We start from the raw sequence: 144,179 nt of genomic DNA, 5'->3' as shown, positions 1-144,179 counted from the left end.
AAAGTATTAAGCAACTATCCCAATGTCAACAATCATGTCTGTGACAGCACATGGATTAGGACATAAAGTCTCCTGCTGTTAGAGTTGCCTGTTTTAGTTGGACATATTCCTGGAGGTTTCAACACATGACAGACTCCAGGACAATCCTGGAGGTTGGCAACGCTATTTGCCTGAGTACAGTCACTGAACCATAACTCTTTCCTTTGAAGGTTCTTTCATTACTGTTACTCTTATGTTTTTCACTGTTTGAGTCTTTATCCCGCTATTGTTATGGCACCATGTAAGAGTTTGTTCACTCATTTGGGTGCACCTATAGCTAGAAATCATGACCCTTAGCCTATTGTGCTAAGAAAGAACAGACTTTACTGGTTATATGTTCTGCTTCTAAATCAAACTTCATCACAGCTGACAATAAGCATTTCTTAAGAGCTAACTGCTTATATATGGAGATGAATGTAAATTATAGCACTCTCTATACTAGTGCCTTCTAGTGACTTTCAGTAATGCTTCAGTCCTCTAATTTATTCAACAATGGAGTAGCAGTCTCAACACAAGACTTCCCATCAGGGAGGAGAAAAAGCTCCTTTTCCTCCATTCAAATAGTGCTAGAGAATCACAAAAGCAAAACTTAGCAGGACTGCAAGGTGAGAAAATGTTCCTCTCAGCCACAAAACAAGCCTTAGATGCAAGTAGGGGGCCTCCAGTCTGAGGAGTTGGGTCCACAGCCCCTCTGATGTCTCAGTTAATCCAGCCATCAATAAACCTACAGTTCAGAGAGCTGCTGAAAATGAATCTTTTTTTGCTTCATCAATACAGTATTCATGTGCATGAATAAGTCTTTCCTGCATATGGAAATTGCCTTTGATTTATAGCAAACATTTGGAGCAAGAGTATTTGGTATTTTTGGGAACCAGTGTAGTTTTGTTGTCATTGCTTATGCCCTAAAACATCTTGTTAAAGCTATGCAGTTTTTAAGATGACATTTATAGGGTTTTTAAACCCCAAACCTTTCTGGATTCTCTTATCTCTAGTGCTCTGTGGAATTATTTACTTTGGAAGATTCTCTTCACTAAATAGGACTATGTTCATAAACATGTTCTGTCACTATGTAGTCCTTAGTCTACAGTGGTCTGTTTGGGTATAGCAGCTCCTATGACCTACTACATGATATCTTAGGATATGGAAAACATACAGTACAAAGGCATGAAGTGCCTAGTCTATTAATGTCTCCTGCAGTAGAAAGCATTTGATCATATGAGATGCATTCACTTACCAATACCCTGTGTCAGAAAAATAATTTATGTCTTCACTGTATAAGTGAAAATAAATAAGGCTCAGGCCAAGTTCAACAGGCTAAAGTTACAGATTAGGTAGCACACTGCCTAGGCAAAAGACTTATCTCACAGATATAAGAGATTTGTTATATGCAGATGCAAAACCATTGGCTCTTCCACCAGCGTAAGGAGGAGATGATAACCAAGCAGAGCATTAAAGCAACTTTGAATCGCTAATGACTTTGTAAAGCCTGGGCCAAATCTGGCTTACCTTCCTCATGCAAATAGTTCCACCTAAATCAATGGGGGCCACCTAGATGAGCAAGATGACCAAGATTTGGCTCCTAGCTCTCCCTGCTCCGTATCATTACCATCTCCATTATTCTTTTGTCTTTCCTCAATGGTAGTATATTATAGTTCCACAGAAAGTTACAAAGGGATTTCACAAAACTGGGTGACTAGGTCAAAAAATGGCAGATGAAATTTAGAGTTGATAAATGCAAAGTAATGCACATGGGGAACATAATCCCAACTATATATATAAAATGATGTGGTCTAAATTAGCCATTACCATTCAAGAAAGAGATCTTGGAGTTATTGTGAATAGTTCTCTGAAACATCCACTCCATGTGTAGCAGCAGTCAAAAAAAGCCAACAGAATGTTGGGAATCATTAGGAAAGGGATACCTAATAAGACAGAAAATATCACAGTCTCTTTATAAATCCTTGGTTTACTCACATCTTGAATACTGTGTGCAGAATCTGGTTGCCCCATCTCAAAAAAGATGTATTGGGATTGGAAAAGATACAGAAAAGGGCAACAAAAATGATTAGGGGTATGGAACAGCTTCCATATGAGGAGAGATTAATAAGACTGGGACTTAAGTGATGACTAAGGGGGAATATGATAGAGATCTATAAAATCACGACTGGTGTGGAGAAAGTAAATAAGGAAGTGTTATTTACTACTTCTCATAACACAAGAACTAGGGTCACCAAATGAAATTAATAGGCAGCAGGCTTAAAACAAACAAAAGTAAGTTTTTCTTCACACAGTGTCCAGTCAACCTGTGGAACTCTTTGCCAGAGGATGTTGTAAAGACCAAGACTATAACAGGGTTCAAAAAAGAACTAGATAAGTTCATGGAGGATAGGTTCAGGATGGGCAGGGATGCAAAACCATGCTCTGAAGTGTCCCTAGTCTCTGTTTGCCAGAAGCTGGGAATGGGCGACAGGGGACGGATCACTTCATGATTACTTGTTTTGTTCATTCCCTCTGAAGCACCTGGCATTGGCCACTGTTGGAAGACATGATACTGGGCTAGATGGAGCATTGGTCTGGCCCAGTATGGCTGTTTTTATGAAGCAGAATAAACTTGAACATCTCACTATGGCCCTAATTTCAAGGTATTAAACACATGAATGTCTTTAAGTATGTGAATAGTCCTGTTGACTTCAGTGGGACTTAAGCATGTGTGTAAGGTTAAGTACCTAGCTAAATGGGAGCCTATTCAGGTAAACCTGAATATCACAGTGTTAGTGTTTTTGTTCATGTTTTTCATTACTTATTTTTTAGCTCAGAGATAGCCATTTATGCAGCTGAAACATGACATGGAATCTGGTCTTCTCACAGTGTTTTCATCATATAGGAACTGAAATATAGTGAAAAGATCAGTTCACTGGTTATTTTAACTTGATAAATGGATCCTTGAAGAATTGAAATAGTCTTTGAAAAACAAAATACAACAGAACCCTGCACAAGCCAGATTGCTCCTCTGTGTGACCTGAAGTAAGTCAGGATGGATATTGGCAGGGAATGAAGTAGTAGATTATTTCTTTTAGTCTGCGGTTTTAGAAAGTTTTGGGACAGCAGGAAATATTTGAGACCAATTTCTCCTAAAGTACATATATAACTGAGATGCCAAATCTCAGTAATATTTGTGAACCTATGGAAATTCTGGTCACTGTGGATGCTTAGGCCATCTGAGGCCTAGCAATGAAGTCTGCAATGATGTTTTCAAGGCAGCCTAACAGAGACTGTAGACCTATGTGTCCAAATAGCGTGTATATCCTAGTTCAGTTTTTCTCAACAAGGGACAAACGTACCTCTGGGGGTATGCAGAGGACTTCCAGGAGTTACATTAACTCATCTAGATATTTGCCTACTTTTACAACAGGCTGCATAAAAAGCACTAGCGAAGTCAGTACAAACTAAAATTTCATACAGACAATGACTTGTTTATACTTCTCTATATACTATACCTGAAATGTAAGTACAATAATTTATATTCTTATTGATTTTTTTATAATTATTTGATAAAATTGAGAAAGTAAGCAATTTTCATTAATAGTGTGCTGTGATACTTCTGTATTTTTATGTCTGATTTTTTAAACAAGTAGTTTTTAAATGAGGTATAACTTGGGGATACGCAAGACAAATCAGACTCATGAAAGGGGTACAAGTACTCTGGAAAGGTTGAGAGCCACTGCCCTAGTTCATTGTCCCACTGGAACAATAGCCAATGTACATGACATATTACACATAAAGCAGCATCTACAGTGGGGCCCATTTAAGGAGAAGCACTTATTTTGCTGCATATAAATTATTAGATGATTTTTAGATTGTGTTCTCCAAACTACTTTTTTTTCATGCTGTAGAAAATGTTACCATCATAGAATGGAGTATTTTAGGTTTGCTGTGTTTCTCACTTAGCTGAAAAGAAGAACGTCTTTCCTATTCCTTCCCAGACTTGGCTAGTTTTATGTGCAGTAAGTGGGTCCATCGCCTTCGTTTGCTATTCTTGCTCAGTGACACTTTATCTTCAAAAGACACATTCTGGCTCATCTAGGACACAATGAACATTTTGTGTGTTTTCACAATTTCCAGTTATAGAGCCACAGCAAAAACCTTTTAGCCACATGTAGGACATTTTCAGTCAGCAACAGACCAGACAAAATTCTAAGCTACAGGATATTACTAGTCTAGAGGAAAGAAGTGAGATGTTGGTGCAAGAGGATTCTTGGCTTTTCAGAGCTATGTTAACATGTTACAAGAAGAAAAGGTACCATTTTAGAAGCCTGAGGTCTTGACTTTCCTAAGTCCCTAAATTTTTTTCCTATAAGCAAATATTTTGATTTAAGTTGTGATCTCCTTCAGGTGAAAATATTAGGATAAAAAAAGTAGTTTGTCACTTCTATCTCCCACTATAGATACTATAAACTAGAACTAGAAGAATCAAATATTTAAAAACAAATTTGACCCCAATCTTGCAATTGGAACCTTGCAGATAGAACCGTGTGTTCATACAGAGCCCAAATTTATTTCAGTGGGACTCCAGGGCTTAGGTATGTTCCCTCATAAATCAGACTGGAGGATCTCAGCCTATGTTTGCAATTCTTTGGGTCACTTTAGGGCTGGCCCTTTAATTTGCAAGTGTCAGACCTCAGAAGCAGGCAGTACATACCCCTACATTCTACTAGTGTCTCTCGAAGGTAGTATCTTGTTCTCTAGAATCTCACCTTTTATTGCAAATTTTTTTTTTTAAATTAACTCTCTAGCTGTTATAGTTGTGGAGGGAACTTTGAAAGCATGAAATAAGTGTAACCATTTATTTATAAAGATGAGTCTGCAGGGAGCCTGAAACAGCAGCAATGAGAGATGAGAACTGCTCATTCATCTCAGGAAGGGGTAAACTCAGCTACACAATGATGAAACTGTACATGTCAGCATGAACTACTTCATTCCTCACGTAAGAAAGGAGAGAGACAGGGATCACACTGATCCACACAATTTATTGCAGATCACATTTGGGAGATATGACCACTTACCTTTTTACCCGGATCAAGGAGGAGCAAAGTCCACGAAGCCTAGCAGACCCTATGGACATATTGAAGCCCCACCAAGAGGGAGCCATGCTCAGTGAGTTCAGTGCAGCCATGTAACACGTGATCATATTTAGAATATCTGTACAAGTTATTGCAAAAAATGTCTTATTTGGATGACTCATGGGCAGAAGTCAGTTTGTGGGTGGAGCTCAGAAAACTATCACCTTCCTTTTTACTTCAATCTGACCTCTGGCAAAGGTTTGGGGGCCCTTCAACCTGAGGGTCCCTTTGACTGCACAATTGTGAGTGTCATGGACATAACGCAGAATCAGAACAATAGCTCATAACAAAGAGGGATTCAGCAAAAAGCATTTTTTTCTCTCACATCACATCACACCACACACTTTTATGGGCAAATCCAAGAAAGAAATGAGGAGAAAAAAGCAAAAATTAACTTCTTAATCAGTTCAACCCATTTCACTGATGAGCACTACAGAGCTTCATACTATGGGTAAAAAAGTGAGTCAATTCTATTATTTGATTGAAATACATGTTACATTTAAAAACACCAGGGCAATGGAAATTTTCAGTTTAACCTTCAGTTGTTTGCTAACATTTGCAGGGCTAAACATATATATTGACTTTTCATAGTTAACTTGAGTTTATACATCAGAAAGAAATGAAAAAGTCTATTAAAGGTCAGGTAAAATTTAACATATTGCTTTTTACTACATGATTGCAATCTCTGAATCAACATCCAGAGTAAAGTAGGAGTTATCAGTGTAACTAACCTGATTTGAGAATGGTAACCTTTGAAAAATTGCCAATATAAATGGTCTTGTCTGATAAAATGGTCTGCCTTGATCATGATGAAATATCTTGGAAAATTGGTTGGATCTGATTCACAAACCATTTCTGTCTCTTTGAGCACCTGTTGGGCTAAAAATAAAAAATCCAAATAATGTTAGCTAAATAGTCAACATGTTTATCCAAATAAGTCATGGACTGAAAATGTTTCATAACCATATTTTCCATGTTTTAGTTAACTAAAGAAGTTTACTCCAATATTAGGTTCATTACTAATTGTCTGTGTGAAGTGTATAAAAACAGCTCAGAATGGCTTTGAATAATTAGGATCAGAATATTTTTTCAGTAAGTCTGTACTTGCTGATGAAAACAGTTTTTGGATCATTACTTCAACTATCTTATGAAAAATTTTTGTACCCAAGACATAAAAATTGTTTGGAAAATTAATTAGACTGGTTTACTGGGATTGGAAAATGACTAATTTTCACTTCATAAATATTTATAGGGAAAAGCAGATAATTTCAAATGTTTTTATAAATTTGATCCATAAAAAGATTTCCATAGAAACAAAAATGCAACTATTTCTGAACCACTAGATTAAGTTTCCTTATTTTTTAGCTTCTATGTTTTATTTGGGAACTATATTTTCTATAAACATAATTATCATATGAAGCGGTTTTTACTCTGACAGGCTAAGACATTCATTTTCTCTAACCCAAAAAGTAAAGCAGTAAAATATTCAATATAGCCCCAATTCAGCAAGCACATAAGCATGTCCTTAACTTTAAGTATGCGCTGAAGTGCTTTACTGAATTCGGGCCTAATGGGTACCTTTCTTTAAGGATGAGAGAGGAAAAAAAATTTACTACAGTGGTGATAGTTTGCTGCCCAGGTCTCAAAGCCACATATAACCAAGTTACTGAAAATTTACACAGCTCCTGTGTCAGTTTATGGATTTTTGGATCCCATATCTTTCTTCCCATCCTTTGTCTATACAGAGGAAGGGTTGAATAAACATTTTTTCATCTAGGTCAATGTTTCCTAATCTTTGAAAGCTACGTGCTCTCCTCCCACACCTTTCAGGAGAATGAAACTAATTGCATTCCTCCTTTTTTTCTTTTTTAATGAAAATTGAGACTTTGCAATTTGGAGCTGCCTGCACACCCTCAGCTAGCCTTTTGTATCCTACTAGTGGGCGCTGTGCATACTTTGGGAAACACTGCTATAGGGCATCTGCTTAAAAACGCAACCCTCAGTTGGGGTTTCATTCTACTGCCAATGCTTTACCAGAGTATTTGTAGCCATTTTCAATATGAGTCTTCTCTTTATCCATATTCTTCTTTTTACATGGGTAGTGTTTCTCCGATGATTCTATTAGTGAAGTATTATCACTTCCACTCTTTTAGGTCTGATTATCACAACACTCCAAAAGCATCTGACTGTGAAATGCTTTTCTATCATTAAAGACTGGAGACTAAAGATAGGGATCGTAGAATCAAAAGTATTTTTCTTCAACAGAGCTAAAGGAGAGTCTGTAACAGGGTGTAGGAAGTCATATGAGGCAACAAATTATACCCTGTTGGAAAATGCTACTTCACTGCATAAAGCTAGCTCACATGAGACACATGGAAGGAAGAAGCTGGCTGAGAGTGTATTTTTGATCCAAAACACCTTTTGTTACTTATTTTGCAGGTAAGAACTCAATTCATTCTAAGGTAACAGGGTGACATTTACTCCAGTGTAGAGGGTTTGTACATTGGTTTGCACTTCTTAAACACTACTTAGATCTTTGAAGTTGTGTTTAAGTAATGTATGGAGCACTGCAGCAAATCTCAGCCATAGATCTTAATTTGTAGAGCATGTTGGGGCACACAAAGAAACTGTTGAAGAATCTGTAAAATGTTCTAACTGTCTCAAGTGTGGGAGCAAACAGGTAATTTCAGTTGCTTCTACCAAGTCCTGTAGTATGTATAAACTCTGATTTTGTAATATAAAATACACGGAACTGAGCAAAGGCATGTCAGAATGTGGCATCTGATGAGTGATAAGTCTTTGTTATAGCTTCTGCAGCATACAAGCTATTTTGAGCAGGAAGCAATGATCACTCTTATGGATCCCAGCACATTTCCAGTTATATTGGAAACACTGCTATATTATCAAGGATTGCTGTGTGGCATATAATCAACACACAAGCTGCTATAAATTATCTTTATAGATTTTGAATATTAGTCAACTTCCCGTTAGCTTCTGTCACTGATTCCCTGATTCTCTCTTATAACATATTAAAGAACCCCCCATTGAACACAATGCAATGGCTTGTTTCAGCATATTTTCCCAGATACCATTATAAGGTTACCATAGATATACTATTGTGCTGTGGGGAATTAAATGGAAACGCACTGAATTTTAACGAAAAATAAAAGTTAAAATACATTCAAAATCCAAGGTTTTCTTTCAAGCATTCAGACTTGTTTAAATTCAAGTTTACAGAGAATGAATGTATAAGATGGCCTTTTCTTTTGTCACATCATGTATCAGCCATGGGCTACGGTAAAATATGGGGAACATTTGTTAATGATAGCCCTATTCTCAGCTAATTCTTAGAAGGATTTATTTTTCAAATCTCTGTGGACATTTTTTAAGACATAAAAAATGTTACATGCAGTCATTTTGCAACTGTTCAGACACATTTCTAAAAACTGATTAAGCACCTCTGGTCGTGGCAGGTAGAAACGATTTGCTAAGGCAATCCGCCTCGTTGTTCCTCATTCCCGGGAGGTGAGAGGCAGTCAAATGGAAATCGTGCCTCACGGCAAAGTCCCACAGACGGATAGCTTCCTCACAGAGGGCTGAGGAGCACGCTCCCCCATGCCTGTTTATGTAAAACATGGCTGCAGTGTTGTCCATCAGCACCTGCACCACTCTGCCTCTCAGGAATCGGAGGAACACCTTGCACGCTAGGCGAATGGCCCTCAGCTCCTTCACATTGATGTGTAGGCGCCTCTCCTCCCCCGACCAGAGACCTTGAGTGCCTAGGTTGGTGCTGATGTGGGCTCCCCATCCTACGTCTGATGCTTTGGAAATTAGGGTGACTGACAGGACCAGTTCCCTGAACGGAACGCCCTTCATCACTGCCCTGGGAGTCCGCCACCAGTTTAGGGAGGCTAAGACGGGCAGGAGAAGTGTGACCATCTGGTCCAATGGGTGTCTGCTCGGCCCATATACCGAGGCTAACCATGCCTGAAGCGGTCTGAGCCTCAGACGAGCTAGTCTCACAATGTACATACAGGCCGCCATGTTCTGTTTTCTGTGGGCTTCCCCCAAGCACTTAAGGCAGCAGTCATGGGGGTCGCTGAGCAGGAAGGCCTTCCCGCAGGAGGCACACGGCTTGAATCCCGGCGACCGGGGAATACCCTGGCTGCTCAAAGTCCCCATAGGGACTTGCCTGATCTCTAACTACACTTAACAACTACTTAACTAACTAAAACTAACTTAGAATATCAAACAAGTCCAAACAAGGGGAATAGTACTTGCTGAGAGCAAGGCTAGTTCCAGCAACTGTCACGGGCAGAAAGAAGAAACTGAGGGGGCGTAGGGCCGGCAGCGCCTCATATACTGCGTCATGTGCGCATGGCTCCAGAGAGTGCCAGAACCGGCCCTACGGGATCTGCTAAGGGGAAAAAAGTTCTGGGTAACCGTGCACGGAGACGTGCACACGCCTCTAGTGGAATGGACATGAGCAAGCACTCGAAGAAAAATGAAACGCTTACTGAGTCTACTGTCCTGCCATCCTTGTGAGTGAACAGAAGCAATCTCAGGTTCACTGATAATCCTAATGGCATTTGGCAGTAGGAGAAGTTTAAATTGACTGGACCTCTGCAGTATTACTATATGGACAGTTTGGCCTCAGGAACGTCACTCTACATACTCCACACAGAACTTCTCATCAGGAAGCAAAGAGGGGATCTTCAGAGACATACTAGTGCACAGCAGAACAGAACTTCTCTATGTCAAGCACGAAGTGTCTGGTGGAATATATCAAACAGAGCACTGCATTGCCATAAAGACCCAGTTGCTTGTCTGTAAAGCAAAGTGATATAAGGTGAGGATGACTAACTAGTTTAGTATTTCCACAACGCAAAAAAACCCCTTCATTCTTAAGACTGTAACTTCTTCGCATTTATTCAGAATTCTTTACCAATATCTCATTTTACTCTTGCCTCCTGAACAATCTTTCTTGAATTTTACAGAGGACTGTGAGCTACAGGGAGGTCCATAGTATCTTTTGAGTGGACTTCAGGTTAAACTGAGATTATGTACGAGGAGAGCTGTAATAAGAGCAATTGTTTCAATATTAACAAAAGTGCTTCCAAAACAATAACATTCTCAGTTAACTTCAATAAAATATGAGCAAAATAAAACCATATGCATTCTATTTTTGAATAACTCCACAATATTTCATAAGCCTGATATAAAAACAAATACCACGTGTATGCAAAGCAGTTAGTATTATGTAAAGGGATCTGTCCAATTTCTGGTATATTAGTGTGGTCTAATCCAAAGCAATTTTAAAGCAGTAAGAGTCTTTCCAGTGATTTCATCAGGCAATACTGATCTTATCGGGAAGAGAAGAATAACGGAATCTACTATTATAGGCAGAACACACTGGTGACATACATTAACATTTCCTGCATTGTCCATCAGCTCCTGAGTTTTGTTCCCACAAGTGTCTGCCAGGTTTTTCTCCTCCACATCACACTGTACCAACCAAGAAGAAAACCACAACTGTACTTTTAGTTTTTATTATCTTGAAGTATAGTATTATGCTCCAGAGTACATATATCATTGCAGTATGATGAGAATGGAATGTTCTCAGAAGTTATACAATTAAATAGTTACACATCACTTTGTAAATTGATTAATTTCTGCTTAAAGAGAAACCAAGAATACAGATGCATGCAGAACTGGCTCAAAAATTGTTTTGCTAATCCAATGCTAATAGATTAGGTCCCTGAGAGAAATTCCTCCAGTATGGGATTTGAACTCCCTTCTATATAAACTACGTTTGGGGCAAAGATTTATTCTACATTTCAGCAGTGCCTACTGATTATCTAAGAACAAACTTATGAGCCAAATATGAACCAAATGCTAGGGAAGCAGGTTGAGTGAAAGAATATTTTGTCCTATCAATGGGTGAACAAGGAGGTTATTTAGCATATTTACTAATTAAAATTTAATATCAGCAGCAAAGAATGATGTTTAATAGCAGACTAAAGGCCTGGGTTAGAACACCTTTAAACAGAAAAGGCTATGTTCTATTTTAATACCAGGAAGAATGCCCAGAAACACAAGACTTGTCATTTCCTAAACTGTAAATATGTAATTGGGAGTGGGCTGAGCTAGCTCCAGTGGCATACGAAACAACCATATAAAGACAAAGAAAGCCTATTGTAATCATGTAATGTAGAGTTAGAGTGAGTTTGTAAGAAGACTTTTAACTGAGCCAACAGAAGTTGGCTGCTATGTATGGGCAGTTATTTTTCAAAGGAAGGACCTAGAAAAAACTGGAATCTATTTATTCTGGCTTCAAGAAATTTTTGCTGTTGCTAAATACATAGCTATTTCAGTTCCAAACCACAAACCAAGAATTATCTTCATTCTCCTCTGTACCTTATCATCCATTCCAGATCTCTTTGTCTCTGACCCAGTTATATTTTACAGCAAGAGCAATTTTCTGAAGCAAGATTTAGTTACAGGAATGTAACTTCAAGATGTGTTGCACATGTTCATTCCATTGTAGGTGTATGGGCGCCCTCATGCATGGTTACCGGAACTTTTTTCTTTTTAGCAGAACAATAGGGCTGGCTTTGGCGACTCCTAGAGCCCCGTGCACATGTCCCGGTATATGAGGCGCTGCTGAACCTATGCCCCCTCAGTTCCTTCTTGCTGCAACTCCAGCAGCGGGGACTGGGGGTGGGTCATGGAATGGACATGAGCAACATATCTCGAAGAACAACAGTTACAGATAAGTAAACATCTTTTCTTCTTCGAGTGCTTGCTCATGTCCATTTCATTATAGGTGACTCACAAGCAATACCTTGGGGGTGGGCTGGAGTTACAGATGAGCTGCCTGCTAAAGCCCGCGTCATCCTGCGTCGGCTGGACGATGGCGTAGTGGGATGTAAAGGTATGCACAGACGACCAGGTGGCAGCCCTGCAAATGTCTTGCACAGGCACTTTTGCTAGGAAGGCCATAGATGAAGCTTGAGCTCTGGTTGAGTGGGCTGTAATTATCCCCATAAGTGGCACCCTCGCTTGCTTGTAAGCAGAACTTGATGCAGGAAGTTATCCATGATGAGATGTGCTGGGTGGAAACAGGTAAGCCTTTCATTCCATCAGCCACCACAACAAAGAGTTGTGTATATCTCCAGAACAGTTTCGTGCGTTCGATGTAGAATGCCAACGCCTGTCTGACGTCTAGCATGTGCCAGCTGCTCTCCTCCTCCAAGCCGTGTGGTTTGGGCTAGAACACGGGGAAAAAATATCTTGGTTATAATGAAATTGGGAAACTACCTTAGGCAGGAAGGCCGGATGCGGCCTTAACTGAACCTTGTCTTTATAAAACACAGAATGAGTGGGCTCCAAGGTCAGAATCCTAATCTCGGAGACCCTCCTTGCTGAGGTAATGACCACCAGGAAGGCCACATTCCATGATAGCAGCAGTAAAGGGCATGTAGTCATGGGCTCAAATGGGGGCCCTGTGAGCCACAAAAGGACGAGGTTGAGATTTCAGGGAGGCACCAGATCACGGACCTGCAGATAGAGCATCTCTACCCTCTTCAGGATCTAATTATGATGGGGTGGGAGAAAACTCATCTCCCTTCCAAAAGCTGGTGGAAAGCCAATATAGCTGCTAGGTGGACCTTCAGGGAGGCCACGGCTAGCCCCTGGAGCTTTAGTTGTAACAAGTACTCCAGGATCACCTGTATCGGCGACAACCCTGGCGAGATCCTGTGGGACTCCTCCCAACAGGTAAATCATTTTCATTTAGCACGATATATGACATGTGTGGAAGTTTTCTGCTATCCAGCAGAATTTGCTGGACTTGCGCCAAACAGGCTCGCTCGTCTGTGCTCAGCCATGGAGTCTCCACGCTGTGTGGCATAGGGAGTCCAGGTCTGGTGCAGCAAGTGACAGTGGCCCTGGGACAGAAGATCGTGCCATCTCGGAATCTCCAGCAGGGAGCGATTGATAGATCCAGCAGCATGCTGAACCAGTGCTGGTGCAGCCAGGCCGGCGCAACTAAAATCATGTTTGCTTTGTTCCTCTTGTTCTTGAGCAGGACTTTGCGGAGGAGAGGAATGGGCGGGAATGCATATATGAGGCTCCCCGACCACTCCAGCAGGAAGTGTTGGAGAGCGATCCGGCCTCCAGACCGCAAAGGGAGCAGAACTGAGGGTATTTCTTGTTCCATGCTGACGCGAACAGGTCTACCTGGGGATAGCCCCACTGTTGGAAAATAGTAGAGACCACCTTCGAATGCCGGTGCACTCCTGGCCAATGAAGTGGAAGACGCCAAGTCTGCCGTGCTCAAATGCTGGGCGAAGAGCTGCTTCCAGGAGGAGAAACTTGAGTCTACCTCCTTCTTTGTCCTGGGCCGAAAGTTCTTGCAAACACGGCACTTGGTAGGCACATGGCCTTCTCCCAGGCACTTCAAGCACTTCTCACGTAGCTCACTCACCTGGATCTTGTTTAGGCAAGTGGCATACTTCTTGAAACTTTGGGACCCAGGCATGCCCCAGACCCAGCGGGAGAGCCCCACTAGGCAGGGAGATAACTACTCTAACTACCACTGAAGGCTAACTAAAAACAACTATTAATGCCTTATCTACAACTATTTACAATTAACACTGAGGAGTACTCACAGTTCGAGGAGACAATTAGCGTTCCAGCAACCACCAGAGACAGAAAGAAGGAACTGAGAGAGATGGTTGCTCCCTATATACCTTGACATGGAGGCACCACTCCAGGGGGCACTAGAGCTGACCTGGACGATACTACTGCGAAAAAAGCTTCCAGCAGTGATGCACACAATGTGCACACACCTACATTGGAATGGACAGGAGCAAGCACTCAAAGAACCTAGGATCAGGCCCAAAGTATCACTTGATTTCATATCCTACCATATGAGAGATAAGCAAGTTCTAAATAAAGGCCAAACAGGTTTTCTGTAATGCCAAATAACTGTAGGAAATTTGTACTGTACCAAATGTACAAACATTAAGATACTCAATGTCTCTAACATCTCAGATAACAAAATAACTACTTTGGAGTGCTTCACAATAGCTTTAAAAAGTTTTGATATATTAATGGAATCTGGTGGCTGAATCATGTAGGCAAGCTCACAAAATTCCCAGTGGAGTCCTGTTGATGACATCCTAAAAGCCTCATACTAATTGTGTGTCAAGACCAAAGTAATTGAGAAATTGTAATTCTTCTTTAAAAAGGCACTCTGAAGAAATAGCATAATGCAGTCTCATGTTGATGGTTTCTTAGTGACTCCTTACCAAATGGACTGTTTACAATTAAAAAGATTCCCCAGCTCTCCTCCTCTCCCCTCTCTGAATATGGGACTGAATATGGGATTAGAAAGTAAAATTGGTGCCTTCTGTCAATATTCTGCAGGACAAATTCTGGCCTCATTGGCATCTGTGGAAGCCCACTATTTTCAAATGACATTGGAAACTGTTATTTGTTTTGTTGGTGATGTGTGAAAAGGACTAGGATCCCATTCATGATCCTTTAGTTAGGCAGGCTCTGACTTCATGCAATAACCATACACTTATAGGATGTGACTTTGAATACACAGAGGGCATGATTCCAATTTTTCTTACACAGTGATTTATTCTTGCTTTACATTGTCACACCTCTAGGACAGAGCTGTTGGGTGAGAAGGTACCATTTTATGTAGTGACCTTTCAGGGTGAAACTCCATGACAATAAAATGGAGTTCAGGTTAAGAGTATGCATCAGTAATCAAAGGGCAAAATTAATTACAAGGATGTTGGAATTATTCCCATACAAGTTCTACAAACCTGGATATCCAAAGTCAAGATTATATATTTAAAAGAAATGCAAACATGTTAAGGTATGAAAATAACTCTGTACTGTAGTAACACCAAAAGGGGAAAATATGAAAAAACTAACATGTCTTAAAAATAAAATTACTCTGAGACTACAAATACTAAAATGCTTTAATCATACTGGTATGATTAATTCATGGTGTCTTTTAAGAGTTTTATAAGTTCTTTAAAACTGATTTTCTTTAGTTTTTAAAAAAGATTCTTGTTCTAGCTAGAATAATGAAATAAGACATAATGGCATTAAAATATATTAATCAAATATAAACACAAAATAAAATACTTAGTCCTTACACAGAGTCTTTAAAATCCCTAATTTGCAATGAACCTTACAATCCTCTAAGGGTTAGAGAAGAGGAAACAGACGGTAAGCGAGTTATGCTGGGCTACACACAAATCTTTGGGAAAACTAAGATTAGAACTCAGGAGCTCCTTACTCATAGTTCCATTCTCCCTCAATGGGCGAAACTGTAATCCCTTACTCCCTTTGGTGAGCAGTTACTGGCAGGAGTCATCTCATAGAATTCAGAGGAACTACTGTCAGTAACTATTAGTGGAATAAGGGATTCCCACTATGTGATATCTTGAAATAAAAGGGAAACCTCTAAGAGTGAGAGAGTTTTGACATTTGCCTCTCGGAAACATATTCTGCTGTTTTATGAGTCTGAATAGATACATCCTGCTGAGTTCAGGCCAGAATACCCAGTGTAGAGGAATAGGGGTGAAGGTGAGATGGTGGGTCCAGGGAGAGGTATGGTGGAGTGGAAATCTACTATATCATATTGTCCATTGGCATAAGGCCACTTATATCAGGGACTTTACTCCAGTGCTCTTCAGCAGCGATAATTTATACTGGAGGCAGGCTGTCTCCATTTTAGGTGGGGTGTTTTGTCCTTTCATGTTTCAAGTATGACAATAAAAGACTACAAGAAGCTGAGGACTTTATTTCTTTTAATTGGGAAGTTGGTGTTTATCAGTTAGTGTAAAGGACAAAGTTGGGACATTCTTGCAGTAGTAATGCAGAATCCATCCTACAATAGATTGACTACTTGTAACATGCTACAGTGTCACAGAAATCTTCACCACACATTTTTATTATCTGGAACCCCCAACCTACCCTAATTGAATCTCCTTTAATGTGATCCAGTTTTCTGACTAGAAAGTTTAGAGTGGTGAGTTGCAGACCTGTATGCAAAGTGTTCTTTTAAACGAGTTCATTATAATTTAGCAGTAACTATAAATTAGTCTGAGCATTTGTAATGGAGCCTCAAAACTTCTAATTTGTTTAAGAACAAAGTCTTTAATATTCAATCTATTCTACTTCTTATGATGTTCAGATCCCCCTTTGCTGCAAAGGGCAGAAGATTGATCTTTTAAAATTTATTAAATATCTGCAGAATGATGACAATGATATTAATCTGGAATGATTAATTCAGAGGCTCCCAAACTGTGGTCAACAGCACATTTGCAAGTGATCTGCGCTGAGATAGACAGTGTGTCAGCTCTACTCCTGCATTCCAGTTTTTAAATTTCATTAAAACACATCACTTTCCTTATATTCTTTTTCTACAGAGCAATTTCTGTAATTGTATCAGGATGTTATGTGATTGCAAATGAGAGTCGCACTGCTCTGCCTAGAGTCGCACTGCTCTGCCTGATTGTGAATGGGAGGAAAGTTTTCCATGGGTCAATCTATTTAGAATGATATGGTCCACAGTATGAAAACTTTTGAGAACACTTGCTTCAGCTGTAAATATCTAGTGTTTAAAGAGCAATGGACAGTATAATTACTTGAAATTAAATCAAAACTGCAGTTGTCAACTATGCTGAATGAAAGGTTACCTTCATGCTCTTTGAATAAGCAGAAATGTTTAACAATTGTTAAGTGCTCTAACTTTTTTCATAGTAATCAAATAAATGGGAAGGACATATATTAAAAATACTTATCCAAGGCCAGCCATCTATCTTAATTCAGTATTCGCTCATTAATTTCCAGATTACAGTAAAATCTCAGCAGGCCAAATATGAGATCACAGCAGTGAGTTCTGGGCCTAGATATACACTTTAAGAAACCAAACAGTGTATACTTGTTTATATACTTTTCATCTATAGCTCTCAAAACATTTTACAAAAGTGGGAAAGTATTATCCCCATTTCACCACTGGGTAACTTGAGAAAGAGAGACACTAAAACCTACATTTTCAAAAGGACTCAAAAGGTGCTACAGTTTCTGGCTGTCCTGTTTAACCTGCCTAGCCACTGACTCTTGATGATGCTTTCCTGAGAATGTCTGAGCTTGCCCACCTGGATGTCAGAAGTTACCCCCAGTTGTGTCTCCTGCAGTTTAGGCTCCAGGGATTTATAGGAAAGTTGATTGTGACTCATTTTTCTGAAATTCTTGGATGAATGCTGAAATCCTGGAGGAACATCAGGAGGCAAATTGACAAGAGATTCCTTTGGCAACATGAGAACTCTGGGGTCTAGGCTGATTTTTCTAGTGTTGAGCCCCCAACTCCATATGGCCATGGTAAAAAGGCCAGCCCTACCTGCAGAATTCCTAATTGATTAGGGGCTGGCAGAGAAGGGAGCTGGTCCCTCCATCTCAGAGAAAGAAGACAGAGGGCTTAGTGGACAATATAATGCTGTTTCAGAATAAGTTAGGGATAACTGGCACAGACTGTGTCCGGTACCCTTTCACACAAGTGGAACCCCATGGTCCAGCTTCCCTAGCCCCACAGACCAGTGCTGAGCCTGCTAGGCCTCCTCCTAGTAGCTCAAGTACACCTTTCCAGGAGTTCTTTTATTCCTCTATTGAACTTCTCAACCTTTGTTTTTGAAAGTTGTACCTAACCCCTGTTGCTTTGTTCCCCTTTTGAGGATTTTATACTCCTCCTCCTCTAGAGGTCTGGATAAGGCAAATTTCACCTAGGCTGCAGCTACCCCTTTGTTCTGCCATGGCCTCACTTTTCACCTGTTGATAGTCCTTAATGACTGTCTCATTGAGGCAGACATTCAGGCATACCTTATCCTGCATGCCTTAGCACAAGGGATGTTTCCGGAAAGAAGTTAACTCCTGAAGACCAAATAGGCAGCAATACAACGAGTAGGTAAACTGTCACAGACGTTTCATAAAAATAAAGAAATACAGAAATGTTCCATGTTCTCCACATTGTCAAACTGAACAATAGAACTTAATTAAATATGACTGCAATACCCAATGGGCTTACACAGAAAGAATGACCTGGAAAGTATTGATAAATGTGCAACGACTGATGTGTCTTTGCAAGATACACACCCCAAACTATCATTTAAAATGCTCAATACATTTTACAAATGGTAGTTTATTAGACAAAGTTTGAAGTTGTTCAAATAGGATTATCAGAAATTGTAGAGTAATGTGAAGTACTATATGGAAGTAGCTAAGAAACTACACAGATATAAGATTCTAATATTGTTTATATCACAACAAAACAAATTTTATTCTTTTGAGATAAAATAATAAAATAAAAGGAGAGCAATGCCATCTGCTGAATTCAACATATCCCATTGCTTTGAGGAGGCTTTCAAACTAGTTTCTGTATTTTATCAACATGGCTGTTTTGGCTTGTTAATTTTGTGCATTGTTTAGCAACATTTGGTATTTTTAAAAAATACAATGGTATTTTAGTTAGCGTCTGGTTGTTCTCATATTTCATGGAATATTTTCCCAGCCCCAGGCTCCTTCCATTATCCTTAGAGCTTCTTTCTAGAATACTAGTTACTAGCATTGCTGATTAACTTTCAAGATATTTGGTCTATATATAGTATAAAAATAATTCTTAAGTGAAAGCTTACATTTCTCAATCACTCTACATGTCTGGACTATTACTAATGACAATAAACAGTACTTGAAGATTGTAAAAGGCATTATTAATCTGAAAAGAATGTAGATTTAATACTAAATGTAATGACAGCTAAGAGAAATTGCTTAGGGATTTGTAGTGCTATGAAGTAATTCCTTTTTCATCACACACCTTCCAAGCATTAATGATAACTTAATGCATAATTAGACATGACTTGCATGTTTATGGCATATATAATTAGCAATCCATGGTACAACCCCCTCCAAACCTCCTCTCTCCCCTGAAAACCTCAAAGAAAAAGAATCAAATCAACTTTGAAAGGCAAAGAATATTGAAACTGGGAATACTGTTTCACCATGAAAGATTAAAAATTTGATGCATTACTGTTTTCAGGTTATATCCTGGAAGGCAAGATGGAAAATCAGGCAGTACATTTAAACAACTATAACAGTAATTAATTCTTCAGATGCAGAGCTGCAAAAACACAGAAATGGGAGAATTTCAGTTTGTAAGGAATGCCTACTGAAAACTGCTAAAGAACAAATTAAAAAAAACTTTAATGCATGATAAGGTTGCACAATCAAGCAACGGGCTCAAGAAATTCCAAAAGTTCAGTTAATGTTAAACTCAGTCCTGTTGCACGTGGTGTATAATGAGAGCAAAAACATTAAGGTTTACATAAAAAAGAGGAAGAGAATATAATGTATGCTCAACATAGTTAATTTTGCCAAAGCAATGTTAATGTTAGGAATTTCCTGATTGTTGTTTGACCGTACAATTTTAATATTATAGAAGTGCTTTTTTAAAAATACATTTAAGTTAAAAAAAAAAAAAAAAAGAAAAAAAAAGAAAATGTATGTGGGGAAGTAATCAACTTGTAAAATCATTTTGCCAAGCATAGCTCTGACAGTGGAGGCTTGTAAATTAAACTGCTGAGGAGATTTTTAGACTTTCTTAAAGAAAAATAAAATTAATTTGTGATAAGAGGCTAAGTATGGGAAACTTCATTCCAAAAAAGAATATTTTGGAAAGTTCAAAGTGTGTGAAAAGAAGTGACTATGGAAACTATAGTGCAACCTTAATTTAGCAGATGCTTCTAGGTGGTCACTACAAGATTCATGCTGACCCATCCAAATACAACTTGGGCAGTTAGAATATCATGTAGCACTACCTAATGGTAGAACTTCAGTTTAAAGAGTAATTCAATACAATAAATATTTAAGCAGCTTAGTTATTTCTACATTTTATTTCTGTCCTGCTCTGCTTTCTCATTTCTTTCTTAACTCTATGCTGACCTATTCTTAGTTAAGGATTTTTACCTTAAACTTTTTTATATTATGGTGTTCAGCTTTACTTTCCCTTCTCAGCTCTTTTTCTTGTCTCTCTTTTTCTTCATTCACCCATCAGAGGCATCATGTGGAGAATGGAGAGTCTCCTTTTCTTGCTTTCCATTTCATTTCTATAAGGACTTAAATAACCTTAATCCCTATCAGCCATCTTCCATTACCTGGGTGCAGCCATCAAGTGTCACAGAATCCTCAATCATCATCCATTTGGTGAGTTTTTTCTTTTAAAAATCTTCAGCACTAGTGATGGGCTGCAGAGAATTGAAGGAGAGAGCCAAGATCTGTTAAGTGCCTTCTCCTTCCTGGAAAAAAGGCAAATGCTGAAGGGAGCATTATCAATCCCCCTCAAATTTTAAGTCTAAACAGAATATATGAAAATAGGAAGAGAGCAGATATGCTGATTGTGCAACAACAGCCCAGCTAATTATGCTGTTGCTGGTCACAACAGAATTGTGAAAGATGAGGCTGAAGTTTTCAGTTAACAGGAGTTTTAAAAATCTTTATTTTGTAAACATCTCAAATATCAAAAAATGAAATGTAAGCTGAGTGCTATATCAATCTTTCAAAGCAGTTTGTTGCAAATTCAATTGCTATAGAAAGAATGGGCTCTAAAATCATCCCTTTTTAAAGTTTCTCACTGGATTGCCTCACTTCTTTATTTAAATCCTTTTAGCAAGAAATCTAAAATACTCTGGGATCAAGGTTTTGTGCCTCATGTGCTAATTAATGCAATATAAGTTATAAATATGTAGTGTTTGCCTATACCATGATTTATTACTCTTTCTCCATAACTGAAAATAAATACATTGTGATGAATTTAATGCATTTCATTGGTGATGATTCAACATGTCTAGTCAGGTAATCTTCCATTGGGAGTGGAGGCAATGAGGGAGAGAGACAGGCACACATCCGCCCCTCCCCCCAAACACCCCGTTAACCTTAGGTAAAAGTTCTTGAGTTGGGAAGAGGAATTCCTGAGTTCAAGTTTCAACTCTCTGTGGTTTATATTCCAATGCACCTTACCAACCAAGCCTATGAGCCCCAATCATAGATGGCAGTTATATATGAGCTGACTCATCACTATATACACATACATTGAGAGGTTACACAATTTCACTACAGACACAATCAGGAATAGAAACCAGGACTCAACACAACAGGCCAACTCTTAGCCTCATTGCCTTTCAGATAGGATTGATTATCTCTGACACTCTAATCCTAAACCATTTTCCCAGAGCCAGGGACAGAATTAGGGATTCCTGCTCTCCATTATGCTACTGATGCCTAGTAAACAATTATGTAACCCATCAGAAAAGTGTGTATCAAGTCATCTTCCAGTTGTTTTATTAAAAAAAAGCGTTAACAATTACTTCTCTTGCTCAGGTGGTAGGCGTCTGAGGCTTGGAAAGTCTATGATGTTGACCCATGTGAGGACATGTTTGGGTACCATTTGATTGTTTTTAAATAAACTGCTTTATTTATTTCACATGTAACCCCCTTCTATTTCTGGGTTACTTGGGAGCCGAGAACACTCACCTGTGTGCAAGGGCACCTAAGGTTGTTAACAACAAAGGAGATCCTGAGGATCCCAGTGATGATGTAGGATAGGTGGGAATCCTCTATCCACCCCTCTGCTGCAGTCCCTTTACTTTAAAAGGAATGTAAAATTGGTGATGCCTCCACCTGGCTGGCCCCTGCACACGCTCAATAGGAGGCCTTGGGAGCTTCCAGGATTAAACCTAGTCTAATAATAATAATAATCTGAGACATAGGTCTAATTTAACAATTGCAATTATGCAAACTAAACATCCAATAACTTAACTTAAATTAGAGTTAACACACCTTTACTTAACAAATTAAATAAATATGGCATAACAGACTGAAATTAACATCACTATTATGTTAAATCCACAGGGGCAGTTGAATAAATCAATTAATAAAAACAGTATACAGTAATAAATGAAACTTGTCTAGCTGGCATTTACACTGTCACTATTTACGCCCCCCTCCAGAGTGTACACTCCCCAAGAGTTCAGAACCCTAGTCCCTTGCTTGCCTGGGCGCGCTTGAAGATCTGAAGAATGAGACAGCACTCTGTTGGTTCAGTGTACCAGTCCAGCCCAGTTATTAAGCTGGAGATTTGGAGTTGGCCCAACCAAATGTTCTGGCCCTGCTTGAAGGGACTCTCTCTCTGCCTCTTCTCAGGCCCAGTCAAAGTCTCTCTGCAGTGCCCCTTCCTTTACAAACCCTGCCCCAAACAACAGGGGGGGGCCACTCACACCACCTTCACTGCAGGCCCACCTCAGTCAGCTCCAGGCTCAGTCCCTGCCCTGGCTTTGGGCAATGCCACCAACCTCCGAAGCTCCCTGCTTGATCAAACTCCAGCAGACTCTCTGCAGTAGCTTTGGGATCTCGGCAGCAGGCAGTAGCCGGAAGGAGGCAGGGAGCAGCTTCCAGCGTTGGCTGCACTCCACCCCAGCATCAAAATGGAGTCCCCCACATGCTTTTTTCTGACTCCCTGGAAAGGGAAGAGTCTCTCTCCTTTTTCCCCAAGGCATCATGGGAGTTGTAGTCTCCCAGGGTCTTCCCAACTGTAAACTCTCAATTAAGTCCCAAGGCTCCTGAAGTACAGGGTGCCTATACACACAATGATCATGCTGCAACATTTGTAACCAAAGAATAATTTTCTGTAAATTAAGCAACAATTGAGAAGGGGTATGTTGCATTTCAGTCATTATCAACTCCCCTCTGACACAGGGAACCTACCTTGTGAGATACACCATCCCTATATAGAAATAAAAAACCTAAGAAATTGACACAAAAGCTTAGTTTAGCGACATAAGAACCAACATACTGGGTCAGATCACTGGTCCATATAGCCTGATGTCCTATCTTCTGACAGCTGCCAATGCCAGATGCTTCAAAGGGAATGAACAGAACAGGTCAATTTATTAAGTGATCCATCCCATCATCCAGTACCCAGCTTCTGGCAGTTGGAAATTTAGAGACAAGTGGAGCATGGGGTTGTGTTCCTGACCACCTTGACTAACAGTCATTGCTGGACTTATCCTCCATGAACTTATTTAATCTTTTTCGAACTCCATTATACTTTTGGCCTTCACAACATGCCCTGGCAATAAGTTCCACAGGTTGACCGTGCATTGTGTTAAACAGTACATCTTTATGTTTGTTTTAAATCTGCTATTAATTTCATTGGGTGACCCGTGGTTCTTGTATTATGTGAAGAGGTAAATAACACTTTCTTATTCACTTTCTCCACACCTTACAGGCCTCTATCATATCCTCCCTTAGTTGTCTCTTTTCTAAGATGAACATTCACAGTCTATTTAATTTCTCTTCATATGGATAATATTCCATACCACTAATAATTTTTATTGCCCCTCAGTACTTTTTCCAATCCTAATGTATATTTCTTGAGATGGGGTCATCAGAACAGCACACAGTATTCAAGGTGTGGGGATAGCATGGATTTATATAGGGGTATTATGATATTTTGTGTCTTATTACCTATCCCCTTCCTAAGGATTCTTAACATTCTGTTAGCTTTTAGGACTGCTGCTGCATATTGAACAGATGTTTTCAGAGAACTATCCAAGATGACTCCAAGATCTCTTTCCTGAGTGGTAATAGCTAATTTAGACCCCATCATTTTATATGTATAGTTGGGATTATGTTTTCCAATGTGCATTACTTTGATAGGTAAGGTTGCATCAGAATATCTCCCCTCCACTCAGCACCGTGAAAAGATAAGGGAAATCCTCCTGCATTCCTTGCTGCTTTCACACTGCCTACACCACCACTGATAACAGTGAAAAGTAATATCTACCCCAACTTCATAAAACTTGTGCTCTAGCACAAAATCTTAATACTGACCTCATCAATGTTCAGGCAAAATAATTTCTCACATGTATGGTGCACGTGACAGACATGGCAGTCAGCTGATAGAACAACCTGTGAAACTGCTGTTAAGATTTTATGCTAGAGCACAAGTTTGAATCTGGAGGGTGTATGGCTTTTAGGTATCTGGGATTATAGCCATAGTTTAAAGTCAAAGTACTATATACACAAGATGTCCTTAGACAAAGTCTGGTCACATATCTACGTGATCTGGCACCACTTTCTTAGGGAGGAAATATTTGGCAGGAAAACAGACTCCATTTGCTTATGCCACTCACTACAGATTTCTAAACATAGATATCAGTGACACTAGAAACTAGCTATGTAAGCAAGTACTGATTTATAATAATGCAGCATCTAAGCATCAAGATATGCAAATGAACTATTAATTTGTATATTTTTATACAATTTTGTTTTTCTTATTTGTATAGTTAGATACAATATACTCTCTAATTTTTATTTAAAATTAATATTACAGTAGTTTCCAAAGACTCTTTTTGCCAGGTGCTGTGCAAACACATAATAAAGGGTTTGTTTACAAAAACACACCACACTTCCATCTTCTCCACTTTGTTCCTTTGCATACATACATTGTAGAATGAGTTATTTTTGATCAAACATTTTCTATGGCTGTGAACACCTTAAATCTGGGAATTCAGCTATACTAATAACTATTATACTGTAACACAACCATCTTACCTCCTTTTATAGTCTTTTAGATAAAGTCATTGTGCTTTAAGCAGTCAGACTAGAAGAGACTGAGTTAGCAACTGGAGCTCTGTTGCTAGCCACTATGGGGAGGGAAAAAAAACCTGACTGGGAAGTTCAACATCAGTAAGTAGTATGTGATCCCCTGCAGTGGGTGGTACAGATCTCCATCCTATTAGCATTGGCTTGGAGATTAAACATTTTAAAGATTTTAGAGTTTTCACCAAACAAACATTATGAAAAAGAGATCCAGGAGAGAGAATGCTGGTGGATCGGTAAGGTAGTTACTTAAAAGGTACCGAGAGAAAAGGAGAAACCATCTTGGAAAACAAATATCTTAAGCCTGGTCTACATTTACCATGAAATTTGGTGGCAATCGATGGGAGATACGCAAGCTACGTAGAGTAGTTTGTGTATCTCCCATTGACTTCCTAAATTCTCCTGACCTCCCTTTGTCACAGCATTACTCTTTTTCCAAGGGTGGATTTATTAAGTTGATATCCGGATGGACTGAGCGAGTCTCCACTTCTGTTCAATCGATCCCAAAGAATCAATCTGACGGTGCCAAATTTGCTGCCATCGGTGAAGACATATCCTGAATCACTAACATGTCCTGATGAAATATCTGGCATAGACTCTTGCAAGGGGGAAAAAAACCCAAGAAAAAAAAAACTGTATGCTCCTGCATTCTCCTGGACAGAAGGTCAGTTTTTAAGAGTCAGGAACCCTCAGAACTTCTTCAGGAATTGAGGAGGAGATTCTGAGAGTGTATTTAGAACCACTCAGACAGAACAGAGACTCTGTCCTTCCTTAGCTTTAATGATAATCCAGCCAACCAAAAAATCTCACCACTTCTTGATCAGAATCCACAGAATAACGCTCCATTTTGCTTTTAAAGCCCCAATATCAGTCATTTGGATGTAATGAGAGCCCATGCTCAGGCAAGACTGTTAAAAATAACACATTTTTAAAGGATTTAAATTTCCATCCTTGCATTATGCTCTTAAGGGGCCCAGACTAACATACAGGGAATGTAGACGACTAATGTGCAAATAGCTGGTGAAGCTACCCTTCTATAAAATCCTCCTTCATGAGACTCACTTCATAAACTAGGCCAAATAACATACTTGACCAAGATTCTCATGGTGGACTTGATCTTAGGCCAGAATGTCCTATCTGAGGGGAGGAATCAGAGAGTGATTTAGGAGAGATTTAGCCAGTCTCATAATAAAGTATTGTCGGCTATCAGAAAAACTCAACTAATTGTGCACTCATTTGATAGGGATGTAGAATAGAAGGTATCCTGGCTGAAACTTCCAAAAAGAGAGCACCCTTATGCCTAAAACTAACAGATCCTGGAGAAGAAGACATCTGTCTCCATGTTTGACCAGAAGGCTATCAGACTCATCTAAGGACTCCCTTTGTGTCAAATTAGGAGGAATGCTGATTGGTATATTCCCTTGCTTAGTTCTAGAAGTCTGTCTGCTCTGAAGTTCAGAACCCCTAGTAACATGGATGACCACAAGGAATACAAAAAACTCCTTTCTGCTGAAAATAGAATTTGGCTCCTTTTACAGTGTGCTCCCTTGTTGACTGGTTAGGATACTGGAGAGGCCAGGGGTGGACTAGGTAATATCTGTTATTAGACCAACCATACCCACTTTGTCTCTCTAAATTCCTGGGACCAACACGGTTATAACAACACTGCAACAACAACGGTTTGAATTTTTCCTGTCTAGACCTTTGGATCCTAGCTGAAGTGGTAAATTGCCTGCCAGCTGCACCAATTTCTAGCCAACTGATCAGGAGAATCTTCTGTGTCAACAAACAGCTGTCCCAGATTACAGTGTCTATTTCTACTAGGCTCATGTCCACTGTGAGTACAATCGAGAGGATTTAAGAGTGACCATTGGTGAAGATTGACTACCTGTATTCACCAGATGAAAGACACAATCATAGGATCAAGAAGCCAAATTTGGCAAGGATGAAAATGAAAGCAGATACAAGATACGAGAGTTAGGCAAGCCACCTGCCACTTCTCCCCTTACAGAGTGAAGCTGGAAGAGAATTGCTTCCCTCCCTCCCCATTTCCATTTGCTGGAAGGAGGATTTATATCTACTGACTGAGCTGTCATAAAGAAACAGCATATTTAGAAAATAAAACATTTCTTAATTGACAACAGACTTGAAAAGTTAAGTCACAGTTAAGAAGGAACTCTGACATTTATAATAGTTCAGATATTGGTCCTTGATATCCGCTGTGTGCCACTCAAGCAAAGGGGATGGAAAGATAACTTTAACAGCTGGCTGGAGATTATGCCTGCATAGGGGAACCCTCAGGCATTGGAAAGCCAGCCAACCTACTTCTATAGTTCTTTCTCCCTAACCTTATCTCCCCCCCCTGGTGTAGGGGTCATTGTAGAGCTAAGAGGAAATATGGCTGGAGCATGCTGCCATCTGAGCCAGTTTCTGTCACCGCAAATTAGAACAGCCCTGAGGCTGAGGGATCAGGATTGTTCCTAGAAATAAGGAGAAATAGGTTCAGAATCAACACTATTTTACATTCTTGTGTTTATAGAATGGTATGCACTGAAACATTGATAGTTCAAGATACAATATGGAATATTAATTTAGGGTTTTTTGATGGACATATCTGTATTAGTAAATCAGGATTTCTTATTCAGTGAAACATGCAGAGATTTAGGGAAGATAATGAATTGCTAGTGCAAAGAAAATGTTTCAATAAAAAAAAAAATACAGCACTTAAATAGGTAGGACTTGGAAATTGAAAGATGTTTGATTTAATGACTACACAATTTCAATACATAAAAATAGATACCCAGTAATGAACAAATGTATATAAACCAAATTTCCTTAGGTAATGTACAAAATAATTGTAGAGAGAAAAAAGGAAGAAAAAAAGGTTTTGTTGGATTTATGTACAAAAAAACAAATGTAGATGAGGAAACAATGTTAAATGAGGAGAACAGACAGAGGCTTATTTCATAAATACTGTGCAATGCTTTCATTTAACAAATACAAAAATTACAATTATTTAACAATGTCAGGAAATATAAAATGTAATTGAATGACAGTTCTCTAGTGTATTTAAAAATGAATGCAAATATAATAGCTTTTAAAATTTTGAGGTAATATTACACAATAAACCAAAAAAGCTTTTAATAAATAAAACTAAACGAAGGCAAAGTGCAATTCTGTGATAAAAATTAAAATGTAACGCTTTTATCTTAATATAGCCAGAAACAATGCTTCAGTTATTAAATGTGGGCTTGAGTCATAAAAATATTGACTTATTTATGTGCATTTTTACATGAGAAACTATATAGCTATTAATTCATAAACAAAAATGCGTAAGACAACTTTCCATGAATCACTCTTATTGAAACAAAAATGTTGTTTCCAGTTTACTTAATAAAAATATACATAATTCTGATTTCTAAAATACACCCACATTTTTGTGTTTATTAGTATTTTACCCATTTTAAATGTCTTTCTAATTCAGGCAGTGCAATGGTGAAGCAGTCTGACTTGTGTAACTGATTCACTTTAAATTTCCAGATTAAAAATATAAATATAGAGTGGCATTTTTAAGAGCACCAACTATTGGCTAAATCTGCTCCCACTGAAGTCAATGGTAGCTATACCACTGACAAACGGGAGCAGAGTTATTAGGCTGATGCTGAATTATTTAAAAAATCCCACCACTAATCTCTATTCCTAATAAAATAAAAATGGTAAAACACCACTATCTTATTTAAGGATGAGAACAGAATGAAATGTGCACTTATTTACTGAAGGATTAATAGCATTAAGGTTAGAGAGTAGCCAGATTAGTTTATTAACCAATGTAGAAATCTGCTGGTTGTATGTAAGTAGTATAGAAAGGAAGAAATAGCCAGAATAAGAAAAGTATCAGAAAAATTACTGTATATTTTGTTATTGCAAATAAGTTCAGTTGCAAAATCTATAGAACATACAGTAGGTATTACTTGATGTAAAAAAATACAATATACTATACTGTATACTTCTGAACTGTTTCCATTTGTGAATAAAAATGAACATGTAATTATACCTGCATTTTACAACCAGTTTCTCCACCAGCTTCAAATTTGCTAAAACTTTCAGACAAGAATATCTTTACATTTACTTTATTCAGTGTGCAGTGAAAAAAACAAACATTGTCTAAATACTGGCCTTCAAGTTAAATGAAAGCTACAGCATTTTGATATGTTCTTGTATTCACTTTTGTCATAGCTTACTCTAATAAACTTCTAGTAAAAGATTTCTAGCATAAAATTGTTGATCAAATGACAGTATAGTACACAAGTTAAAATTTTAATATTTGTTCATGTGCCGTGGATAAGACTTATTTCTGAAGTGATTTAAAAAGATTTAGAATTTACCTGTCGACATTCAATTTCTTTAAGTAAGCCATGGTTACAAAACTACAATATCTACAGCCAAACTGACTAGTTAGCTGCAGGTTGTTTAATACTTAGAGTTTGTCCTTGAGTCCAGTTATACTGAAAATAGTACTTTTAACATTCCTGTACAAATCAATTCTGTTGATCTGTAAAAGCTGAATATATAACATCTAAAATCCTGTATTTTGTAAAAATAAATCTTTAGCAGTAAATGGCACTATCAAAATCCTATTTTTCCATAGGCAGCTATTTACATGCTTTTTAAACATCCTGATTAATTGATAATGAAAGCCAAAACATTAAACTGTATACACTTTATCCAGGCTAAAATTGCTATTTGTCTCAATATGAAAATATGGCCTCGTGTTGCATATTAATGGCAGTCATACGCTTGGCTACTGTGTGTATTAATTAAATACATTCTGCCACTGGGCTTAATTAATTAAGAAACCTTTTTGTGATTCCTTTCCCAGTGGAATATACATAATGATGTAAATTATGATTAATTATAAAGTGCTCCAAGAATAATCAGAGACAAAACTGTAACCTGGAATTTGCCACCTCTGTCAGCTTTCTTCTGTCAAGTAATGCAGCATTCTGTATTTCATGAAAATTACTTTGTGAAAAAGCAAGCAGTAAACATATTGCCATACAGCAAAAACAAATGCACTCTGCATTTAATTAAAAAATTCATGTTCTAAGTTGGATAAGACTAGCACAGTATCAAGAGACAGAAACATGAAAAGCTTAAAGGCACAATTAATAGGAAAGTGAGTGCTACATAAAAATCCTGTACTTTAAATTTTTCATCTTATTCTAGACCAAAACCTTCTGCATTTGAAATTCCAATGATCAACTTCTGCTTAAGTTCTTTTTTGTTCTTGTAAGGAGGAAGGCAAAGCTGGTTGAAGCAGGTGTGGGCCACAGGTAACCTAAAAATATTTTAAAAATATTTAATATTTAAAAATAATACATTTGTTTTTAAACAGAAATATAATAGAACTAGGATATTACCAGTTACCTGTGTACTTTTAATTTATGTGCATTACTTTTGCAAACCCATATGAAGAAAGTGTTACTTACCTTACAGGAACTAGAGTTCAAAATGTGCTGTTCATATGTATTCTACTGCTGGTATACATGTGCCCCATGCCCTCAAGTTTGGATTCTTTTTGGCCAGCAGTGTCCTTGTGCCTCCAACCTCAGTGCACAAAGGATGAAGCAACCCCATATATACCTGAGGGATAACTTAGCCTTTTTGCCAATACAGAATCCAGGTGTTATTAGACTCTGTAATATTGAGCGGGGTGGGCTGTGGAATATAAATGGACAACACATCTTGAAGAACCACAGTTACTCTAAAATAGGTAACAGTTTTCTTCCTGTTTACAGAGTTGCCCTTATATATTCCATTGTTGGTGACTCACAAGCAGTGACCTACATCACAAGAAGTGGATGCTAGGAGTCTAACAATAAGACAGCTTTGCCAAAAAGGAGCATCAGATTTTGATGCTTCAGCTATGGAGTAATGTTTGGTAAATGTATGCATGGAATTCCAAAGTTGCTTCCCTACATATTTCCACTACTGGAACACTTCTTAAAAAGCTGCAGAAGCTGCTTACGTCCTCGTGGAGTAAGCCGTAATTCTCAATAGTGGAGGTCTTCTTCTTCTTCTTCTTGCGTGTGGTGTAGAGCTCCATTTGAGCATTCATTCAACAACTGTATGTGGCAGACCTCAGCCATTCCAGTTCTTTGTCGGTCAGGAGGCTGAGGGAAACCCATCCTCCTTCGAGGCGGTGGATGGGGCATTCCCCCACAAGATTCCTTGCTGTTTGTATTTCTCCACACTTGCAGGCTGCAGTGCAAAGGTTCCAGCTGTGCATGAAGGAGTTAAAGTGCCCAACACCAATCCTTAGGCGGTTTAAGCGGGTCCACGCCTTTTGTGGCAGACTTCAGCCTATGGGTGAGGTGGAGATGAGAGGCAGTTGTTGCCGTCTACAAGGGTATTGTTCCTTCCTCCACTGGCTCATGACCGACTTACTCCAGTTTTGGTCATTATCTGCCTGTATGAAGGCCTGAGCCGCTCTTATGAAAGGTCTGCGGCTCCTGAGGCGTTGAGCCGGCAGAGGCTGGAAGATCCTTTCATGAAGTGGGTGGAATAGGCTGTTAGCAGCTTTGAATGCTGCCTGCCTGGTTGCAGCCAGCCATCTCAGGTGGTGGGGTGGAACACCAGACAGAATGGGCAATTTGTAAGATGGCGTGCAGCGTAGGCATCCGCTGATAATGCAAAAGGCAGCATTGATATGTGTGTCCAGCTTAGGTGAATGTGTACTCCTGCCCTAAGCACACACACACAGAATTCTGCTGGAGCGTACATAAGTGCCAATGCAGTAGAGTACAGGGTTGTGAAATGTGCACCCAAGTCATAACTGCACAGTCTCCGCAGCAGATTGATCTGGGCTGTCACTTTCGCTACCACTGCATTAATATGATGGCGGAAAGAAAAGGTTCTGACCAGCTTTACCTCTAAATAGGTTGGGGTGCTCAAGAATGGCAGGGATGATCCACTGAGTTGGATGATGAGTTCTTCATTTTCCTCCCTGATCTTCAGGGGGAAGGCTGAGCAGGTTGTTTTTTAATGTTAAAGTGAAGCCACCACTGATGATAATAAGTATACATTGCTTGGATATTCCTTTGTAAGATCTGTTGCGCGTCTTCAAAGGACTTGCTGGATTAGAGAATGACCATGTCATTGGCATATGTGAGCTTCATGCCTGAGGTGTGTGGAAGGTCAGCAGTATAGAGGTTGAAGGGTGCAGGGGCCAAGGTGTCTTGTGGGACACCATTTTTGAGAAGCCTTGTCTGGCTGGACTGTCCCTTGATTGTAATGTGGAAGCAATGGTTGGTGATGATTTCTTGTATAACACGTGTCATATGACAGTCTTGGAGGCTATTATATAGCTTGAGGAGAAGGCCACTGAGACAGACAGTGTCGTAGGCTGAGGTTGATGAACATGGCACCACACTTTTGGTTGGACTCAAAAGCTGTTTCAGTATAGTCTGTGGCTGCAAAGACCTGATCTTCTGTACTCCTGTTCTTCCTAAAGCTAGCCTACTCTTCAGGTAAGGCCTGTTCAATCTGTGGCTCAATCCTGTTTAATATTAAGCATTTCATAAGTTTAAATGGAACTGACAAGAGGGAAATGGGATGGGAGCTCTTTGGATCATTGTTTGGTTTGTGTGGTTTCAGAATGGCAACAATGTTGGCTCTTTTCCACAGGTGGGGAAATTTTGCTCTGGCTAGGCAATGTGACATGAAGTCCCTGAGCCAGTCTAAGAGTAGAGGACCTGCATGGATGAGTTGCTCGGGATGTATGTTGTCAGGGTCTGGTGCCTTCCCAGGCTTAAGTTGTCTGATGCAGATTTGAATTCATATGAGGAAAATTCTCCTGACAGGTCAAGATTAGCAGATGGTATCTTGCTTCCTTAATCTTGTTTTTGACCAGGTGTGAGAAGGCTCTGTCTTGGTGGATGTATTTCCCATTATTAATAAGGATGTGTGCAATATCGTCTGCTGAGCCCAGGCAGGGTTCTCGCTTCACCGACTTCCCTATGAGGCGGTTGATTGTCTGCCACTCTTTCCGGCTTGAGTGGGTGAAGTTGATTCCTTCACCGGTCTTTTTCCATCTTGTTTTCCTTGCTTCATCCAGTCTAGCTTTTAGGTCACGTGCGGCATTGGTCGCTTCCTCTTCATTTGGTGTGCTTTTGAAAGTTTGACGTAATTGCTCACATTCTGCATCCCAATGTGGGATGAAAGTCCTGCGTCTGCCACGAGGGATTTATGACTTGGACACAGTGACAATTCCATCACAGAAGGCAGAGTAAGTGTTATTAATGTCTGCAGAGTCTGAGTGGGGTAGAGTATGAACTAAATCATCAGTTAAGTTGCTGAAACATTCCCAGTCGGCCTTGCGGAAGTTCTACCTTTTAATAGGGAGTGAAGAAGACGGGGTAAGTAGTGGGGTGCCTTTGAGGAGAACTGGTCTGTGATGGGAGAAAGAGAAATGGTCAAGGATTATTCTAGTTGGTATATCACATGTATATACCACTCCACTAGGTCAAGTCTGGGCTAGTTGATGAATTCCAGTGGCTTGATTAGCAAGTGCCTGGTTGTTTGTTATCAGGGAGTGGAGTCAGATCCAGTTTGGAGGCCCAGTTACTTAATGTTTCCCCGTTTGTGTGGAGTAATTATAGCCCCAGGTTGTGTGCTGATTGTTGAAGTCTTCCATATACATGGTGGGTGACAGAACCAATGGGAGGTCATTAGGTTGCAGTATAGTGGATGGGGGTTTATACACATTCACGATGTGCAGGTCTTGTACTTTGATGGTGTGCCATTGTAGCTCTATGCTTGGTGAAGACATAGCTATTGTTATGCAGTCATGTGCAGTAGACCTCACACAGGAAGCGATTCCGTGATGGGGACTGTCTGTGAAGGCAAGAAGTTTGAAGCCTGGGATGCTAGCTCTACTCTTATTGCACAGCTGCATCTCTTGCAGCAATAAAACAAGCACATTGGTAGTGTTGGCAATGTGTAACAACATGTCCTTCTTGACAGGGGTGAAACCCTTAACATTCAGCTGTAGGATCCTGGGGCAGTTGAGAGTTTAAACTTCATAACGAGGCAGAAGGTCAGTGTTGATCAATGCTCAATAGGAAAACAGGGTTACTTACCTGTAACTGTTGTTCTTCGAGATGTGTTGCTCATATCCATTCCCATTTAGGTGTGTGTGCGCTCCGTGCACAGCTTCCCGGAACTTTTTTGCCCTTAGCAGTCCCAGTAGGGTTGGCTCAGGCGCCCCCTGGAGTCCCCCGCCCATGTCGCGGTACATAGGGCACTGCCGATCCCACCGGCCCCCAGTCCCTTCTTTCTGCCAACTCCGACAGTGGGGACGGAGGGTGGGTGTGGAATGGATATGAGCAACACATCTCGAAGAACAACAGTTATTGGTAAGTAACCCTGTTTTCTATCTTCGAGTGATTGCTCATATCCATTCCCATTTAGGTGACTAGATAGCCATAGGAGTTAACGTTGTGCCGCCCTTGCCAGGACGGCTCTGCCAAACCCCACGTCCTCCCTCGCCTGCTGCACGATGGCGTAGTGGGACGTAAAGGTATGCACCGTCGACCAGGTCGCTGCTCTGCAGATGTCCTGCAGGGGCACTCTTCCCAGGAAGGCCGCCGATGAGGCCTGGGCCCTGGTCGAGTGCGCCGTTACAGCCCCTGGAAGCGGTACCTTTGCCTGCTCATAACAGGTCTTGATGCAGGTGGTGATCCAGGTGGAGATGCAATGGGTGGAGACAGGTGAGCCTTTCATCCGGTCCACCACTGCCACAAATAGCTGCGACGATTTCCGGAAGGGCTTGGTCCTCTCTAGGTAGAAGGCCAAGGCTCGTCTGACATCCAAAGAGTGCCATCTCCGCTCCTCCTCCAAACCGTGTGGTTTGGGAAAAAACACAGGGAGGAAGATATCCTGGTTATAATGAAACTGGGACACCACCTTTGGCAGGAAGGCTGGGTGGGGTCTCAGTCGGACCTTATCTTTGTAAAAGACCGTATAGGGAGGCTCTGAGGTTAAGGCCCTTATCTCAGAGACCCTTCTGGCCGATGTAATGGCCACTAGGAAGGACACCTTCCATGAGAGTACGAGCAACGGGCATGTCGCCAAGGGTTCGAAGGGGGGTCCTGTCAGCATGGTGAGGACCAGGTTCAAATCCCAGGGAGGCACCGGGTCACAGACCTGGGGATATAGCCTCCCCTCCCCTTTAAGGAACCTAGATGACATGGGGTGTGAGAACAGGGATCTGCCCTCCATCGGCTGGTGGAAAGCTGAGATGGCCGCCAGGTGTACCCTGAGAGAGGCCAGGGCTAAGCCCTGCAACTTCAGGTGAAGGAGGTACTCCAAAATCGCCTGGATTGACGAGGAGCTCGGTAGGATGCCCCGGGACTGAGCCCAACACGTAAACCGCTTCCACTTGGCCCTGTATACTAACTGGGTGGAAGGTTTCCTGCTGTTAAGTAAGACCTGCTGCACTGATATGGAGCAGGCCCTCTCTCCCTCTGTTAGCCACAGAGTCTCCATGCTGTCAGGTGGAGGGAGTCCAGGTCCAGGTGGAGCAGGCGACCCTGGTCCTGGGAGAGCAGGTCGTGGCGCCTCGGGAGTGGCAGGGGCGTGGCTATGGACAGGTCCAGCAAAATGCTGAACCAGTGCTGTCTGGGCCATGCTGGGGCGATCAGTATGATGTCTGCCTTGTCCCTCTTGATTTTCAAGAGGACTCTGGATAGTAAGGGGACGGGGGGAAATGCATACATGAGGGCCCCCGTCCATTCTATCAGGAACGCATCGGAAACAGAGCCCGGTTCGCGCTCTCGGAGTGAGCAGAACCTTGGACATTTCCTGTTCCAGGCCGATGCGAACAGGTCCAGATGGGGAACCCCCCACCTGTGGAAGACAAATGACCAATCGTGCCGGGGAAGGAACGATCTGCTGAGGCGGTCTGCCTCGTCGTTCCTGACGCCCGGGAGGTGAGAGGCAGCTATGTGGAAGTCGTGCCTCACCGCCAATTCTCAGAGCAACGTGGCTTCCTGGCACAGGGCCGAGGAGTGTGCTCCCCCTTGCCTGTTCATGGAGAACATGGCTGCCGTGTTGTCCGTTAGGACCTGTACCACTCTGCCCCGGAGGAATTGGAGGAAGACCTTGCAAGCAAGGCGGACTGCCCTGAGTTCCCTGACGTTGATGTGCAGGGAGATCTCGCTTGGTGACCAGCGCCCTTGGGTACTGAGGTTGCCCGTGATGTGCGCTCCCCACCCCACATCGGAGGCATCGGTGATCAAGGTTACCGACAGTACCATCTCCCTGAAGGGAACTCCCTTCAACACCTCCCTCGGATCCTTCCACCAAAGCAGGGAAGTCAGTACTGGGTGGGGTAAAGTGACTATCCTGTTGAGAGGATGTCTGATTGGGGTGTACACAGAAGCTAGCCACCTCTGAAGGGGCCTGAGTCTGAGGCGAGCTAACCGCACCACATACGTGCAGGCTGCCATGTGTCCCAACAGCTGAAGGCATCGCCTGGCTGTCGTCGTGGGGGATCTGTGAACGTTGTCTATCAAGGCAGCCATTGCCTCGAAGCGGGGTCTCGGGAGGAAGGCTCTGGCCTGGGTGGCGTCTAGCGTGGCCCCAATGAACTCTATGCGCTGCACCGGGGTGAGAATTTCTGCTCGTTGATGAGCAGACCCAGGTCGGTGCAAGCTGCGCACGTGAGTTCCAGGCTGTTCCTGACATGACCTGACATGACCAGGACCTGCCCCGAATTAGCCAATCGTCCAGGTATGGGAATATCTGGACTCCTTTGCGGCGCAGATGCGCTGCCACCACTGCCATACACTTCGTAAAAACCCTGGGGGCAGACGAAAGACCAAAAGGCAGGGCTGTAAATTGGTAGTGGACACCAGCTACCATGAATCTTAGGAACCTTCTGTGTCCTGGGAGGATAGAAATGTGGAAATATGCGTCCTTGAGATCGAGGGCCGCATACCAGTCCTCTGGATCTAGGGTAGGAATGATCGAGGCCAGGGAGACCATCCGGAACTTTAGGCGTCTGATAAACTTGTTCAGACGGCGGAGGTCTAGAATGGGCCTCAGGCCCCCTTGGCCTTGGGGACCAAGAAGTACCGGGAGTAAAACCCTTGTCCCCTTTCCCTTGGAGGGACTTCCTCCACCGCCCCCAGCTGGAGGAGGGAGCAGACTTCCTGAGTGAGGAGTTGCTCGTGCGATGGGTCCCTGGAGAGGGCCCGGACAGGAGGGGAGTCCGGGGGGAAGGCCGTGAGCTGTAGTGCATAGCCCCTGCGGACTATACCAAGGACCCATTGGTCCGAAGTGACACTTTGCCAGTGGGCGTAGTACGGCCGCAACCTGTGGGCAAAGGGTCAGTCGAGAGGCAGGGGGTAAGTAAGAGTACCACCCCCTTGCGCACCATCAAAAAGACTTTTTATTATTCTGGCACTTATTCGAGCCACGGGTCCCCGCCGAAGACCCCGAACGATTACGGCGGTTAGGGCCTCTAAACCTCTCCCGACCCCTCCTGGGTTGAGCAGGTCTGGGGGGCTGCCTCCGTGGTGGTTGAGGCTGCCGCTGGCCCTGAGGGCGAGATTGACGCCTTGCAGCCTGAGGGGTGTAAATCCCCAGGGAGCATAGCGTGGCCCTGGAGTCTTTGAGGGCGTGCAGCTTGTCATCAGTTCTGTCCAAGAATAGTCCGGCTCCATCAAAGGGAAGATCCTGGATGGTACGCTGGGCTTCCTGGGACAGACCTGAAGACTGGAGCCACGAGGCCCTCCTCATAGTGATGGCCGATGCTATGGCCCGCATAGCGGCGTCCGCCACATCGCTAAAGGAGTTCAGGGCTGCTCTTGCCACTGCAGCCCCTTCCTCTATTACCGCCATGAAAACCGCGGTCTTGTCCTGGGGCAGGACCTGCGGCAGGACCTTGGCGAGCCTCTGCAGCGAGGACCATAGGTTGAGGTTGTACCTCCCTAGGAGCGCCTGATGATTGGCGATCCTCAGCTGCAGAGACGCCGTTGTATAGGCCTTGCGGCTGAAGAGGTCCAGTTTCTTGGCGTCCTTATTCTTTGGGGTGTTAGATTGACCCCCTTGTCTCTCTCTCTGGTTGACTGCATCGACAACCAGAGAGCACGGTGCCGGGTGAATGTACAAGTACTCCACCCCCTCCACAGGGACGGAGTACTTCTTTTCGGCTCCCTTGGCCATGGAAGGAACCGAGGCTGGAGTCTGCCAAATGGATTTGGCCACCTTGAGCACCCTCTCATGGATAGGGAGGGCTACTCCAGATGGACCTACCACCCCTGAGGCTCCAAATAGGGGGTCCTCCTCCTCAGAGAGCTCCTTCAGATCTAGACCCAGGTTGCCAGCGACTCTTTTAAGTATGTCCTGGTGAGCTCGAAAGTCTGGCCAAGGGCCCTTACGACCCCGGAAGGTGACATCATCGGGGGATGAGAAGGAGGACTGAGGAAGGGGCCCTGCGGAGGGGCCTTCCTCCGGATCAGATCCCTCGTCCGAGGGATGATCCCTCCTCACGTGGGATGCTGGAGGAGGCGGTGGTGGCGCCGCAGATGACTTGAGCGAAGCCGACGCCTGTCCCACCTGTGTACCCCAGGGGCCACAATAAGGCCACTGCCAAGGTCCCTGGGGCCAAGCTGGAGCCGGCATTGGTGCCAAGTGAGATGCCCGGTACCGCGATCTGGAGCCGGACCCACTGGAACGACGTTTGCTCCTAGGCTTGGGGGAACGGCTCCACGAAGTCAACAACGACGAGGAGTGTCGGTGCCATCGTGAGTGGTGCCGGCGGGAAGAGGAGCTGCTCGAGCCCGAGCGTCTCCTCCCTCTCAATGACTTACGACGGCATTTGCCCCCTTTTGGTGATCGGGAGCAGTGCCGTCGGTGCCGTCGAGAGGATTGGGACCGGGATTGGTGCCGCCCCGGAGAACGGGACCGAGCGCGGGATGGACTGCGCGTCGGTGCCGGGGGTGTCGGTGCCGAGGATGCCGGTGCTGGCTGCGGCGGTGCCGAGGAGGCCGGTGCCGTGGTCGGCGATGATGCAGTTGGCAGGGCCGACGTCGGCGGTGGTGGTGGCGGTGCCGATGACGTTGGCAGTGCCACCAAAGACACCGGTATCCGCGCCGGACTGGGTGCCGGGGATCTAGACCGGTGCCGAAAGCTGCGGCGCCGAGCTGGGCTATCAACGGAGGACGGAGTCGTTGTCCCCCGTGAGCTCCTCGACCTTCCACGGTGCCACGGCGTCGAGTAGCTGGACTCGGTGCCCGAGCTGGGAGGGGAGCCCGCACTCTCAACCCTCCTCGGCCGTCTGGGGGGAGACTTTGACTCCTGTCTCCGCCACCCACCGGGTCCACCCATTGTGGGCTTACCCCGAGACACAGGTCCCATCCTCGGCCGAGGGTGGGACAGAGGCGTGGGCAGGCCCAATGAGGGCGCATGCCGCGGAGAACGCCTCCGGCGTTGATGGCCCTTGCAAGGGTTCTGCCCCGCTCCGAGGAGTCGGGGAGAGCTCCTTGCACGGAGATGCCGGTGCCGGAGTACTCTCAACGGCACGTGGCTGGGGCATCTCCGGACTCCCCCGGTGCCGGGGCAGCGGTGCGGAGGAGTCCCGGTGTGCGGTCCTCTTGCGGAGCTTCGGTGCCGGCCCCTTGGATGACGAAGTTGGTGCCGGCGGAGCGCTCCGCACCGAGGAGATGCTCGGTGCCGCAGATGACCGCACTGGTACGAGGTCCGGGCGTAGAGCGGACTCCATCAAAATCGCCTTCAGCCGCGCCTCTCTCTCCTTCTGGGTCCGCGGCTTGAAGGCCTTACAGATCGAACACTTGTCCCTGCAGTGCTGCTCCCCGAGGCATCGGAGGCAGCGTGAGTGAGGGTCACTCACAGGTACCGGCTTGGCACACTCAGTGCACGGCTTGAATCCGGTTGAACCAGGCATGGCCCAACACAGAGAGAAAAAAACCCTGAGGGCTTTTCTGAGTATCTACTAACAGTTCTCGATTTGAAGAGCAAAGGTAGCTAAGGGTTTGCGACTTGCAAGCAAGCAAGAGGCAATGTTCCAACAACCGTCAACGGGCGGAAAGAAGGAACTGGGGGCCGGTGGGGTCGGCAGTGCCCTATGTACCACGACATGGGCGCGGGACTCCAGGGGTCGCCTGAGCCGACCCTACCGGGACTGCTAAGGGCAAAAAAGTTCCGGGAAACTGTGCACGGAGCGCACACACACCTAAATGGGAATGGATATGAGCAATCACTCGAAGATAGAATCTCAAATAGGAATCTCAGAACTGAATTTACAACTCATTAGCCATCAGTAAGACATTTTCAGGGTGAACCACGAAGAGTTGGTGGGTTAAGTTATAGCATAGTTTAATTCAAGCAGAATTCAATTAGATAGTATATGTGTTGATACTGCCTGACCTTTCTCCCTATCTGCATGTGATGCAACACACACCCTAGGGGACACCTGAAAAGGCTTAGTCCTATCTGGATAGGATCAGACCCTAAGCACATCATAGAAATTTAACATTTTCCTTGTTGGCATGTGGCTTGGGAATTAACACTTTTAGCAAAAGCTTCAGGTGAGGCCTCGTCATCCAATCCCTATGAAATATTGTATATGAAAGTTCTGCAGTAGCAATTGCATTTTTCCCACCCTGATAGCTGCTGTTATTGCAACCAGGAAAGCTGTTTTGATAGACAAGTGGAAGAGGGAATGTGTATCTAGGGGCTCAAAGGGATGGGGGACAGCAGACACATCAGACCTATCACCACTAGATTAAGATCCCAAGAAGGAGGAGGGTCCCCAACTGGGAGATACACTCTTATAAGGCTCTTCAGGAATCTACCTACTTTGAGGTATGAGAATGCTGAATAGCCCTGAATGGGAAAATGGAAAGCTGAAATGTCTGTTAGGTGGATCTTAAGGAATTCAAGACTCTACAAGCTTCCTAAGGTACAGAAGGTATTCTAGTATTATATGCAAGCAGGCTTTCTAGAAGTACAGGGGCCTTGTGTCTGAAGATTGTCTAGGTGGGCTCCCCACCCTCAACTGGAGACATCTGTGACAAAAGACTTCAGTTGCAATGGTGGAGAAAAGGGTACTCCTTGGCATATCTTGAGGTTCCTTCCACCAGTTTAATGATGATAGGACTATCAGGGGAACTGTACCTTCATGTCTAGAAGATGCCTGTTTGGCCAATATATAGACTTCATCTACCCCTGCATGCATGAAAGGTGAAGTCTGGCATGCTGAGTTGCGTATGTGCAGGAGGCCACATGCCCCAGGAGTCTGAGACAAGTTCTTACAGGTGTCAATGGATGAGCTTGTAGATGGCTGATCAGACATGCTACAGCTTGGAATCTTTCCTGGGACAGATAGGCCTTCACTGTAGTGGAGTCCAGAAGTACCCCATGATGGCATACATTCACATTCACACCCTACGCACTATTGTAATAATCTTTGTATAAGCTATGGGCTTGTGAGGTATCATTTGAAAACTCATAACATGCTGATCAGTACTATCATGGTAAAGTGCATATAGCAGTGGTTCTCAACCACTTGCGGCCCATTCAGCACACAGCTGTGGCCCATGTTATATTCTCAGGGCCATAAAGTAGTATTAGGTGCGGCCCACAATGGTAAAAAAGATTGAGAACCACTGGCATATAACAACTTGGTATGTAAAATTATGAACATAAGCTGAAATCATGACTGAAGTATGTTTCCCATATGAATCTGGGGAGTGGTTAAACCAGTTTCTCAAAGACAAAGGGGCAAGCTGACATCTCAGCCAGGTGTCAGCAAAGCTGATGGGACATTATCTATGAAGTGGCAGTTCTTTGTCAAGAAAAGGGGGCAGGGACAAAGAGATCTGCATCTTAGCAAAGAAACAGCATGGAGTCTCCTTCCTCCAGCAGACTGCATGTTTCCTGGTTGTCAACTAGAAATGCTTTTCAAAGAGGGACTAAAAATTATAAAAAGAAGAGGCAAACATCCCAAGACAACCCTCTCTCTCCTTGTCCCTCTCTGGCATCATATCTATGAAGAAAAAGGAAAACAACCATTGGACTTTGGGGGAAGGGATCCTGACCTAAAGAGTTTGGTTAATAATGCAGCGGGAACTGAGTGGTGAGAAACTTTACTTTGAATCTAAAGAATTTAAGTAAGCACTAGAAAGTGTTATTATCTTTATTTTTCTTGTTACCATTTCTGACATTTATGCCTCATTACTTGTACTTACTTAAAATCTCTCTCTTTGTAGTTAAAATATGTTTTATTGTTTCACCTAATCCAGTGTGTTTAAGTTAAAATGTCTAGCTAACTGTCTTTAACATGATAATCTGGTGTATATTATTCCCTCAAAGCAATAATGAATTTAATATTTCAGAACTGTATGGGAGAGGGCTGGAGAGTGCAGTATTTCTGTGGGAAAGTCTGGGATTGGGAGTGTGATGGGGTCACCTTGTAGTAATAATCAACGCTGGTGACAGCCAAGGTGTGGCTAGTAGGCAGCAGGACACAGAAGCATCTGGGAGTGACCAGCAGGCTGGTGGCTGTTTGAGAGCAGTCCAGGTTGGAGGTTACAGCTGCAAGACATTATAAAGGCACCCCAGGTTAAAGGACAGGAGTGACCCAGCCGCTCACTGGTCTAGATTGTACTCTGGTATGTCACACACTCCTATAAATTCTATCCTTTGAATAGAACTAACCCTAATTTCTCTTCATTGACCTTGAGTTCAAGGGAGGTGAAAAGTTGAAGAGTCTGTTGTGTAGTGTCAGTCACCTATTGCAGATATTTTCTTTGAATGAACCAGTCTAGCTACGCATAAACCTGGACTCCTTATTTCCACAGGTAAGATGCTACTACAAGTCATTTGGTAAATACCCTGGGCACTGTTGATAGATCAAATGGCAGGACTCTGTATTGGCAGTGTGAATTGTCCACTTGAAATTGTAGGTATTTCCTATGGGCAAGATAGACTGCAATATTAAAGCAAGCATCTTGAATGAAGGTCAAGAGCTGCCAATCAGTCCTGTGGCTCTAGAGAGAGGGAATTAGAGGTCAGTGTTACCATCCTGAACTTGAATCTGTGGATGAAGATGTTTAGCTGTCTCAAGTTGTGTCAGTCCTCTTTTTTCTTGTGTATCAGAAAGTAATAGGGATAAAAGGTATCTCTCTGTCTCCTTGAGGTACTTCCTCCACTGCTCCAAAACTTAAAAGAGTTTGCACTTCTTGATGTAGCATGCTGTCATGAGAGTGGTCTCTGAAAAGGGATGGGGAAAGTGCGCAGAAAGGATTTTGAACTGGATGGAGTACTCCAACTCTATGATTTCTAGGATCCAGTGGTTTATAGTGTTGGTGTTCAAGGCCCCATAAAAAGAAAACAACCAGATCCCAAACAGGAGTGAGTGTGTGTGTGTATGTAAGTAAGTAAGTAAAAGAAAGATCCAACTGAGGTTGTACGCTGTTCCCAACCCAGGAGTCAAATTTTTGCCTTGATGGGGTCATTGCAAGACGAGATGATGATGCAGCAGAAGCAGATAGTTTCCTCGTTTGGATTCTCTGACACTTTTCAGATGGGTTGTGCTGTGCTCAAGGGATCGCTGCCAGGAGTGCTGGTATGGATATTGAACAGGGAGCCATGGGGATGGGTATGATTGCCAAGGTCCTGGTATGGATATTGAATGAGGGGGCCATGGGTGGATACCAAGGCATAGTGTCTCCCTTAGAACTTCAGGGTCTTAGATGATAGAAGTGCACCCTGGGATCCTTTCTGGTGTGTAGGGATCAAAGGACTCCAGGGAATGCGATGGTGACACCTCCCTGCTATTGTCTGAACAAGAGGAGGAGAAAGACTACTGCTCTTCTAACATAGAAGCAGTACCAGCATGGGTGCTAGGCAAGTCTTCAGTATGTTGTCTATCTGGTACCACATATGTGCTCAGTACTGAAGAGAGAGGAGTGGTTGGTACTGCAAGAGGAAGTTAGACCAACAACAACAAGAATACTACAGAGACTGTGAGATGCTGTAAAGGGCCTTGGTACTTGGTACCAAGTGAATGGAAGAGATTGGTACCAGAAGCCTCAGTGACAAGTCAGTACTGGATTATGTATGATGCTCTACAGGAGCTGGTACTAGGGTATGGTGATTGGTGCGGACTGGGTGTCAGAGGGACCCACTCATTTGAACTACCCTTCTGAGTAGCAGAATCACAGGACCTGGTGAGAGGGGGACACACCGAGATCCCTTTAGAGGTGCAGTGATCCTTTCTCTCCCAACCTCAGATATTTTACAAGCCAGAGAGGAAGGTCCTTAGACATACGCTTCAGAGCAGTAGGCTAAAGAGCTGACTGGAGTATTCTTGGAAAAGGACCACTCAAAAATTTCATAACCAGCCATTTCAGTATCGCCAATAAAAGAAACTTCTGGAGAGCCAATCTTGCCTTTTGTGTTCGCTTCAAGAACAATTTGCAAATTGCACCTCTTTCAGGAACATGCCTCCTTGCTAAGGCATAAACACCCATTTGCCCATCATTAAGTGGCATTACTGCCTCATAAGGACAATTCTTAATCGAGGATACATCTGTTTTGCTATAAGGACTAAATCTGGTTCCAGGTGAAGTTGCTCAGAGAATTTTTTTTGTTTTAAAAGAGAAAGGAAACACTAAGTAAAAAGCTAATCCTAACACTAAGGTATTGACCCCAAAATAGAATGGGCATAGTGATCAAGAGACTCAGACACTGCCAAAGTTCCGACTTGTAGCCATAGGTACTGAGAAGGAACTGAGGGATGGGTATGATTGCCCTGCCCTTTAACCCTTAAGTGGGAGGCACAAGAACACTCAGAGCACAGACATAGACTCCTATGGACGTTGGTAGTCAAAAGAATAAAAAAATCAAGTGCATGGGCTGCATGCGCATCATCAGTGGAATAGGTATGGAACTGACTGACATATTGGCAAATTTCCAAACCTAGATGTCTAAAATTAAGTTTCTAAATTCGTATTTGCAGTGGGATTTTCAAATGCTCTCAGCATTGGCCTAACTTTGACTTCAGTGATAGCAGAGTTAGCCCAACACTGAATGCTTTTTTGAAAAACCACACCCTTTCTGCCACTGAAAGACAGGTTATATATGTCTACAAGCACTGAGAATCCACACATTTCACTAAAGTCAATAGGAGCTGCAGGTGCTCAGCACCTTTAAAACTCAGACCACTACTAGGTACCTAGACAATGGCTGCAGGACTTTAATACTGGACACTCAGATTTGAAAATTTTGGTCATTACTACTGCCTGGATTCTGTAGTATGTTCCATGTAGGTTGATCCTTATGCTTATTAAGAGCCATATGGAAGGCAACAGGCTCTGCATGGATGTAAGAATGTGACGGCAAAGATGACACTATAGGATCAGGCTCTACATTATTCTAACATTTATCTTTTATTTAAAAGCTACTACTCCATTTTTATATTGTGCCACTGCACAAGACAGCTAGAAGATATGTGTTGCATGTACCTGAATATATGTATAATCATATACAATTTTGAGAATTTCAAATTGGGACTGAATTAAGAATAGATTAGCGTCAGCTCTGAATTTTATTGCCCTGATTGTCCTTTAGCACATTATTGGATTCATGAGTCATTTGATTTAAAAATCAATAGAAGCATTGCAATATTATGCTAAAGCCAATTACGATAAACTGATTTTTGAAAAAAGTTCTCATGTACTGTACTTATCTCAAATCTATAATTAGTTATGATGTTGAAGACTTAACAACGCAAACTGGGATCAGGAATTTCTGGTGATAATAAAATTCTCTATATAGCTATCCAAATTAATTGAGCTGAATTTCTCCTAACCTTTTGGAGAAAACAGCCATCCAAAAGCTAGCTTGAGTAAGGAATGAGAAACTTTCCGCATGAGTTCAAAAGGATATAAAAGGTTCCAGCAGAGAACACAAATATTTATAACCTTCAACTGCAGGTTACAGGCTGCCTTGTTTCACCTACAGAGGGGAACCTCTGGACCATCTATCCATTTACTCTATAGAGATCCGAAAGCAATGGTCCACCTGTTCCAGGCTTGCATGCTAAAAAGCCTTATTCAGATCAACCTTTAGAAACAAGGGCTCCCTTCCAGCTGTGGATACTGGTATAGATAGTGATGAATGCCCAAATGGATCCAGCATAACTCCTATTATGGTAGTTTATTTTTCACCAGTTCAGCTCCAGTGTCAAAGACTAATTCAAATCACTTTTTGAACTGAAGCATAAGGACCACTTGTTGTTTTAAAAAGCAGAGCTGAATTCCAGATTTACATATTGCTCATAGAGCCGGCTCTATATTAGATGAACATCTGCTAAATTTGTGTAATCAATAATTGATTTTAATAACATTTGTAAACCAAGCTAAAACAGAGATAATATAGTTTCTCAATAAGTTTGCTTTTGTTTACAACACGTGCACAAACAGCAATAAGACTCTTCTGTTAAAAAAATATTTAAGAATACAAACTAAAAATTATTTACCAGTCAGTGGATGTTTCACTCTTTGAAATCTTGAAATTCAAATCAGCCATACCTCCCACAGGTACTCTGTCACTTCCTGTAGCAAAATGTAGCAGCTTCTTTTGCAGATCAAGAGGAAATCCAAGTACTACCTCCCAAAAGTATCTACAATATTAATTGGGGAAGGGAAGAGTTAATATCTTGACAAAAGCAATGTAAAGTTTTCTCCACACCCTAGGCTCAAATATTGCCACTTAATATAAAAATCCCCATAAATATATAGTTAACCGGTGAACTTAAAGCACATAGTATTTATATACATTTTCAAACACTGTTATAAAATATGCTAGTGACACTTCTCTATTAAAAAGAGAAATTCATTATTTAGAGCCAGATTTTATAACTGGAGTAGTGGGGCAAAAGGAAGAGATGTTTTGGCTAAGGTATAGATGAAATCTTGGCTGAATCTTACAAACCCTTATTTTTCAAATGTTGGTTTAGTTAAAGATACACATTTACATTTCTGTCTGAAACGTTTTAAAAAACCTATTAGTTACAAGAAATGCTTAGGTGTTATAGAAAGATCATAGGGAAATATTTTCTTCTCAATTTTTTATGCATTTTACATTGTGTGTATAGACAGTTGCCCCAGTTTGTGTGGATCTTTCACACATCATCAGAAAAGAGAGATAACATTTTTAAATATAGGAAAATATTGTAAAACCACACAATGGGTTGGTGTAGTACCTGAAACTACTTTTTAACTAACTAGACTTAAACCAATTGTGTCCTTTTAAAGTTACTTGGCAAGATAATAGTGAATAGCTAAGGAGGTTCAACTAATAGAGCTTTTCCTACTTAAGAAAATAAGACTACATTATTTTTATCTCATTTTGAGATAATCTTTTTAAAACTTAATACATATCTCAATACTTTGAGACTATACTGAAAATCAGATTTTAGTTGTTCCCATTACTGCATCAGTCTATATTGTTCTTCTAAAGGAGTATTAAGAAGAATAAAAATTAAGTCTACCGTATAGTAAGATCAGTTTTCAGGTAGCCATCATACTGGGTGTTTCTCTGTAGAGCATACATATCCAGTTCAGGGCTTCCACAAACAAGAATTTCAACCTCTTCTGGACGAAGTAACTGCAAAAAGACATAATTTTTGCTGGCAGAACACTTGTTAAACATAAATAATGATGCTAATACAATTCAGACTAAGAACTGAAACATTAAATTGCAGATGTTTTGTTATGCTTTATAGACAAATTGTGTTATTTTCTTAAGAACATTTTCCATGGATAAAAATTTATAGGTGAACTCCAGTATTTACTATTTTGCAGGAAGATCAATTCTGCAGTACTTAATTTTAAAATAGTTTATTAACAAGCAAAACAAATTTGTAAAATATCCATTAATGTGTTGTTATTACTATTACCCTTCTTCATATTCTATTTCTTCCTAATGTTTGTTACACTTACTTAGAGTCAGACATTTAGGCCATCGAATCTGCACATTCACAGGCCCTAAACCCAGCCTGGTTACACCTGCACAGAGTCCAATAATGTGGATTAGACCAATATATTATAGCCCTTAGAAGAGTAAATTATTGTATGCCAGAGGCAGAGAACAGGAAGGAGTGAGGAACAGCAATACTCAAGGCATCTACAATGGCAGGGAATTGATTAGGTGAGTTATACCCAGATGATTCTATTCTAACAAGCAACATGTATGCCATGCTGCAGAGGAAGGTAAAAAACCCCATGGTTCCTGTCAATCTGACCTGGGGAAAATTATTCCTGATCCTGGAAATAGTGATCAGCATGACACTCAGCATGTGAGCAAGACCCACAAGCTAAGCATCTGAGAAGGAATTCTCTGTAGGCCTCAGAGCACTGGCCCACCCTGTCCAATGTCCTATCTCATGCTCCAGAGGAAGGAGAAAAAAAATACAGAATACACCTAGGGGGAGATTCTTCCTGACCTCTACAGCTAAAGCATGAGATTAAGGACCATACGATTTATGACTGGAATAGATCCCCTAGGCCATTACGCCCAATCCCCCTGTCACTGCATGCAACCCCACCCTACAATCCCACTCATAAATTTATCAAGCTCTATCTTCAAATTAATTAGTTTGCTTGCCCCTTCTACTCCTATTGGGAGGCTCCTCTGACAGTTAGCAATCTTCTAATGTCTGAACCTAAATTTGTTCATGTCCAATTTATATCCATTTGTTCTTGTGACATTTTCCTTTAACTTAAATAGCTCTTCTCCCTCCCTGATGTTTACCTTGTTGATATATTTGAGAGCATTCATTTAGTTTTGCTAGGCTAAACAAACTAAGCTTTTTCAGTCTCCTCTCACAAGATAAGCCGCACATTCTCCTGATTGTCCTAGTAACCCTTCTCTTTACCTGTTCCAGTTTGAATACATCTTTCTTGAATATAGGTGACCAGAACTATATGCAGTATTCCAGATGACGTCTTACCACTGCCTTGTACAATAGTATTAATACTTCCCAATCTCTACTGGAAATACTTCACCTAATACATCCTAGGATCGCAATTGCCTTTTTCACAGCTGCATCTCATTCATGGTGATAGTCATCCTGTGATCAACCCACACAGCCAGGTCTCCCTCCTCCTGTTGCCTTCAACAGCTGAGCCGCAGCTTGCAGCAGAAATTCTTATTATTATTCCCCAAATGGATGACTTTGCACTTGATACTATTAAATTTCATCTAATTTCTATTAACCCAGTGCTTTAGGGCATCTAGTTCTTTCTGTGTAATATTCCTAGGCTCCATTTGCTGAGAAGAGAGAGTCTTCACCCGGTGAATACTACTAGTTTTAAACTTCTCTGCCTTCCCCCTGAAGTACTAGTGAGGGGCCTATGAATGTAGGGAGCAGGGAAGTGGCATGTATGAACCTGCGGCCCCTTAATTTCAGGACCAGAAAAGCTTCTAATCAATCAGAAGCAAGACCCTGGAGCAACTAATTGGCATGCTGTTGGTCACATTAGGAGCCACATTAACATAAAGCCAATTTCAAGCAATCTTAACAGGCTCTTCCCTGTCCTGGAAGGAATTAACTGTCCCAGCAGCCAAGGGGACCTGCAGCCGCAGTCTCACTAAATTCACTGCTCTGTGGTTAATAAGTGGAAAGAATATACTCCTTGATTGGTATTTCTGGTTGTCAATCAGTATTCAATACCTGCTGAAAGCTGATTGTAAAACCCGTTTAATTATTTTATATGTTAACCAAAATCCTTTTTCTGTGCTTAAGTTAAACCTTAGTGCGTAAGAAAATATAGGCATGTACTCAATAATGAAGTGACTCCTGGCACTAGCAAAGGGTGTCTATTACCATAGAAGTATATATGATATAATGAACAAGGTCAGATAATTGATAAGGAGTGCTTATAATCCAGTTATGTACTGTGATTAATAAGAAGTATTTGTGAACACAAATATTTTCTATTATTTATAAAATAATGACACATTCAAGGATGTTTTTAACAACTGGGGTTAGAAATCTTTCACGTATCAATCTATCATGTAAATAAAAATACCATAAAAATTCCATAAGTAATAAAATAAATTAATATATTAAAGCAAAACACAAAGAATCAGCTGTGGGAAAGCAGTTTTTCCCTCCTAACATATAAACTTTGTTTGTCCTAAACCAGTATATAAAGGAATACATTTTGGAAAGTTAGCTGGAAGTGAACAAGGTGTCATCATTTCCCCAGTTATTCACAAAAAAAAAAAAAAAAAAAAAAAAAAAAAAAGAGAACAAGAGAACAAGCTGCCATCTCTTCACAATTTACAGAGGATAGTAAAGTATACTTCCTGTATTCTGTATCGTGCTGTATTCATCTTTAACTAATAATCTCTAATTAATAATTCCAATTTAGATAATTATCTACCATTCTGTATTATTATTATATTCAAACATGCAATACTGCCCTGGGGCTAGTTCAAGCTATGTGGCTGCCACTGACATTCAACTTGCAGAAGTGGTGAAAAGCAAATGGAGATTAAACTCCAGCGTCAGACCCTTTCCCTATTTCTGATCGGTTCCATGGTTCATGAGAAGGGAGATGGATGTAGCAGCTGGAGAGGCCAGCAAAGACTGGAAGAGAGAAGCAGTAGTGCTGGAGAAGTTGTCAGATTCCTACCCCCACTGAAGAGGTGATCCACAGGTGGGGGGCTGAAACGGCGGGACAAAGAATGGCTTTTAAAATGGCTACCTGGCTTCCCTTCATGTTCTTTCTGAGTAACACTGAGTACTCCAGCACCCATTATTTACTCCCTTGGAAGTACACAAGGACTGTGTGATCCTGACAAATCCCTCCCAATGATCCCACTAGAAATGGTGGGTGAGAGCAGAGGAGGGAAGCCACCAGTATATCTGCCAATAATTCTAATTTGGCCAGAACAGGCCTGACTTTAGAAAACCTGCCCAAAGGTAACTCACATCTTGGTCAGCATCCCAGGGGTGTGAGACAGGCAGTCACTCTTTCCTCTACTACCTGTTGGCAGCCTCCTAACTGCACATATTGGGCTTCCAGTTCTGATCCTCTCTAATGGTCAAGAGATGTGGTCAGCTCACCCTAGGGGGCAAGGTCACTAGGCAGACGCAAGCCATGGGGAGAAGTGAGGGAGAAAAGAGAAGCTGAAGGGGAAAAAGGTGGAATGATATTATTTTCAAGGTATGATTTTTCAAGTCAGCCAGCCAGTGGTGTGGGGGGTCACTGTAGGATTTTATGCTCATTCTGCTGAGTCTTGGGCAAGTTCTCTTTGCTTTTTCTCCCCTGTTACTTTCTAAGATGAAAATAACTTAAAATTCACCCCAAATGCCCACTAAACTGTTCATTAACAGATCCTAGTAGTACTCCAACCCCCCGATTATAAGGCTAGAATAAGAGTAAGGATGCAGAGGGAAAGAGAATGGACTAAACTAGATGACACCATCTGGGCTATATCAGGATGGACAATGGGGGCACCACTGCAAACCTGACACAGAAGAGGGCTCTGAACAGCAAAGAATCACTGGCTTAAAACTAAAGACTGAACTGAGGAAACAGAGGTTCCATTTGTGTTTTTTCTACAGATTTTCAGTTATTTAAGGCAAGATTTAAAAAAACGGGTTACTTAAGTGAGGGTTGAGTTCACATTTAGGCACCTAAATAAATGGCCTGATTTTCAAAAGTTATGAGCAGCAATTAAGTTTAGTGGAAATTGCTGGGTAAACACTTTTGAAAAATCAGCCCAGCCCGAATCCTAACTGTTAAAAATCCTACCCTTTGGTAAAAAGAAAAAATCATAGCCTTAGTCTGTTGCAATTATCTGTCTGTAAAATGGGGATCATACTCATTACTAACTAGCAGTACTGTGAAAGGAAATACATTAAATATTTTTAAAGACCTTTAAGATTCTCTAATGAAAACAATATACTTTCCAATTCTGTAATATTGCAGAGTCCTAAATATTATTTTAATTATATACTGTTTTTTCTCAAATAGTTTTCTGATCATATTCAGCAAGGCTTATTGATCTCAAGGGGACTACTCATATGCTTAACATCAGGCATTTGCTTACGTATTTTGCTGAATCAAGAACCTCTATGAACACTGAAAAAAGGCAATTGAATTACTGAAGTTTATTTATATAATTCAGATCAATCATTTGCAATTTTTTGTCACATATTTATAATAAAAATGCACCAAACTTTATTAAGATAATATTAAATAAAGTTTATTATAAGACTTTTCATCTTATTCTTACCATCAATGCATAAGAAGCACAGACACTATGGAAACCATAATAAAAAGCTGCAAACTGTTTGTAGATTGATTTGTTGAGAATGAAGTCAACATAAAGCTGCACATATTCTGAAAAAAAAAGAAGCATTTGATTTCCTTTTTATTAGATATTAAAATACTTTCAGACTACCATTTATTTTATTGTCTTAAACTGAGCTGAAATAATTTGAAACATTTAAAATACATTTTACTCTATGTAGCATTATAAATAGAAAGTATATTAGCAAATGCATTCTCAATTTTATTTTGATCATTTAGCTCAGTGGTTTCCAACCTTTTTGACTCGAGGGCCACAGGCATAATTTTTACAACTCTGAAGGGCTGCCAGTCTCCATCAGCAGCCCTCCCCCACACTGCAGCCAGACAGAAGGAGTTCAGCAAGGAGGCTGCCTCCTCACTGATCCCCAGTCCTCCTGGCTGCAGCAGGGAAACCACATGCATCCTGTAGCCCATGCGCTCCAGCTGGGTCCCTAAGCAGTAGCTCCTTTCTACATCCAGGGGGACTGGAGATCAGTGCTCCCCGCATTCTGGCTTCAGCAGGGACCAAGCGAGAGTGCTTTGCTCTCTGCTGAAGCTGAGGGAGCAGAGCACCAATCTCCCCTTCCTCTGGCTCCAGCAGGGACCCCAGCGTCTATGGACCCAGGCAGAGGACTTTGCCGTGCTCCCTGTTGCAGCCGGGGGAGGGGAGAAGGGGCGGGGGAAGCACTGATCTCCTGTCCCCTTGGTTGCAGCAAAGAGCCTGCATCATCTTGTAGCCCCACAGCAACGTGCTCTGCATGGGTCCTTAGGCAGCGGCTCCCTTCTGGAGCCAGCAGGAGGGGATTGGCAGGCCACTCTGAAAGACAGGCCATGGGTTGGGAACCACTGATTTAGCTAAACAACAAAATCTATAGTTACAAGTGAAGTTTGGTGCATTTCAGTTGGCATATTTAGATCTTTAGTGTACCTCTTCTATTTTGATTCGTAACTGGAATTTTATCACCACTAGGCTTTAGGTTATAAGATTTTATGACTCCAAATTCTTCTTGAAAAACCTGGAGAAAGAGAGAAGTTGGTATAGTACATGTAACTCCTTTGGTCTGTTATGGTAAATAAATTATTTATCAATAGTTTTGCCACATTTCTGAGAGATTTTTAAAAATATTATAGTTTTTAGTATTTTTCTTAATAAACAAATACACTATTTAAAAAAAACAAACAGCAAAATGGACCCAAGCTCACAGCAGTCTAACATGTATGCAAGGCGTGTGGAAAGTCTCGGGTAACATGTAGAAGAAAGATCCAGAAAAAGACTTAGGAGTATTAAATATATTAGAAGAAATAAACTCTCTTAATTATAGGTCCCATAAGAATGGAAATAATTCAGGTTATGAAGATTGTCATACCACTTGATGACAATATAATTCCCTGCTAACGCAAAAAGGCCTTGAACTAGAACAAGCCTAACAACTGTTTTCAGGCTGGTGCAGGCCTAAATGCAAGCTTCCCTGGCTAGACTAAATCATTCTAGATTAGAGCAAGCCTCTGCCTAGGTTAAAGCTCCAAAGGCATACCAAGTCTTTCATAAGGGATCAGGACTCTCTTTATGTCAGTCTTCCAGGCTGGAGTATATCAAATTGTTAGTGCAAGTGTACATACCTAAAACTAGCCCCCAGATTAGATAGTCTTTCAGGGCTAGAACAAGTCTTTCAAATTGGGTAGGCTTCTGCCTAAGTCACGTTTCCAGGCCAACTTCTGTCCCAAGCTGACTAGGTCCTTCAAAGTTACAGCAGGCCTCTGTCCTATGCTATATTGACTCTTTCAAAGCTGGGGCAAGCTTTATAGTTCTTTAACCCCAAACCACACTGAATTCTAGACAATGAGCAATCACTCTCTGTGATGGACCCATTCCCATATGAATAAACCTATAAACTGTAGACTTTGTGTACCTATAATACCTGGAAAGTTGAATAAAAGTCTTCTTCAACATTGTCTTCATAGGATAGAAGCTCACTTAATCCATGGGCCAACTCCTGGGAGGAAAAATTAACTACATTTACTAAATTAGCTACAATTCCACCTTCTCCTTTTAAAGTACAATAACTTACTACTGAGAAACACCTTGGGCAAAATTACACATTAAAGTATACTATACATAAAGCATCATGCTACTCAGCATGTACAGTAATGATTTTTCAATCAATTATAACTATATTTTGAATTTTTCCATTCACCAGGCAAAGGAACTTATTTCCAATATGTTCATCGTGAATTTTATCTTTCAAACATCAGTTACAAATGGATCTAAAATAAACCCTGTTAGTTGTTTTTAAACATATGGAAAAACGGGAGATTATTTATCAATAATTGTTCTCTAGATATGTTACTTCTGAAAGAAAGGTTCAACAAAAGAAAGAGCTCATAGGAAAGGGGCTGCTTCCGCGTTTTGTCTACTTCTACCATATCACACTTATCTAAGTCTGAAACAGGCAAGCTGGAATCCTAGCTGAAGTCTTGCTCTACTGCTTGGAATGCTTGCACCCAGAATGTATGTATTTTGCAAATCTGTAGGACTGCCACTTAAAGTTTAGTTTCCAGTTTTATATTGTTTAAAAAACCATGACACTCTTGACACTGGGATAAAGATCAGATGCTAATATTGGGAGAGCAGCCCTTCAATTAAAAAAAAAGTACTCCTTTGATGCCATTTGGTTCTGTTATTGTATGTTATCCTTCTACACTGGGATTCAGAGAGGCATTTACTGAGGGAGAAATGTACTTCTCCTCAAATGCCCAAATAACCGTGGTGAGCTAGTGAATGGCTCAGTGTGTTCAGATGGTAACTAATAGCCCATTCCATGTCCAGCCTATGCAATGTAATTTCCCTTTGTGGCATGAAAACAACAGAGGCCAGATTTACAAAGGTACTTACATGCCTAGGCATTTACTGGGATTTATAAAAACACCTAAGCAGGTTAGGTACCTAACTCCCACTAAAAGTCAGTGGGAGTTAGGCACTTCCACTAGGTGCCTATCTGCAGCTCTAGCTCCTAAGCACCTTTGTAAATCTACTGTCTGGTCTGCATATGTGTATTTGGAGGAATGCTTTGCCTCCCCCTTCCTCTTCAGTATGAATGCAAGAGGAACTATGACTCTCAGTATTCAAAAATGAAACCTACTGATCGATAAAGTGCTTTCTCGCCAGGCAAAATAAGATCTGAAGATCTTGTCTTCAATTTACGATCTGATGGGTTCTTTGCTGGGGAAGCTGGACCCAAAGACAATCTCCGATTTCAAATTTGAAGCTTCTGAGACATCTGAAGAAAGGAGTTGAGCAGGTCAGACTTCAATCCAGGGACAGAAGTTTAAGTCTGAGCTCATATTTGTTACCCCTACCCTGAATCTGGTGCCACAAAAACAAAATAATACTAATGCAGGTACCCATCAGTATAAAAAGTGCTTTAGTGATAGGGTAACGACATCTTCCAATTGCATGATGCATTTTTTTTTTAATCCCAAACTCTTTTTAGGACATATCATCTTGTTCTGATGCAGAATCCAGAATATTGCTACTCAACTGTAGAGACTAACCCCACTAAAATCACTAGAAATGAATCTGACCACTACAATACTTTTTTGGGTTTTTTAAACTACAAGAATGAAAAAAGAGAATGATCTAGTAGGTGGATATAGAGGAACTGAGGTCAATTAAATGGCTAAGGCCATTTGTAACTGTGGCTTGGAATGCTTAGATCCAGATGCTCATGTACACCTTTGGGAGTTTTACTGCATCTAGTGATACCACGGATTGCAAAGTATAACATTGGTCTCTTAGAGTGGAGTTCTGCATAGTAAATTTCTTAGATGTGCAGTTTCATGTGTGTTGTTGTTGTTTTTTTCATTCCCATAACTCAAATGGCAGAAAGGAAAATTTTGTTCTATCTTTTAGAAGCAATAAATAAATAAATAAAATCTTAAAGCAGAGAGAAAATGTCAATACAAAAGGTGAATGGTTTGGAAAGCATATAAAAAGGGGGCTCATAATGTAAAATGTTCTGCAACATTTAAATGAAACAGGAGCAGCCAAGCAGCATGAATGAAAAGAATGATTACTTACCTTGAAACTGTGATTCTTTGAGATGTGTTGCTCATGTCCATTCTTAAATTAGAGGGTGTATGTGAGCCACATGCACCGGTGCCAGAAATTTTTCCCCTAGTGGTATCTGTAGGGCCAGCTCTGGCACCCCCTGCAGCGGTGCACACATGCAGCGGTATATAGGCACCGCCGGCCTCCCTGCCCCTCAGTTTCTTCTTGCTGGAACTCCGACATGTCGTGAAAGAACACCATTCTTCCCTTTATAGGAAGATGAAAAGCTGAAATGGCCGCCAGGTGCACTTTGACAGATGAGAAGCCCAGACCTTCCCTGTTCAGGTTGAGTAAGTAATCCAATATGGCCTGGATGGGCACTTCAGATGAGGAGATGCTGCGAGTGGATACCCAGCAGATAAAGCGTCTCCACTTAGCCAGGTATGATATTTTAGTGGAAGGCTTCTGGCTTCCAATAGGATCTACTGGACTTGTTCTGAGCAGGCCCATTCCTCTAAGCTTCGCCACAGAGCAGCCATCCTGTCAGATGCAGGGAGGCCAAGTCCGAGTGAAGCAGATAGAATCATAGAATCATAGAATCATAGAATATTAGAGTTGGAAGGGACCTCAGGAGGTCATCTAGTCCAACCCCCTGCTCAAAGCAGGACTAACCTCTGCTATATCATCCCAACCAGGGCTTTGTCAAGCCGCAGCTTAAAAACCTCTAAGGATGGAGATTCCACCACCTCCCTAGGTAACCCATTCCAGTGCTTCACCACCCTCCTAGTAAAAAACTTTTTCCTAATGTCCAACCTAGACCTCCCTCCCTGCAACTTGAGACCGTTGCTCCTTGTTCTGTCATCTGCCACCACCGAGAACAGCCTAGCCCCATCCTCCCTAGAACCCCCTTTCAGGTAGTTAAAGGCCGCTATCAAATCCCCCCTCACTCTTCTCTTTTGCAGACTAAACAAGCCCAGTTCCCTCAGCCTCTCCTCATAAGTCCTGTGCTCCAGCCCCCTAATCATTTTTGTTGCCCTCCGCTGGACTCTCTCCAACTTGTCCACATCCTTTTTGTATTGGGGGGCCCAAAACTGGACACAATATTCTAAATGCGGCCTCACCAATGCTGAATAGAGGGGAATAATCACTTCCCGTGACCTGCTAGCAATGCCCCTCCTAATGCAGCCCAATATGCCATTGGCCTTCTTGACAACCAGGGCACACTGCTGACTCATATCCAGCTTTTTATCCACTGTTACCCCCAGGTCCTTTTCTGCAGAGCTGCTGCCCAGCTCGTCGGTCCCCAGTCTAACCCTGGTCTTGGGAGAGAAGGTCCGGCCATGATTGAAGTGTCCAGGGATGGGCCACTAACAGATTGAGCAGCATTCCGAACCAATGCTGGTGAGTATCAGTATGACTTGTGCCCTGTCCCTCTTGAGCTTTACGAGGACCTTGTGAATAAGCGGTATCAGTGGGAAGGCGTACATAAGACCATCTAACCATGACAACAAGAAGGCATTGGTCAAGGAGCTGCAGAATTGCTCACGCTTCTTGTTCCATCTGTTGGTGAATAGGTCCATTCGGGGAGTACCTCACCTTTGGAAGATTGCTTCAGTCACATCCCTGTGCAGAGACCATTCATGGCAAGAGAAAAACGACCTGCTGAGGTGATTCACTAAGGTATTCCTGACCCCTGGGAGGTGTACAGCTTTGAGGAGAATGGGTGGGTTATGCAGAAGTTCCACAGACATATGGCCTCTTGACAAAGGGCTGGAGACTTGGCCCCCCTTGCGTGTTTATATAATACATTGTGGCCATGTTGTCTGTCAACACCTGTACCACCCTGCTGGATAGCCAGGGCAGGAACAAAGTGCAAGCCAGCCGAATTGCTCTGAGCTCTCGGTCACTGATATGCAATACCAGCTTGTCCTTGGACCAGAGGCCCTGAGTCTGGATGGTGTCCAGGTAGGCTCTTCACCCTAGATCTGAAGCATCTGACACAAGTGACAGCGTCAGTCGCAAGCTACAAAAGGCACTCCTCTGAGCATGTGATGCGGTACTGTCCACCATGAAAGGGAGATGAGTATCGATGGAGGGACCATGGGGACCATGTCTGGGTGGTGCCTAAAAGGTGACTACACCGTCACCAACCACATCTGCAGAGGTCTGGTGTGTTGGACCACATAAGTACAGGTTGCCATGTGCCCCAGAAGCCAGAGGCACACACTTGCCATAGTGAGTGGGTGATTTGACACTTGGGCTATAAGCTCTGACATGGTCCAGAACCTGTCTTCCAGCAACAGCGCTCTTGCCCTTGTGGAATCTAGGACTGCACCTATGAACTCTATCCTCTGGACTGGGTTGAGAGTTGACTTTTGTCTGTTTATCAACAGGCCAAGGGCTTGACAAGTGAGCTGGACGACCTGGATGCTATGATGCACCTGTACCCTTGATCGACCACTGATGAGCCAATTGTCCAGGTAAGGGAAAACCTGAATATTTCGCTATCTGAGATAGGCCGCAACCACTGCTATACACTTGACGAACACGCGGGGTACAATTGACAGGCCAAAGGATAGTACTGTAAACCGATAGTGCTGGTCGCCAACTTTGAAACACAGGAACCTTATGTGGCCCTGGAAAATGGAAATATGGAAGCAGGCATACTTTAAATTGAGGGTGGCATACCAGTCACCTGGATCCAGAGAGGGGATGTCAGAGGCTAGGGAGACCATCTGGAACTCTAGTTTTTTGAGGTACTTGTTCAGGCCTCGCAGGTCCAGGATAGGCCTCAAGCCTCTCTTCGCCTTTGATATCAGAAAGTAAAATCAGAAATAAAAATCTGTCTCCCTCCGATCTTGAGGAGCGATTTCCATGGCTCCCACTCGTAAGAGGGCTTGCACCTCCCTGGCGAGAAGTTGCTCATGAGAGGGATCCCTGAAGAAGGATGGGAAGGGTGGGTGGGAAGGCAGGAGTGAGGTGAACTGAAGGATATACCCGGAAGCTACAGTGCTGAGGACCCAGCAGTCTGATGTTATTGTAGCCCATGCCGGGAGGAAAGGGGCAAGACGGTGTGAAAACAACAGGCGGTCTGGATCTCGGGAAATGGCTGGTAGGTTGTTCTTGGGCGTGCCTTCAAAAGGAATGCTTTCCCCCTGGCTGGTAATGGCTCAAGCCTGAGCGGGGCACTGAGGCTGGAGATTGGCCCTGGCGCTTCTTATAACCTTTGTGTCTTTTTCTATAGGGGTCTCCCTTAGGCTGACTTCAGGATCTGTGAGGTTACTGGGATTTAAAATGCTGTCTAGATGGCGATGGAGTGTATAGTCCCAAGGAATGCAAGGTAGCCCTTGAGTCCTTCAGCCCATGCAATCTCGAGTCTGTCTGGTCTGCAAACAAGGCTGCACCATCGAAGGTGAGGCCCTGGATTGTACTCCGCCGAGACGGAGGGTTCGTGGTTTGAGATCTTGGTGGCGCGAAAGAGCAGTCGGATGAGGAAATGCCCACGAAGTTAGTTTATTTGTGCTAGTATTACAACACTCAAGCTGCTAGAGGTACAAATCAGTCTAAGCTGCTGTTACAACACTCAAGCTGTTAGAGGTACAATCAGGCGCCTACCACAATAAGGGAGGGGAAGCCCATTTCCTCCCAATAAGCAAGCTGCACCAGGAGCAGGCCTGCTTCACGTAGCACCACCCATGCACACAACAGGTCTATGGGGAGCTCTGTGGCAGGGCGTTACCCCTGGTCCTAATATAACACTCTCCCTTATCCTAGCAATATGCTTATTGGTTACTTCTCAATCCACTTGGGGATTGGGTATTGACACTTGTTATTCTCCTTACTATTGGTAACTTCCTAACAACCAATCCATTATAAGCTGCAGTTACTTGTTTACTGCCTTAGCTAAATTTTAGCTGATTTAAACTGGTTCTGTGGTTAGCATACTTCTGCTTTCTCTTGGGTTCATGGCTGGGTCATTTTGGGCCTAGCCATTATTACTTATGCTAATTCAGGCCTAGCCATTGCCACTTATGCTGCCCTCGCATCACAATATTCTTCCGCGTCCTACATGATTGGGCTGCTGGACCTCTGATGAGAGGCCAGATGACTGAAGCCAAGACACTCTTCTCACTGAAACTGCTGACACCATGATTCTGACTGCTGAATCTGCTGCGTCTGAAGCTGCCTGCAGGGAGACCTTGGCCACTGCCATATCCTCGGTTATGATTGCCTCAAAGTCCTGTCTGGAGGCCTGGGGCAGGCAGACTGTGAATTTTTCCAAAGACTGCCAGATGTTGAAATAATATCTACCTAGCAAGGCTTGCTGGTTAGATATGTGTAATAATAAGCTAGTCGTGGAATAAACTTTATGCCCCAAAAGGTCAAAAACTTTTTCTCATCCTTATTTTTTGGATTAGAGCTTGTGTCCTTGTCTGTCCTGTTCATTGGCTGCCATCACTACCAACAATCCCAGGAAGGGGTGGGTGTAGAGGTATTCAAAGCCCTCTGTGGGAACATAATAGTTCTTTCCCATCCGCTTTCATGTTGATGGCAGGAAGGCCGGAGTCTGACACAGGATCTTTGCCAGCTTCACCTTCAGCTCTTCAACTTTGAGCCCTAGGTTGGGGGTAACTCATTTGAGGAGCTCTCATTGGGCTCTGAAATCATCTAGCAAGACAGCTATTGACAGTCCTGCGATGGCCTCGTCAGGGGATGAGGAAGAAGAGATCGGCAGAGGTTGAGGGTCCTGGTCTTCCTCCCTTGCCGAGGTAACCCCTGGTGCTGATGTACCTCTCTCTTGGTCTGAATCAACATCCAGGGTACCAAATTGCCATAGGATGGCTCAATGGCCTTGCGGCCATGCTCCCAATAGGGGTGCCATGGGGTAACCCACACCTGCGGCAGTGAACTGTCCTTTTGGCAGGGTCACCTCTCCCATCTCCAAGTCCAAGCTGCTCTGCGAGGACCATGATGGAACCATTGCGGACGGTTGTTTCAGTCCATAAGGGAAGTGCATATGCTCTGGTGTTGGGGTGAGGTGTTGGGAGCTCAAACGGGTCGCTTCCCGCGATCAGCTCTTGTCCTTTGGTTTTCTGTACGGGTTTGGAGACTGGGATTGTGAAGCCAGGGATCAGTGCGGTACCCCAAAGGCCGGTGCCGGATCTCGGGGAACTGACGGCCTTCCGGAAATTGGTGCCTTTCCTCCACAGTCCGGTGACAAGAGACTGGAGACCGGCAGCTTGAGACTGATCACTCTTGGTGCCATTCCTCACGTCGGTAATGAGGGTCTGGAGAGCACTCATGGGCCTGAGAATGGTGCCTTGGCGTTGAGGAGTGCTGCGGCGGTCTCTTCATCGGTTTCCTTCTGGAGGGCACTGCTGCTGTCGATGACGGTGCCTGGTCCTGGCTTAGGGGTCTTTCCTCTCTGGGCGTCTGCAGCACCGGTAAAACCAAGAGTTCTTTCTTGGGGACTGCCAGATGGTGTGGCCCTTTGCCACTTCCAGGAGTCAGCAGTGGATGCAAGCCAGGGCTTGGAACCCAAGAAGTTGACTCTCTGGGAGTCATGGGGGACTGATGACCTGACTCGGGTCTTACCTGGTCTCCCGTGCCCTTCTTGCCTCTCTTTGGCGCTGGTGAATGCTCCCGTTCCGCTTGTGCCTTCTTTAGTTTCTTCTTTGGCACTGGAGATACTGGTTGGTGCTGAGAAGACATCGAGGCCAGTGAGGCACTCCGCACTGAGGCTGATATGCTCGGGGACCTGAGTGCTGGACCTGAGTTCCAATGCTGGTCTAAGTGCCGACTCCATCAGGATAACCTTCAGCCGAATATCCCAGTCCTTCTTGGTATGGGGTCAGAATCCCTTACAAATCCTTTACTTTTCCTGCACGTGGGCCTCTCTTAGACACTTGAGACAGCTCTAGTGCAGGTCACTGATTGGCATCGGCTTTTTACACAAAGTGCAGGGTTTGAAACCTGGAGATCAGGATATGCCCCATTTCTGGGTGACTAAATTCACTCTAACAAATACTTATTTACAGCAAAAACTAAAACTATATACACATATATGATTGAAAAACCACTAGGTTCAATAAGAGATCTTGTGGAGCAAGAGAGCATTCCAGTAAGAAGGAACTGAGAGGGCTGGAGGGCTGGTGGCACCTATATGCTGGTGCATGTATGTACGGCTGCAGGGGGCACCAGAGCCAGCCCTATGGATACCACTGGGAAAAAATTTCCAGCATTGGTGCATGTGGTGCACATGCACCCCTAATTTGAGAATGGATATGAACAAGCACTCAGAGAAGAACCAATTATTATTTAAATAAACTATCCTTTAAAATACTGCTTTATACTTACTGGCATAATTTGACACAGGTCATCTAATGTAACACTACTGATGCCTACAGGTGTGTTCTGATCACAGGGAACAATGGGAGGACTCAAAAGTTTCTTGTAACAGCAAGGTGGGAAGCGAATATCCAAGGTGATACTGTTATATACAGCAAGTCCCATAAGCTATACATGTTAGATGTTAAGTAGAAAATCACATTCTTATTATAGTTAATATTCTTTTTAGGATCACTTTAGAAGAATATTTAACATTGTTACTGAGAGTACTCTATAAGTATTAAACAAAACGGAAAAGGAAAGAAAATATGTTTTTTTTCAACATTGTCATCATTCTTTTAGAAGTCTGCTGTCTAATGTAAGAATTACTAAACTAAAAATATTAACATGATCAAATAATGCATTTCTATTCAACACTTGAATTCCTTCATAATTAAGATTCTAAATGAGTACAGCATGAAACAATTTTTTTAACTATTGGTAATATGAAAAAAAGTTAGTACGAAACTATAGATATGGGTATCTTTAATCTAAAAATTCTGCAGAGGTCTTAACATACCAATGTTTCCATAAAAATTAAACACATTAAGACAAACTTATGCTGGCAGTGTAGTTCAACACCTGGCACATTCAGGCATATTTGGTGGGACTGCACAAAGATCCAGATTTTTTTGGGAACTATTAATGAGAAATCAGTTGGTTGTAGGTGTTTTTGTATAAATCAATGACTATTGTTCTACTTGAGAATTTAATTAGCCATCAAGAGAAACCGCCCCACTTTTGTGGTTGTTACTGGTTACTGCCAGATTTGTTATTACATCCCATTAGTTTAACTTTCCTCCTATGCCAGGCAGCCAACTGGGTAAAGCATGGGATATTCTCCTTATATAAAACTTAAATATAAGAAGTGGCTACTGGCTTCTATTTATTAAATATGCCAATTCTAATAAATAGGTATATAAACCATCCAATTTGCTGCCTTTTGCACCATGCTGATTTTCTTTTTACAGCTTAAATCCTGTTTATTCATTCTATTTGGAATGAATATATCAGGGGTGTCAAACATCCGGCCCATGGGCCAGATACGGCCCACCAACCTTTTTGGTCTGACCCCTGGCGGCAGCGTGCGCTGCCATGACATCTCGCGGCACTGTACTCTCTGGCAGCGTCGCGTGCTGCCGCCAGAGGGTACACGAAGCCGCGAGATCTCATGGCAGTGCGCGCTGCCGCCAGAGGGTACGACGCCGCGAGGTCTCGCGGTGTCGCGCGCTGCCACGAGATCTGTGTACTCTGGCAGCAGCGCATGGAGCACTGTGTGCACGAGACTCAGCACTCCAAAAGTGCCTAGTATTTCGATTTATGGTATGTACAGCCCACTTGAAGTACATTTAATTCAAATCTGGCCTGCCATAGCAAATGAGTTTGACACCCCTGGCATATACTGTTTAATGATTTTTTTAAAAAAATTTCAGTTAGTCTACTGCTCATCATTTTGTTGAGAAGTTTTGTCATTTATAACAACAGCAGTGTCAGTAACCTATATTACATTATATATCAGTTGGTTTAACATTCAGCAAGAAAATTTTATTTTCAACATTTAAACCAAAGATTCAATTTTAAGGATGAAACTTAATATTCAATAAACCATTACTATAAAACAGCTTTTAAACTTGTTACTAATAGGGGTTCCATACTTTAAAAAAATATCTAATTCTTAATTTCCTAACTTTGGAGTGCTTGATTTTGCAAACTTAACATTATTTTAATGTAGATTTTTGTATGTAATTTATATGTATACATATACACAATATATACTTTCCTTATTTTTATTTTTCCTAGAAAAATCACTAATCAGTTTATTTTGTTTAGCTTTTTAAAACACGAGATCTTTTACTGAAAAAGGAAAGAAAAATAAAAAATAATTCTCATATTGTATATTTATACTTAATTAGAACTTACTGGCTTTTTTTTTTTACATGAAGTAACTGATTAAACTACTATGCCCATAGCACCTTCAAGTGGACAACAAAGGATACAGCTCCAACCAATCGGAATTCAGAGTAGTTATCACATTTAAAACTGCTAAACCAATGACAGTGTGAATCCTTGTGATACGCAAACATACCTGTGGAATGTAAAAATTATTTCACAACACTGTTTATCTGCAATGAGCCTCCCCCCAAAAAAACATATATTTGTCTCATGCTTCCTTAATCCTTTTTTTAGCTAACATATCAGTGAGTGCCTTCATTCTAGATATTTTCCTTCCTTTCCATAGCAGTAGTCATTTGACAATCTTGGAGGATGCTGGCACATATTCACTGACACAAACGTCTCAAGCCTTACTGCCACATAAGGCATGATTGTGGGCTGTGTCAGAGAAACCACCAAACAATAGTGAAATTGACAATACTGTAGCTAATTCTCTAAAGAATCAGATTTAATCTCCATATTTATGGAGCCAAAAAATCAGAAAATTACAGTGAGTCAAAACTGCTGGAAAAAACAAGCGCAAAACATGTTCTAGAAATGGCCTCAGAATAAATGGTTTAGAAATTGAAGAGACCGAGTGACTCACTGGATAGTACAACACTGACTACCATGTTCACAATAAATGCCCAATTATCACATAAGGAGCTGGACCCCCATGCAGGCAAGTCCCACATCTAAACACAGTTATTGTGCTTCAGCTTATAGACACTGAATGTATGTCTACACAGCAAAGCAAAACCCATGGCTGGCCTGTGCCAGACAACTCGGGATTGTGGGGCTCAGGCTGCAGGGCTGTTTCATTGCTCAATAGACTTCTAGACTTGGGGGGGAGGCTGGGCTTTAGGATGCTACAGGGTGGGAGGGTCTCAGAGTTTGGGCTCAAGCTGCAGGTTTTTCTTTGTTGTGTAGATATACTCGAAGTGATCGATTGCAAATCTGAAGCGTTTACTCTGGGGCTGTCCCAACTGTCAGGATGTTGCCCCTGGCGGAGCACAAATAGCACAATTCAGCCAGTTCCTCTGACACCTCTATAAGCCTGTGCAGCCCCCTAAACAGCACTCTCAGCTACAGAAGAGGGAAGGGTAAAGATGGAAAATGCAGAAAGAGGAAGGCAATAGCATACATAGGAGAGGAGAGAAGAGGCAAGAATGATGGATGAGAGAACAAAACAGCTGAATTAAGGCTCCTCTACAGTTGGAAATTTACCAAAATAACTATTCCAGAATAATAATAATAATTCTTGAATAGTTATTCTGGAATAGCAATTTCAATAAAACTCTTGTGCTAGTATTTATTCCACAATAAGAGTGCCTTTTCCAGATATGCTGGAAATATATCGAAGCAGGGGTTTGTACTGAAATGTTATCTAATATAATTATTCTGGAATAGCTTTTTTGGTACACAAGGTCTTCGTTGAATGGCTTGTATAGATTTAGCTTATTCTGTCTAATCTATTAGTAAACCAAAGCAGTCAACTGAATTATTGCTCAAGAACACTCCCTCTGCAGTGAGATTGGATAGGTATGGGGAAAAAGGAGGAGGTGTTGTGCTGTATGTTAAGAATGAATACTGTTGCTCTGAAGTCCAGGAGGAAGTGAGCAACAGACCTATGGCGAGTCTCTGGGTGAGGATAAAAAGAGAAAAGAACAGTAGTGATGTTATGGTGGTGGTTTATTATAGACCACCAAATCAGGAATAGGAAGTGGATGAGACATTCTAAAAGCAGGTAACAAGATTAGCTAACACACATAAACTAGTATTAATGGGGATTTTTAACTTCCCTATCTATTGGAAGACTATTACAGCAAAACATAATATGCCCTGCAAATTCTTAGCATTTTTGCTGATTCAGAAAGTCAAGGAAATAACTAGGGGTCATCCATTTTGGATATGGTTTTTACCAACAGGGATGAATTAGTTGTGGTCGGGAATTTGGGAGGAAATTATTATGATCTGATCAAGATCCTAGGGAAAGGAGGACATGAGAACAGCAAAACAAGGACACTTGACTTCAGAAAGGCAGATTTCAACTGACTCAGAAAAATAGTAGGCAAGGTCCCATGAAAAAACCAATTAGGAAGAAAAGGAGTCAAAGGGGGCTGGCAGTTCCTAAAAGATGAAATACTGGAGGCTCAACATCAAGCTATTCTGACGCAGAGGAAAGATAAGAAGAGTGACAGGAAGCCAATGTGGCTGCACAAGGAGCTTTTTAGCTATCTAAAAACCAAAAGGGATACATACAGGAAATGGAAGGAAGGGCATGCTGCCTCGGAAGTATGCATGGGAATAGTGCAAGTGTGTAGGGACAAAATTAGGAAAGCCAAGGCAAAGAATGAGTTACAACATTCCATTTACAAATACTGGAGAATGAAGGGATAATCACTAGCAGCCAGCATGAATTTTCTAAGAACAAATCATGCCAAACCATCTTGATTTCCTTCTCTAAAAGAGTAACTGGTTTGGTGAATAGGGGGAAATGAGGTGGACTTAATATACCTGGACTTCAGCAAGGGTTTTGACACAGTCCCACATGACATTCTGATAGCTGAACTGAAGAAATGCGGGCTTCACAGAAGTACCATTAAGTGGATACAGAATTGGTTAAAAACCACAAACAAAGAGTAACTGCTAATGAAATGATGTCAGATTGGAGAAAGGTCTCGAGTGGGGTTCCACAGAAAATCTGTTCTGGGTCTGGTGTTTAACATCTTTATTAATGAGTTGGACGCAGGAATAGGGAACATACTGATCAAATTTGCAGAGGACACAAAGCAGGGGGCTTGCCAACGCTTTGGAGGAGACAGATAAAATTCAGAGGGATCTTGATAAATCAGAGAACTGGGCTATAGACAACAAAATTAAATTCAACAAAGACAAATGTAAGGTGCTACACTTAGGGAAGAAAAACCAAATGCACAAATACAGAATGGGGGATAACTGGCTTGGCAGTAGCACTGCTGAGAAAGATCTGGGAGTTGTGGTGGATCACAACCTCAAAATGAGGCAACAGTGCGATGCTGATGCAAAAAAAGCCAATACAATTTTAGGGTGCATTAACAGAGGCATAGCATATAAGTCATGGGAGACAACAGTACCATTCTACTCAGGACTGGTTAGGCCTCAGCTGGAGTACTGTCTTCAGCTTTGGTCACTAATGTATAGAAAGGATGGAGAGAAACTGGAAAAGATCCAGAGGTGAGCAACAAAGATGAGCAAAGGGATAGAATTTAAGCCATATAAGCAAAGGCTAAAGGAACTGGATATGTTTAGTTTGGAAAAGAGGAGATTAAAGGGGGAGGGACATGATAGCAGTCTTCAACTACTTGAAAGGCTGCCATAAAAAAGATGGAGGAAAGTTGTTCTCTCATGCCACAGAGGGCAGGACAAGAGGCAATGGGTTCAAACTACAGCATAGCAGATTTAGATTAAATCTCATGAAAAACTTTCTAACTGTAAGAACAGTAGGACAGTGGAAGAACAGATTGCTTAGGGAGGTTGTGGAAGCTCCTTCACTGGAGGTTTTCAAAAGGAGGCTGGATAGCCATTTGTCTTGGATGGTTTAGACAAAACAAATCCTGCATCTTGGCAGGAGGTTAGATTGGATGACCCTTGCAGTTCCTTCTAACTGTTTGATTCTATGATTCTGTGACCCTTCCTGGAGACCTAGTTCCATCTGAGACATAAAGGTTTAAGATATCCTTTCCCAAAGGAGTCAGTGGCCTTGTCCCATCATCCTACAGCCTAGGATCCTGACCTCTGGAAAGGAAGTACAAAACTTTAAGCCCCTGAACTGGAAACAAAGTGGAACAGCAGGTCAGTTGCAGGACCTAAGAAGAATTCCTGCCAGTTTGGAATCCCTCAGCTTTCTAACCAATGCCCTGAAAAGCAGGAGCCTGGGCAAGAGTTGTAAGAGGATATAATGAGCGAGTAAAGGAGCAGGAATTAGAGTAACCCTGGTCATATTGGAGAAGTAGATTTAGTGTGATCTAAGTCTTCACCCTCAAATTCTCAAGGTCTCAGCTCTCCTAGAACACTGGGAACTGTCTTGGCAGAATGCCAATCCTTCTCAACTGACCCAGCAATCTGCACTTTCTCCTCTATTCATTTTCTAGGCATTAAGTTTTCCTTTTACATACAATTGTAGCTTTCCCTGTTTTGTTTTCACAGATGCAGCTAGTAACTGCAGGTTGGTTTGTCTGCTACTGATCTTCACCTCCCACCCCACAAATCTTTCACAAACGACCTGGCCCACCCCTACTACTCCAGATAAGCGACATGCCCCAAACAAGGAATATTAAAAAAAAGATTCAGGGTGTATGGGCTAACCATCTGAAAAACTAAAAATGCCTATCCATCCATGCTTTGATTAATCCTGTTTTAATCTGTTAATTTTACAAAAAGTAAATTATGAAGACTCACCATAGTCTGGGTGAAAAATCTGGCGAATAAGGAGAAGAAACCATTCTTTTGTCAGGCCACCCATATCAAGACCGGCCTCCCCTACAAATGTAATTTTCAACTTTTTTTTCAAATCTGCCCTCTTCCGTGTCAGCTATTGAAAAGTAAGAATATCAATAAAATGGAGACTCACAAAGTATTTAATACAGTGGTTCCCAACCTTCTTGGCTCAAGGGCCACAAATATAATTTTTACAACCCTGAAAGGCTACAAGTCTCCACCAGCAGTTCCCCTCACCCCCCACTGCAGCCAGAGGGAAGGAATTCAGCAAGGAGGATCTCTCGTCCCCCTGGCTGCAGCAGGGAAACCGTGCGCTCCACCTGCATTCCTAGGCAGTGGCTGCCTTCTGCAGACAGGGGGACAGGAGATCAGTGCTCCCCTCCGTGTCCAGCAGGACCCAGACCCTAGGGACCCAGGCGGAGCATTTTGCTGTGCTCTTTGCTACAGCCAGGGGGAGGGGAGCACTGATCTCTCACCCCCTTGGCTGAAGCAAGGAGCCTGTACTGGCAATGCACTCCGCCTGGGTACTTTGGCAGCGGCTCCCTTCTATAGCCAGCGGGAGGGGAGCCACGGGCCACTCTGAAAGACCCTGTGGGCCACTTCTGGCCTGCGGGCCACGGGTTGGGAACCACTGATTTAATGTAACAGAACTTCTGGATAACACAGATGTCCTTCTTTTATTTCTACAGGTATTATTTTGTGTGAAATATAAATCCATAAAGTTATTGAATTCTAACTCATAGGTCAAATTTGCATGCAAACAACTGTCTGGATTGGGGGAGACGGCTAATCATAATTGGTTGGCCATTCTCTCTCCTGGCTCATGAGGTCTCTGCCTAGAATTGGATGCCATCTTAGGAGCCAAGGCACCAAACATCTCTTACCCACTCTCTGTGAGAAACTGGATCCTGGGTAAGGCAGAAGTGGGTTAAAAATTTGGGTAGAAATTGGGATAAGAAAGCCTAAAGTATTTAATAATCTGGAAGGATGTGTAATTCTGTGGACAAGTTTATGACAGAAAGATAAGTGAATAATTTGAGTCATTAAAATCTACAGAATCATAATTTCAGTGGAGTCACCTTTTTATCGATGATGGCAATCAACTTCAAGCATTCCTTCTATTTATAGTAATCTGTAACATTAAAAAATTATTCCAGGTATCATGTTCTGAGGATTACCTGATAACACAGTACTGTTGGTCAAGGGCATCAATGAAACTTGTGAGAGCTGCCATGTTTGACATGTCTCTGTTGAAGTATAATTCAAATATTGATTTTTAAATATTTTCTTGAATATACAGCTACACAATTGTTCCAGGCTTGTCACAGTTGGTGCCATTGGGTAGGTGAGAGAAAAGGCTTTCGAATAATACCCTACTGGGCCTATTTCCAACAACACACTTTATAATTAAAATATTCACCAACCAGAGGACCTGGAGTGGGGAGCCAGGGGAAAGTGAGCCCACCCCACCACACCACCAAAATTATGATTCTGTAGACTTTTATGAATCAAACACCACCCCTTTACCTTTCTAACACTAGTTTGCCCACAGAATGAGATTTTACTACATTGTGCTCCCAGATTATAAAATTTGAGGAAGCGAAGGAAGAAATCACGTAGTATCTAAAGAATTAGTTAGAAGAAGTAGGAACTCTTATCTTGGAATATGATACAATATAATCTGATGTTTATGCACAGTATTCTTAATGGCTTAATTTTATATTAATATTTTTTTAATTTATTTTTAGTTAGAATATTAATACACAAAATCTACATAGCTCCATCTGAGCAAGGAGGGTAAATGTGCAGGAAGACAATGACTGAAAAAGTGGTTAGAGTCCTCAGCTACCATCACAAATGTTTTAAATAGATTCACTATAGAAATAAGTCCTATCAGTCTGAATTAAAAATGTTACAGATACTTTTCAACAAACATTAATTAATTTATGTTTTCTATACCTCATCAAGTGAATCACTAACAAGGTGCATCCTTCTCACTTTCACGTTTAGGAATAACATATTCATGTCAGGTCTCTGCCTGCGAGAGACTTTGTCCACAAGGCTTTGCTATTTGGAATTAAAAAAAAAATTATTTTACATATACAACATTTTTCTTTAAGAAGCCAGATCAGCCCTCAGTATCTAGCAGCAGTCATTTTCTCTCAACAGCTACTATTCCCTTATATCCAATACTCTGTCCAGTGACCTGTACAGTTGTGTTCCGACCTTTCGTTGTCCACACTAGCACAATAAAATAGACAACCGATCAAGCTTTTCAGGGAAATGTGTCCCCTCAAAATTATCTGTCTCATTAATCTGGCTTGCCTATCACTCATAGGAGTGGTGAAGAAAGGTCTCTATATTGCAGAAGACAAAAGAGCAGCACCTTATACTGTAGAAACACATTTATGAAGGTACTATAGCCCTAAGCACACTAAAATAAAAACACTGTGTGAGCATCCTTAATGGCCTTTTGCAGATTAAAAGTTACAGTATGACCTAATTTATTTTTCTAGAGGTTAGCTCTAATTTTCAGAGATTGTAATGAATAATTCTACAGAATGTTTAACAGATTAAAATGTATAACATTAATTATTTTTACATGAACATAATTTATCACAAAGTGACTTACCCGTGCCATGCTTATCATCTGTTGTTCTGAGTCCCTTTGAATAATAACTTTTTTAGCTGCTATAGAAATAATGAATGGATACTGACAGAAAGAAAACCTGAATGACAAAATAGACAGGAATTTAAACAAGGTGTAATTTTTATTGAAGATATTAAAACAAGAATCAATATTGTATTACTGTTTAGTAACTCTCCCCTCCATTAAGATCTCATTTGTAAATAACTCTCCTTCTGAAATAGGTATTGTTCTTCCTGTATTGTGTACACATATTAATTTAATCTTGTGCAAACCATTTTAATGTTAACTAACGAGAACTCAGCAGTCACAGTATTTGTATCTACTTTTTCACAATAGACCTTTTGTCTTTATTGTAGCATCTACCGTCATTACACATTCATGTTACTAAAGAACAAAGCCATCCCACTATAGTATGCAAACAATATCTTTGGTGTTAAATACTAAATTTGAATTCTTAAGCCAAGCTAATGAATATAAAACATTACTATTAAAAACATGCAAAAAAGATGTCTCATGTCTACTATTTTCCAGTCAATTAAAACACATAATGGAAATACTTGTAAATTTTGCTATTTGCTGGGGCCTGATTGACATCTGGAGCTGCAGGTGACCAGCACTTCTGAAAAAATCAGGCCATTAGTAACATTATGTTGCAAGTGATCAGTAATAAGGATGATAAATACTCACGAATCTCAAAGGTGACAATCACCAATGGTTCTTTTGTTAGTTTTCTTTGTTAAATTTAAGCTATCATGAAAGTGAGGCAATAGCAGCACTAGCTTGAGCAAAGCACATTGCATGTAGATACTGTCCACAGTTCTTCATGCAGCTATGCTAGTATTCAGTCATGACATGCAATAATGTTATTTGTCTTTAGCTTATTCACAGACAACAGTGTAGAACATTATACATATCATAAAACTATGATAAAACAGTGAAGTATGACACTCCCTCCCAACACAAAATTTGCCTTGGAACTTGTGCAGGAATTTGGACTTCAAACAGGATAGCATATTAGCCCATTATACCATCTGTCAAACAACCAGTGTCATCTTTCATCTAATACCTTAAGTTTTTTTCATCCTTCATCTTTAACAAAATTATATAGGCATATCTGAAATGCCACAAGTCAACAGTTAGTATTCTAAATCGTAAGAGGCATCATCCACTAAAGAAGACAGCAGAAAAGTTGATTCACCATGTAAACTAAAAATGAACTTACTAAATATTCTACACAACTTATTTAAAATCAATTTGAATCTAACTCTAAGATTGATGAAATGGTCCATAATTCCTATTATAATACAAGTATTTACAACTACGTTAATAACAAACAAAAATAAGAAATGTATGTGAACAGCATCAGTATTTCCATCAATAATTTTTCTAAAACCTAACAAAAAAAGATTACTTATCAATAACTTTAGATTGAGTGTATTACTTCTGTTCACATTTATAGGATGTGTGCCCTGGTATTGCTGATCTTCAGGAACTTTCTAGAAAGCACCTCACTGTTACTCTGAACATTGATGCTCAAACCTACACAAAGGATTATGAAGCCTACAACCATGAACTCTAGAATCCTGCGAGAACAAAGCTGTGAAGAAGAGAGAAAGATGGGAGCAGAGTGTGAATATGCAGAGGCAACACTGCTAAAGAACTACATTTGTTGGTGAATAATCATTTTTTTATCCAAGACTTGCCTCTGTATATTCCTGATTATGAGGGATAAAACAGGATGATGAGAAGTGATCTTATATCGTCCTTGTCTGGAGAATGTGACTGGCAGCTAACGAGTGTTGCAGTAGTTTCATTCATAGGCAGGGACCACTAGGTCCCATGACGTAAATGTAGGAGACCATGAAACCCAACCACCTTAGAAAGAAATTCACTGGCATTTGATAATTATTCTTGAATGGAATAGTAGTGTGGAAACCATCCTGAAATCTCTCTTCAGAAAGAAAAAAATAACTGGCTTGTAAAGAGTCCAGGATTGCACCAAGAAGATATCATCTGAGTAGGTACCAGAGAAACGAAGCAATGCCAATGTCACTTTCAGGAATTCTTCTAAGGTTTGTGGTATACAAAGGCAAACCAGCCAGTTCTCCAAGTACAGGTACATTGGAATACCTTGATGCAAGACGTATGGTGCAACTACAGCCAAACTAGTATTCTCTGATTTACCAGTTATGACTATTGCTTGCACTTAGGTATGAATGAAATATGTAAGCATATTTTTAAAAAGTTGATAGGCCTGTACAGGTTTCATAAAGAAAGGGTTAAAATGATGGAAATCAATATCAGCATTTGTAATGTGAGTTTCTTCATTAACTCTGTTCATTTTTTTTAGCCTTCATATCTTTATGGATCTATCTTGATTTACATATCCCCTCTGTGCTGATGAGGCACTTACTTCTGTAGTTTCAAACTTTACAGAGAATTCTCCTCTGCTCTGAGTAGTGTTTACTGAGACAGAACCTTGGATATGGGAAGAAATGCTGGGATGCCCCATGGAATTAGATGGTGTGGCCCAACCAAACTCTAACCACCAATGATCCCTGGTAATTTCACTCCACACTGCAAGGAAATGGACCAAATGGCCCCCAACAAACGAGGAACACAGGAAATTAATGACTGGCAAAGGTTTCTCAGGCAACTTGTTAAATAGGTTGCTTAGTGGATGCAGAATCCATATAAACATCAGCAGTCAACACTGACATCTTACTATTTTCTTCCACCTCCAAGCCAGGCAGATTATCACAGATATTAGCTGAAGGGAGGGAAGCAATCATAGTTAGTGGAGCTGGTTGTGGTAGCAAGAATGGTAAAGACCGCACACAAAACACACATCTTGAAACTGGGCCTCAGAACAGAGGACACTGAAGCCACTGGGGATTTAGACTATATAATGCTGCAGAAACAAGGGGAAAACCTCCCAAAGTAAAAAGGAATTAAAATTACACCAAGAATGATATAGCTAGACTAAATTACATTGCGGCCAAAAGCCAAACAAAACCTGTCTGGCAATCAACAGAAGGTCTCTCCACAGCTAACCAAGAAACGGAAAAAAATGAGGTGGGTGGAGGCCACATGGCCCTACTAAAGGCTTGGTTTTTAATGTTCAGAGCTATGAGAAGGCAGTCATGTGAACTCAATTGTTTTCTATAAAGTTCCTTAAGTTCAGCAGCACTGGGACATACAAGTGAATATGCAGATGCAATTTTGTAGTTTTCTCAAGATATTTGTATCATAAGATTCCATGATCCATTTTGTAAAATGCTTTTATATTTCCAAATTCAAATATCAAGTATCACACTGAAGTCTAATCTAAAATACCTATAATGGTGGGAACAAATTCTGCCCTTAAGGTTTTCCTTAACTCCTACCAAAGTCAATACAAATTGCTCATATATAAACAAAGCCACATTTGATTGTTAATATCTTTAACTCATTGAGAACATTTCAGTGTACCTTGAAATAAAAAAAAAAATACAGAAAGATTAAATTCATCTCTCATGATTCAAACCACCAAGAGCCAGTCAAAAAACCTTAATAGGATGCTAGATTGCCTAATCTGATCCAAAATTTTCATTTTGTAAATACAAACTTTTGTGAAATCAATGAAAAATGTTTTCATTAAAGATGTTTTTAAAGTCAAAGGAAAGTTTTAATAAATATTCCTTTTCTGTGTTCATAACTCAAACATTGTGCTGTCTCATGAGAATCCAAAGTCTTAATTTCATTGCACAAGCTGAACAAAATGCAAACTATAAAACAATAGTGAAAAATAAATTGAATTTTACATTTTCTTCCACTTTAATAATCTAATGTATTACTTAGAACAAAAGACTTGTTGCCAAAAGTGATCATTAAAGACCCTATGCCTACAGAGGCTTTCATATATGCAATCTTCATGCACTGAAAATTGTCCTGTTGACCTCAGTGAACCTTATCACAATGTGTAAAGTTAAGCATATGTTTAAGTCTAGACAGGATTAGACCCAAATTCTGGAAGGACACATATAGTATATGAATGTTTGATATGTTTTACATAGTAAAATGGTAAATACCACTTGATATTAACAGGTGTATCTCTTATTGTGTGGCAGACAAAAATAATTTGTATCATGATAAATATCATTCATATTAAAAATTTGTAATTAGACTTCACCAGCTGCCTTTTGTATTACGTCAATATTAGCAAACAATGAACTTATATTACGGTCTATAATTTTCACCTTTTATCTGATTTAAATGAAGTGTGAAAACCTGGTCCCATTAAAGTCAATGGCAAAACTTCCAATGACTTCAATGGGGTCAGAATTTACCCAAACTGTCAAATCTATCTATATGAAAAAGACAAGGTGCTGAACTTTAAAATAAATAGATAAATCTATAATCAACAAAAAAGTGTAATTTATTTTTAGTCACTATTTAGCAAAACCTGAGTCTTGACAGTTTTTCTTTTACCTGTGAGAATTTCCATAACACTGCCAGTTATGATACTCTTCCATGAGATCAATGTGATCCAATGTAGAATTATAGAAATCCGTGTATGGAATAATAGCAGGATTAGCCAGGCTATTTGCAGCATCTGCAAAGAAAACACATGAAGTCACTATCAGGAACTCTCTCAAACTACTTTCCCAATGAGGCACATCAATTTTCAAGACATGTGACTGTCAAAGCTTAGCTATAGCACTGTCATCACTCTCCTATTATAAATATTGTCATGATGGCACACCAATACTTAATGAGAAAACTTTACAAATCACTATGATCAAAGAGAAACTAGACAAACCACTTCTAAACTCAAGATCATTTTCTTAATATTTTTATTTTTCAGTTTGAGTGTTAAACAATAGTAAGTTTAGGGCGTCAAGCTGCTTTTCTTGCTATCTCAAACATGTCTCTGACATATGGAAATTTGACATGTAATTGATATGTATAATATAATTTATTTTTTTTGGTATTTTGGGAAGAAGCAACACATTTTGTCACTGAAAATAAAAGTACCAGGTAATGCTAATGGTCAGTGACTTATAACAGGGACCAAAATTCCATGGTAAATTATTTCTGCTTCCATTTTTTAAAATATACTGTGAGAATTTAAGAAGAAAAACAACAACCCTGAAATTCCAATGGAAATCTAAAAAGTATTTTACTAATCAACAATAGAAGACTGCTTTCCTGAAAAAATACCTTAGTTTGACTTTATCTGACTGTAATGGTGAAATCTTGCCCCACTAAAGAGCAGCAAAACTCCCATCAAATTCAGTGGGGCCAGGATTTCACACAAGTGTAGTCTACTCATATAAACCATAAATAGAGTAATACATAGTCACCAGAACAATCTGATTAAGGAATCAATTGATTACTTATTTTTCAATACCCTGAACTTTTAATTTATCTAGGTATTTCAAACACATCTATTGACATAATATATTTTTACATTACATGTACAAGTTCAGTGCAGTCCTAGTAAAGGGAAAAAAAGACACTAATGTTCCCCAGACCCTGCCTATTTACTTTCAGGATTGCAATTCTTTATCCTCTAGTCTGAGCTTCATAGTAAAAAAATTAGGTACTAAATGAGAACCAGATTTAGCGAACATGGAGAACTGATCTTCAATCAACTGTTGTCTTGATGTAAAAAGAGGACCCACACAGTAGACTTGAAACTACTCCCCATAATTGACCCAGTATTTATGAGTTGCAATGCATTTATTGTGATCAGTCAAGCAATGCATTGGATTTGCAATCCCAAATTTAATACAAATGTTTCTAAATATCTGTTCACTCAACAATAAAAAACTTGTACAAAGTATTTCACTATAACAGGGTTTCTGACTTTCACTCTATATGAAATTAGTTGAACGCTGCATAGTTTGCAAATTTTTAAGATCTGCCAATCCATATGCATGTTTGCTAAAAGGCTTGTGCCAATGGGATTGATGGATTTGATATGTCAGCAACATATGGGAAATATCACTGTGGTTGGTATGGGCTATCAATGTGACTCAGAGTACTTCACATTCATTTGGTCTATTTTCTTTTAAGGGGAAACAGACTAAATGCTGACCAGTCACGTTTGATTTGTGTTCATGCTACCTTATATGTATTTATGTGGTAAGAATATCTGTATCCTTACTACATAATTACAGTCTTATTCAGTAGTTGGAGCAACCTACTGTATAATCAATATATTCCTATTTGCACCTGTGAGCTTTGACTAAATCTTAATTGGTCACAAATTTATGGGAGACGGTGTAGTCCCCTTAAGTGCAAGATGAGATGGCCCCTTCTCCCTAAATATACATACAGGTTTAGGAAAGAAGTGATAATTATCTAGACTAGATCATGTCCACAGGGAAGATCTTGGTTTTGAGTACAGTTTAAAGGCATTCTTCTGGGATAAAATTAAAGGTATTTGGTAGATGTAGAAAGGGTTGCATCTCCTCCAAAGGCAACACCTGGGGGAGAAGGCACGTGGCATCACACACACCCCAGATTTCTGCCAGGGTTCATACCAGAACGTCAGAACCACCTCGTGAGTGCTGCTATCCTCGTTCCCTTTGCCTTGCCGCTGGCCCATGTCTTTGCAGACCTCATCCCTTCCTCCTTCAGTTCCCTCACACAGTACCAAAAGGCAGCAAATGCAGGTACACCAATGCAGGTACCAAATGCCTCCAGGCTTCTGCTGGCCACCGACATAACCTGTGGCATAACCATTCCTGTGGTAGTGCAAGCAGGAAGGGGTTAAGTCTTAAGGAGTTTTGTACACTGGGGCCTAGGAACCTGACTGTAGGGGCTTCGGCCACCATGGAGCCTACCTAGAGATGGCTCAGCAGGGGAGAGCACCCCTGAAGGAGCAGCGGTACCACACACGGCTGCTGCCTCGGGCACACAGCCTAGGGGACAGAGCAGTGCTGCACTCCTTGGGGCCGGGGCCAGGGCCAGGGCCAAGCAGGGTGGTGGAGGGGCAAAGAGGGCTCTAAGCCCTGACCAGGGGGCTGCTGTGAAGCTTCCGAGTTCGGGATGGAAATGGGATGGAAATCACTTCTCCCCAGTGCTTTTCTGATGGTCAGAGAGGCTCCTCTGTGTTGGCGCTGTGTGGGGCTCAAGGCCACTTTGGCACATGCAGGGGCTGGCTTCTCCTGGGCAGCGGTCCGTGCAGGAGGGTCTTGGGCTTTCCTGGAGCACCAGCCTGGCCAGAGACAGTGGGAAAGGAAAGAGCATGCCAGGCAGGCTGCAGGTGGGCTGAGTGCTCCTGCCAGGCACTGGTTCTTTGCACAGCACTGGGAGCAGGACATGGCCCACTTGGGGTTTATGGAGGAGCAGTAGATATGGGGGGGTGAAGAGGCAAAACGGGGACGGGTCAGTGAGAGGGGGAGCTGGAGGAGGACGCTGCAAGAAGGGGAGCATGCAAAGGGCTGATGGGTGGGCAGCAGAGATGATGCATGGAGCAATCACGTCCCCCCCACCTTTAAATTGTGCCCTCCTACTATTGACAGTTACGTGTTGCCGCTGATTCAGCATTCAGTGGCAAAAACAGACATGCCCTGGCAACATAATGGTCTGTTGATGAGACTGATTACAGAATCTATTTTGGCAATTACCATTTTATAGATCTATGGTAAAAAGAAAAAGCATATATCCTAGCAGAGATATGAACTAAGAATAATCAATTTTAGTTAGAAAAGCTTACTGAATAAAGCCAAGACTTTGGTTGCTGATGGAATCCACCATGTACATTTTATCATGGGTGGGAATTCTTCAGGTTTTGCAGGAAACAGACGTAAAGAAATAAATTGCAGCAGCCTGTCTACCAACTGCTTAAACCTCCTCTGCGAAATCCTAAAAGAACAAACTGAAGTTATTCTTATGCTAGTACTGTGCCCCACTGAAGCCCACTATAATAAATTACCATATAATGGACAAAATTCCAAATATAAAGTTTAATGACATCTGCATACTTGTAAACATCGACATGTGGCAATATTTCTCTTTTAAAGGATTTAGTAATTCTATTGAATGCATCAGGCATACCCTAGATATGCCTTAATCTCATACACATCTATTTAAGACTTCTGTATGAAAAGTTACTTCTTTCCTAAATAGTTAATTGACTCTTTATTAAAGTGGTAAGTAGAAATATAGAAATTATCTGCTCTCTGTGAAGTTTGTATTTTAATCCTGACAGCTTTTCGGATTTTTTTATTTAGAAATATTTTGCCTCATTGAACAGAGACAATAAAAAAACGTCATGCACTCTTGAGTATGGATTAAGTACTCTAAAAACACTTTTTATATTGTATAATACATAGCTTTCATGTATGTAGTATGAAAAAGGCAAAAACTTAACTGTCCAAAAGTTAACATAGCTTTGTAACTTCCATGAGTTTAGAAGGGAAACTATGCATGTACCTCCCAGCCTGCTCCTTCCTGACTCCATATATGTTTTTAAAAAAATAAAACTTTGCAGTTAATATAATTAAAGTTTGTCAGAATACAAAAACATTCATTTTCAATGAAAGTACAGTAAAGATTGTAATCCTATATAATGGAAAGTTGTTTTTTTTTTTACTTTTTAAACCAGTGAGCTAGGAAATGATGGTCAGCTTCTGCCAAGGTTGCTATCTGTCTTAGCAAGTGGGCATAGATGACATAAGTAGATGTATTACTAAACTGAGGATTCTGCAGAAAATATTAAAAACATGTTGTTAGTACCAAAACTTGTATAAAGAAACAAGCCATTAGACTTTTCCAACGAATACAATCATGGATGAAAATATCATTCAGAAAATTGTTGTGATAAGAGTCAAGATTATAAAACAATAGATATTTTTTATTTACCTCTTCCGTTCAAAGTTAAAAGATATGAACAACTTCAATATTGCAACAGAAAAACTTAAGAACATTCATGTTTTAAACAGAAATCAGAGGTTTGTTTATTTAACAAAGACTCTATAAGTGAGTATCAATTAAAATATATTGGATAAGCAATTCTAATGGAAGTTTCAATATTCCTATGTCACAGATCCTACAGCTCAATATTATAAATAACTATATATCTCCACATAGATACTAATGATTGATATCTTCCAGGATTAGAGCATTAGTATCTCCACCCCTGCACTGGACTGATCACGCTCCCACTACCACATCAGGTTACATTTCATGCAGTTTACAGTTGCTTCCCCTCCCCAGTGCAGCTGAAAACTTTTTCTCCTACATGAATTAGATTTCTAGCTGACTTTATCCCCAAATACTGGTGAACTGCTCTCTTGTGTACAACACACACCCATAGGTCTTGTCTACGTTAGTAAAATTCAGACATATTCATCACTGACAACTCCACCAGTGGCAGCAACGGTCAAATGCTAGCATAAATAGATCTCGGGTATCCTTACCTCTGTATCGTGATGCATTTATCGATAATATTTGTATGTTTCTTGCAACATTACAGCCTTATTTAATTGTTGGAACAAAACACTGCTGAAAATATGCAGAATGTAGCCTGTTGGGAAAGTGGGTATGAGGGCAGATCAATGCAGGAGAGCTGGGGATGTGGAGGAAATAAAATAACCCATTTTGCTCTCTCATCCTGTAAGATAGCAGTTGTCAGGCAGTACATTTTTATTGTTTTTTGCACGTTAATTGAAAAGAAAGCCTCTATTTTTCATATAAATCTAAAATTTTAAAAGAAAAAACTCACAGCAGTAGACTTTTCTGTTAATTAAGATAGCTGTAAATATTTCAGTACAGTTTCCGTATAGAAGGAAATTAAATATAAATCCATTTAATATAAAAGCCTCTCAACTTATATTTTTAATTTGTTAGATTGTATACAGCACTGTACATCATGCATTAAACATATCATGTGTTTTACTAAAAAGTTTCTATTTTTCTTACCTGTAGAAGTATACAGTATGCTCTAAGATCATCTTTTGTTCGTGGCCTAAAAACAAACAGATTTATACCAAAATCATATGTAAGTATATAAACAAACGTTAACAGTCAATGAAAACATGCGTCTAACCTCTCAGTTTTGCTTCTCCAAAGATATCATACCTATTGATCTTCTACAATCTACACATATGCTGGGTCCCTTTCACTTATTTGTCAGGAGAAGCAAAAGCAGGCTATCGTTGTAAGCCATAAGCTATAAAACCCACCATCCACCTACTTTCCGCCAGAAAGAATTCTTCCAAAGTTATTAGAAACAAGAAACATAATGTTACTGTTAATAACTATGTACATAGGGAAAACATCTGCTAACTGGATCTCAATATGACCATGAAGAACCCTTTGAATATACTCCAAGTTGATTGACCCTACGTATTCCTGCAAAAATATAAAGAAGGACAAGCAGACATGCTCAGGTAAGAGAAACTGACAAGTAAGAACATGTCTCTTATTACACAGGCTTACCCATTGATCCTTTACACAGAAAGCATAGCTGCAGTGAAAAGTAGACAGGCAGGAAAAATAAGGTTACTTATCAGTAACTGATGTTCTTCAAGATGTGTTGCTCATGTCCATTCCACTATAAGTGTGTGCACGCCTCCATGCACTGTTAACTGGAACATTTTTCCCCTTAGCAGATCCTGTAGGGCCGGCTCTGGTGCCCCCTGGAGCACCGCGCACATGCCGCGGTATATGAGGCGCTGCCGGTCCTATGCCCCCTCAGTCCCTTCTTTCTGCCAACTCCAGCAGCGGGGACAGGGGGTGGGTTGTGGAATGGACATGAGCAACATATCTCAAAGAACATCAGTTACTGGTAAGTAGGTCTGTTTTCTTCTTCGAGTGCTTGCTCATGTCCATTCCACTATAGGTGACTAACAAGCAATACATTTGGAGGTGGGTAGGAGTTACCGGTGAGCACCACTCTGCGGAATCCCACGTCCTCTCTCGCTTGCTGGATGATGGCGTAGTGGGATGTGAAGACATGCACCAACGACGAGGCGGCAGCTTTGCAGATATCCTGCAGGGGCACTCTCTCCAGGAAGGCTGTAGATGAGGCTTGAGCTCTGGTTGAGTGCGCTGTGATGCTTCCTGGAAGCGGCACCCTCGCCTGCTCGTAGCAGAACTTGATGCATGATGTAATCCACGAGGAGATGCACTGGGTGGAGACAGGTGAGCCTTTAATTCAGTCAGCCACTGCGACGAAGAGCTATGTCAATTTCTGGAATGGCTTTGTATGCTCGATGTAGAAGGCCAGGGCTCGTCTCACGTCCAGAGAATGCCATCTCCTCTCCTCCTCCGAACCATGAGGTTTGGGAAAAAACACAGGGAGAAAAATACCTTGGTTACAATGAAATTGGGAAACCACCTTGGGTAGGAAGGCCAGATGCAACCTCAGCTGGACCTTGTCCTTATAGAATACTATATAAGAGGGCTCTGAGGTCAAGGCCCTAATCTCGGAGACCCTCCTGGCTGAGGTAATGGCCACAAGGAAGGCTACCTTCCATGAAAGCAGGAGCAGAGGGCATGAAGGGGGGCCCCGTGAGTCTCGAGAGGACCAGGTTGAGATCCCAGGGGGGCACTGGGTCACAGACTTGCAGATAAAGCCTCTCCACCCCCTTGAGGAACATGACTGACATGGGATGGGAAAACAGGGATCTACCCTCTAGCGGCTGATGGAAGGCCGAAATGGCGCCAGACCCTGGTTGCCTGACCTCCTGGGGGGCCCCTGCTGGGAAGCTGAGGACGAGCTGGGGGGCTGATTTCTCTTTCTAAACCCCCTATTCCTATCCCTATTCCTATAGGGTTGAAAAGGCCTGGGCGGAGGCCTTGGCTGCTGCTGTGCCTGGGGCCGTGACTGACGCCTGGAAAACTGGGGTGTGTAAAGGCCCAGGGAGCGAAGCGTGGCCCTGGAGTCCTGCAGACCATGCAGCTTTGCATCAGTCTGGTCGGAGAATAGGACCGACCCATCAAAGGGGAGGTCCTGAACAGACTGCTGCACTTCCTGGGACAGGCCCGAGGATAGCAGCCAGGAGCACCTTCTCATACAGATGGTGGAGGCTATGGCCCTGACCACCAAGTCAGCAGCATCACAGGACGTCTGGAGTGCTGCCCTAGCTACCATGGTTCCTTCCTCCACTATGGTGCTAAAGTCTGCAGCCTGGTTCTGGGGCAGGGCCTCAGCGAACCACCTGAGGGAGTCCCACAGGTTAAAATTATATCTACCCAGGAGGGCCTGATGGTTGGTAATCCTGAAGTGCAGGCTTGCCGTGGAATAAACCTTTCTCGCAAACAAGTCCAGCTTCTTATTATCTTTGTTCTTGGTAGTGGACCCTGGCTGACCTTGTCTGTCTCGTTGGTTAGCCGCTTCTACCACCAGGGTTCCTGAGGCAGGGTGAGTGAACAAATACTCAAACCCTTTGTCCGGAACATATTTTTTCTTGGCCACCTTTGACGTAGGGGCGACTGAGGAAGGGGTTTGCCACAGGGGCTTTACAATCTTAAGGACCCTATCGTGGACTGGGAGGGCCACTCTCGCTGGAGCAGCCACTGCCAGCACGTTAAAGAGACTATCTTTGGCCTCTTCTAACTCCTTCACCTCCAGCCCCAAGTTGGAGGCCACCCTCTTGAGCAGCTCCTGGTGCGCCCTGAAATCCTCCAGTGACGCCGAGTGGTCCCAGGAGACTGCCTCGTCCGGTGAGGAGGAAGAGGACTGCTGAGGAGCGTCCCATGGGTGCGCCCCCTCCTGGCGAAGGATTGCACCCATTGAGGGTCCCTCCAGTGTGGAGGAGTGGTGTCTATGGGCCTTCTCCTGTGCCGGAGGCATGACTGCACCCCCAATGACATAATGGATTGGGGCCCCAGCCCCATCTGGATACCCCATGGGGCCCAATTAGGCCATTGTTGCAGCCATTGACCCTGGAACCAACCCAGGACTGACTGCGCCACAGGTTGTAATGCTTTGTGGGGGCTTTGGCTCTCCGGACAACTGTTCCCCCAGGAGACCCCAAGTCACTGGACTGGTGGTGCCGTGTACATCCTAGGTCCCAGGCGCACTTCCATGCTGGGGACTGCCCTCTCGACGCCTCTGACCTGGAGGACAATGAGGACTGCTTCCATCGCCGGGAACGATGCCGACAAACAGAGGTGTGCTCCGAACAGCTTGAAGTACCGGGGCGTCATCTCGGTACCGATGATTTCCGCTGCTGCTTGCCTTGCGGCCCTGCAGACAACTTTGGTGACTGAGGTCAGTGCCGCTCCAAACTCCTTGGGGCCGAGCCGGACTCCGGAAACCGGGTTCCGCGTCATGGACTGAACAGTGCTGGGTCCTCTGATGGCAAACGGGTTCTGCATTGCCTCGGTGTGGGCGAACTCCTTGATGTTGGGTCCTCTGACAGTGACCGGGTTCTGCGCCATCCAGGTATAGGCGAACTCCTCGGTGCCGGGAACTGGAGCGGGAGCTGTCTGGGTGCCACCTGGCAGACCTCGACCGATGCCGCCTCCTGGCATGCGCTGCCTCCGGTGCTGGGGATCGACGTTGGCGCTGAGAGGGAGACTCCACGTCCTGTGCCAGAGCAGGTCAGCTCGGCAACGCCGACTTGGAGCGACTACTGGGGGAGCGGCTCTGCTCTACCCTCGGAGACCGTCCAGCGGGAGATCTTCCTCCACGTATCGGGGATCTCCACCACCATTCAGGGGGACCCAACGCGGGCTTCCCCCATGACACCGGCCCCTCCTCCCTCGGCGGGGGAGGGGGGCGGAGGTGGCATAGACAAAGCCAATAAGGCTCTTGCCACCTGAAAAGCCTCTAATGTTGACGGCGTCGGCAGGGGCACTCTCCCACTCCCAGGAGTCGCGGGAGGCTCCCTGACTAGAGATGCAGGCACTGGAGAAGACTTGACGGGCCGGGTCCGGTGCATCTCCGTACTCGACCCTGCCTGTACTGTCAACGCAGGGGAGTGTCCACGCTCTGCACACTGCTTCTTCCTCTTTGGTGCTGGCGATGTTGCGTGATGCCGAGTCAAGGCTGGTGCCAGCGGTGTGCTCTGTACCAAGGTCACGCTTGGTGCCGAGGTGCAGCAGGCTGGCTCAGACACTGGGCAGAGCACTGCCTCTATCAACAGGGCTTTCAACCGGATTTCTTGGTCCTTTTGAGTCCTCAGTTTAAAAGCCCTGCAGATCTTACACTTCTCTTTTATGTGTGCTTCCCCCAAGCACTTAAGGCAGCGGTCGTGGGGGTCGCTGAGTGGGAAGGTCTTCCCGCAGGAGGCACACGACTTGAATCCCGGCGACCGGGGTATAGCCCGGCCACTCAAAGTCCCCGCAGGGACTTGCTTTATCTCTAACTACTCTTAACAACGCTTAATAACTACTTAACTAACTAAAACTAACTTAGAATAACAAAGAAGTCCAAACAAGGGGAATAGTACTTGCTGAGAGCAAGGCTAGTTCCACGGGCGGAAAGAAGGAACTGAGGGGATGTAGGGCCGGCAGCAACTCATATATTGCGGCATGTGCGCATGGCTCCAGGGGGCGCCGGAGACGGCCCTACGGGATCTGCTAAAGGGAAAAAAGTTCCGGTTAACCGTGCACGGAGGCATGCACACACCTATAGTGGAATGGACATGAACAAGCACTCAAAGAAGAACAAGATTAGGCCAGAAGTATTGGAAAGCATAGAAAGAAATTGTTGAAGCACCACTTAGCTGAATACCCTCCTATGAAACACTGTATAAAGAGATACCCAGAACTCCACTTTGGAATCAAATGGTTACTTCATACATTTCCTTGACTGATGCTCAAGATTTCTCTGCCCATGAAAATGAAGCTGATTCAGAGAAGCATGTCCATAGTCCCTCCAAGGAGGAGTGACCTATGTTTTACTAACATAGCATTAGATTAAAAAACAGACTATGTTCATTTTGGATCTTCTGACTCGGTTGAAGACTATATATATAATCTTATATATATAATATAAGGATAAGATAAAGGTCAAGAGCTTGACCATCAATACTGCTCTGTTCTCAAGATTTATTTTAAGAGAATAAAACCAAAAATCCAGGATATATCATTTTTCTTTTTGGGGGCATTTTAGATTTGGGTAAAATAACAGGATAGTAAGACATGAGATACACTTCTAAGTCTGAAATCATGAGGATTACTTTGTTCCCTATAAAATATGCCATATTGAGGCTCAACTACTATGACTTTTGATACTGATACACTCTGAGGAAGTGTTAGCCACAAGGTAAATCCCACAAGGTAAATCCATGTCATAGCCTGGAAGCAGAAGTCTCTGATGAACCCCGCTCATGAGAGCAGAAAGCAGGAATCATTCTCCAGTGTTGTTGGTACTACAAGCATAATCAAACTGCCCACTAATTTCTGACATAGGAAATGTTGCAGAAATCCCAGAGTTCTTCTCTACTTTGTAATAATTTGCTTTCATATTCTAGAAAAAGTGAATTCATTCTTGTAGCATCTGTTGGAGCTGTCTGGGGGTTATCAGTTGCATTGGTGGTTAGCTTTCCACAAGCACAGCTATGTTTGTTTCCTGACAATTGTGCTTGGGGTCAATGATCTTGAGGAGAGTCAAACTGAACTAATGGTGACATCTACTATGAAAGAAGGAATGAGAGGTCTTCAAGACAGCCTGCATTATTGTGTGTTTGGAGGCTGTAGTTCTGTAGGATGGAATTTTCAAAAGCTCTCACCATTGGCTTACTTCTGCTTTCATTTAGATCAATGATAAAACTCCCACTGGATTTAATGGGAGCAGAGAAGGCCAATGCTGAGGACTTTTGAAAAGCCCACCCTATGTCTTCTGAACCTAAATACAGATGCTCCAGCAAAGTAGTTGACAAAGACCGAGGGCTGGAAAAATAACACTATGGCCTCAATTTCCTTGGAATGATGAACTTCCTGTCCAACAAAGTGCTTAAGTAAAAAATCTTTCTTAATGAAGAAGATGGTTTCCTTCATCATGCCTGTCAATATAGTATCACTCTTGGGCAAAATGGACAGTTACTTCCTTTGGAGCTTATACAAAAGTTACTGATCTGCTGGTATAGGCAATTGCTTTTTCATGGCTGCTCTCATTCTGAGTTTACTGTTCTTTAAACAATCATTTCAAAGGAAAGTCCATGTGCTAGCAGGAAAATATATAACCACCTAGGCTTTAACTGATTCTTTCTTTTTGGTGAGGACTCCAGAGCCAAAATAATCCTTTTAATCATGGTGCTGCAATATTCCATAGGGTAAAAAGTCTTTCTTGGAACCCTATTTCAGATTTTAAAGAATAGATTCAGGCAGTAGTTCTTTGAGAAAAGAGAGTGGAAGGAAGTGTTTGAGTTAGAGAAGACATCAAGTAGCACTCCCAAGGCTTTTCGATTTTTCTTGTATTTCTTTAATCTTGGCTCTTATGTCCATGACAGAAAAAGTGTCTAAGCATTCAGGAGGTGAGAGGAAGAATAAGTTCTTTTAATGCTCATTACATATAGGATCCCATTGCTCTCCATGAAAGCCATTGACTGAAAGAGACCTTTGGGAAGACCCTTACCAAATTTTGGCTACTTTCTAAGTGAGGGGGACCTGAAGCAACAGAAACAATGTCAGCCAGCTATCTTAGCATCTTTTCTCATATATTCTTCTATATCTTTATATTCTATATCTTTTCTAGCACTCAGCACAAGAGATCCCAATCCTAGTTAAAATAAATATTTATTAACAACCATCACCATGTCTTAGAGGTGGGAGGGAATCTCATGGAATGGGAGACACCTGAGGAGCTGGGAATAATGTAGGAAAAGAAGGAGATTCCCACTCTTTTTTCTGTTATAGAGGAGCATGGATGCTCTGATTTCCCTTCATAATAGAGGATTTACCTACTTGTCTCCTTGTGCATCACGACAGGTGTATTAGTCTGGTTTTGCTGCTTCTTGCTGTTCATCTACTTTCCTGCTGCTGTTACTGTCACCACTGGACCTGCCTCCCTCCCTGAATTTTTTGTGCCTCTGTACAGGCTCTTCTGTTTTAAGCTACTGCTGCTTGCTGACCCATTTTGGTGGAAATTGGGAAGTAGCCTATCCATCATATTCCTCTCTATCCAGCAAAGAGATATCTACCAAAACTGCAAGAAATGACGAGGAGTAGAGTGGAGAAGAGAACTCTGTGTCTGGAACAATGGCAGTTCTCCTATGTGTTCACCATCGTAAGCCACTAGCCAAAGTGCTGCCCTGGCAGAAGAAGAGCAATTTGCATTGTGGAGAGACAACAGAGAGAAGAGATTCTGAAAGCAAAAAGCTGAAAAGAAAAAGTGGTTTTGCAGCTAGAAAATAAAGGGTTTTTTGGAACATCCCGGGGGAGCTCCAGAGTTGCTTATCCATTTCCTAAGAAATTTCTAGCAGGAAGTTGGGGAGAGGCCCTCTTGAACCAGTGTCCACCATGACTGAGGATAGGACTACATTGTAAAAAACAAAAAAAGTGTATTCTTAACTTGGGTTTGCTAACCCACATTAGCTAACATGGGTTAAAATAGCAGCAAAGACATGGTTAACCTGGATTTCAACTTGGGTTAGCAGCTTGAGTTCAAACCTAGAGGGGACATGCAGTTGAACATGAATTGCTAAACTGAGTTTGCCATGTCTTCACAATCTGAGTTAGCTAATGCAGAAGTTGGTTCAATAAAAGAGCACGTCTCCCTCCTTGTCTCTCCTATCTAATTAAAGGGTTTTTTTTCAGCATACCATGGGAGCTCCACTTACTTCTGATCAATCACTGAGAGGGATTTTACCAAAATTTAGATGAACAGTAGATGTGTCTCTTCAAAGGAGAAACTTCTATAAAACAAATAAGTTGTAACACAAATAATTTTTCCTTCTTGGTCTAAAAACATGCTAGACCCTTGTCACGTATAATGGAAAGATAATATACTAGATACAATAAACCCTGATTTTTCACTAAATGCATGTAAACTTCTGTAATGAATGTAAATGCTGGTTATAATTACCCTTTCCACTCCTGTAACAGACCATTAATTATTCCCTTTAGGACAGACTTCTGAATATCTTGAGGCTAGGAAGAATGGAAAGAAAAAAAATGAACAATATTATATTAAAGAATACACTTCTTTTTTACAGTTTATATAATACAATTCTTGAAGCATGACTGTAAGATCACATTCTTATTTAAAAATTAGGAATAGTGTTTTTACTCTGCAAAAAACTCAACTTTTTATTTTGTCTACTTCACAGAAAATATATAACTAAAACAATCTAAAGTAATGATAATACAATTAACATTAACAGGAAATGTATACATGTATACTATTCTGCTACCTTCACTGTGAGAAATGCTCAGGTTAGTTCCACACTGGGACTATTCAGATGCATAAGTTAACGTACATGTAAATGTTTATTGGATTTTGCCCTTCGTTCACAATGAAGTAAAATTAATGGATTAGTAGAAGAATTAGGACTTTTACTGCTGAGCAAAGAAATCAGGAGAAAATGTTAAACTTACCTTTGGTGCTTCTAACAATTTGACTTTACCACACTACTGTATTTAGATTATCCCTATACTTAAAATGTGGAATACAGCACATATACACCTATATTGAACTACACGGAGCAGTAAATTATAAGATTGTAATGCCACCCATTCTAAGGGTGAATCTGATTTGAAAGTAGTCTATGAGAAACCGTCAATGAAAATTGCATATATAAGTTTATTTTACTCTTTGCAACTCTCAGCTGAATATTTAGTTCAATTAGTTGAATTTTGAATACTAGGTCTATAGGTAAATTATATTTGACAAGGTTTATTAAATTAGTTATTAAAATTCTCTCATTTTAGGACATGATAACTGAGTATGTATGTATGTATCAGATTTGATGCAGAAATAATATTGAATTTCTTAATGAGTCATTGAATATGTAATAAATACTATCTTCACACTCCCTCATTTCCAGTCTCCAAGATTCCATTGTACTAATTTAGAATTAAATATTAATTTTCATATAATGGTAAATAAAATGGATGACCTTATACTGACTTTAGTATTAGGTTAATGGTATAAGTAAGCTGACCTTATTTTTTTCCTTCATGCAAATTACCTTCTCTATAAAAGTTAACTGTCCAAGGTCTACTGAATACTTCTTGATCATTCTAGCTCTAGTCAACAGAAGCTCTTGTTTGATAGCTTGATAACATTTGTAACATTTAGGAAGGGCAAATCCTATCAATCTAATCTGACTAGAAAAATTCAACACATAGTTTTTCCTTCCCATATACAAACTTAAACCTTTTAGTTTCCAGACCTTTCAAAGCTTTTCTTGGTACTACAAGCAGAATTTGAAATAGAAAAACAAATCAGGGAAGAATTTGTTTTCACCACTGCCACACTTCCCAGTCAAAACATTATAATTTTATTACATTTTCCCCAAATCTTTAATTAGATAATACCATAGGAGGATTGTTAAAATAACACAAATTATCAAGGCTGGATGTGTAGAAGACAAACAAAAATAGATACCACGCTAGACAAATTATTGCTACTAGGCTCTAAGTTTAGTTACCATAAAATATTGTTTAAGTTAGCAGAAGACTTTATCTTATACTAAATGCTATTAAATAGATACCAAACATTCCAACTGGATGCAAACATGGAAAAAATTATATTTAAAAAAAAAGCTACCCCATCTCAAAGGCATATCATCCATACTTAGAAGGTGGTTTTAGAGCGTGAATCCAGTGAAAGTGATAAGATAAAGATTTTACCCAGTTCAGTGTATAGGCCGAGAGCAACTAATTTGTCGTTACCAGTATTCAGGAGGCAGAAGTAACTGTAACATCCTAACATCCTGGGACTCTGTTGCTATAATTATGTTTACATGTGTTTGGGAACATTTTGCTTGTAACATCTCGCAGTTCTGTTTGCATTTTGCCTGTAATATTTCACAGTCTAGTTTGCTGTTTAGAAATATTTTGAGGCCTTTTGTTACACAAGTAACTGTCTGACCCACATATAAGAACATTTACTGTGAATGTGCTTTGTTATTCTATGTCAGTGGAATAATCCATATTGATGGCTATTTCCACTTTAGCACTTTTAGGATTGTAATAACTTTTATTCCCCTCTTTTTTTTGAAAGTATATATCAGTTAGTTGGAACGTAGTTTTAATTGGAAGTTGTAATTTTTGGTTTGAGTTTGGGGTTGTTTTTGAAGTAGAAGTTAGTTAGCGTGACTGACGAAAGAATGGTGTGTATGTAATAATGAAGTAAAAAGGTGGCAACTCTAAGTCTTTCTAATAACAAAAGGGAGTGAAGCAAGACTTGGCTGTAACAACTTTTACAGTCCAAATGGCCAAAAAACGTAAATCAAAATAACACCAAGTCCAGAGGAGTCCACCCCAAATACAGAAACAAGACAAAGTGTGAGAGATAACACAAAAACGGTCATACTTGCAACAACAGACGGGTGATTGACAATCACACCAGAATGCGAAAGCAGCATGACACAGCAAGACACATAGATCTGTATGGGGATGGACCTCTATAAAAATGGGATGAAGACATGGAGACTTTGGGTTCGTTCTGCAAACATTTAGGAGCATCGGATTCGCGACCGACAGAGCCCGGCTCCATCCTCGAGTTCAGTCCACCTGACCAGTGGCCTGGCTCGAGCAACTCATGGGCTAGTAATTATACTCTGCCTGCAGAACATTTGTGTGTGTGTGTGTGTGTGTGTATGCAATTGCTTTTTTAAACTTTTGTATTCACAATAAATGCAGCGTATTGCCTTCTCCCCCTAAATAAAATCCTGCTGTTTATTTTCTTTATAAGTGTAACAAGTGCACCACTGTTTTGAATTAATACACCATAAAGCAATATATTTTTCTGTTGCACACCTAAGTTTAACTTTTGATATCACTAGTGTCTCTTATGTATTGTATATTATCTTACAGTTTCTTTTTCTATTACCTTGTTTGCCTGACTACTTGTTAGTATATAAGAAAAGGCTCTTTCTTTCTATTGTCCAAGTCCCCAATCCTGCAATCTGATCATGAGGTCAGAGCCGTATGCAGTGCAGGGCCCCTCTGAGTTCACTAAAATTCTGCATGGGAAGACCTTTATACACAATGTAGAACCTTGTTTGAAATTGGTGATGTATTGCACCATCACAGGAATCTACCTGCAATAGCCAATTTCGGGATCTTAGCCTAAGTATGAACCCCAGATATTGTGGGAAAAAAGACCCTCATTACCTTATTTTCTTTCATGCCTCTCAAAAGAGAACAGTTTAGTACCATGCAAACAGATAGCCTATATTCAAACTAATGGTTACACAATATCCTTTACTGAACAAGAATATTAAGTTCACAATAGCAGATACAAATATTTTTGTCCAGCAAAACTCCAATGGTCACAGAGTACTGTGATACCAACAAAAAATCAACCAAATAAATAATAAAAAATTGGTTAAATTAAGAAGTGGTTAAGAGTAGCCTATATTATGCATTTATTTATTAAAGAAAAAATAACTTTCAAATTATTTGGACCATCATTTGCACATTTAACTTGCCTGTGCAAAAAGCATATTCTTATGACTGTCAATTTCATTCCATCTTCCCCCTTGCTTCCTACACTCATTTTTGCATCTTGTTTCAATTCAGACAGTAAACTTTTGGGGGCAGGAATCACGCCTTGCTGTGTTTGTACAGCAAAGCATAGTGGGGTATTGGGCCTGATTCAGGCCTCTAGGTTCTACCAAAATGCAAACAATATTATTAACTAAAAGTTGCCCTATCCGTACAGTGCAGTTTTCAGGATTTTATGATGATCTCATATAAGCTTGCACAGTTTGCGCAAATTCAGCAGATTTCTGAGCTTATAACTGCATCTTTTAAAACATTTTAATGGCTTTTATCTTTTTTACTTACAGTATTTAATAAGGCATCATAGACAACATTCACAAATTTAGCATTGATTCCAGAGTCTTCAATGGTACTGAAGGGGAGACTGACATCTTTCTGCAAATTCAGATCATAATATATTACTCATTTCTTTTTTTTTTACTCAAATTATTTCAAATGTCATTTTAAAATTCCCTTAAAAATAAAAGGTGTGCTAACATTTGTAAGAAGTTTAGAAAACAGTATGTACAAAGAAAAAAATTAAATTGATAGTTTTGTAACAAATAAAAAAGAAAGCAGGTCATACACGATATTCTATCTTTTCAAATTCTAATACAAGAATACAAATCTTTATGTTAGCAAAGTTCACATGGGTCCAATTTGTCAAAAGTCTAAAAGCTATATTAGATGTCAGTTGATAGATGATGGGTGATTTTGTCTATCACTTCAAGTCATTGGTTCAAATTCAGCAACAGTCAAGAGTAACAAAATTACTATCATCCACAATATCTGTTGGATAGCCTATGTGAAATGAATTAATGGCCTCAATTCAGATCCTACTGTCCACATCAAATACCATAATCACATTTTGCACTGCAATAGACAGATTGAATAAATACCAAGGATTTTGGGCATGGAGACTAAAGTCCCCATCCACAGATGTGATCCTTTCAGAATCAGGACTGAAGCACATTAAGAAGGCAATGCAAGGAAGACTGCATTGCCACAAACCATACTGTACTTGATTTGGTGATTGAGGGCTTCAGTCTGAACCAAGGTTGTCAGACACCTATTTTACCAGGAATGGAATCTACATCAACAATAGTCTAAAAAGGTAGTAAAGCAAATCCATAGTCATAAGGTTGTGACACTGGGCCCAAAAGGGCTAAGCAACTTTGCAAGTTGCATGGCCCAGATCTGACCTTTAAAGACATATTAAAGGAAAATACAAATGGTAATGAGGGTCATTCCTTACAAGTAGACTAGAGCTTTGATATGCAAGTGTATTGTTGGTAGTCATTTGATGTTGTTTACATACATTTTGTTACAGGTTGACAATGTAGATACACTGCTTTCCTGACTATTACTGTTGTTCTATTGATTAAGAGGTCAAAAGGGAATATTAACATCTAGATGGATCTTTGGTGTAATAATATCATTTACCTGTATTGCTCTTGGAGATTTAAGTAAACTGTCTGTTAATTGTGCTAATGCAGCTAATTACCTATGTGTGCCTAGTTAATGAAGATTTTACTTCAAAGGACAATATACATTACTATTCTTCACTCAAGGAAATATCTGTGGACTGTCTTGATAGTTTAAATGGCTATTGCTGACTATATTGTCTGAGGAAGGACCCATTGAGTAAAGACCAAAGGGTTGGCTCGCTTTCATCAAAGTCCACATGAGGGAGTTACCTGCATGTTCCCACCTTGCTTCAACTATAAAGGAAGCTTCAGGTCTGATCCTTTTTATCTCAAATCTGTCCAAGTTTGGATCGCAAGTTTGGGATCCCAGCACCAGCCTGGAATCGCCCTGCTAATTTTCATGGGAGAATTTGAACAAACTCTGCACACAGACTATTTAGTCTTCATTTCTCTGGACTGGATTTCTAACAAAGAAGCTCTAAACAAGGACTGATACCCCCAACCTGCCTGGGTAGTTTCAGAGACTTTGCAGTTTCAGAGACTTTGCAATTCAGTGATCATCTCTACTTTGAAATTGACTTATAACTTTATTTTCCTGTGTGTGTATACTGAGCTTTTAACCATTACTCTCTTTAATTTTTTAAATAAATATTAGTTTAGTTAATACACATTGCCTTTAAGTGTGTATTTGGGTAAGATCTGAACTATATACTGACCTATTTGGTAATGTGTCCGATATTTTGGGATTGACATAACTTTTTTACATATGATGGTTAAAGCTTTTCAGTAATCCCCATCATATCTGACTTGGCTGTCTGGGTGCTAGCCAAAGGGCTGGATAGTTTTAAGGAAACTGTGTTTTGTCTTCTGAATGATCAGGGAGGTGATCAGAAGCTGTTTGTTGCTGGCTTGGAATATCTTAAGGGAGAAAAAACACCAGTGTTTAGGGCTTTGCAGTCTGCCCTGTTTAAACTATCTCAGCATGGCTCCCTTGGAGGTCAACATCACAAAGGTATTACAAAATTTAACAGAATAATATCTATACAATTTCATTTACTATAATGCAAAGCTAATCTTTCAGGAATTGTTTGTACAGAGCCAGCTTTTATAAAGTCTTTTCATTTTCTTTAATTCTCAGGACCCCAATTTTTGTATTTCTTTTGTTTTAAACCCTACAAATGTGCTTGAAACATTAGTTTACTAATAAATAAATAATGGACAAATGGTTTACTAAAAGCAAATAATAAATGGAACCGTAAATGAATCATTGAAATAATATAATTACAAAGTGTATGGGTAAGGTAAACAAGATAATACAATGAGTTTAGTCTGTTTAAGTAAACAAGATAAACATAAATTTTATCTGATGGATATATAGCATCTTGAAGATATAAAAGCTATAAGAGCTAAGCAACATTCGGAATTGTTTTCTACCTTAAATACAGCATTTAGCTCCAGGAAAGAATCAAATGTTGTTAAATAAAAATCATGTACAGCTTTCCAATCTCCTGATGACTTAGCTTTTTCCATATCCTCCCTAGAAAGAAAATTCACAATAAATCTATTACACAAGCTCATGTACAGATATTAAACACTTTATAAAATAGACTTTGTACTTCATACTTCACTATTACTCCAGTGTCTTTCATTTCTAGACATATTTATGAGAAAGGTGAACTTAAGATTTGAAGTGTTAAAGTTACTTCTGCTCTAATATTATACCTGCAACTCTAGAAACTCTGACGCTCTAAGAGAATGAAGGCATTTTACATTCGTTGTGAAAAATATATTTCAGCACTACCTGGATCATAATATTTATTACTGAAGTGGATTATGATTTCAGTATTTTAAAACAAATTACTAATAGAATAATGTGATATTACTAATATAATACAAATTGTTAGGCAGTGTGTAGAAATAATATAAAATAATAAGTAACCTCTTAAAGACATTAATTTTAACATTACAAGTACTGATCTTTGCCTCTATCACAAGCCTTAAAATTCCTATATTTTATGTATGAGATTTCATTCATTGTTTCAATTATAAAATTCAGAGATTCACATCTAGTTAAAAGCTGGGAAATTTTAAGGACCTCTTGGATATGTTATGTGAACATTTTAAACACCCATAAAGAACTAATATCTGAAATAATGGAAAAATCCAAATACCCTGAAAATAAAATTAAAAACATTTATGCAAAGCCATGAGTTCAACGCATAGAACTAAATGTGTACTCAAGAATCTACAACTTATTTCCATATTAGTAGGTCCAGTGTTTTCCAGCAATGAAAATAATTTTGGATTTTCAAAGTTATATATTTTGGAAATTTTGGATATGCATTATATTAATACAAAAAATACAAGTATCGACAAACATGAACAATATGTAATCCTTTACAGCAACGGTGCTCAAAATTTTCCAGTTGCGCACCCACCCTTACCAGTAATGGAATCTACCTGCGCCACCCACCTCCATTACTGAATAGCCAAGGCTTCCTCAGGAGCGGAGCTTGGGCTCAAGACAGAGCTGGGGAAGGAGCTGGGGCTAGAGACAGAGATGGTCTAGGGATAGAGCAGGGGGAGGAATGGAGCTGTGGCTGGGGTAGGAGCTAGTCTCGGGGTAGAGAGGGAGTGAGGGCAGAAATGGGCCTGGAGGTGGAGCAAGACTGGGGGCTGAATGGGTTGGAGGCAGAGCTGGGCCAGGAAGTAAAGCAGGGTTGGAAGCATGGTGCTCCCTCCCCAGGCCTCTTGGGGGCTGGCTCTGGCCCACCACATGACCCCCTGAACGTTCCTCCATGCCTCCTTAGCTCCATACTTTGAAAACGACTGCTTTGTAGCACAAAAATGCTGGGGGCACTGAGGGCTAGAGCCAGCTGTGCAGGAGAGGTGAGGGACAGACACCGGGCACTAAGGGCTAGGGTCAGCTGTGTGCAGGGGAGGACGGTCAGACACTGGGCACTGAGGACTAGAGCCAGGCAAGCTGTGTGTGGGAAAAGGAGGCAGGAGCCACCTGTGCAGGCGAGGTCAGCGGGTGAGAGGCGCTGTGGATGCTGCCAAGAGCAGATGCGATGTGCCCCGCTGCCAAATGCCCTGCCACCCAGGGGAAGTGGCAGTTTGCCAAGACCAGGTCTGTGTGAGGAGGGATGAAGTTGACAGTGAGTCTCAACATCATCTAGCCCCCAGCCTGTGCTCTGCTTCTTGGGGAAGAGTCAGGTGTCTACAAGTAGAAATCTGGGAATGTGGGACTATGCATGCCCTGCCTATCCTCTGAATGGCGATTCCAGAAATTAAGGGCAATTCTGGAAATGAAGTGATTTTGGAAAAGAACACGGTAATAACAGCAATTTCCAGAAAACACTGGCCCTATATATTAGTGATACAAATCACAATTTGTTTTTTCCTCTACAATATAAAACTTTTTTTTATATATTAACTCATATGATGTTTATTTCAATGAAACACACTAAATGTTAAAATAAAGGTAACATTTTCAAAGTGCTTAAAGGATTTAGAAGCTTAAGTCTTGCTGCAAGTCAATGGAGCTTAAGTTTGTATGTCACAGACCTTGAAAATTTTACTCTAAATAAAAAAAATGTTTGGTAGACGGGTGTCTCACGTTTCAATTTTTTGACCACTTAAGTTCTGGCCAAATATTCTCTTTTACCAAATCCTTTGTGGTACCTGACTCATAATTCTGCACCAAGTGAAGAAAAACCTGACAAACCAAAACAGTCATTTAGGTTTGTGCTGACAGAGAAAGTAAACATGGAAGTGGAACAAAACCAAACTGATCTGGCAATGTGGTCTTATTGTCCTTTTGCTAAATTCTGAGAGGACAGCAGTATGAAGCTCACCCGTATGGACTTTGATCTAAGTCTACAGAAATAAAAGGCCTATTAAGTGTAGTGGTTCTCACACAAGGGAACTAAAATTTGAAAGAAGGGGATTTCCACTAAATGGTCAAGCTTAATTACACTATTTAAAATAGTACTCATAACAATAGACAGATGGATCAAAAAGAAATAAACAGGAATTACAACAAGAGTGAACTGTAAATATCAATATCCTTTAATATAATACATGAAAAAATATTTCTACATTTTAACCAACATTTAAATGGGATGTGGCACAGCTCATATTATTAATTATTGTTACAGGTCCTAAAATATACAACATTACAAATTAAAGGCCTGGTATGCAATGTCTTCAGTCAGAGTTGAGGATGCTCAGCACCTGATTGGATTGGGCCCCAAATGAGTAGATGATAAACAGCAAAGCTTCAGAGACGTGGTTGAAATATCTAAAGAGCTTCTGTACCCGGAGAATATCTCTGCCTGTCTTTTCTCTGACTAAAACTAAATATACAGTAAATATCAGTAGTTCTCTCCCCCCCAAAACAGTAATGATAGACAAAATGCATGTGGCTGCTGATAGTGATATATTTTAGATGATGCAAAAAACTCCAGCTGACCAAGGTGTCACCACAATTTTCACAGTTATGGAGATATTAATTCCAACATCCTAGCCAAACTAACTTACATAATCACACTGTATCAAGAATTCTGTTATCTTGTACTGATCCCATCACTAAAACTCAGCCAGAAAATAAACAAAAATACATGGAAAGTCAGTCAATAAAAACTAAAACAGAACATACAGTTAAAACACCAATACAACTTACTGGAAGTCTTTCACAGTTTTGGTTCTGATGGGAAGGCAAGGCTCTGTAGGGACTGGAGCTTTCAGTTCCGGTGGTAGTGTATCTATAGAGATGCGCTGCTTTTGCCTAACGTCAAGGCAAATTGGTGGTAGATCTCTCACTTATTGAAAAAAAAATTTAAAGTGTTAAATGTACTGTAATTATTTACATAATTTACAAAAAAAGATTCATTTAGCTGGCAAAATACAAATGCATCTGAACTCTGCAAAAGGTTAAAGTTTACATTGTAATCTATAAAGTGAACCTAGAAATTATTTTGTAAACTAGTAACTCATAGATACACACATTACAAAGCAACACTTTCCCCCACGAAACTGACAGAAAATGCCTTTTCAATCAATATAAGAACTCGTTTAAAATTTTTCATATTGCTCAAAATTTCATTTTTTGACAAATATCAAAATTTAATATTTTGAAGTTGTTTCAGTGTGAAAAAAACAAACACTCTCACTATTTTACTTTCCACCTCTGACCTTGTTGCAGGGAAAATAAGTAAAAGAGTGAGAAAATAGTGTTTTCCTTACCAAAACTTTTCAAAAAATTTATTTCAAAATGTAAAAAAAATTCACATTTCAAATTAAACCAAAGATTTTCATTTCTTTCATTTCATTTCTTTTTAGTGAAGTTTACTACTACCTGACCGGCTCTAATATTTATATTATTCACAGACCAGATTTACAATATATTGGAGTTAAGGCTAAGTATATCTATCAGCATATCAATATAATTTAGGGTAGGAAACGTTGCAGGGATGTTGCGATTATTCCCAAAACAAGCATTATAAACCCAGAAAATTCAGAATTAAGGTTATGGAATCAAAACACGCTAAGGATGGGTATGTACACTTAGGCATCCAAACAACTTTAAATCTACCCTGTAATTATTACAAACAATAACCACACACTTCTGACTGATGCATATTAGTGCTTCCAGTCTTAGAGTAGTTTAAACTGATTTATTGAGCACATTTTGGATTTTCTTCCCTGCCTTGTTTCATTACATTATATGTGTTGGGATAACAATAATATCCTTATAATGTTTTTAGTCCCAAGTTACTGGTATGTGCTAACAGCATTAACTCAATTTTAACATAGAAATTTCCTTGTTTTCTAAAATTAAAATTTTCCTCCTCGTTCCTGTGCCTCCAATTGAGTATACCTGGGCAAAGGGTAATTACAAACATAATTTAGTATTAGGAAAATTTTGTGCATATTATCTATTATTCATAGCCATAAGAATCATGAAATGTGTTTTTATATAATTCTTTACAACAGAGATATTAACAAACCACATTTTTTTTAACTGTGCTTATGGTGGAGTGGTAGAAAGACCGTAGATAAGCTTGAATCAGGGTTTTCAGTTTCACAAGGTAATGATTTGGTAATGTGCTAAATCTTTTAATAAGAAAGCCCCGAAATAGAGATTAGAACTTTGAAGGTTCTCTACTTTTCTGTATGTTTGTTATATAGAGTTGATTTTTGGTTTGTGAAGTATTTATGTTTTTTAAAAAAATGGAAAATAGATTTAGGTCCTCAGTGTCTCGTCTTTTCAGAAACCCTTTTACAGAACCCTTTTTTGGAAACATCCCATAGGGAATGGGAGCCAAATTTCATTACTAATTAGTAGGTGTGTGTAATGCTCAACAATGTGTATTTTGGGTTTGTGTTTTTTTAAATTAAAGTCATGTTTTTGGTGAAATGCAGGGAGAGAAGTCAGTTTCATGAAATTGTGTTTATAACATATATCTACATCAGAAAGAACTTGTCAAGGAGACTATAGATGCCATTTCAATGGGTGATCAAAGGATGTCTATTAAATTATTATATGCAGTGTTGTTGTAGCCATCGTAGTCACTCCCTGAAGAAGAACTCTGTGTAAGTTTGAAAGCTTGTCTCTCTCACAAGAAGGTGGGTGGTCCAATGAAAGATATCACCTCACCCACCTTTTCTCTCTATTATATTATTCATATTTTAGGAAATAAACAAATCCAAAATAAACAGATTATGGTTTTTAAGGAACAGATTACTCTTTTATTAAGAAATTGGAGGTATGCTTGGGGAAAGGCAGGAATATATACACAGTTTCATGCTGTCATGTTTATAAGCTATGCCGACAATGTTTATAAGGAAATTTACAAATTAAAAAAGACACAAAGACCATTGTGATTTTATTCATAATTCACTTTATTCAAATACAAAATGATTTGCGTAACTATTATTAGAAGTTATATGTTTCCCCTTTTAATGGCTTTTTTCTCCACTTTTTTTCCCCACCATAAAACTGGGAGCATAATACAGTAAAATCTTCGTTCTGTGGGCAAATATTAGTCATAGAAACGTGAAGGAGATGTAATTTGATTCCTAAAAACCTACAGAAACACAATTTCAATTGTGCCACCTTCTGGGGCATGGTGGGGGAGGAGGGTGGATTGCTGCCATGTCTCTCAGCCTCAAGTGCTCCGGTTGGTGGAAATTTTGATAATACAGTGCTGTCAGAAATGACTTGAGTTGGATATCATTTGAAAGCCCTTTCTCCCATCAACACAATGGCACCAAACATGACAAACAAAATAATTATGAAGATATATATTCAAAAAATGTTTAAAATCAACTTTTAAAAATTATTCCTCAAGAGAGGGATGCATTGGTTACATAAAAAAAGACATTTTGTAATCCTTGGGAAGTTAGCCTTGACATGGGGACTGAAAAAATTTATTCATCAAAATCATCATCAATGTCATCTCCATCTACGGCATCATTGCTAAATATGTTGTCACACTGATCCTTGTCTGTGTTGCACTTGCATATCTTTGTGCAAGGCGAGCTGCTGGCCAAACATTTGAAGGGTGGCAAGCATCTGGTCTTTGCACCTGAGCATTTGATTAGCTGAAGGACTGATCTGAGAATGCCTGGTATTTCAGTCCATTCTCCAAATCCCAATCAGTCCCAGTAGGGGAAGGTAGATTTGGATATGCCCAATCATCCCAGAGCTATTCCATTGCTTGATAGTTTGCCCATGTGACACCAGTATAAATGCATCCTTTTGTTTGTGGCAATTTTTCTGCTTCTTAGAAAACATCCACCAACTTAGTTCTGCAAGTGTTGTAAGTGTTGGTCTTCAAATGGTAAACTTGGCATATGAATGCCTCCAGTTCATTTATGTCTTCATCAATGACTGTCTCACCCATTCTGAGCACCTTCAGAGTGAGGAAAGAGTTTTTGGAAGCTGAATCAAATGCCTTCCAGTAAGATAATTTGGTCTTTCTGGCTAACTTTCCCATAATGTCATATAGTGAAAGGGCATGGACACCTGACAGTGTGGCAGCTTTCAATTGTTCAAGTGATAGGAACAAATCTCTTAGGTTTACACAGCAGTAGGCACAAAAATAGAATCTTGCGGAAGTCTTGAGTAGCATCACACAGAGAACACTAGACTATCTGCATCTTGTGAAAAAATCTAGATTTAATAGCACTTCTCTCTGTGGCACTCATGGCATGCAAGATAATGTTAGTGTCAGCCTTCCCATGGGAACTAGAAAGAAACTCCACTGAACAGTGCAAGGCAGTAGCTTCATTATGACATGTAGCAATGCAATTCTTCGAACAATTCTTCTCATACTGGAGCGTTTTTCCTAAAAGGTATATTGTTAACTCACCCTTCGAGGATGAGACAGTAACTTACCATAGAATCATAGACTATTACGATTGGAAGGGACCTCAAGAGGTCATCAAGTATAACCCCCTGCTCAAAGCAACCCCAACTAAATCATTCCAGCTAGGGCTTACTAAAGCCAGAATAAAAAACCTCTAAGAATGGAGATTCTACCATCTCCCCAGGCAACCCATTCCAGTGATTGACCACCCTCCTAGAGAAAAAGTTTTACATAATATCCAACCTAGATCTCCCCCCATGCAACATAAGATCATCACTCCTTGTTCTGTCGACTGCCACCACTGAGAACAGCCTAGCTCCATCCTCCCTGTAACCCTGCTTTAGGTAGTTGAAGGCTGCTATCAAATCCCCCCCACTCTTCTCTTCTGCAGACTAAACAAGCCTTGTTCCCTCAGCCTCTCCTCATAAGTCATGTGCTCCAGCCCTCTTATCATTTTTGTTACCATCCGCTGGACTCTCTCCAATTTGTCCACATCGTTTCTGTAGTGGGGAGCCCAAAACTGGACAGAATACTGCAAATGCGGCCTCATCAGTGCCAAATACAGGGGAATAATCACTTCCCTCAATCTGCTGGCAATGCTCCTACTCATGCAGCCCAATATGACATTAGCCTTCTTGGCAATAAGGGCACAATGTTGACTCATATCCAGCTTCTTGTCCACTGTAACCCCAGGTCCTTTTCTGCAGAACTGCTGCTTAGCCAGTCACATAGATCAACATCACATTGAAACCTAGACACAACCAGGATTCAAGCAAACAATGACCTCTGTGCATTTAATTCTGTAATAGCCCCTGCCACCTTCACTCTAGCTTTCTTCTTTGCATTCAAACACAGCTTTAGTCTGTTCTTCTTGTTTGGAGCCCACAGATTGATGGAGCATTGGATAATTCTTTGGGTTTTGAAGGCTTTGTACAAGCCATGATCCAAGGTATCCATTCAACTGACATATTTAACTATCTCATCATTGAAGACTGTTTTCATCATGGTATTAATGAGCTCTGGTCTGTCATACGCAAATAGGTTGCAAGAGCAAGTAAGCTCATTCTGTAGCTTTAAAAATTGCCCCTTCTTACCATTTAACAGTACCTAATGAGTCTAGATGAGGCTTAGTTACTTCTGGGGAAGTAATTTCAGCCATGCTTAATGTTTCTTTTGCAATTCCATGGAGTTTTGGGATTATCAAGAAAAACTGGGAAAGCGCATTTGGATGCTGTGTTATGCCCATCAACCCTCTAACAACGTTCATTGCTCTGTTTTCATGTTCTAGAGCTTTGTCTGCAGCAAGTGCACAGAAGGGAATTGGTGACCTTCTAACAACCCAATTTGTCAGGATCAGACTTTGTACACTGCTTATTTCAGAGAGGCACCAGAATAGTTGCAAAAAAAGTATTTCATTAAGTCTAGTGTGAGGTGCAAATTACAATTAACAGGTCTGACAGATCGAATAAAGAGGAGCAGAGACTCAATCTTTATATTTTATTGGACTGGCCCAAAAGTTGTCTTTGTCTCCAACTGAACCACATCAAATTTCATGATCCATTCTGTGATACTGCAGCTCTCCATCATGTACAGTAATGGTCACTGAACGCAGAATGTACACTGAATGTGTGGAACTGTTCTTGCAAGTTCTGTACCTTTTGAGAACTGACTTCAAACACATCAGTATGCTTTTCAAAGAAGACACCTTGATAGCATTTTGGAAGGGCAATGAGTGTTTGAATGCATGCTTCTATAGCATGTCACAACTTTTTCCCTGCAAAAATCTGGTTCACAATGCCAAGTGTTGTGTTCAACCAGGTCCTCCATGGTGGTAGCTCCAAAGATTCAGCTACTAGCTGATACGCTTCGTCTCCCTGTTGATGCCTAAAAATGATTGAGACCAAAGTAAAAATAAGGATGTTGTAATAAATTACTTTATATTAAATAAAGTATGTTATGTAACTACAGTATATGCATACCATTTGCGGATGGATTCCAGTTATTTCTGGCTGGATGCTGACATCTTAACTAGTGCCTCATTACAACTCTTTTGGCATAATAAATAAAGCTGATGACAATACTACTGAACTGCTTCTTTTTTTCTGATGATGGGGAATCAATCTGAAGCACTTCTTCCATTTGTAGTAATTTGTAACATTAAAAAAATTAATTCAGATATCATCTGAATATTAACTGATAACACAGTAGTTGTCAGGATTCTGGGCGAAAGCAGGCAGAAGTAGTGGCAGGAGATCGGGATTCTAGAACTGAAGCCAGGGGTCAGAGCCAGTAACAGAATCAAGAGTCAAGCTGAGGATCAAGCCGGAGTCAGAGTCAGGAGGTAAGCAGGGTCAGCGACAAAGTCAAGTATCAGGCAGAGGATCAATACCAGGCATCAGGGTCCGTGTTGTGGTTCCAGGGTTTAATCGGGAGTCAGAATTCAAGTCAGAGCTGACGTAAATACTGAGCGTTCAGGAACAGAGAAGTCGAATAGTCGTGGCAACTAGGTAGGGATACACATTGAACCTCTGTGGATTTTGGGTCACAGGGAGTGGCCAGGTTACAGCTGCTGCTGGGTGTGCAGTGTGGAGATGTTGATTAGCTAGTAGCCCTGCAGGGTCAAGTTCAAGTCCTTCTGATCCTTAAAGCACTGAAGGGGTTCCCAAACTTTTACTGGCACAACTCCATTTTATTGAAGTCTTTCCTGCCAGGACCCCAAACAGCATGGAGGATGCCATTCTGTAGAGCAAAATAGTATCCTCCATGCATCGTGTCCTCACACACGCTGTACATGCAAGGTCTCGCTGTGCAGAGCAAAATGGTGTCCTCCACACAGTAGGGATCATCACAACCCCAGCTGCTGATGGCATGACCCCATTTGGGGTCACGACCCACAGTTTAGGACTATTACAGTACTGTCAGTCGAAGGCCACAATTTACCTTTCTGGGGGTTGCATGTTTGACATGCCCATGTTAAACTACAATTTAAAAAATGCTGATTTTTAACATTTTCTTGAATATATATCTTTATACCTGTTCTAGGTTTGTCATGGTTAGTACCAATGTGTTTGTGGGAAAAATGGCTTTTGAATGATACCCAAATCAACACATTTCCAACATTATTGTATTATCAAAATTTCCACCACCTGCAGGGCCTGGAGCTCAGGGGGTGGGGAGGGAGAGAATGCGGGGTGGTGTCAGTGAGTCCCCCCGCCACACCACAGATGGTGACACCATTAAAATTATGATTCTGTAGATTTTTAGGAATCAAATACCTTCCTTTCCTTTCTATCATTAATTTACCCATGGAATTACACATGCTCCCTCACAAATTTTTACTGACACAATGCTTTTCCTGTACATCCATAAATATTTACTTCTTTCATGAGCATTTTTTATAATAATCCAGACAGAGGACTAAGGGAATATTTTAAATTATGAGAACATGCCCTGCTAAGGTAGCATCCTTGCCACACTACATGTTTGGCATGAAACCACTGTTGGAGGCCCAGTACAATTTGAGTTGCCTGACCACTGTCCTACCAGCCTAGAATAGCTTCAGCTGCTTGCTTGGCTATTCTGACCCCTGTAGCATGACATCTTCCGGTTGGCAGAGATGAATAGGACTATTGAGTAATCTTGCAGATGTCTCCGTTTCAGCATACCACGGCACATAAGACAAAATACACGACATGTATGCTTGCAGGTGCACATAGATAACGGTGATGGGAACAAGAAGTTATTTTTGAACGACCGGGGGTACACTTTTTCATTGCGAAGGGGCATATTTTTACACCACCTCTCCTATTACCAGATGTTGTTTTGATGACCCCAATTATCATGGTGAGAATGGAATGTCGTTAAGGGTGAAAACTCAAAGTAGGTAATTAGTATATATGAGAATGAGTAGAGAGATAATTAGGTGAAAGTTGTTTATGAAAAGGTATAAGAAGTCACTATTTAGACAGTATGTAAAGTGAGGAAAGCGGGCACGCATTGACCAAGAAGGATACATATAAATATTGTTCAGCTATGCCTTTCACTATGTTCTGTCCAACTTGCTCACCGAAAGTTGGTTTCTCGTCTCACACCAGAGGACATCAGAAGTTGCTTAGAGTCATAAAGTTTAAGGCCAGAAGTGACCACTATGTCATCTAGATTGACCTCATGTATAGTACAGACCACTAACACCCACCCAACACTTGCACACTAAGTGCAACAACCAAAATGAGACCAAAGAAAGACTAAACTATCATGTGCCACAGGCAAGGAATAGAAGGAACTAAGATGCAGCAGTGCTTGAGGCCCTTGCAATGGCAGGGAAATGATTAAATGAGATATACCCAGATAATCCTAGCAAGTGACCTGTACCCACATGCTGCAGAGTAAGGCAAAAAACCCTTAAGGTCACTGCCAATCTGCCAGCAGAATTAGACTAGGATGAGAGAATAAAAATTCTGAGTCCCTGGGAAGAATAGAATATTTCTTATCCGCCTATTTAGAAGTTGGTGGGATGGTGGCAGGAGTTTGTCACACAGTTTTTGCTGGATCTAGGATTCATTATGGGTAGCACAACCCAGGTAGTTGTCATTGACTGCAAAATGTCCAGGCACTCACAGTGAGAGTTTTTATCCTCAAGAAGTATGTGGAGGCTGTCAGCCACCCTCTTCACAAGGTCCTGGAATTGACAAATATTGTCTTCCATCGATGGTGATGGAGGCATTACTGCCTCGTCTGGAGATGAAATAGGGGCTTCAGAGGTAGCCTCCTGGTCCACCCTAGCCTCCTGGTCCTTAAAGGTCTCTTCATGGTGGGGGTTTGAAGTAGGGGACTGTATGGCCCTAATTTCCCTATGGAATGAAGATGGAGGTCTGGCAAATTTCTATCAGAGAGGAGGTGTTACCCGGGGCTGATCCCACCATTCCTGACATGGATGAGGGTCCTTTTCTAAGTATGGGTTCCTGGAACAACTTGGAAGGGAATTCCATACTGATAAGGAGTCTGATTTAATGTCTCCTTCATCCTTCTCAATATCATCCAATGGGAGGGCTCTAGGATAAAAGGGCAGAGAATTCTGCAGTACTGGGAAATGATGGTAATCTGGAGACCAGGGTCTCGGCACCGAGAGTCGTTTGGCCCGCATAAGCAGTGGGGTCTCCTGCTCATCTAACACTGACAAGTCCCTGGAGTAATTGAATTTGTGAGGTACCGAGTGCATCAGTACTGATGCAGCCGTTGACATGGATGGTACTGCTGGTTTGGAGCTTGTAAGCATTGGTGCCAAAAAAAGTACGTCCCAAGCAATGCATAGAGTTGCCATCACTGATCAGGATAGCCTTCCAAACTAGAGAGGCTGAAACCTGGTGAGCCAGGCATGCCAACCCAGGCCAGATAAACTCCCCAGAAAAAACGACATCTCTCACAACTATATAACTAATCCTATTCTAATAACTAACACTAACTAAATAACAACTGTAAACACACTGAAGTACACACAAGGTAGACATGCTAGAGCTCTGTCTCAGACCCAGGTAGTAGAGAAAGAACTGAGGGTGGCCCATGCAGCCCTATATATGCTCAGAGCGCACCACTACTAATGGAAAAATCTCTGACCAAGAGCTCAAGAGGGACATGTGCACCTGAAGTGGAGCACCCACAGGGACACTATTCAAAGAATTTTAGAATGATGACGTGTGATCAAAACTTTCATTTTTGTTCTCTTTAAAAAGATGGCATCTTAGCAGCTCAGTGATCTGGCACTCAAGCACTGGTTCACAATTGACTTGGAGAGAAGAACATCTCTTATTGAATCATCAACATGACAAGGTTCCGTTAGCCTTACAATACCCAATCAAATAGAAACACAAGGACAAAGGAAGGTTAGCTTTCTTTAAGAATCCCTCTACTGAATTAAATACGACACAGAGATCCTGAAAAGTCTACCAATTCAACTCTAACTTCTTTGCATATAATTTTTACTGTGTCTACTCTACCTTCCAACTTGTTGTCACTGACATATGAACTTCTTCAAGTAGAAGATAAAGGGTTCCACTGAGATCTTTTCATCTAACTCCACATTTTACCTTGATTTTTCAATCCGTCCTGCCTATGCTAAGCTTAGTCAGATCAAATAAACTATAACAGAGCATACTTAAAACACGTTTCATTAGCACTCTTTTCAAATATCTTGTTTCTCCCTTATTTACACTGCTAAATTTGTATCTCTCTTTATTTTTTTAACCATGTACATGAATTTTGAGGTATTGTTTGGATGAAAGATGCCACACAAAATAAAGCTATCATGTACAATAAATGCACATTTAAACCTAAACTCATCTAAAACTTTTATTTGCAACCTCATAGGTATCCATTTTCACTGCAACCCAATAGGTATCCATTTTCACTAAAACTTGTTTGCTAGTTTACATTTTTCAAATTAACCAAACACCAAAGTATTATTGCTAGCCTGCTGCCAATTCCACTAAACCCAGTGGGAAGTTGCAGCTGAAGAAAGAAGACAGGTTCTTTTAACTCCCATTAATGACAGAGTAAAACTACTGATGTGACTTATTCAGCTACCACTCATGAGATAATAATAGATGAGACATGTCCTCAGACCCCTGAGTATCAGTAGCATTGATTTTAAAGTGTGTTTCTTGCCTGTTATCACAGCTGGACTTCTAACAATCTGAAGGCAAAAGCAGTCATCAGCAACAAAGAAGACAGTGAGATATTAAATTAATCTCAAACTGATGTTCTAAAAAGTCCCACCATACATAACAAATGCAAAATTGCTTCACTATATACGACATCATAATACTCTGAAAAGGTGCAAAATATTAATAGTTAAAAACCTGGTATTTGAGTTCCATTCAGCTAATACTTGGAAATTTATATGCTGAATTGATAAGCAGCAATAGCATTTCTTTCACGTAATATTGTTACCATTTTTAGGTGGTTGCTTAGTTACATTAGGTAAAAACACTTAACCAATATGTAACAAGTAATGTGAAAACTCTGAGGAACAAAACCTTAGTGGTATAGGGAGGAAGTGATTATTACAATGAAATTAAAAATGAATGGATCTAGAACAGTAGCATTTCTGAAATCACTTGACAAAAATTGAGCAATCAGACTTTCCAATCAAAGTGAAAAAACCCATCTATATTTTAACTGTATAGTACTAGAAAAACCACACTCATTAAAGAGACTTTTCATCAAATATATTGATTGCCTCATATCGTTATACAAATTCAACCTTTGTAGCTGCTATTATAACAAATGTACTTAAACTTAAATTTGATGTTATCAACAGTACTTGCCTTATCTCATCTTTTTCATGATAAATATTACATTCCACTAACTTTAATTTATTAAGGCATTTTAACCTATTAACACACTTGGGTTTTTTACACAAATGCCATAATTCTCATTAGAATAAAGAAATATCAAGCAAAAGCTTTTAAAATGTTGGGTTTGTTTTAATGAGCCATTTCCCAAAGCATGGTTATATATCTGGTACAATCTATGAAAGACACACTGAAGTTTTGAAAAATTTTCTACTCCTCATAAAACAGAAATGTTATGAAATTAGATCCTAATCCTGCAAATATGTGAGTTGCTCTAGCAAATTCTGAGAGACTACTCAAGTTAAGCAGATACATAAGTGTTTGTAGGATTGATTGTACAAGGAGAAAATAAAATCATGTCCAAAATAAGTGTTTTTCTGAATGAATACAAAAAAGTTAATAAAGTCATTACTGCGGGGATAATAACTATAACCAGCCACCTATGTTCTCTTCAATAAACTGGACCTAAATTCTTCTGGCACTCAAACGAAGGATAAGATATTTTCTGCCAACTACAGATAAATCGAAAATTTGAGATTTTTTAAAAATGTAAATATGGATGTGAATTCTACAAAAGGTACAATATCCATTGTGTTATTTATTTTGATATTAAATTTATTTTACTATGCCAACTTCCAGTGTGCTGAAGATTATTTGTACTGACAACACAAGATTGCATTGGACAATTTTTCAGGAGGATGCTGGAGTTTTATAGCTGAAAAGGAAACTTGGGCTTTTGGCACCAGCAAGACAAAGGAAGTGGTTTGTGATTGTTGAGAATAAGCACATTAACTGTACATTTCTGTTAAAAATGATTAGCATTGAAGTTAATATTGACAATTAAATTGTCATCTTTAGCTTCCAGTGTTAACACTGCACTGATTTGAATGGAGAATTTTAAATTTTTCAGAGCTCTTTCAGACTCTAACAGCACTGCATCAGTTTATACTCAGCTTACATCTAAAAGGTTTTATTTACAATCAAAAGGATGAGAGAGAGGGCCTCACAGAGCTGGTTGCAGCTTCTTGTTTCAGGACCCCAGGCCCTGGTTTAAGCTAGGGCTGCACAGAGGAAGCTCTGCATTGACCTAATGTCAGTGGAGCAGAAGGCACAGCTCTGACCTGCTTCATGAAACACCTCCCTTCTCGGCTTTACCCACATGCTGTCCCTGACACACCCACTCCCAACTCTGTACAGAGATAATCCTCCACTAGCCTTTTCTGACTACTGTATTTTCAAGCTACTTTGCTCTGTTTGCATTATGCAAAATAACCTGAGCAGACTGGAGAATCCTGCCCAAACTATATAATTTAAGATGAACTACATTGTTTACAAGTTCATAATTGCCTTGCCTTTTGCAGTTCAGTGATATATTCTTTGAGGTACCTGTCTACTCAAGAATAGCCAGCATGGGTACAGATATCATCATGATTAAGTAAACTAGGGCATAATCCAGAAGGAATAGTCCACTTCCTCCTGCAGAATATCTACATTATTCTTCAAGTACGTCCTTAAAATCCATCTCTGCCATGATATCTACAATAATCTGCCATCTGACAATTATAGGAATGTGTCAAGCTGTGATTAATGTGATTGCTATTAATGATTTGCTTACTATCTCCACAAATTGTGCATATACTGAGTCTACACTGAAACTTCTGATTATTATTGTTACTTTTGTTCTCTGCTCTCCATTCCCCAGCCCTCTTGTTTGTCTCACCCATCTGTTAGGTCTTGTCTTTTAGAAGGTAAGCTCTTCAGGGCATGGACTTTCATTTACTATATACTTGTACAGTGCCTACCACAGTGGAGCCTCAACATAGCCAAGGTTTGAAGGCACTACGGTAATACAGATAATTAATGACAGCAGCATACTGAACATCTCCCGGAGTAATTTAATAACTTAACTAAATAACAAAGCATTTTATTCTCTTACCATTTTTTATGTTGGGCATAACCAGTTGTGTAGGTGAGCTGCTGCTTTCTGCTGCTTCTTTCTTTTGGTTGATAGTGGAAATAAAAGTGCTGAAAGTAGAAAATTGGTTTTTGGCTCCTCTCTCCAATCCCTGTAATTAGGAAGGCAGTAATAATAATAAAGCACTAATATCTATTACTGCAAAAGTAATTCTACTCATGAATTATTCTATGGAACACTTAAACAACATGCCTCTTGAATGAGGAATAGATCCATGAGTAATACTTAAATATTTTTTAACAAATTTGTTTCAAATTGAATAACAAAAGCCACTGTAAGATTCCTTTCTATTTTCCCCATGTTTTAAAACCTATACAATAGTTTACAGTACTCTGCAGATAAATTCAGAGTAGCAGATATGAATAAAATGATTTCAATATATTATTCTAAATCTCTGTACCCTAATTAATAATTACGTTGTATTTCTTTTTTGCATGCAACTCAGTTCATATCCAACAGTGCATCTTACACATCTACATCAAAATACTATTTATGTATTATGAATGTTAACCTACAGGTCAATCAGAAGGCCAATAACTTGAGTTTTCAGTGTTGGCTGCCAATCAACTTACAAATAAAAGCTCAGATTTTGAGCATTCACTAATACAAGAGAAGATGCTTGAAGGTCTAATGCCAGTGAGGAACCTGCATAAACCACTGCCATCCATGTTGTATGCAAATATGCTTTAAAAATCAGCATCAAGCTTTTAAGAACATAAGAACACTGTCTTCCAACAGTGGCCAATGCCAGGTGCTTCAGAGGGAATGAACAGAACAGGTAATCATCAAGTGATCCATCCCATCACTACTTCCCAACTTCTGGCAAACGGAGGCTAGGGACACTTCAGAGCATGGTTTTGCATCTCTGCCCATCCTGGCTAATAGCCATTGATGGACCTGTCATCCATGAATTTATCTAGGTTGGTTTTTTTTAGCCCTATAATAGTTGTGGCCTTCACAACATCCTCTGGCAAAGAATTCTACAGGTTGACTTGAGTTGTGTGAAGAAATACTTCCTTTTGTTTGTTTTAAACCTGCTGCCTATTAATTTCATTTGGTGACCTAGTTTATTTTTTGTGACCTAGTTTTTGTTATGAGAATGAGTAAATAATACTTCATTTATTTTCTCCACACCAATCATGATTTTATAGATCTCTATCATATCCCCCCTTAGTCGTCTCTTTTCTAAGCTGAAAAGTCCCAGTCTTGTTAAGCTCTTCTCATATGGAAGCTATTCCTTACCCCTAGTAATTTTTGTTGCCCTTTTTTTGCACCTTCATCAATTCCAATATATCTTTTTTGAAATGGCGTGAGCCCATGTGAACCAGTACAATGGAACATGCAAATGATTATTTATGTCAGCTTGTCTGAAGTGGGACAATATTAATTATTCTAGTTCCCTTGAAAATCAACATTTTGCACTTTTATAGAATTTTACAAAGATGATATTATCCCCATTTTACAAACAAATAAAGTGAGCTTGCCCAAGTTCACACAGGAAGTCAGTAGCAGAGTGGAGATTATTAGAACTCTCAAGGCTCAATTCACATCTAGCATAGGCAGATTCAGCTCGTTTCACTTCAAGAGTTTACTCTTCTTTAATTTCTCTCTTTTGCCAGTGATAAATTTGATCCTCACACTAATCCAATGATAAATTTGACCCACAAACCTTGCCAATGCTCTCTCCACTACAAAAAATGATTTTTATTGTGCATCTACATATAATTATAACCTTTTATATAAATCTTCAAAACTCAAACGAATTCTAAAAAAAATATTTTAACTGAAAAAAATTAATACTGAAAATGCATTATTCCACCCATTTATATATAACAATAAAATGGGTGGAATAATGCATTTTCAGTATTAATTTTTTTCATTTCAATTTCTCTCTCTTTCTCCTGTAAAAAATCATATAGCTAGAGTTTTGAGAAAAGCTATACCTCCACACAGTCATTCTGAAATACTATAGTAGGCTTAGCGGGGCCCAGAAAATTGCACACTGAAGCATGGCAAGAGTTGTAACATTGCCAGAAATTTTAAACAGTTCTGAAAATTCTACTGCACTTGCACAAGTGGCCATTTTCCATGGCTTATAACTCAGCCAAATTTGAACAAATTTAGAACAGCAAGACAAGAGACACCTCTAGGACCTCTAGACTGCCAAATTTCCTTTTCCTACTGCAAACCTACTAAAGGTATTGAAAAATAGGAAACAAAAATGTTGACATGCAATGTGCTAGGCTACCTTTCAACTATCATTATATCTTAAAGGCTAAAAAAGAAAAAACAAAGATACCTCTCAAAACTTATCATGTGTAACATACAAGATTGTAGAATAAATCCACAACCAGAGGGGAAAAACATGCGAGAACTGGTCAGCTGAAAATAAGGAACACTTTCGAAAAACTGTTTTGAGGGTGGCCACCTTGAACTCAAGTTCTGGAGCATGCCGAATACAAAGCCAAACAACCTCCTGGAGCTTGAGTTCAACCAATAATCAATTATGAATAACAGAGAACCATGAATCTGCTTTGTATACAACTGCAATGGGAACATCTCTGAAGCAGGATGTGGTTGCAGTCTGGTCTCTGACTGAATGAAACTTTTCATGGCCTTCTCAATTTCAAGCTAGCAAAGGCACAGCAATGTGAAACACTAAGAAACATCCCTTTAGACATTGTCTTCTGGACAACAGCATTGCCCAGAATTCTAGTATCAAATGAAATAAAAGGTAAGTGAACATTAGTCTGCTCCAAGCAGAATCTCAAGGACTTTTCAACATCCAACATATGGAAAAGACTTTTATCAGGAAAGGCACTGGAAGATACCAGTATAATAATAGGTTTGTTAATGAGGAACTGACACCTCCTTGGAGAGTAATATCGGGTAAGTCTAAAACCTCATTCTTATAAAAATTTGTTAGGTGGTCAGTCAGTCACCAGGGCTTAAAGCTCACTTACTGCCATCAGAAAAGTGAACTTCCATGAACAAAACTTAAGCTCACAGGAACTAAGTGGTTCAAAACGGCTATCATCATCTTTGTTAGGACCACATTTAACGCACTGTACTACTGGCTTGTTAACAAAGAGTTTCAAAAGTGTTAAACCGCGCATGAATCTGACAAGTGGCTGGACAGACATCAGTCTACCTTCCAGTAATTCATGACAGACATAAGCAGTTACCAATGTGTATAAAAGTTAGACTCAAGACAGGTGAAGAAGATAGTCCAGCAGCTTGTGAGCAGCAAATAAAGATATCCTTTTGGATGCAATTACCACACTACAGGGAAGGAGAGGCAGATCTCGAGAATTTTCTGAAAACCTGATTCTGCAGATCCAAACAATGCTCAGGACTCACATATCTGAGGTGAACAGGGGCCACTGAGGGTAAAATGCTCCCTATCTGCCTCCAATATGGAGGTCCTGGCAGACTACTAGTAAAGGCAGGTAGACTCAACAGTCTTGAACCTTTAACATCTTTTTTGGAGCCCTGGTAATATAAATAATAACAACAACATTTGCTGAAAAAGGGTTTAGGACACTTCAGTTTCTATTGTCTAAACTACCTGCACAGGTAGGGCACTCAACTCCCTTGAAGCCTGCCATCAATGTAATACCTGTTTATGAAGCAGAGACTTTCCTTTTCCTCCCTGGAAGAAAAGAACATGAAGGTGGAACGGATCCCAGAGAATGCAGAATGGCCTTTATTTCCTTGGTTGCAGAGGCCACCACCCGCTCCTCAAACAAATTCTCTTTAGTGAAAAGCAAATTCTTAAACTTTCTCTGGATCTCTTGCTGGAATCTGGATACCTACAGCCAAACAGAACTATAGATATCCATCCCTAAAGCGGAAGCCCTGACACATGACAAAGGTCTGAAATGACTGCATGATCAGATCAATGCACTCATGTACAAGCTTCATAAGCTCCCAGCATTTCTTAGGGAAGAGCACAGGTCATGATGGAATCCTCCTTCCATAGTTCCACTTGACTTTTGGCCATGGAGGATCACAATGCAAAGGGCTACAGCCATGTACATACAAGTGCCACAGCTCAGATTCTGATGTATACTACCTTATGTGCTGACAGCCTGTCCTTGAAGCCTGGAACCTCCACCACCAAGCTTTCATGAGAAAAATGGTAATGTAGCAGGCAGCAACCCAATAGATTGTATATTTTTTCTCATCAACCTTTGAGATCAGAAAGCTGTTTAAGGGATCTGCTGCACCTTCTTAACCAGTACAGTAACTGGTTGATGTACATTCAAGAAGTTGGTTGGTTCACCAAGGAAAAACTACAAGACAGTCTAGTTATGTCAGTTGCATAAAAACATAGGTGTCTAGCACATGCCACGATATATCAAGTACAGTACAGTACAGTACAGTAAAAATCTAGTGGAGTATTGTGGAAAGAGGAGTAAGATGTCAGGTGTGTTAGTTTAAGATTGTCACATAAATGTGGACAGATAATATATACAGGGATACAGAGGCAAAGTAAATGTTGTTTAGGAATGAGTTAACGGCGTTTTCACATTTACAATGGTGTTTTGTTTTGTTTTGTTTTAAAGCAATGGGACTTAAACTCCTCATGTTAAGGTCAGCAGTGCGTTTTTTTTAAGTAAAACTACAGTGTTCTAATAAGAATATTTTTCTTATGTTATTATACAGACTTACAACCTTCATTGTAACTTAATGAGGTTGTGTCTGAGAATTTTCTTTTTCTTTTACAAGTGTTTTATAAGACCTGACTTGTATTTTGAAACATTGATCTTGATGAGCCAAGAACTTTGGGTTTAAATAACTTGTAAGGTGCACTGGATCTGGCAGCACACTATACAGGCTCCTGGAACCAGATATCTGGGTTTATTGAGCACTAGGGTGCAGCAAAGCAATTTTCCAAGGTCCATCAACTTTATCAAAGCAGCTTATAAAGTACTTGTTCCATAACCAATGAATTAGCACCTTGACAATTTTGTCTATTCAGCTTGAAAATTTCTTTCACATGCTTACACAAAGAGAAATCCAGGGCATGAAGAAGACTAGTCCATGTACCAGGACACTTTTTGGAAACTTTAAAGTCCAATCAACTATCTTTCCATAATTAAAAACTTTACATATCTCCAGGGTTTGAAAATTCCACATGACAGATGAATGACTTCTGCAGGCCCAGAGCTCTACTCCTCCACAACAGATTTTTCTGCAGGAGTGTTTGGACTACAGATGCCCTCTCTGGATGGATCATTAAGCAGCAGCTCAAAGTCATATCTAGTAGTAAGACCCCCAACATTGTTCCTTTGACTCGACACAGAGGTGAAGTTCCGTGTAACTTCACAGCTTCACCTGCTCTCCACTCTTATAAGTCCCAGAACAGGAGTAAAGTTGTGGGTTTGATGGCCTGCTTTCTTTATACTGTTAATTATTTTAACTTATATTATGCCTTCTCTTACCAGTTTGAAGAACTCAGTCTTTTGATTCACTCTTCACATATGAAAGGCATGATCTATGATTAAAGGGGGTGAAAGCACAATATTAGGAGTCAGGAACTCCTGAGTTATGATCCTAGGTCTGAAACCAACTCCCACTGTGTGACCCAGCAAGCTAACTGTTCTGCCTCAGTTTCCCCAGATGCACAATGAGCTCACAAGATTACTGTAAAGATTAATGTTTCTATGTAACTGAAGATGAAAAGTGCTAAATAAATGTATTATTTATAAAAGTTCTTTATGCTTCTACTAAAGGAGGTTTGTTGCTGTACAAACTATTTAAATCTCTTTTATATCATTTCAGAAACAAAGTGACCAAAACTGAATAGAATATTAAAGTTGCAGACATATCGACACTATGTCACTGTAATTTTTTTATGCTTTTTAATAGGACAATCATTCGTTTTTTCAAAACTTCTGCTGCATATTGACCTGACATTTTCCTTAAATTAACTACAATAGAATAATAGAATCACAGAAGTGTAGGACTGGAAGGGACCTCGATAGGTCATCTAGTCCAGTTCCCTGCACTGAGGCAGAACTAAGTATTATCTAGACCATCCCTGACAGGTGTTTGTCTAACCTGTTCTTAAAAACCTCCAGTAACTAAGATCTAGATTCAAGTTATATCTGCATTCTGACAATATCAATTAAACTCGGCATAATACACTTCAAACCTGATTTAACATTATTTTAATTTTAGAATGTAGATGGAAATGTGTACTAGCCTTTCACCAGTTTTTCCTTGGCCAGGAGAGGGTGAATGGATCCCTTGGGAGGGGGAGCGGCAGGGGATTGATTACCTGGCTGTACCTTTTCCTCTTCTCATTCTGGCCAGAGCAAGAGTGGTGGGGATGCTACCCAGGAGAACACATGTACACAGGGGGATGGGGTAGAGTGAAGGGGCCACACAGAGGTGGCCTGCAGTATCAGCTGCTGGAGCCAGAAGAGGAAGGGTGAGTAGTTCCTGGCAGGAACAGGGTGGCTGGGCTCCCCAGACCAGTGAGTGGGGTAGCCCCTTGGAAGAAAGGGAAGATGGCTTGTCTCTCCCGCTCCTGCTCCCCTGCTATGAGGCAAGAGCAACTATGTATGGTGGGGGTGCAATTCAGTGTGGCAGCTGGTTCCCCTGGGTGTTTGGTTCCTAGGAGGCTGCAGAGATAGAGCAGACACAGTGGTGAGGTAGCCAAAGTGACGAAAGTGAGACACAACTGAGTGTTGCTGCAGCTAGAACTTCAGTTGGAAGGAGGAAACTGAGCACAGCAAGTATTGCTATGGCCAAGATCCCAGCTCAAACTGGGAAACTGAGGCACAGCTCACTGTGGGTGTGGCAGAGAGCCCAGCTGAAATTTGGAAAATTGAGGCATGGGTCAGTGTTGCAGTGACTAAGCTAGAACAGGAAGCTGAGGCACACCAGAAGTACTGCATGATATGGAATACCTACCTGAGGGTGGGAAAAGTCCAAGATGTGACTAAGCTAGAACGGGAAGCTGAGGCACACCAGAAGTACTGCATGATATGGGATACCTACCTGAGGGTGGGAAAAGTCCAAGATGTGTGTGCAAGAGCCAGGAGATTGCTGCTTAAAACAGAAGACCTTTTACAGAGGATGGCTATGCATAGAGGGGGACACTTCAGTCAAGAGATCTTAATTCACAGCCCACATGGAGGCAAGACAAAGAGAATAAGCTGTACCTGGGGAAGGAGCATTTGCCCAAAGAGGGTTTATTCAAATATACACAGCCCAAAGGTAGAGACAGACCGCCAAAAGAGGGCATGCCATAGTTTGGGGTTGAAGAGCAACATGAAACCCTTCCCCACCTGAACTGGGTAATTGAAGCCCAGATGTTACTCTTTGGCTAAGAACAACTTTGCAGGTGGTGGGCCACCTGAATACACTTTTATTTGCAGTAAGGATGAAGTCAAGAGGGGATACAAGCCAGCTGACTTTCATGCACATTGACTGATAGACTCCAGACAAACCAAGACTCACTGTGTTTCAATTATTGATATTATTCCTAGTCTGAGTCAGAGACAGAAGGTATTTATACTCACTTAATAAACTTCCAGGATTGCAGGAGTTGGCCATGGAGGACTAGGGCATCCAAGAAGATTAGTTTGCATGAATTACAAGGCTGGCCACCTTCAATTTCACACCTTAGGTGGTACTGTTGGGATGGATATTTTGCACTTCACAGCTGGCTGTTTCCTCAGTTATGGCCAGAATCAATTTATTTAGGGAAAAGTAAGAGATGAAGGTTTGAGTGTTAGACAATGCCCTAATCAATGCAATACGGTTTCCGTGAGGGAGAACGGGATGACAGTTGGACCTGAGAGTTAATCTGAATGTACTGGGGGGGCCACTTGGTCTGGGGTTTTCACCAAGGCAAGCAGTGCTCATTGGATCTGGGAGGGGATAGGAGCATAACCATACAGAATTCTCTCTCCTCCTAGTGGCAGTGACTACTTGCAAGAATGAAGTCAAGGACTAGAGAAGCGATCTGGGTAGTAGTCCACGTTGGTAGCTGGCCTTCTGCATCGCTCAGAGTATTAGGGAAGTGGAATTTGAGAGCTGATGCTGGCAGCCAGTGAGGAGTCCATTCTGGTGCAGATAGACCTCTGGATGCTTAGTTCTTGATTGACCAATTTTGTCTTAGTGCAACTTAAACTTTGATCCTTCAGGAGTACATGGAGGATATGGAGGAATTTACTTCCTTCTCTATCAGGGGCATTAAGGGTTTCACCAAAGAAAGATCTAGATAGTTCTGCTGAATGTAGAGATCTTCAAAGGGAAGGAGAAGAAGCAAACTGACAGATCTGACACAATGAATTTCAAAGTATCAAAAATTAATTAAATGATGACAAGGTGAAACATAACACTTCAAGAGTGTGGGGAAGCTGGAATTTACCCAGTTAAAGCACTACAGACTTGCTTAATAAGGCTGCCACTCTTTCTTCACGGAGGAGTTACCTTGGGAAAGGATCTTCCGTTTATGGCAATGTCAAAGAGTGCATGTTGTTGAGGTTCCCCCTGGTAATGGGATCCAATTCCTTCAGAATTGGATTGGTTACATCAACAGCAAAGCTGGCCAAATTTTTATGAATGAATAGTTTACTCTTTGCAAGTGCAGTTTGGATAAATCCACATCTATCTTCCAGGTGAGTGATTTAATCAACAAGCTACAATGTTGTTCTCACTCTTTCTGGCCCAATAAATTGTTATGTATTTATACAAAGGAAAACAGCTTTTAACAGGAGAGATTAACAGCACGCAACATCCTATAGGAATGATACTCAGAGTAAGAGCCACTTGCGGCTTTGAAGCCTATAATGTGTCACCTGCGGTTCTTTGCAGCACGATATTAAAACACCGTGTAATTTAATTATCAACCAATCAGGATGCTTTTACTATGTTATTAACCAATTGTAGTTGATAAAATAATACTTGGTCAGTCATTTTGCTGTGGAAAAAAAAAAAGTATTTCCCATCATATTGTTTAAATATGAATATATAGTGCTATAATAAATGAAACAATGAATTCACACGACTGTGGCTCTTTTGGGTAATGATGATCGCTAATTTGGCTCTTCAGCCACTGAGGTCTGAGTATCACTGGCCTATAGCATGGTGGTTAGGGTGCTTACATGGGTGATCTGAGTTCAAGTCCTGCTCCAGAGTAGGGATTCAAACCTAGGTCTCCCACACTCCAAACCCAAATCTAATCCACAGTACAATTTAGAATAGGAACCCAACAGATTATGCTGACACATAGTGACATTCAAATGCATATAAGGCTTTGGAGGTTCCTGTGGTTTGTGTGTTAAATCTTCAGGATCAAGTGACTCAGTCACAGGAGTTGATGACTGGATGTGCAGACAAAATTGTGCATGTGGTACACAGGCAGGTCGCTGGTTCCCCCTGGACATCAGTGTTGAGGCAGCTCTGAGTTAGTATGAAGGGAGGGGTGCTCTGTAGGTACCTGGTCATGAGAGTCAATGTCTGGATCTGTGGGCAAATGGGCCTACAGGCAAGCAGCCAATTCCCCTGTAGGTTCACACTTAGCTCTTGGTGGAGAGGAAAATCTGAGTTGGGCATGGCAAGAGGGACATGCTCTGGGCCCAATTTATGACCCTCTGACATACTTTGATAGCAAAGAAGCAGCCACCTGAAATGATTATATTACACCTGGATGGAAACAATTTGGGATTTCATTAGTGGATTGATTTACTAATCAGAGTCCCGAGAGATTTAGGGCAGATTCACTACTTTTGCCCAGGACGTGACTAAACTGGTCTGAAAATGGTCAGTAGGTATGGTGGGGAGACACCAGGCCTGGACATCTTGACAAAAGCAGTAGACATATGAAGCATCTGGAATAGGAAGGATTGGTAATTACTCACCCAAAATATATTTGGTACCTGAATTATTAAGATAATAGGGTACACCTGCTCTCCTACTTGGCCATTGGGGAAGGAACGGTTACCTTTCAGGGAACCTGGCTTTGGGTTTGTGAGGAATCAGCCAAGCTAATTGCTGATGTCTCCTTATGGCTGGTGTCCAGTACAGGTACTCATTCCTTACAGGGACCAGTTCCCTGATAAAATGGAACTGGAAGTGAATTTGGGGGAAGACATCCACTAAGGAAACTGAAGAATGGGGCTGGGGCAGGTAATGTCTAGTAAAGCAAGGAGACAACCCCCTTTTCTCAGCTCCATAACCCTCATATGAAGGGAAGTTAGTGGGGGGTCCTAGCAACAAGCTGAGACTAGCTATGGAGAGTTGGGGGAGCTGATGGCAGCCCTCTACCAGGTGGAAGTATCTTAAGGAATCATGACTTGCACTGTAAAAGCTTGTTCCCGTATGAGTGAAGTAATAAAGTTGTGGCCTATATAAACCACATTCCTTGCACTGTCTTTCTTTCCATATGTTCAGGCCAAGTGGCAGGTGGGTGTTTGACTCTAATGGACTTTCAACAGGAGTTAGGCACCTGCCATTTGTGCTTCTGATTATCTCCTTCTAGTTCTTGACTTGAGTTCACAAGTGCAAATAAACCTACGGATCTTATCCAAGTCCATATTTGTGCAGATTAGTGATTCACAAAGTTGACAATCTTATTAATGAGCCAGAGGCCTGGAATAAGGATGTTGTACACCAAGACCAAGGTGCACTGGCAGAACTGTGTAGAGTTTACATAGTCTGCCTTCACTAGCTGGTCTTTAATATTGCCATTGTCATAAGCATTGCAGTCACTCAATTTAAAAATTAAATTATGTAAAATGATGAGTTCTAATTCAGTCACCATTTAAATCTACTGAACTAAAAGATCTCAAAATTCTGACACCAAAGGATTAGTGAAACTATTGTTTGCTCCTTTGTTCTATGAAAATAGTCTCCACAGTTACTTGAGCTATTTAAAAAAATGACAAATTATAGCAGGGAAATCAAGGATAAATGGTGGGAAATGTTATATATTAATCAGAAATAAACCATAAATTCAAAAAAGTACAGAGATTTCACTAAAATAAGGTTTATGAAATGGAATTTTGCAATGTAAATATCCTTCTTTATCTTCAACTTTATTTGATAAATTCATGGATGATAACCATTGATAAACCTATTAGCCAAGATGATGAGGGACAATCCCATGCTTTGGGTATCTCTACCCAGGGGTAGTAAATTTTTTTTCCCCAAGGTCCAAATTTCTTGGTCAAGGCCCAGACCCCAGACAAAATAATAAAATAATAATAATAATAATAATAATAATAATAAAAACCCAATAATGAGAATAATAAATGAAATGATTTTGGGATCTATTCAAAAGCATTTGGCTGCCTAGATTTGGCCCATGGTCTGCATATCAACTACCCCTGCCCTAAATTGCTGACTGCCAAAAACTGGGATTGGATGACGGGATGGATCACTTGATAAATTGCCCTGTTCTGTTGTTCTTTCCCTCTGAAGCATCTGGCACCGGCCACTGTCAAAAGGCAGCATACTGGGCTACATAGATCATTGGTCTGCCCCTGGCCTTTCTTATGTTTCACACATTTATAAGTTTAAAGTGGTTTGTATTAATCCATACAGCAGTAATTCTACCACCAAAAATATTTTGCCATTTTTGTTTTTAACAGACTGAAGAACAGAAGAGAACCTTCAAAATAAATTCTTTACATGCAATACAATGGATTGAAAATAATTAACATTACCTTACTTTTAAGATGGTAATTTTACCATAAGTATATTAAAGTGTTTTTAAAACCATTTGCAGTGTCGTATACCTCATCATAATATACCTTACTCATGTCCAACAAAAACAGAAGAGTCACTATAAAACGTTAAACAACAACCACATGTAAATTTAGAATTCACATCTACGTCACTGATTATTGGTATGCATTCTAAAAAATGAAAACTAAAAACAAAAAACTTAAAGCGTGTAATGTTAAAAAATGCCCATTTACTAAGACTAAAATAATAAATAAAGCAAAATTAAAAGAGACTTAAAAATTAATCGTTTTCCAGGATTTCAGCCCTTCTAAAAAAAATTAGATTAAATCTGAGTTATTCTCCCTAATGAAAAGAAGTGACAGGTCACACAATCCCCTTCATAATGATTCATAAAGCATCTGTGTCAAGAGCCTTATGGCATCACGAAAAGGCACTTGCTCTCCACATACCCCAGCAGCAGTACTAGATGCAGTCAGGATAGGAGGCAATTTCTCTCTCTCCTTTTCTTTCTCCCCGTCTTCCTCTTCCTCTTCCACTGACGGGGGAACAAAACTGTCCTCGCTCATTTTGCAACCCAGCAAGGCCCCTTTCTCGGTAACAGCGGGGAGATCTGAGCTGGCTGTGGCAGCCTGCGGGGTCTGTAGTGACATCGCTACTTCTCCCAGTCAACACGCACTGGTTTGACACACCTCCTCCGCCCCCACCAACACCCCCGAATAGCCCCTATACCTCAGTCACCCCCAGACTCATCACCCCAACAACCCACGGTCTCCCCACGCGCGTCTTCAGCCTCCCCTAAGACACCTGCCCCTTCGGTCACCTGCCCCAACCAGGTCACCCCCAACCACCTCCGCAAAAGCACGAAGGCCATTCAACACCCCCAAGGAAGAGAACCACGCACCTCCGCAGCCCTCCCAGCTTCCCCTAACGGCCCCTGCCCAGACAGCCCGCGCACTACGGGCACAAGCAGCGACGCCGCAGCGGGCGCTACTACCCGGCTTCTCAACCCCCCCCTCCCCAGCACCGCTCGGCGGGGGGGAGCGCGGCCCTGCCGGCGCCGTCCGCCCTCGGCCCAACGGCCCGACCTATCCTGCTCCCCACTCGCGGAACCCTGCCCGCTGCCCTCAGCGCTCCAGGCGGCCGCGGCTCCCCGCGCCCCTCACAGCCGCCGCGCCGCCTACAGCCCGAGAGCAGGACGAGGGGCAGGCGCAGCCGCCATGTTGTTTACGGGCTGCTCCTGGAAACGCGCTTGGCGACAGGAGCGAGGCGCGGAGACAGCGGGGGACACGGCTACGGAAACGTAACTCAGCAGCGTAAGAAATGCCGCGGGGCCCCCACCGCGTCACGGGGCGCTTGCAGGGGCTGCCCGCTCGTTCTGCGCAGCCGCAAGGCGCACACCCCAGAGCTCCCGGAGGGCGGCTGTAAGGGCGCCAGCCAACGCAAGGCTTTCTGTCAGGGGCGTAGGGCCCCCGCAACGCCCTCCCCAGGAGGGTCTGACACAAAGCTCGCAAAGGGGCCCCGCTGAGGGAATCTCTCCGACCCACAGTGGGGGGTGCCCTCCGCAGTACCCGTCAACGCCATGGACCGCCACACCGCCCTGCCCCCAGAGGGAGCCTCGTCTGCCTGTTCCGCACTGCAGCCTCTCTCCACCCCCGCAGAGAAACCCTGTCCCTCCCTTTGCCCCTGCTCACAGGGCCCCTCTCCCTCCTCAGAGAGAGAATTTCTCCTCCTCCCCGTAATCAAAGCAGCCCTTCCTCTGTCGCACCCCGGTTTGCCCAGATGGAGGCTAATTCTCCTTACACCCAGCAGTCTCCCCGCCCCATCTCCTTAGCCCCCTCCCCAGAATTGCAAAGCCATTCGGGGATCAAACCCCAGTCACATTAAAGAGGCAATTTCCAGCTATGAACCATCGTTCACCATCGGGGACTGTGCAGCTCACGAAGCCCGTGTCAAAGCGCTTGAGGGGCTGGGGACAAAGCATCCCCATCAAGGGGTGCAGCTAGGCAACAAAGTTCACCAGGAGACAGGTGAAGCCAGAGCCCTGACCAATGACCATCTTCAGGAAACAGTGCAAAACTTTCCTCTTCCAAAAAGCCTGTCCATCCTAAGAGTGAGTGATACACACCCTCTTACACCCACTAAACCCCACTCAGCCAACCAAAGAAGGGGGAAATAAAATCTAAACATACCCACACCCTACCCCAAGCAAATATTTTACCCTGGAAAGGGGAAAGTACCACAGACTTCAGAAAGTCTACTAGGGACTTCATTCTTGCGATTGATTTTACATGGAAGGTCCTTAGATTCTTGATGGGTGGCAGTATAAAACATTTTAGAAAAATACAGAAGGTAGAAAGGAGGGAGAGAGGCGTCCACCAATAATTGACTTTGTTTTAGCTTGCTACAATACTTTAATTTTCTGAGCACAATAAGCAGTAGGGGGATAGGTTTGCTCTCAATTTCCATACATTCCTCTGGTGTCCCCAGCCTATTAATTTATTTCCAGGAGTCTCAATAATATTTCCTTATCAATCTAAAATGTGTTACCAAATTGCTGCTGCATGATTGCCAGTTTCTCTTTTCTCATCAGAATGGACAGCATTTTTTAAAACTAAAAACCAAGACTCTTTTCTTAATATTGTCACATATTGGATAGTTTGAATACAGCGGTGAACTGAGAACACCTGCCAGTATGAAGAAAGTACCTAATTTTTTCCCTTGACAACAAATAGCTGTACCAGGTTCTCTGTTTTAATGTGGAACCTGCTTATTTATGTTCTAGGTCCACCCTGGCATGGCACTACCTCACTGACTCTTGAATGGTCCAGAAAACACAAGACCCGGATTTAGAGCACCATAGACTCAGTAGCACTCTAAATCTCACAACAATTCAATAGAGAGATTCCCATCATCAACACAGCCCGTCATCAACACAGCTATCTCAGGTTCAGTTTGGAGATGGGAACTTGGAATGGAACTATGGACTGTCAAGTGCAGAGTGGTCAGACAGATGGCTGATTATATTGAAACCAACACAAAGTACTAATTTTATTATAAGGAGCCCAATATCAGGGTTGTTTAAAAAAATTGGGAGGAGGGTGTTTCAGGGTACTAAGTCATCAATTTCTGCCATATTTAAGCTTTCATTTAAGGCAAAAACTTCTAGCCCCTGTGGTTGTAGAGCTTCTACTCCAGTTGTGAACAATGCTCTGTCCTCTGACTGCTTCAGCTGAACATAGATATTCCAGGAGTGTGAATTTGACAAGACTGGTCAGGTTCATTAATATTGAGAAAGGGAAACTGTGAAACCGTCAATTTCACTGGCTGGTTGGGGAAACTATGAGCAGCAGCCAAGGTCTTCCTGCGGGCAGGGACAGAGTAGCAGTCCCTGCAGTTCTGGCACAGTGTTGGGAAGAGGCATAGTAGGACAACCCCCTCAACAGTCTGGCAGCTGTTGTGGGGACAGAAGGCAAAAAAGGGGAGATGTTTTATGTTCTGGGCCCATTTATTATACCAAAAAATAATAGAGAGAGTAACCTCTTCCTGTCAGCAGCCAAAGAGGGGGAGAGGGAATAATTCAAATTTATATCAGACACCCATTAGCCACAGGTTGATAGATAAAAAATAAAATTCCAGAGTAGGATGCAGGGGAGGGTAGAAACTTAAGTTTTTAAACAGCAGGATCTTATATCCTTCACAAACCCATCAGACTTCAAAGAGAAGCATTGATACAATACCACTAATCCAAGCTCAGTCTTATTACTGTTTGATATTATTCTGTATTATATAGTTAGCAGGAATTACAATTTTGTCTTTAGAATGTTGTTTCTCAAAACTTACAATCACATGTAAAAAAAAAACCCCATACACACACACACAAAGAGCAAACAAAGAAGTAAAAATAAAGCAGGCAGAAGCTGGGAGCTATTGAGTTTATTGCACTAAATGCAGCATGTATGAGTAGGCTGTGTGTGTATTCAGTGGGAATAGCTCTCCAAGAGAGGGGACCCATGTTATTATGAGGAGACAGGTAATAGTAATAGGGGATTTGATCATTAGAAATATAGATGGGTTTGTGATGACCAGGAGACCTGCATTGTGAATTGCTGGAGGGTGCAAAGGTGCAGACCTCTCAAAACGTCTACCCAGGTTTACATGAGGTTCTGGGAAGGAGCCAGTGGTCGTGGTACATGTAGGAACCAATGGAAAGGAAAAGGTACATGTAGGAACCAAAGGAAAAGGTAGGAGAGAGATCTTGGAGATCAATTTTAGGCTGCTAGGTAAGAAATTAAAGCCCACGACCTCCATGGTACCATTCTCTGAAATGGTACTAGCTCCAAGCACAGAGCCAGTTAGACAGGCAGAACTGCATGGTCTCACTGTGTGGATGAGATGATGGTGTTTGACAGAGGGATTTTAATTTATTGGAAATTGGAAAATCTTTTGGGAAAGGAGGAAGGATAGGCTCCCTAAACCAAAACAGAACCAGATTGCTGGCAGGTAAATTTAAAAAGTTTTGGAGGAGTTTTTAAAGTAAGGGAAGGGGGAAAGCTGACGTGTGGAACACACGGTTTGGACAGATACATCCTTTAGGGGAAGATTTATTAAAGGGAATACTCTATATCCTAGTAAAGAGGAGAGAATAGAAGTTATTAAAGTACAAATAGGAACTGAAGAGAAACAGTCAAATGAAAGAGAGTCCCATTCAGTTACATCATATGAAGGCAGACAACTGAATATTGACAAATTTTCTAAGTGCTTGTTTACAAATGCAAGAAGTCTAAATACTAAGATGGATAACCTTGAGTGCTTCTTATTAATGAGGATATTGATATAATAGGCATCAAAGAAACTTGATGGAATAATGATAACCAATGGGACATGTTAATACCAAGGTACAAAATATATAGGAATGACAGAGTAGGTTGTGCTGCTACGGGAGTGGCACTATAAATGAAAGAAAGCATAGAATCAAATAGAGTAAAATCTTAAATGAATCAAACTGTACCATAGGATCTCTAGGGGTAGAAATTCCATGCTTGAATAATAAGACTATAGCAGCAGGAATAAACTACCAAGCAACTGACCAGGATGCTGATGATGACTGTGAAATGCTCAGCGATATTAGAGAGGCTACAAAAACAGAAAAAACAATCACGATGCGGGATTTCAGCTGTCCCCATATTGACTGGGTACATGTCACCCCAGGATGGGATGGAGAGAGAATATTTCAAGACAACATTAACAACTGAGTATTGGAGTAGCTAGTTCTAGAAACCACAAGGGGAGATGCAATTTTTGATTTACTCCTAAGTGATGCACAGGATCTGGTCCAAGAGGTCAATATAACTGAACCGTTTGGTAATAGTGACCATAATTTAATTAAATTAAACATTCTTGTAGGGGGAAAACTACTAAAGAAATCCATCACAGTAGCATTTAACGTCAAAAAGGGGAACTACACAAAAACGAGAAGGCTAGTTAAATAGAAAAGGAACAGTCAGAAGAGTGAAATGCTTGCAAGCTGCATGGAAACTATTTAAAAACTCCATAATAGAGTCTCAAAATGCATACCCCAAATAAAATTAAAAGAAAAACAATAAGAGTACCAAAAAAGTGCCACCATGGCTAAATGATAGAGTAAAAGAGGTGATTGAAGACAAAAAAACATCTTTTAAAAATTGGAAATCAAATCCTATAGAGGAAAATAAAAAGGAACATAAACTCTGGCAAGTAAAGTGTAAAGTATACTTAGGCAGGCCAAAAAGGAATTTAAAGAACAACTAGCAAAGGACACAAAAACTAGCAATAAAACATTTTTAAGTGCATTAGAAGCAGGAAGATTGCCAAACAATCAGTGTGGCCACTGGACAATTGAGGTGCTAAAGCAGCACTCAAGGAAGAAAAGGCTGTTGTGGAGAAACTAAGGGTATGTCTACACTGCCGGCTCTTTGGGGATTGATGCAGCAGGATTGATTGAGCGGGCTGTGAAGATCCGCTCAATCGATCTGAGACGTACTCTCCGGTCGACGCGATTAATCCACGAAAGTAGTAAGGGCATCTCCTGTTGACGCAGCACAGTGAAGACGTCGCAGTACGGCAGTGTAAGTAAGTTGACTGGAGAGACACAAGCTACAGTATGTAGCTTACTTATCTCCTTTCGACAACCTGTGGCAGCGTGGACCAATCATTAATGAATTCTTTGGCCCTGAAGCCAAGGGAGACTGCACCTATTCTTAGCCCACCACTAGCAGAGACCACCATGGATTGGGACCAGCTGTGAGATGGTGGGTCAGGAACCAGTTGTGACAGCAAGGTGCCCAGCCCCAGCAATTGCAAAAACTATTAAAGTGACTGGGAGCACAAGGCCAGATTTGGGTCATGTGATACCAACCCCCTACTTTGAGCGTGGCTGTACAGCTGATGGAAGATTTCCTGGCAGCCAGAGGCTCCTGCAGTGCAATACCACCCTCCAGCCTTTGGCCGACTGTCGGGCAGGGCCTGCCTTGCGACGATGGCTGGTTTGAGCATTTACGATGTCAACACCCTGAGGCAGTCGGCTCCTATGGCCAGGTGTGCACCAGCAAAACCCATGCCTGTCAACCCTGTGCTGCCAAGGGCCTTGGGAAGCCACTCTTACAAGCCCTAGTTGATTCTGGCTGTGGGCAGACTTTAGTGTGTCAGTGGCTGATTCTGACCCACAGCCAGATCTGAGGTCAGATTCCCCTCCACTGCATGCATGAGGACGTGAAGATGTATGCCAAGGCCAACGTGGCGCTGATGGTGGATGGACTGATCTGGACAATGCCCAGGAAGGTTGCCCCAGAGTTGCCCTATCCCATCATCCTTGGCCGAGACTGGCTCAAGTTCCTCCGAGTTCTACGAACCATCAACCTCTGAGGACGCCCATCCAGATGACTCTCGAGGGGGATCACCCCAACAATATGGAGGTAGAAACAGAGGAGTCAGACCTAGGTGAACTCGAGGGAGACTTGATGGAACTAGAGGAAGAGGAACCTGACACCTGTGATCAGCCCACCGCACTGGCAAAATGGGTCTCCATGGATGATGAGTTGCCTACCCCGCCAGAAGGGGAAGATGCCTGACTAGACGTGGCTGTGGACTTCTGCAGCGATTAATAAGATGATCTCATGTTGAGCAGTTGGCCTGTGTGGATGGCATTGCAGTAGACCCACAGTGGGCCAATCAGTGGCTCTGATTCAAGCTCATCAGAGACTGGCTGTACCAAGTTGAATGGGACCCTTGGACCCAGGAGCCCTGGTCCCTCGCTGCCATTGATGAGCTATGCAGTTATTGGCCCACAATGTCTTGGCCACCAGCCACGTGGTCCTGGAAAAAACCCTAGCCTGGGTACTGGCTCAGTTTTTCTGGCCCAGTGTCCACTGGGACGTTAAAGACTACTGTGCCTTGTGCCTGGTGTGCCAGTTGTCGGCACAGGCAGGGGTACTGAAAGCCCCCCGGTCTCCCTTCCACTGGTGGGCACGCCATTTGAGAGGGTTGTCATAGACTTGGTGGGGCCCCTCGCAAAGAGTGCCGCGGGCTTCCAGTACATCCTTGTGGTTGTGACTATGCCATTCGCTTCCCAGAGGCCATGCCCTTGAGGAGTGCCACTGCCCGGACCACTGTGCTGGAACTTTTAAAGATCTTTGCCTGAGTGGACTTGCCCTGTGGAGATCCAGGTGGACCAGGGGACGAATTTCATGTCCTGACTTCTCCGAGAGGTTTGTGACCTCCTGGGGATAAAAAGGCTCCAGACATTCTGATATCATCTCCAGACAGCCGGACTGGTTAAGCGCTTCAACCAGACGCTAAAGAATATGCTCTGGAAGTTCCCCCTGGAGGAACTCAGCCGCTGGAACCAGGTCATTCCTCCCCTGTTATTGGCGGTGCAAGAAGTTCCATAGGTCTCCACAAAATTCTCACCTTTTGAATTTCTATACAGCCACAGGGCTTGCTGGATCTCATCCGGGAGATGTGGGAGCAGACCCCATCTCAGGCCGAGGGTCTACTCCAGTAAGTGTTCCAACTACAGGAATGCCTCACCAAGGACAGGGCTCTCGCAAGGGAGAATCTCCAAGTGGCCCAAGGGGCACAAGCGAGAGGCTATAATCGGGAACACGTGATCAGACCTTCGAGCCAGGGGATCGAGTCCTCGTCCTGCTCCCCTCCAATGAGTCTAAGCTGTTGGCCTGCTGGAAGGGTCCATATGAGGTAATCTTCTGGACAGGCCTAGTCAACTGCAAGGTCCACCAGCCAGACAGAAGGAAGAAGCACCAGGTGTATCATATTAATTTTCTGAAGCCATGGTGTGAACAGGAAGGATTCCTGATCACCCTGTACCCCCCAATCCTGAACTAGGACCCCAGGCATCCATAGCAACCAAGTCTGCTTGGGGATACTCTCTCAGAAGAACAATTGAAGCAGGCCAGGTGTCTTATTGAGATTTTTCCCAGGACTTTTATAGCTGTGCCCAGGCAAATTATCCAGATCCACCACACCATCTCCACCGATCCTGGAAAGGTCATTCAGGGGATGACCCGATCACTCCCATGCCACATATGGGAAATGGTGGAACAAGAGGTCCAAGCCACGTTGGAATTCTTAGTCATTGAGTGATCCTCCAGTGAGTGGCGGAGCCCTATCACGCTCATCTCCAAGCTGGAAGGGACCCGTCATTTCTGTATCGACTTCGGGAGGGTCAACAGAATATCAAGATTCGCCGCATACCCAACGCTGCAGATAGACGAGCTCCTTGACCGCTTGGGGGAGACACAGTATATTACTACCCTTGATTTACCAAAGGGATACTGGCAGATCCCACTGGAGCCTGGCTTGAAGGAAAAGACAGCCTTTGCCACCTCCAGTGGACTCTTGGATGCTCTTCAGCCTTCATGGAGCCCCTGTAACCTTCCAGCAACTCATGGACTGCCTGCTGTATCCTCACCCACTCCGCTGGAAACAGAGGGGCGGGGAAGATAGAGGAAGTATAAAGGGAGGGCCCTCTAGCTCAGTTGGGGAGAAAGCTGTTGGAGGAGAAGGAAGTCTTTCCCCCACTGCCATAGCTGCCTCCGTCTGGGATGCCGAGGAGCTGCCGTAGCTGCCATTAGCTGTTTACCCTAGGGAGACTGATGACCCCGAACCTCAGGTACCTCTACCGAAGACCTGAGCCCTAGATCGCTTGGTGCTCAGCCCTTTACGTGGGCCTCTAGACAGTGTTTGGCGCTCACCCCTGCCTGAGAGCCCTAAACTGTGTTTGGTGCTTACCCCTGCCTGAGGACCTGGGGCCACAGATTGCTTGGTGGCCCTGCCCTACCTGAGGGCCTGGGCATCAGAGAGAGCTAATTCTCTGAGCCTGCCTGCACTGGTATGACAGCACAGGGTGTGGTCTCCCTCTCGGACTGACAAGGAGGGATGGCCCTGCACCCCTATAATCAGACACATAGATGAACACAATATGTTGGGTAAGAATCAACATGGCTTTTGTAATGGGAGGTCATGCCTCACCAATCTATTAGAGTTCTTTGACAACAAGAACTTGTGGACAAGGGTGATTCAAGAATATTGTGTACTTGGACTTTCAGAAAGCCTTTGACAAAGTCCATCACCAAAGGCTCTTTAGCAACGTAAGGAGTCATAGACTACGTCCTCTCATGTATCAATAACTGGTTAAAAGATGAGAAACAAAGGGTAGAAATAAATGTTCAGTTTTCACAGTGAAGAGAAGTAAATTTCAGGGTCCCCAAATGATCTGCTCTTGGACCGATGCCGTTCAACATATTTATAAATGATCTGGAAAAAGGGGTAAACAGTAAAGGGGGGAAAGTTTGCAGATGAAATAAAATTACTAAAGATAAAGAAGTCCAAAAGTGACTGCAAAGAGTCACAAAGGAATCTCACAAAAATGGGTGACTGGGAAACAAAATAGCAGATTAAATTCAATGTTGATAAATGCAAAGTAATGCACGTTGGAAAACACAGTCCCTACTATACATTTAAATGATAGGGTCTAAATTAGCTGTTACCACTCAAGAAAGAGATCTTGGAGTCATTGTGGATAGTTCTCTGAAAACATCTGCTCAATGTGCAGCATCAGTCAAAAAAGCTAACAGAAGTTTAGGAACCATCAGGAAAGGGATAAAATAAGACAGAAAATATCATAATGCCATCATATAAATCCACAGTACACCCACACCTTGAATGCAGCATGCAATTCTGGTGGCCCCATCTCGAAAAAGATATATTAGAATTAGAAAAAGTACAGAGAAAGACAACAAAAATTATTAGGTGTATGGAACAGCTTCCAAATGAGGAGAGATTAAAAAAAGACTTTTCTGCTTGGAAAAGAGATGACTGAGAGGGGATATGATAGAGGTCTATAAAATCATGAATGGTGTGGAGAAAGTGAATAAGGAAGTGTTATTTACCCCTTCACAAAACACAAGAAACAGAGGTCACCCAGTGAAATAAATAGGCAGCAGGTTTAAAACAAACATAGGGAAATTCTTCTTCATAAAAAGCAGTCAACTTGTGCAACTTGTTGCCCGGGGATGCTGTGAATGCCAAAAGCATAACTGGATTAAAAAAAGAATTGAATAAGTTCATGGAGGATAGGTCAATCAATGGCTATTAGCCAAGATAGTCAGGGACGCAACCCCATGCTCTGGGTGTCCCTAAACCTCTGACTGCCAGAATCTGGGACTGGACAACAGAGATGGATCACTTAATAAATTGCTATGTTCATTCCCTCTGAAGCATCTCATACTGCCACTGTCAGAAGACAGGATACTGGGCTAGATGGACTATTGGTCTGACCCAATATGGCCATTCTTAAGTTCTTACATTATCTGAGGTATGATATTTTCTTCCCAATTTCAAATGATGCTCTTTAAACTTCTTCCAAATAAAAGAACTGACTCAGAATTCCAAAGACCATCTCCAATATTTAACTGCCAAATGAGAACATAATATTGCCTTTTGGCAACCACTTTCTCATCTTCAGTGCATTTAGACAAAGCTCTGGAGAACTAGAAGTAAGTTAGTAACTATTCCCACAGCTTTTGCACAGTTGCTTGCAATGCTGTACTATGAAAAAGAATGTGAAATCATCTTCATGACACAGGACACATTGATTGTGCTAGAGCCTCTGAAGCAACACAGCCACTTTTCATCACACTGCTGGCAGATTCTGTCTGTAAAGGGGGTGGAAGCACGAGGGGGTGGGAATCCTTCAGAGGAGGAAGGGAACTATGGCTGCCATGTCATGCAGTTGCACAGATTGGTTTTATTTCTTTGAAGCTACAGTATTAGCAGCCAATTTTAATTAGAATTCTCCTCAGGCTACTCTAATTTATGCCTGGAAAATGGCCCTACATAGCAGCCATATCAGAGGAGTGCAAAGATGAGCTTTTTTAAAAAAATCTTTCCAATGTGTGATTTTTCAGATGAAGACAAAGCATATACTTTTTCTGAACATTGCCAATACTCAAATTACTCCATGGTGTGTGGGATGAGGTGATGAATGTAGAGTTATATAGGCTCTACGTAAGGATTCAGACTTTGAATTAAATTTGCAATAATTAATGAAGTTTTTGCTTTCCTTTATTGAGTTTAACTGAAACCTTAAGTTTATTAGATTTAATTAAGAATGTGATTTTTCCCCTTTCTCAGAGTTAAATTTAAAATTCATTTAAAAGCTAGTTTTACTAAAAGATAACTTGTTTAACTTTCAGGTCAGTTTGATCACCATGTTTGGTTCCCAAATGCTTCCAGTAGCTTATACAAACATAAATAATCAAGCACAGTTGCACAAACACCAAACATTCACTTGCTTATCTTCTGCCTTTTGTTATCAAGAAATCACATTACCATGGGCATTACAACAACTTCAGTACTGGAATTTATGCTCCCATGGGCAGAGCCTTAGCTGGAGTAAATTGGCGCAGATGCATTGTGAAGCTATCCCAATTTACATTAGCTGAGCTGTGCCCCTCCTCCCACCCAGGCCTGCAAAGTATAGTAAATCCTAATAAAATGAAGCAAAAAGAAGTAGAAACATAGAAAGGTGATTATTCAAATGAATTCACATTATTTACTTCAACTCTATTGAGAGATAAATATTCAAGTTTAGACTCCTTCAAAAGCACTGAAATCATTTTCTACCAACCTCATGTTCACAAAAATCCAGTGCAATATTAAGATGAGAATTCCTTTCTTATTGTCCATAAACATATTGATGCAAATCCTCAGCTGATGTAAAACTGGCTTGGCTCCACTGATGCAAATAAAGCTACACTAATTTACACCAGCTGAAGATCTGATCCATTATATCTGTGCTGATAGACACACAACTTCATCCCAACTGTTGATTTTTCTGTTACCAGAAAAAAAAAAAAAAAAAGATGATCTTAAGGCAAAACAAAGACATTTCCCCCACTCCTAACAAACATATAAAATACTTTTTAGACTGAAAATAATGTATATCTACAATCCAAGTATTTAAACTATAATTGTTCACAATACAATAAGTGTCCCAGGGTATGTCTATGCCGCTGTCAGATCAACCTATCTGGATCGATTGAGCAGTCAGTGAAGACCCGCTCAATCGATCCGGAAGTCGACACTGGTAAACCACCCCTTCAAGTGGCGTAGCGCTGCGTCGACGGGAACGTGGTTCCCGTCAGCGCAGTGCAGTGAAGACACCATGCAGAAGGGAAGCACAGCAGTTGACAGGAGTAGCTGTCAGTAGTACACAGAGTAGCTTGCGTAACTCCCGTCGACTGCTGCCGAATCACCAAATCAGTGTAGACCAGGGCCCAGAAAATGTTCGCCACTTTCATAACATAGCAATCTTACCTGATTTGGAGTGTTATTTCCAGTTTCTCTCAACTGGAAGAAGAGATTTCTGAATAATTCAAAAAATAATTCCCAAATATTTTTCTCCTATTTAAAAAGTTTGTCATCCAATAAGGGAAAAGAAACCATTCCACATGATGCAGGTGACCAATGGCAAACTATGGAAGTGAGCAGTTTGCAAACGATCCCTGGGCTGAAATATGCTCACAAAAGTATTTCGCAAATGTTTAAAAATAAATACATTAGTTAGTAGAAGTCACTATGTGTTTAAGATTCATGAAACGGGAACGGGAGCTAAATTCACTGGAAAATTTATTCACAATGAACAATTCAACCAATTCTGATCACAAGTTCCCTGACAAGCATAAAATGAAAAACAAATAGGGTCCAATTTACCCGATTTTACTCCATTAATGCTGATTGGAAAAACTCTAAGGATGGATTTGTCCTATTGAGTACTTTTGCTGTCCCGCACTTGCTTTGCTACTAGCTGCAGTGATGCTGTAGATCCTGATGCAAACTGGAACATCACCATGCATCTCAGTAGTTGATGTGGCCTCTGTCCTAAGAAGTGTTAGTTTGGGTTTTCTGTTCCATTACTGATGTATACATATTCTTAGTTTATTATTTGTATTACCATAGTAGCTTGAACCCAGTCAAGGATCTGGATCCCATTGTGCTAGGTGCTGTACAAACACAGAACAAAAAGACAGTCCCTACCCCAAAGAGTTTATAATCTAAATATAAGAGAAAAGACAACAGATGGATACAGAGAGCCTGACAGAGTACAAGGAAAACAATGAGACAATGCTGGTCAGCATCATAGGCTGTAGTCACAACACACAGCCTGCCTAGTCATTGTCAAGTTTTTTCATAGGCACCATGGCAAAGGAGAGTTTTGATGAGGGATCTGAAGGTGAACAATGAGGTAGCTTTGTTAATGTTTACAAGGAGTTTCTCCCAAATGTTTGGGGCAGGATGGCAGAAAGCACAAAGGTACTTGTCTGAAAATTTAATAAGTGTATGATGGAGGCAGGCATCATGGGCCAGCTGAGGGCAGTGGTTTGACTTTCTGATCTGATTATTTCCTGTGTTTCTATCTCTCCAGGATACTTTTTCCTCATATTTTTCTTGAGTGTATGCTTAGGTCTCTCACAGTTCCCAGTATAGAAAATTGAGATTTAAATAATAGGTATGAACTTAGTGAGGTGGCCCCTGAGAAGAGTAGGGAAAAGGCGGGGTTGAAGTAGACTGGTTGAAACAGGAAAGAGATGCAGGCTTCAGACAGCTGTATTCCTCTCTATTCTGCATAAAGTTATATATCACTTTGTAAGTTATTTTCAAGGAATCTTACTGCTGCATGGCTATTTGTGGCTTGGCTTTTTCTCCTTAGAGTTACAAGCTATCTTCAGTTCAAGCTTTCAAACCAATTTCTCCTTTTTTTGTCCTGGAGGTTTACATGCAAGTCTCAAGGAGGGTGACAGCAGTATCATAGTCTACTTGCCCCTAAGGTACATCTTCCCCATAAAGTGTACGAGGAAAGATGATGCCAGTTTTGATTAATCTGACTTTGAATCTATTTTATTTCCAGATTTTATGCATGGTCCTTCAGACCAATTCCTACTTGAAAAGCAAGATTACCAAGATGAGGCAGATACCAGAGTGCTGGTCTGTAATAGTCTGAGGCAGGATATCATGTCACTTGCTTTGTATTCAGGACTTTGCTTCAGTTTCCTAAATTCTCCCGGCAAAGAACTGTAAACGTGGATAAAGGCGTATTAGGATACAGAGTCCTGTTTAATATGCCTTTGCAAATCTTCACTTATTTACAGATTAATAAAATTGCCTGATTTTCTTTTAAGAAGCAAAAATGTTTGAACTGATGTTACTGCACAATAAAATGAGCAAGAAAGAAAGTCATATTAATAAACTCTCCTTATTACTTTAAAGGAGTTCTATACTGAAATATTAGCACAGTCCTAATGATAGGAAATACAAATAAAATGTGCAAGTCAAGGTGTCAGTGAAACGCTATTTGTATTACAGTTGTTATATAATGTAACTGTGCCTATAGCTCCCTCTTGTGGCTTTCCAGCAGTATATACTAATAGTAATGTCCAAATTACAATATAGCATCTTTCATAAAAATAGCATTATGAACTGCTATAGTCTCATTCCCTGCCTATTTTTTAATTTTCATTACTTCATAGGTATGACAACAAATATAGGACTTCCCAAATGTTGGGCCCGTTTTTAATACTTACTTATTTAGGGCCAGATCATGTATGTGTTTGTCTTTATTTGTATGAATATCTTTTAAATCGATGAGTTCTCACATGAATAATTTAAACACATAGGCATCTGACAAAGTGGGTTTCTGTCCATGAAAGCTTATGCCCAAATAAATTTGTTAGTCTTTAAGGTGTCACAGGACTCTCGCTGTTTTAAACACATATGTAAATCTTTGCATGACTGGGGCCTTGGCACTCTTAGAGTGTTGAGAAATTTCATATCATTTACACACTGTATGGTATTAATCTATGACATGTAACATCTAAACATTAAAAGTACTCATCCTTCCATGTATCTTGGTTGACATTTAATGAAACATTCAGTAAACAATAAATAAATAAATACTTAGCTCTTGTATAGCACTTTTCAGCCATAGACCCTAAAGCAATTTACAAAAGTGGATAAATATTATCCTGATTTTACATATGGGGAAATAATTTTGGCACAGTTAATCCTTTTTTCATAATATGTATCAGGAATGACGCATTTTAAAATGTTGGCAGTTTCAAAGGACAAACAATGGATCATTTTACTGAATATTAATATTAGTATTTTAGAAGGAAAATCAATATTAGGCTGGAACAGCATACAGTATATGGTAATATGGATCTGATCTAACACCTATTGAAGTCTATAGAAAGACTTGGATGGGAGGCTTTCCATTGACTTCAATAGCAGCTGTATTGGGCTCTGTGTATCCTGTCTTCAATCTGTGGGCTTATTTTATATCCTTTTTGTGCAATTCCAGCACCACTGTGACTGCCAACCTTCAGGCATACTACTTTGGATTCAGTTCATGTTTAATCAAATCCTTTATTTAGCCCTGCTCTTAAATTATTTTCAAAATGAGGAGGATTTTCTCAGAATTGATCCTTGTTTGTAATTGTTCAACAAACTTCAAAAAAAGAGCATATATAAATTTACATGGGGATTTGCCAACCCTGGGCTAAAGTTTTCCTTTTGATGTTCAGAATTTGGTATTGTGTGTGTATGATTGGTTACCTAGGTTATGTGGTATGTCACCTAGGTTTCCCGAACAGGGGGCCTCCTAACCTATATAAAGAGGAGGGATGCCTGAACAAATCATAGAGGTTTTGAATACCTCGAGGAGTGAACACTTTATCTGTGACTTCCCTCCCTCTGACTGTTGCTACTTGCTGGCCTCACATTTCTCTCCAACAATGGCAACATGGAGACTCTGATTACCCTCATTTCAGTTAGCACACCTGTTATATGTTGCAATGGTGGCCACAGGTGCCATATACATATAAAACATAGGGCATTTGATCCCAGGTCCTCATCTATCTCCCACCCCTGTTTCTGCTTAGTCTGCAAACATCTTGCATGATGCACCAGGGCTAGATTATGTGAAAATTGCCTCTAGAAAATGACAGACATTTCTGCTGCTCAAGCATCACCTCTTTTAGGCCTGTCTTTCTCTCTCCTTCTTCTCATTGAAGCTTGTGATAATGTATTTAGTTAGTTTGTTTGAAAAATACAATTATTTAAAAATCTGTTCCCAATCTCTTAACTGCCTCCTAACATCCACACTCAAACACACAGTGCCTGTTTACACTAGACTTCCTTAAGGTTCCCCACGTTTGGTATCAGCAGTGGAACTCTACAGGGAGTATTACTGTAGACCCGTTAGTCATATTTAAAACAAATTGCTTAGAAGTGCTCTGAGCACCATTAGACTACACAATGAGTAATCAACATTACTGCTCCCACTGACAGAGCTGTACCAGTGCTGATGCTAGCTCACTGGGGGACCTAAGCGGGAATATTTTTGCCCCCCACCACATACAAATAAGTAATAGTGGGCCCCCTTGAGCTGCTCAGGGCCCTAAGCCATTGCTTAGAGTATGTCTACACTGCGGAGTGAAGTCGATTTAATTTCATTCGACCTTCAGCTGCTGAACTTTAGAAGTCGGAGGAGTGTGATCACACCACGTTCATTGCTTCGGGGGATTATGTCCCCACCAGCCCGCTTGCATCGACAATGAAAGCAGTGCACCATGGGTAGCTATCCCACAGTGCAACTAGCTGCAGGGGCGGTTGGGAAAGTTGTCATCCTCCCAGAATGCAATGTCCTCCCTTCTCCCCCTTCTTGTCCAAAACAAACATACGAACACTTTTTTGCACCATTTTTCGAAACCCTTCAGTCTCTGCCGTGCATACACCATAGCCAGAGAGGCATGGAGCCCACTTGGCTCTGCACTTCATTGTGAGCATCACAAACACCTCACAAATTACTCTGCAGTATTTTGAAGGTTGAGACAGGAGCCGCAACGTGGAAAATTGAGATATTACTCAAGCTGCCCTGCTACAATCCATAGAACAAAACAATTCCCATTTGCTACAGGGTGTCACACACCAGCTGCAGTTGGTGGAGCGTCACTTCTAGTCTCAGAAAACAAGCACTGATGGTGGGATTACATTGTTATGAAGATGTGGGATGATGAACAGTGGCTGCATAACTTTTGTATGCAAAAGGTCACTTTCATGGAACTGTGCAGAGCTGTCAGTTTGGAGTCAGGAAATACACCGTGGGAGCTGCTGTGATACAAGTGTGCAGAGCAATTAATAGATTTCTCCTAAGAAGGGTAGTGACTCTGGGAAACAATGCAGGAAATAGTGGAAGGGTTTGCCGCAATGGGGTTCCCTAACTGTGCGGAGGGGAGGCGATAATGGCATGCATATCCCTATCTTAGCACTGGACCACCTTGCCACAGAGTACATAAACCAAAAGGGATAGTTTTCCATGGTGTTGCAGGCCCTTGTGGATCACAGGAGATGCTTCATCGACATCAATGTGGCATGGTCTGGAAAGCCGCATGACGCATGTATCTTTAAGAACTCAGGTCTGTTCAAAAAGATGCAAGAGGGTACTTTTTTCCCTGACCAAAAATTAAGTATTGGCACTGTTGAAATGCCAATAGTGATCCCTGGGGACCCTGCCTACCCCTTGCTTCCCTGCCTAATGAAGCTGTACACCGGACCCCTGGGAAGTGAGAAGGAGCATTTCAATAATAGGCTCAGCAAGTGCAGAATGGTGGTGGAATGTGCTTTTGGACATTTAAAGGTGCGCTGGTGCAGTTTGCTCACTAGGTTAGACCTCAGTGAAAGCAACATCCCAATAGTTATCTCTGCCTGCTATGTGTGCCATAATGTCTGTGAGACAAAGGGAGAGAAGTTCCCATTGATTTGGGTTGTGGAGGCAGATAGAGTAGCTGCAAATTTTGAGCAGCCAGATACCAATGCAATGCTGAGAGCCAACCATGGAGTGTTACTCATCAGGGAAGCACTGAAAAGTCATTTTTGTACTGAGACACAGTAATAGGCATCACTTATCTGTGCTGTGACTTCCATTCCCATCCCCCACCCTTTCAGCACTGTGTCTGCAGCCCCTCTTCCTCCACCGCCTATCACCATGCTTTTCATAAATAAAGAGTAATGAATTTCAAAGCAGTAAAGATTTCTTGATGATCCTTAACAGTGGAGGGAAAGGAAGAAAATGTAATGGGTCTCATGCATCTTATGGGGATGTTAGGGGATACAGAACCTAGTTTGTTTGTGCAACCAGCAAAGAACCTACTATCCAAGTTCTTAAAGCGGCCAGCGCCTCTTCCTGTTCCCCTCCACTGGTGTCAAATGGGGCACATACTGCACACCCTGCTCAACCTCGTCCTAGAATGCTTGGGAGTGGAGGCTTGGAAAGAGTGGGCCTGTTGAGAGTTTTGCAAGGGCTGCAGAGGGAGTCTATCCTGCCGCTGTTCTTCCTGAAGCTCTACAAGACATCTCAACATGTCTGACTGGTCCCTCATTATATGCAGCATCTTGTCCTGAGTTGCATGCTCATGCTCCTGGGCTGCTTTCCATGTCCATGTTCAGTTTTTCTGATGATTAAATCCTCCAGGCTCTTACTCTGTGTCAGCAGCCACAGAGGCATTCATTATCTCATTGAACATGTCATCCCAAGATTATTTTTCCACCTTCTAACCTGTGACAGCCGCTCAGGAGGAGTAGAGACTGCGTTGAAGGTTACGCTTTTCACTGTAAGGCAAGCAAAGCACAAGGTTTCCATTGATAGTTTGTCATACAGACAAAAAGCAATGTTACAATGTAAAATGCACTCCCTTTTATATTCCCAAGTGAACGCTAGACCCGCATATCAATCTCTACATTTTGCATGGATTGGACTGGCATTCCAGCCATGGTAAGTAAAGGGCTGGTGCATCCATTTTAAGGACATCTCCTTAGCACATGCTGCATAAGTCCATATTTTCCCTAAGCAGCAGGATTGTTGGGCTCTCCTTCTCTTCCCAAAGATCAGTATTTGAAAAGTCAATCCAAAGAGTATGGGGGCATGTTGGGGTGAAGTGTCACTGGAGAAAATATATGTGCACCCATTCCTGGATCCCTAACACGTATAACAACGTCCTTTCTAGGAACTTGCAGTGAAGCAACCCAAGAGACCAGCCATGGCAGGGGAATAACATGCACTGATTATATTGGGAGGGTATTGTAAACTTGCGCCATCTTCCCTAAGTGACCATGTGTGATATCAGTCTCCTGAGGATAACACAGGCGGAAAGGGAGGATTTGCTGCAAGCATCTGGGTTCAGACCTGGTCCTTATGCTGCTATGTTGTGTTCTGTGATGATGCCTGCACATTTAATAATAGAGTGGCAGGGGAAAGTGTCCTATCGTGCTGAAAGAAATAAGGCTGCCCGCCCCATAAACCTTCTGCAAAGATTGCAGAGTACTTACCTGAAAGTTT

The 144,179-nt window shown here is 41.4% G+C and overlaps 1 protein-coding gene across 3 annotated transcripts; it reads right to left on the bottom strand.

Annotated features, from left to right (window-relative positions):
• Positions 1-27,340: 27,340 nt before the first annotated feature.
• HECTD2 (HECT domain E3 ubiquitin protein ligase 2) lies at positions 27,341-124,949 on the bottom strand. Of its 3 annotated transcripts, XM_067552833.1 has the most exons (22): positions 124,681-124,949; positions 112,484-112,613; positions 99,508-99,646; positions 96,258-96,360; positions 93,703-93,792; positions 89,771-89,835; positions 81,712-81,757; positions 80,384-80,493; positions 79,505-79,653; positions 76,267-76,390; positions 71,779-71,875; positions 71,106-71,213; positions 69,108-69,240; positions 64,733-64,821; positions 62,706-62,864; positions 54,220-54,294; positions 53,229-53,316; positions 52,245-52,351; positions 47,485-47,600; positions 46,523-46,614; positions 30,134-30,237; positions 27,341-27,379 (listed from the first exon to the last, which is right to left on the bottom strand). In XM_067552833.1, the coding sequence occupies exons 1-21, from the start codon at positions 124,879-124,881 to the stop codon at positions 30,158-30,160; spliced, it is 2,301 nt and encodes a 766-aa protein (XP_067408934.1). In that variant the 5' UTR covers positions 124,882-124,949; the 3' UTR covers positions 27,341-27,379; positions 30,134-30,157. The 3 variants fall into 3 exon arrangements, with proteins under 3 accessions (XP_067408934.1, XP_067408932.1, XP_067408933.1); XM_067552831.1 differs by lacking the exon at positions 27,341-27,379 and having other exon boundaries at positions 27,427-30,237; positions 46,471-46,614; XM_067552832.1 differs by lacking the exon at positions 27,341-27,379 and having other exon boundaries at positions 27,427-30,237.
• Positions 124,950-144,179: the final 19,230 nt, after the last annotated feature.

The sequence above is a fragment of the Emydura macquarii genome, unplaced genomic scaffold (genome assembly GCF_026122565.2).
Source record: "Emydura macquarii macquarii isolate MOO-44397 ecotype Brisbane River unplaced genomic scaffold, CSIRO-AGI_Emac_v2 contig_1390, whole genome shotgun sequence".
NCBI classification, from domain to species: domain Eukaryota; kingdom Metazoa; phylum Chordata; order Testudines; family Chelidae; genus Emydura; species Emydura macquarii.
This window is presented reverse-complemented; position numbering and strand designations above follow the sequence as displayed.

Coding starts and splice junctions, on each gene's coding strand:
- HECTD2 (XM_067552831.1), bottom strand. CDS start 124,881: ATGTCACTACAGACCCCGCAGGCTGCCACAGCCAGCTCAGATCTCCCC. Junction 93,793..96,257: donor AGCTAAATGCTGTATTTAAG/GTAGAAAACAAT, acceptor CTGAATTTGCAG/AAAGATGTCAGTCTCCCCTT. Junction 62,865..64,732: donor AATTCCGATTGGTTGGAGCT/GTATCCTTTGTT, acceptor TAACATGTATAG/CTTATGGGACTTGCTGTATA.